This window comes from Convolutriloba macropyga, chromosome 10, assembly GCF_964194025.1.
Source record: "Convolutriloba macropyga chromosome 10, txConMacr16.3, whole genome shotgun sequence".
Classification (NCBI taxonomy): domain Eukaryota; kingdom Metazoa; phylum Xenacoelomorpha; order Acoela; family Convolutidae; genus Convolutriloba; species Convolutriloba macropyga.
This window is the reverse complement of record NC_134477.1, coordinates 52,263,410-52,407,588: the sequence shown is the minus strand read 5'-3', so window position 1 is coordinate 52,407,588 and position 144,179 is coordinate 52,263,410. Positions and strand designations below refer to the sequence as shown.

The window sequence follows — 144,179 nt, the reverse complement described above, 5'->3', positions numbered from 1 at the left end:
AAAATAGAATATATAGTTATCATGATTAATAACATTTCTATCTGTTGCATTTATCATGAGTGGTTTCAAATATGCTATGATTTTATTTATATCTTCTCTTTCTAACTCATCTTTAAAACTAAGAGCTTTTAAACCAAGGAAACCAACTGTTGAATCATATATCATTGTTCTATTACTATTAATAATAATAAAATTTTTTCCTTCTTATTATATTTAATTATACCATAACGAAGTTCATCTGACATTCCATCTGTACGATTATAATGGTTACTATTTAACTCACGAATTATTTTACTAAAGTCATTTTCACATTTATATATCTCAGTAAAGTTTCAAAATAGATCAGGTCCATTATAGGTTGTTAAATAAATTGTATCACAACTCATTCTTTCTGTTTTAATTATTTGAGCAGGTTTATGACACATTACAATCATTTGAATATTGTAATGTGTCATATGTTATAATGTCTTCTTTCTGTGAAATAATTAGCCATATCCTATTTAACTTATCACCCATATCATCAAGTACTATTACACAACTTTGAAATTTATGCATATTGTTTTTTGTGATCATATTTATATCACATTTATTAAACCCAGTATAAAACTTATTAGACTCAGGATCTATCCAGTCTCTGTCATCTTTACACACTATAACTATTTTTTAGCTTGGTCTTGGTTTTGGTCTTGGTTGTGGTCTTGGTTTTGGTTTTGTTTTGGTCTTGGTTTTGGTCGTGGTTTTGGACCGAGTATATTTTTAAGTATTGTCTAATAAAATATGTTTTCCCTGTACCAGTTCCATCATAAACAATAGTATGTAATGGTGAATTTTCATATTCAAATCTAACTAGACTCCTGTTCATAAACCGACCAAAGTTTTCTTCTAGTTTTGTATATTTACTCGGTATTGAATCCTATATTAGAAAACAAATTACAATTATGATAATAAAAATTATAACTATACTATCCGTCTCCATTTTTTTATATAAAATATAGACTTGATTTAGACTTAGACTTAGACTTATTAAATTTATCATATAAAACTGCTTATCCTAACTTTTGAGGAATCCAATAATAAATTTAATATTGATAATAGTGCTATGAGTGATATCAGAATAAAATATATAGGTAAAGATATAAGTCTAACACCAATTGAAATAGTAATGAGAGATCAGACTCCAGATAGTATCAATGACAACAACTCCAACATTATTAAAAATTTATATCCAAGTGATGGTACACATTGGGTTTTAGTTATAAGAAGAGAAGGTGGTCCACCATATTACTTTGATAGTTTTGGTGTTGAAACTCCTCCATTTTTTTAGAAGAATTTATTGATCTAGGCTCTAATGAAAGAATACAACAATATGATGAATCTTATTGTGGGGCTTATTGTTTATATATGATCTATCTTATTGATAGAGGATTTAGAACTAAAAGTGCTTTAAGTTAATCAAATTAAATGTCCTGAAATATATAATGAGTGTTTTTGTTTAGGTTGTAATGTTAATGATAATGTTGATAATAGTGATAATGTTATTGATAATGATGATGTTAATGTTAATGATCTACGAAGTAGTTTTGCTAATAATGATAATGTTAATTATAATGATAATGCTAATGATAATGCCAATAATAATGTTAACGATAAAGATAATGATAATGATAATGATAATGATAATGACATTGATAATCATAATGATAATGATAATTACATTGATAATGATAATGTTAATGATAACGATAATGATCTACGAAGTAGCTTTGCTAATGATTTTAATGATAATGTTAATGATAGAGATAATTTTATATATCTATTTGTTGAAAATCAGCAAAGGGGTAAACCTAATAACAATAGTCCTACTAACAATATCTCTATAAACATAAATGATGATCAACAATCATGGTTAAATGATGACTATGTAATTACTGAAGCCGCATTCTATCTGGTCCTAATGAATGTGGTAAGACATTCTTATTAAAAAAACTAATTCTGGCTAGTAAATATTTTGATAAGCTAAACATCATTGGACCTACTGGTGATAAATACAATGGATTAGAAAGAATATACCCCAAAGCAGATGTTGAGTTTTTTAAAGATGTAAAATATTTACCATCTTCTGATAAACTACCCAAAGACTTAAAGAAACTAAGGATTTTCGATGATAATAGAGCCGAAGAACCAGTTATTAATGAAAACTTTTGTAGGGGTAGACATAATTAATGTAATATGATATATCTTAATCGAAACCTGTTCTCTGTGGATAGGCAGAGTGTTAGAGAGAACTGTGACCTTTATTTTATTTGAACAGAGAGGTAAATTCCTAGCATCGATATATCAAGATTTCTTTAATAATATTGATCTTAGTTATGAAGATTTTGCTAATTTATGTAACAAGGTATGGAAAGAGCTTTATAATTATATTGTCATTGATATAACTAAAAATAAAATTATTAATGGTAAACTAAGAATTAATTGGGATTGGAGAGTATTGTAAATTAATTATTTCTATGTCCATGGCTATTATTATAGATAGAGGTTGAACTATCAGTGAAACTGCTTCGCAGATATCCATATCATTAACTATCAGGGAACCTGCTTCGCAGACAAATATATTCTAAATCAAATGTAAAGTAAAACTTAATACATCGCCAAAAAAGTTTATAGGTCTTCCCTACTCATCTTTAATATGAATTTCTATATATTCTATTCTATCTTTAGTTACATTTGGATTCAAGATATTAGTTGGTATAATAGTTATCAAGTAACCTGGTGGTTCTGTTAGAGTAAAAGTATATTGTATGTCTGTGTTATTCCCATTATCTTTAACACCAGATATCACATCAAAACGAATGTAACTAGTACTAAAACCCATAATATCAACAATTTTCTGAGATGTATATTTACTTTTTTATAAACTATTTTCCTAAATCCTATAAATGAGGCTATTGAGTTTTCTTCATCAAAGCTAAGTGCTCCTTGTTTGATTTCCATTCTAGATTTAGTTGTATTTTTTATCAGGTTCTAATATAACATTACCATCAGTTTCTTCTTTTAATAATTCTGCAATGTCAGTTAGCTCATATGCTCCTGGTGTAATAGTTGAATATAAAAAAAGGGATTCCTTTAAAATTATAATTAAAAACTGATGTAATGTTAGAACTATTGATAGAGTTGGTGTTGGAATTAAAATTAGAATTAGAGTTAAGATTTTCCAAAGGAGTTTCTTCACCGTAGGGCTCCACCGATGCTTCGCTATCTATAACCGTACTAGCATATAAAAATTGATTATTACTTCTAGTCACATTAAACGCTGAATTATAGACTGATAATCTAATTAAACTTAATTTTGTTGTATTAAGTATAGGTTCACTAAAATTGAACTTTTCTGTTGGTTTTATCATTCTAAAGTTATGTGTATGCTCTTCTTTAGTTTTAGTTAAAGCTTCATGTATATTTTGTAGTTCATATAGAATTAAGTTGTCAGTCATTTTTTATCTAATAAAAATGAATTTAAGTTTGGATACAACTTATCGATATAATAATGATATACACAAAAGTGAGATTATAAAATATAAACCAAATAATCTTGCAACAATGATTACAATCAATACTAATATTAATATTATACTTAATAGAGAAGAGAATCATTTAAGTTTGCATGATTCATATCTAGAGATAGAGTTTGTTGTATCAGGTAATGCTGGCGGTGTATTTGCCAATGATGCTAATGTCAGATTAGTTAATGATGGTATGATGGCATTGTTTAGTTCAATTAAGCTTGAAACTAGTGGTGGTAGGACCATTGAATATATAGATCATTGTCATACTATTCTATTGATGTATAAGTTCTCAACTAGTACTGATGATGAATATGAGAGTTGTTTTGTTAGAAATATAGATAATAGGAATAGTCAACTCAAAGGTGTTCATGTTGCTGCAGAAAGAGGTCATATGTATATGATGGTTAAGATGAGAGATCTATTTGGCTTTGTAAAAGAATTTAGAAAAGATTATATATGGTTTAGGATTTAAACTAATATTAAAAAAGAAAAAATAATGATAGAGCTCTATATAGAATTAATCCTAATCCTGGTGCAGTTGCTAATGATGGTAATATAGAAATTAGAGATATATCATGGTGTGTGCCCAGTATTGATCCTAGTAATGACAATAGAATTCTTGCACAGAAAGGATTAAATAAAAAGAATATTTTTGATTTTAGTTACTATGAAAGGAAAACATTTAATGAAAATGTACCCAATGCTACTAACTTCTTGTTTGATCTAGGTATGGAAAGTGGTATGGAAAGACCACAAAATGTAATAATTGGTTTTGAAAATAATAATGTTGATGAACAAACTCATGATGCAAGTACATTTCATATAGTGAATGTTACTGAATGTTATTGTAAGATTGGTAGCAAGTTTTATCCTGGTGACAGAATGAATATTAATTACGGTACCAATAATTATAATGAGGCTTTAAAAGAGATTGTTAATTTTAATAAAAATTATAATGGGCTACCACATAATATCAAACCATTTATAAATCATAGAACATTCAAAAGTAGTTATAGAATATATTTATTTGATACTAGATATCAAAGTGATCATCAAGGCCCACAACCAATACAACTTAATTTTAAATTTAGTGCTGCAGTTGCTGATGTTATATGTCATGCATTAGTATTAACTAAAAAAGTTATTTGTGTGAATAGTGATGTTAAGAAGATGGTTATTATATCTTAGTTATATCTAATAGTATAGTTAATGTATACTTATACCTAATAGTATAGTTTTAGTTATAGTTAGGAATAATAGTATACTTATACTTATACTTATACTTATACTTATAGCCAGTCATTATCTTAATCAAACTATTTCCTACTAGTCTTAACAAAACCTTTAGCATAAATAGTATCTAGTTTCTTTTAATTCTCTAGAAACAAACCTCTAGCTTCAAGTTTAGTCTTAGGCTTAGACTTAGCCTTAGTCTAAGGCTTAGTCTTAACAAAAAAAAAGCATTATACTTTTTAACTTCCATTATTTTTCATATATAGAAATGAGTCTTTTGAATAAGTTCAAAAGCAATTCATATTGTGTTGGTGGTAGACATTATAGTGGTACTAACAACATAAGAGGAGTTATCTCAGCCGAAGGAACCTAGATGTTAAAGGGTAATTGTGTTAAGTGTAAGTGAAATAAGTCAATGACTGTCAGTGATGCAACAATAGAGGCAGAGGATTGAAAGATTTCTTTAAAAGTGTTGGTAGGGCTCCAGTTAACTTTGGAAAGAAGGTTGCCAATAATCCAGTCAGAGCATTAGAAATAGCAAGTAAAATAGGAAGTGCAGCTGCATCTAGAAAATCTAGAGCTGCTTTATCAGCCGCACCTGATTTAATTAAATTTGCAACTACTGGTGAAAGTATAAAGGTAATACAAAAAGGAAGAGGGTTATACTTAGGTACTAAGAAGAGATAATTATTTGATTATAGTCATGATTAAATTTATGATTATGTTTGTATTTATGTTTATGATTATGATTATACTATATTTATGATTATGATTATGATTATGATTATGATTATGATTATGATTATATTTATATTATGTTTATGATTATTGATAAATATTAATACTAATACTTTTATTACTAAATAAATTATTATAACTAAGCACAAACAACTTTAGTTTAAAAAGAACTCAGCTTGTTTTTCTTGTTCTTCTTATAATCCTCATATACCTTAACTAATTCATTTTACTCATCATTATCTATTTTATAATCATTCATTGATTTAGCATATAGTATATTAAACTTGTCGCTAAACTGTTTACTTAAAACATACATTTGGGAATACTTTATAATTTTATTTCTTATTTTAGTATTAATTGTTTTTGATAATGACACACAAACAGTTGCTGTAGCAAAAGCTGTTGGTATAATTTAAGGTAATCCTATACCTTATACCTGTTAATGCAACTGATGTTGATGTTGCAGTTGTTGCTATAGATGATAATACTATTTCTGTTATCTCAGCTACGTTAATAAAATTTTTATATCTACTTAACTTCTGATTATAATTCTTAGTTTCAGTTTCATAAAAATTTCTAATATCTTTTATAATGTTAACTTTGTTGTTAAATTTATTATTAGCTTGAATCTTTTCTTTTATGTATCGTTCATTAACGGTTGACAAGTTGGGATATAGTAATCTCTCACTCGGTGCTGTTGGGTTGGTCATAGTTTAGGTTATTTTATTTAGTAAAAATTCTTTCTATTTCTTTCGTTATTTCTTATTGTTTAAAACCATATTGCTTCTCTAGACTTTCTTGTTCTTTATTATCAAGTAAAGTACTTCGTAAAAGTATAGCAATTATATATTGTACTATTGTCCTTTTATTCTTTAAAAGGGCTTCGTCTATTAAAAAAATTAGTCTTTTTATTAACTTTTTAAAATTCTTTTAGCCCAGTAGTTGACATTTCATCTAGTTGTATGTTAGTGATATTCTTATTAAACTTATTATCATCAAATTTTTGTTTTAATTGATTATATTTAGAGATAGTATCAGCAGCAACTTTATTTCAAAACTTAACAGTATTTGTGACTTCATTTGTTGATTCAATAAACTCATTAATTAGTTCATCATTAACTTGTGTTTCATTTAGTTGTAATGTTTTAGTTGTAACTTTATCAAAGTCACCCTTTCTTAGTTTAGTTATGTTTCTACTTAAAATGTCTATTTTATTAGAAGAGGATAATAAGTTATTGTCACAAAACTCTTTATTAACAACATCTATTTCATGTATCGGAAGATGTACATTCGTAATTTTATAGGTATCCTTCATATCAATATTATCATTATCTTCTAGGAATAACCCACGAGCCTTACTTAGCGTTAAGTTGTTTGTTGATGTTGTTGTTGATTTATGATTTGCTTGATTGAAACTATTTCTTGTCATCTTTGTATTCGTTTATAGAAAGAACTGATCCAGCTTGCTGGCTTATAAGTGTCACCTCTTCGAAGATAGACCTTCGGTCATGTTTCACCATCAGGGAACCTGACCTGCTTTGCAATTGACCGGAGGTTTATACCTAGTGTTTCCAAAACCTTATTATTAGATTCAAAGTCAAACTCTGATTTCAATAGTTCCTGTTCATAATACTTACCTTCCATTATCTCACCATAAATATCTTCTATCTCATAAGTTGGTGGTTGTGTTTTTCAAAATTCATTTATTTTAAACAATTCTCTATTCCAATTAGAAGTGTAACCTTTAGAGAAGATATTACGTTTATCTGCATTTCTAACATAATCAGCAACTTTAAGTTGAGGTTTGATATTCCTATAAATGAATGAGTATTTAACTTTATCGGGATTATTAGAAGCATTAACAGGTGTCATATTAATTGTTGAATGAATGTTATTGTTATATGTTATGACTGCATCATTGAGTATATTTACCCAAATACCATCGCCATTTATGAACATATGTTTATTAATTATGTGTAATAATGTTCTTTTGAATCTCTCTATAAACACGGCCTTTAAATCACTAGAAGAAGAATATAGTTTAGTTTCATATTTTTTAAGTAAAGATGTAATTGTTTTATTGTAAAACTCGATACCACTATCTACCTATACCTTTTCTGGTTTTCTACTTTCACCTAATACTTTTTTGAAATCATTAATTATAGATAAACCAGATTTTTTTTAAAGGAATAGCCCATGCATATTTTGTGAACATATCTATAACAGCTAATACAAACTTATAATTAATGTTGTATTTACTTAGAGATGATTTATCAATTAAATCAGCTGACCATGTTTCATCTTTAGATAATGGTATTATTCTTTCTCTTCTAAACTTTGTGTTTTGAGGACTGAATACTTCTTTAGCTAATAGTTGTTGTTGTTGTTTTTCCAGCATTAATTAATTACCATATTTAAAAACAAAATTATCTAGTTGCTCTTGATTAATAATGTTCATAGATAATAGTTGCTTAGATATATCTAGCATTTCATCATATAATCCATCATGACCAGCTTTTGTTTCTAGTATTATTAATTCTAATCGTTCTATTAAACTATTTGGGTCCACGTAGTGGTGGCAACTTGGTTGGTTAGGGTTGCTATTTAATCTACTACCATATACATAATCTTTTACCCCTATTATACGTTTTATCGCTCTATATCTAGCACTTTTCTTATCCACTTTTCCTAAATCATATCCAATATCAAATAAAAGCCTCTTAATTTTGTTTTCATCTTCCTCGATTTCGCCATATTTTATATTTGGGTTAGTAAGAAAGTTTATAAACACATCTGAAAATTCATATATATATATATTATCCTTAACTATAAATGCATTTTCTTGGTAAATTAGTTTAACGCCTCTCATTTCAAATTCACCATCATCTAAGTTTCCGAACTTCAACTTTAATTGAGGGTTAGATTGAACTGACATTAAATTAAAAATTTGAGCTCTGTCTTTATCTACTAAAAGTCCTGGTTTATCTCGAGCATTCTCTACAGCTTTGTCGTTGTTTATCTAACTCTTGATTTTGCCAATCTAATGCTCTTAATGTTTGTTCATTATGAGCTAGCCATGTTTCATTGTTTGCATTTAGTGTTTTAGCTAAAAGATCAAATAACTAAAAGATCAAATTTTTTAATTCCATAAGTGTTTCTAGTTTAGTCAATTTTTAATATATAATAATTAAGTATATAGTGTAATTGCAGCAAGGATTAACTTTCTATCATCATTGATGTTTAATTCTTTAATAGTATTTATGAACGAATCTAATGATTCTTTGCTTACATCAAACCCTAATTTTATTAATAGCTCTATTGGAGTAGTATTGAAATTTTTTTCTAAATCTCTTTTGATTAGATATAGATTCTCATCATGAGGATAACTTTTTATATTGTTTACATAAAACCTTTTGTCATCAATTATATTTAAACTAATCTTACTTGTTTTTGTTGTTGTCATGTTATCGCCAACTTTTTGTATTCTGCTTTCATCTACTGTTCTCTGTGTATTATTCATTATTGCATCATAATAATCTATGTGCCTAGCATTATTATGCTTCTATATTCCTTTTTCTTTAGTGTTTTTAGGATAATTTTTGAAGCTATATAATTTGGGAGACAATGCTATAAATTCCTCAATAATCCTATTCCCCAGCTCGTGCTTAAACTTGCCTGGGACTTTATTATTAGTTTTTATAGGTATATCAGGGAACCCGCTTCGCGGATCTAGATTACTTAAGTCCATAGGCTCATCACTAACTTTACCTTCACTATAACTTAATACGAAACTCTCCGTATCCATATAGTGAAGTGTTAGACTTTGAGGGATGGTTGTAGAATGTTATAGAATACAACAAACATATGTTATTTGCTAAGTTTGAGTATTGTTACCCCTATATATACAGGTGAACTATATTCTATTTTTTTCTTTATATATTCTATTTGGCTGTAATCTCTATATCTAGTTATATTCTTAATTGTTGGTTTACTTACACTTTTCATTATCTTTTCTTCATCATGCAAGAACTTGGTTTCAAAGAAGTGTAGAGGATTCATGCACATTCTTCCATAGAGGGAGTTATTCATTAATTTCCTAACATCCTTTTATACTTCAGTTTTAGCTGTTGCTCTTTTATTTGTATTGTTTTGTATATAATCTCTACATATATAATCTTGTTTAATATTACTTACTCTATGTATCTTTGTTACTTTTACTCCCATCTTAACATAAAACTTTAACATCCTATAATGAACCATATATTCTGTTTTGTTGTTTTTGTCTAAGATTACTTTCTCTGTTTTTGTTTTACCTTTCTCTCTTTCTTGGTATCCCAATTCATTATCATTTTTCTTTCTCTTATTAGGCATTAGTGCTAACTGTTCTGTTCTCTCTTTATATTCATTAGTATAATCAATATCACAAACTATATAGTAACCATGATCACTATCATCTGAAGTATTCAATATTGCATCGAGGAACCCGCTTCGCGGATCTAGAGTAGTAGTAGTAATACACTCAAAATTTTTATAAGGTAACTTTTGCATCATTGCATAACCATATAGGTTGTTTGCGTCTATGTACCAGATGGACTTACCATCACTGTTGTTAACATAACTATCACCCATTATTCCACATATACCACCTCTCTCTGCTCCAACAAAATCGTCTAGCATTTGTTTATCTTGTAATGTATCTGATGTAACACCACTTGACATTAACCAACAATCAAAACTATAACCTGGGAGACTTACATAGTGTAGTGGGTTGAGCTTGAATTCTTTCATGCTTAGTTTAAATTATTCATTCATGCAATAGTCTAATATTTCCACATCAATCTGTAAATACTCTATAGTTAGATCTTTACCAGTTTTATTACTGTTTTCATTATTAAAGTTATCTACTTCGTCTTATGTTGGTAATTTATTATGTAGAGGAGATTTGAAGTCTTCTATTCTTAGATTACCTATAACTTCATCAAAGGTAGCTTTGCTACCACTGGCAGCTTTGCTGTCAACCTTATACAAACCAAAGTGTTCATATGGATATATTGTTTTAGTTATACATCCGTATATCTTTGCCATTTGATCTAGAGGCATAGCTAAGAAGTTATAACTATCTAAGAATTTGAGACAACCAATGCTAAACATCTTAGACTTACCAGCAGCTAGTGGTATGTTATCTACTTTTCTTTTATCATTGCTCTGTTTGAAGAGTTCACCGTATAGTAAGTTGAAGTCATAGCGAGAGCCATTATGGAATATTACTGGAATGAAGTTTTGCTGTTTGTACCTCAGATTACATATTCTACATGCTGGTCCTCTATATTTACCAGGTTCATGACAATGATCTCTTACTTTATTAATACATGTTTTGCTGCAGATATGAAAAGTGTTATTAGTTTCATGATATAATTTATCTTCTTCTGTGAATATCATCTTTTCATTATGTTTGAAATTATTCTCAGTTTCTATTTCTAATAGATCTCTAGCAAATCTTTTTATGCAACCACCTAGACCTAAGGAGTGTTTGAAGTTACCTTGCCATGTGTAACCCACAGCTATTGTATTATGTTCAGCTATTACATATTTTAAATCATTAGTTGAGACTTCAACAATGCAAAACTCTATATCAGCAGTTATAATATTTTTTTTATTCTGACGTTTGTGTTCGTTTATAAAAGTAATATGTTTTTTCTTAAAACAAACAATCTCTGGTTTGAATGAGTTGTTGCATTCGTGTTTATCATATTTATTTGTGAGTTAAACCAATAGGTACACCTATCACAATAATAATATTTAATGTTATTTTTATTTGGGCGATCTAACAGGGTTTATATATTTTTCATTAGGGTGCAGTGTTCTTTTTGTTCATTACTCCAAACTAGTATTCTTACATCTTTTCTATCTTTATCAAAATCATCTACTTGTTTAAACAATTCTACTTTGCCCCCACCACAAGCTGTGTATAACCAAATATTAATATTGTACAATTTCTGTATTCTTAAAATTTAGCCGAAGTCATCTTCATGTTGTTGTCTTGGTTCAATTAGTTTATCTACATATTTATCTTCTCGAGTTGCATTAACTATTACTGGATATAACCAAGCGGTGATAGCTAGTTGTAAGCAGTTGTATTTATAAATTCGTATATTTAATATCGATTTAGAGTTTTTGAGATCAGCTGGTAAATTTATATGGGTACTAATAGATGCTTTAGTTGGTTCAATGTTTAACTGAATACTTCTTATTCCAAGAAACTCGAAATCTTAACCATATCCTTCATATGTTTCCTTTTCGAAATCTAGCCATCGTTTGAAGTCTCCATTTTCATATATTGCTTTATTATTAATATAGTCGCTAATGAAGAATATTTTTGTAATCTTAACTTCTTTTTTGGTTCTCTTCTTATAATCACACTCGACCGTGATCTTATATTTAAAACACATAACTCTACGAAACTGGTAACAGTTTTTAATTTCTTCTAAAGAGTAATTAGCTGCTCCATCTATATCTTCAATGTAATTCCTACCTTTATCTGTAATATAAAACTCTCTCATGTTCTGACTGGAGTTTATAACGAAGTCTTCTGTGTTTTCTAGATATTTACGGTTATGACTATATGAGTGAGTAGTTAGAGCTATTTTATTCCTAATTTCTTCATGACATTCTTTACACTCATACTTAATTTTAGAGTAGATGCTGTCTTCAGCTTTATGTTCAGTTTTAGTTTCAGTTTCAGTGTTAATAATATCTTTAGTTTTAATAATATCCTTAGTTTTGGTCTTAGTTTTAGTAATATAATCATCTTCATCCGAATTATACACTCTCTCCGAGATTTGTTCTTCTTCAGACTCAAACATTTTTTCCAAGAGTTCCTTATGTTTGAGATCGTATGATTGATGCCTGAATAAACCCTTCTTTGATTCAAAAGATAGATTACAGACATCGCAGAAGTTTATGACACTAGTATTAGTTGATTGAGAATGATGTATTTATTTAGGGAAGTAATCAAAAAATAATTTTTCGAAAAATGAAAATGAAATGCAATATATAAAAAAATATAAAAAAACCTTGGAAAAAATATTGTAATAATTCTAAAGAATTAGAATATTCTTGTTATGTAAGTAAAAATATGGCTAAAGTGAAAGATTATATAGAACATTTGGGATGGCATTATTCTGATCCTGATCAATTTCTAGTATGTAGTATGTGTAATGTTTATAAACATATATCATTATATAGATTTAGAAATAGGAAATGTAGACTATGTATTTATCTTCATAGATATAGATATGGTCATACTAGAAATCAATTCAGAGAGCATGTTTATAAGTATAATTTTCAAATAAGCTATTTCTTCTTCTTTTAATTTTGATTGATTTCTGATTGATTTTTGATCGAATTTTGAGAGAATGAATAGTAGTAGATAAAACAAGGAAATCAAAAAGTAGTAAAATTTGTCCCTATTCGACATACGCGATTAGCGTTTGGAGAACGGGACAAATTTTGCTAGTGTTTGATTTCCTTGTTTTATCTACTACTGACGGCGGTTATGGAAATGGATCTAAAAATAGTTTTCAAATAAACAATATTAAGCCTCCATGGTTTTTAAAAGATATCTCAATCGTCCATGCCCCCACATAACAGCTGAACTTTGACGACATTGCGACAAAAAACAAAAGTTTGTATTATGATGGTAAAACTAAGAATATGAAAATATTTCATCTAAAATTAGCGAATATTCAAAAATATCCGAGAGCATTGCTGTTATTGATGTTTGCTAAAAATTTGTTAAATCTCAACTACACATTGTCACCAAAATGTTTTAAAATATAGTTCACGCATTGTTCAGAGCGATTAATCATGTTTAACACAGACGCCTCTAGCCCAGCAAAACTGAACGTATTGAAAGTTTAAACCGTTTTTTCATAGCTTCCTTATGATACCGATCCGGGTTCATCGAACCAAAAACTTGGCTAAAATTGAGGATACAGAACAAAATGTGATTACTGCGTTTGGATACTCATTATTAATAGTTTCAATCGTACCGTGATTGCAAATACTAATATGCCCACCAAAATATTGCCAGTCAAAAAAGGATAAGAGTCTTGTAACTCCTCCAGGCATCACAGCTGTGTCACATTAATATCCAGCTGGATATTAATATGAGACAGCTGTGATGCCTGGAGGAGTTACAAGATTCTTATCCGTTTTCCTCCTAGGAGAAGCTGCAAAATTTTTAAGTTTGTCCGTTGTTTCATCATTGTCAAAAATCTAAACTAATTGAAAGAGAACTTCTCCGGCTCAAGCACCTTCAGAGGAAAATGCTCGCATTCTTAATAGCCTCATGCACGTGTTTACATGTCAGTCTAAAAATTTGAAAATTTGTCAGACATGAAAGCCGTACGGCCTTATGTTTTGGATAAGAGTCTAAATTACCAAATTCGGGCAGATTTTGTATATAGCATGCTCTGGCAACTGGCAAACGGCGGATCTGTAATAGACTATCAGATACCATCGGATTCAATCTCTATTGAGTCGATGAGTCAGAGGGACACAAAAATAGTATTTTTGAAAAACTTTGCAACATTGAATCGGTTTTTGGAGATAATTATTGTTTTTAATTTCATGAGGAGATAATGAAATATAAAAGATACAAAAAATCTTATCGCTTTTCTCATTTCACGATGCAAATTTGACAAAATATTTTAAAAAATACTTTATGGTGCTTCTCTTTCTAATAGTTCTCGATAATCTTTGAAAAACAATTGCTGAAGATTTCATAACGCAGATTTTCAAGATTGAAGGAAACTAAACAAGTATAATTGTGAAACAAATCGAAGTAGATGAAATCTGTGAATGATGGCAGTAAGGAAAACATGGTAAAGTGACATTGAGGGCGCTAAATTTCAGCGGAAGAGAAGTTAGAGGGCGTGTTTTATCTTTCGATTAAAAACTAAATCTACTGAATCAAATATCCGCATACAAGTTTTTCAACTGAGGCTGCAATTAGAAACACATTTGGTATTGGTCATGAAATAAACCTGAACTTAGTTTTAACGGCTTTACTATTGTAATCACATATACATCACAAAGATCTTTTGGCAATTGCAAAAAGTGCATCGCCCAAAATTTCAAAGTTTCTTTCGAAATTTTCAATTTTTTTTCATGAATTTACTATGAACATCATGAGAATCAAAACCAAGGATGTACAAGCTATTTTCAGAAAAAAAAGTATCTATGCGAATAGACTGCATATGATGAGGCTGCAACATACTCTTAGTATACACTGATACAGTACTGGGCCGACGATATACAATTGGAATACAATGTTTCAGTACTGAAATGCTCTGAGACTCAAGTCCGGGAATGCTACTGAGCATCCTGACATTGTTTGGATAAGAAGAGATATAAAGTGTTGATATCGGACTTCAGTTGAGAAGTAACCATACCTAAAGCTTTAGAGAATGCAACATTAATCAAAAGCTGACAAGTTTCATCATCTAAATATATACAAGGCCCTGAAAAAAGAGAAGGTCTCATGCTATAACGCTACCACTTTAACTAATTTTGGATATTTCTTATATTCAAATATCCTCCTGCAAAAAAATGTTTGGACTGAAACCAATTATTGAAGGTCTGCGTTCAATCAGTTTTGAACTTAACTTGAGATGAATTGTGCATGAATGTTTGTCACCGTGCTACATCAGTTGTCCTATAATTTAATTTGTTAATCCCGCTACTTCCGGTCACAAGCCCGGAATTGAAAAGCCAGGAAGAGAGCACCAAAAAATATACCGAAAGCTCTTAAGTCATTTATTAATTCTTCAGTTAATTTTCTCGCATTATCAACTATTTTATCTCGATGAACCGCTGGATGAAGCCAGGAAAAGACTCCTGAAAAGTACTTGTATCAAATGATGGGAAGAATTTTGCTATAAACACTGAACCATGAGAACATCATATATTAACCCATGGACTATTTGTTTGATAAATTTGTTTGACAACTTGACCCATGCCAAGACCCAAAAAAACTTGATGAATTGCACAAGAAAAAAAATTTCGTTGTCTACAAATGAGAAGGTGACTCGACCCATAAAAGATTAAAAAACTGTTTTCCTCTATGAAGCTGCTATGTATGCACCAACGAAAAGATTTTTTATTGGAGTTAATTATGTGCTCAGCCGTGTAAATTGGGCCAATATAGTCCCAATTGACTTTGTGGGTGTTTCTATAGTAATGTCTAGATTGACACTATTATCGTAATGTGTTGTTCACGTCGGAGCTCCTGTTCAAATTCAGAGAATATAATGCTGTTAGTATGTTGACACCGTAACGTGTAAAGGTGTAAAGTAAAAACAACACTCTTTCGTTTCTTCAATTTCGACGTTCGATTATAAAAAATAACACATAAGACAACGTATTAAGATTGTAACGTACGTAGCAACAAGTGAGAGTTTAGACGGCAAGGTTTATTTTGATGCTCTTTTACTGGTTTCTTGTCTGATGTTATTGACGTCAGAATCGGTTCATAATCGATCAACAATCGTCTAAAGAACCTAAAAATATTAAGCCGAAAACCGCCTTATTCGATACATATCATGGTAATATTTACTTAAAATTAGGTTATACGAACTTTTTGTGTATATAAGACGCAATTCTATACGTAATTTAAATACTCGATTCTGATTGGATTATATATTTCTCGCTTACATCTATTTAGTTACTAACATCCTCCGGCCCAGAAGAAGATGCGGGGAGAATGGGTACTAATTTTACAAGCGGGCGAACGAGCGATCCGGAGGACGTGCACAATACGGCGGAGCGTGCGACGCTGTCGGAACCGTAACGGAGTTCAGGATCCGAGCAGTGGGGTAGTAACCCCTTGGGTTGGTCTCTTCAACTACCCATGCCGAATCACCGGTTTTAAGGTCAAGCTCGGCAGGCGTCTGCCACTCGGAACGTCGGTTCAGCGCTGGTACGTACTGTTTGATCCAACGAGACCAAATAGCGTTAGCGTAAGACTGCCCGCGGGCATAACGCTTACTGTGATCAAACTCATCTACACCAATGATGGAAGGAAGACTACGTGCTTGGTTACCGAGGAGAAAGTGATTAGGTGTTAATGCGCCTAGGTCGGACGGGTCGGCGCTTACGGGCGTTAGCGGACGTGAATTAAGTGCATGTTCGACCAGACAAAAAGTGGTACTTAAGACCTCATCTGCAAGGCGACGCGATCCAAGGATTGTGTAAAGTACGCGCTTGAAACTACGTACTAGCCTCTCCCAGATGCCACCTTGGTGTGGCGCACTGGGAGGATTGAACCTCCACTTAATGCCTTTGTGGGCAAGTTCGACGGCGATGTTGATGGTCCACTTCTCGCTTTGCTCGCGTAGTTTTTTTTCCGCGCCAACAAAGTTAGTGCCATTGTCTGACCAAATGATGGCAGGTGTACCTCGACGGGAGACAAAACGCTCCACTCCCAATACACACGAACTGGCGTCCATAGACGGAAAAATTTCAACATGAACGGCACGAGTAGTTAAGCGTGTGAAGAGGAAACACCACCTCTTCTCGGTAGTCCTACGTACAGTAACGTAAAACGGGCCGAAGTAGTCGACCCTGGTGTTTGTGAAGGGAGGAGACTGGTATGCGAGTCTTTCTACTGGAGGGTCAGCCATGATTGGTTGGATAGTGGCAGCTCGGAACTTTCTGAACGTGACGCAGTTGAAATTAATGGAACGCAGCGAGGATCGTAATTTGACGATGGTATAACCTTCCTGTACTTTAGCCCGCAGGTAGTCAATACCTTGATGATGATGTTTAACGTGCTTGTGCCTAAGGAACAACTTTACATATGCATGGCGTGCGTCGAGAACGATAGGATGTTTTTCATCAAAGTAAACTTCGACCAACCGTTTGATGCGGCCGGCCGATCGGATTAGACGACTTGGCCCAATAAAGGGAGAAACGAAGCAATATGCCAACTCCGTTTAACGGGTTTGTTTCCGAAGAGATCTTTTCTCTCTGCATTGAATGACTCCCCTTAAACAATTTACTGGAGATGACGCTCGGCTTCGTCAAGCTCCGTGGTGTCTATGATGCTGCCATCGGCATTACGGTAACATTCGTGAGAACGTAACAAGCGGAGTGCGTACGCTGTTATCCGTAGCAACTTCTGATAAGAACTGTACTTATCGAAGGGGATTAGTTGCGGGGGCGGTTCCTTAGTTGACTTGGTTACGGATGCGGCCAATGATGTATTGGTTTCGTCAGTTTCCTTAGTTACTATACCAAGTTTGATGTTTTTAACTACTTCGATGCCTGGTTCGAACGGGAATTCCTTGGTTCTTAAGAATTCTGGACCCCTCACCCAGCTAATTGATTGCAAAACCTCAGCGGTCATACCACAAGTACCGGCATCTGCTGGATTATCGCTTGAGGCAACGTGGTTCCATTCGTCAACGCTAGTGTGTTCTAAAATCTCGCATATGCGGTTTGCAACAAATATTGGCTGCTTGCTTGTGGAGTTGAGCCAATGCAAGACAGTAGTGCTGTCAGTCCACATATAAACTTTGTTAACATGCACAGTAAGGGCTCGACATATATCTTGTTTCAACCGAGTGGCCAGTAAAGCAGCTTGCAGCTCTAGCTTTGGAATTGTCATCACCTTCATAGGTGCTACACGAGCTTTACCCAGGACAAATGCAAGATCTGTTTTTGGCCCACTAGAAGTGTTTACTTGAGCTCGGAGAAATGCAACAGCGCTGAAGACCTCTTGGCAACTATCGCCAAACATGTGTAGTTCCAGGTGTTTAAATTTTCCCGAAAAGTAGCTCCTCGGTATAGTGATTTCTGCAAGCTTGGGTAGTTCTACACTCCATTCGAGGAAACTTTCAACAGTGTCTTTTGGTAATTCTTCATCCCAGTGCTGCCCGCTGACACGCCAGATGTCCTTTAGTAACAATCGGGCACCAACAGTAAATGGTGCCACTAGGCCGATGGGATCAAACACCTTAGACACTAGGCTCAATACCAAGCGTTGTGTTAAAGACTTAGTTACTGTACTGGAGGTACCCCGACTCATAACTAGAGTATCATTGATGTGATCCCATTTCAACCCAAGCACGTGCGAAGAATCCTCCTTAGATGAGGCAAATACTTTTGGTTCGGTAGACTGAGTTGACCCATCAATTCGATCAGCCAGATTTGGTACATTGCTTACAAACTTAGTAAGCTTGAACCCACCTAGATGGAGAAGATGTACCAACTCCTTCGATCTTTTGAGAGCCCTCTCAGGTGACTCCACCGAATCCAAGTAATCGTCCATGTAGAAGTTTTCTAGGACGGCTTTGGTTACTTCCGGGTATTGATTAACATTTTCTCGGGCCGTGCGTAGCAGTGCATAGTTAGCGCTTGTGGGCGAGTCTTTAGCCCCGAATATATTGCGCGCGTATTGATACACTACAACATTTGTTGTGGGGTCCTCCCGCCACAAAAAACGCAGTGATGGCTGGTCCCAATCAGGGACACCCACTTGGAAGAACATACCCTCGATATCTGCGGACATGGCAAAATGATGTTGACGGAACCTAAGTAGTACATGGATTAGGTTTTGGAGCAGGTCGGGGCCAGTGAGCAAAGATTTATTCAAAGCAGTACCGTGGAACATTGCTGCACCATTTAATACCCTACGCACTTTCCCTGGTTTGTTCCGATTGATTACGGGATGATGTGGTAGGTACCACTCTCTGTCCGACCGCTGCTCTACCTTGTGAGCATCAGGGACTGTAATCAAGTAACCTTTTTCCAAGTCTTCACGGATGGTATTAGCATAAGTTTCTTTCAATGATGTATCTCTCGAGAGCCGCTTTTCGAGAGACTTGAGCTGTACCAGTGACGAAAAGTAGTTATTCGGGAGCTGGATGTTAGGATCAGCCCATAACATACCGAAATCGTATCTTTGGCCGTTATGGAAAGTTGTTGTTTCAAGTATTTCCTGCGCGCGAGCATCCGCTGCGGATCGTGGGTCAACTTGCTTGAACGCGCCGTACGATTCCATATCATACCAAGATTTAACCTCACAAGCTAATTCAAAATCTTGTTCAATATTGGCTTTGAAACACAACGAGACTAAACTTGAACTTGACGGGAGTGGGCCACTTAAAACCCAATCTATGGGCAAGCGGACAGCGAATGGTGAGCACTTTTCGTCGGCTGAAAAATACTCTAACGGGCGGATGGCATGGTAGACAACATGTCTAAGTAACATCTTAATTTCTCCATAGCTATATCTTGCTGGATCTAGAACTGCCAAATGTGGGTAAGTTTCTTGCATGGACTTGACGTCAATGATGTCAGAACCTACGTTTAATGTTTCTCTCACGTAGGGACGCAGAGTGAATGCTTGGAAGTCTTGGTGTTTATGAGGTGTCATAGTCAATTGAACCACCTTTGTGTCTATGAGTTCTTCCGTGTTTATACCCTTGACGGTCAGTTTTAATGCGGTACCCTGCAAACCGAGTCTAGCTGCGAGACTATCGGACACCCAAGAGTTACTGCAAGCGGTATCGCATAAAACCAACGCCGTAGTACTAGTACCAGAAGAATTAGTAACTTTCAGTTCCGTGACCTGAAGGAGGCCTTTGACATCCGTCACGGAAGACAAAGTGGTTGTTTTGCTTGTTTGCTGTTGACCAGTAGATGGCCTGCTTGTACCTGCGTTCGACTTCGAAATATCGATGTTGTTGTTTGTTGAAGGTTTAGCTGGAAAAACCCTTTCAGCTCCATGAAGTAAGTTGTTATGGGAGCTGTTGCAACCATCTTTCCTACACTTACGGGGACTTGGGCATTGCCTAAACATGTGTTTATCACGCAAACAAGAGAAACAGAGTTTTGCCTCAGCCGCGACCTTGGCTCTCTACGTGGGGGTCTTTTCCTTAAAGACACGGCATTCCCACAACCGGTGGCTGCCTTTGCATACAATGCAACTAGAGATTGATGTTGACGGAGATCTCTGTTGCGGCTTAAGGTTACTCTTCTGTTGCGTATTTGCAGCAAATGCCTTTGAAGCAACTTTTGATCTTGTTACTGAGTTGTTGGTATCCTCAGTCCTTGCTTTAGTTGCGGTATTCTTCATTAAATTGTGCGCTTCGGCCTTCTCTTTCAACCAATCGTTGAAATCGAGAAGGTTAGGTTTCACCCAATGCTTTTTGACCGTGAAGAGTGACCATGACTCCTTCATGTTGGGTGGTAGCTTCTGTACGGCAGTGTTGAGAAGCGCAGCACTCTTTAAATTCGAATCATATGACAGCGAGTTAAATACCCCGACAAGACTTGAAATGCACCCCGAGTAGTTAATGATGTTATCGCTATTGTGCATCTTTAATGGTGGAAAGCTGTTGAGTTTGTCCAAATGGGCACTTACGACCGCCTGTGGTTGGCCAAATTTACGTTCTAAGGTCCTCAGTGCGTCTTTGTACATTGCGCCGCAGTAAGCAAACTCAGCTATAGCTGTTTTAGCTTTACCAGTTACGAGGGTCTTAAGGTATGTCAATTTCACATCGTCACTTAGAGACTGAGAGTTCATTGCGCTTTTAAATTGACCATACCATTCGTGCCACTGTAGGGGATCCCCATTGTATTGGGACAACTTCCATTCGGGTAGAGGGTCATTCCTCTTGTTAGTTAAGGCGTCAGTTAATGCCTTAATCAAGCTTGCATTTTCAGATGGTGGCGCTGGAGGCGTGGGATGCGGTGGGCCACCCCAGGGCAATGGTATTGGAGCAGTATGCCCGTATGTTGGATGTATAACTGGCGTGACAAAAGGTGGTGCGATGTTAGTAGTTGTACTAAAGGGGTTGACAGGAATGCTACATTTTGCTGCGTGGTTGCTATAAGGATTATGTTGTGCAATCATTTGCAAGATAGGATGGCTTTAGCGGGGTTAGCTGTGCTTGGGGGTAGGTACGGTTGAACATTTTTGAAGACGGTAGCATTATTTATCGCCTGGTTTACGTTTGGGGGTTTATTCTGAGGAAAACTCCACAAGTTTAAATCAAGGTTACAGTTCTGGGAGGTTTTTGTGCTGTAGGACAGGGTACCAGGCGAATTTGAGGTGAATGGGCAATGTTTTGTGGTGGAATGTTGGGGACGGGTAAGTATGTTGTTGCGCTCGCTGGAATGGGCGACGGAGTCACGGGAGGCTGAGGATTATATAATTGTTGAGGCGGGAATACAGGAGGCGGGTTCACGAGTGGGTGTAGAGGTGGAGGGACATTATGCGAGGAAGGGGCAACAGGAACTTGGGTTTGGTGTGGAATATTACTTTGAGGTGGACTCTGTTGTTGCGGAACATGAGGCATCGACATATGTAATTGACAAGGCACACTGTTGCTTTTTGGACCCAAGAATTGATTTACCTGTGGGTTTGTTGAAACATAGGGTGCAAAAATGGAGTTTGTTGGTGCCATAACGGGTGTCGGTGGCCGGGGAGGTTGCATAGTTGCTTGAGGTGGTGGGAGTGCGACATTCTGTACGTCGACTGGTACTTGGTTCACTTGGTTCATCTTACCATTGCCTAAGGGACTATGTGCATGCTGGACCCTTTGATCACTGAGTGGTTGCTGCAGTTGTGCCTGGAGGTACTCCCGATACAACGCTTCTTGCTGAGCAACAGAAATTGCAACTCCTGGCCGTGTGTACTGACAAAGCTTTTCAAGGTGATTCAAGTTACCGGCAACATTACTTGTGTTTTCTGGAGCATTACCAGGGGCAGTATCTTGAAAAGGAGGGTCAGCGGTTGCTGAATCAGGACGTGAAAAATTTAACTCACTTGCAGCAGTCAATGAATTACCTGGTGGAAACAAATTTACCCAATCCTGGACAAATCTCTGACTTCTATGTGATCCCCTATCTTTAAACAAATTTAGTTGACTTGGAAGGTGACTAAAAAATGAACGATTATCCATTAAAACGGCCTCATCTAATTTAGCTGCAGCAATACGCTGACGGTGGTCTTCCTCTAATTCTTGAAGTGCCATCTGCTCCATTTGTATTTCACGCTCCTTTTTTCTCATGGCAATTTCGCGTTTTTGTTTAGCGAGGCGCATGGCAGCTTGTTCTTGTTTCTCGGCCTCTTCGCGTTTTAGATTTGCCATGAGAAAGTAATGTTTACGCTGGCTAGACATTGATGATGCTGTGCGACGTGAACTTCTCTTAGACTGCCCTTGAGGGTTAACGCCCTCACATACGGTGTCTCGGTGAGCAGCTGAGTCAATATAGCTTCTAGCCGCAAGCAAGAACTTATCATTGTTCTTAGTTACCTCTTCCAACCATTGCTCAAGGACAGGGTAAATTGAATCTGGGTTCTCCGCTTTACTGGCCAAGTCAAGTAGTTCTTCATTCTTCTCCACCAGTTTACTGAAGACATCCTTCAATTTAGAAACCAAAGCGTTCAACTTTAACCCTCCTGTCTTGGCGATCTATGGCATCTGTGATGTCCTTATGGATGTTACATAACTCAGATTCTAGATTAGATCTTGCATTAAAGAGCTTTTTGAATTTCTCTTGCTGTTTGGCCATGATATTGAAATGGCTAATTTATCAATGTAGAGTAACTTTCAACCAAACACGTGGAATGAGGGTTGAACCGAACCCAAATGACAACGACTTGATAATCAAGACGTCGATGAGCAGAAAAGAAGTTACCGAGTAATGAACTACTCGGCGAAAGCGAGTAACAAAGTAGAGAGGGCGTCTAACGTGCTTGAAAGCAAGGTGAGACTAAACAGGAGCACAGGCAACCGGGGAAAGAGAACTGGGTGGACGAAGCACAACGAAACGGGAAACAAAGCGGACGGGGCGAGAAGGACGGGCGAACGGCGCGCAACGCAATAGGGACGGAATCGACTGTTGAAAACGCGGGTAGGAAAAGGGCGACGCAACGGACGGGACGGAAACGCTGAACAAGCGACGCACGAAGAAACGGGAAACGAGACGGACAGAACGGAGGCGTTGGACGAGTAGCGCGCAACGAAAAGGAAAGGCGGGACGGAACGAGCTGGAGACGATTAAGCAGCGAGCAGGGAGGTCAGGAACCACTATGCTAGCAGACCCCAGCAGTAAACTTAACCAAACAAACTAGCCGTAACTCTAGAACGAACTTAAGTCACATCTTAGGAAGGAAGAGAGATGCTACTGCAAGAGACAAACTAGCACAAATCATTGTGGGGCTTAATATATACAAATAACGAACTAATTTACGGCAAAGCAGTAGTATACTAAATGGAGAAAAGAGCAAGAAATTTACTAGCCGTAACTCCAGAATAAACTTAAGTCACACCCTAGCAATATTCAAACCTAAACAACTGATAAGCATACCAACAATATTAAACAAACTACAGCAAAAGTTAAGTAATATGCAGCGCTTTTGTAGTCTATGAAAGCTGGGAAAGTTAAAAACAATCCAGCCGTAACTCCAGAATAAACTTAAGTCACACCCTAGAAGGCAAAAACCTAAACCAACTAACAATCATACAGTTACACGCAAACATACAGCAGCAAAAATCAATATACTACAAAAGGGGTGCTAGTAAATTTGTGAGTTGGAAAAGTTGTGGAACCAACTAGCCTTAACTCTAGAACAAACTTAAGTCACACCCTAGAAAGCAACAAGACCAAAGCAACCAACCAGCAATCTGGCTTAATCAACATACTGCAACAAAACACAACATACTTCATCATATATGACAACGTACTACATCGAAATTCGGAAAAAGCGGGAGAAAGTGAAAAGCGAATTTTTGGTAGAGCGACGTTATTGAAAAAAAGTGGAACACGGAGAATTGAAAAGTTAAAGGACGAAAAGGACGCGGACGAAACGGCACAAAAACCCAGCGACACAAAAAAAATTGGGGCATTCGATAAATTTTTTGTAGGCCGGAGGTTGTGAAAATTTTCACAACTTTTTTTGTGTAATGAGTTTCACTGAATTAACGAACCTACCGTACTGAAATATATTTTCGCACGTGTATTAAGATTTGCCAAGTCTTGGCCAAGTCTGACAAGTCTTAAATGTGTTATGGTCATCAGTACTGATATCTAGACTTGGAATTAGACTTACCCATTACTGATATTGACTTGGCGTTCAGTACGGGCTTCTTGTTGGAGAAATTGATTTTTGACAACCTTGTCAAAAATTTATGTCTTTGTCCAATTTTTTCTATTTTTGGTCAATTTTTTGCAAATCCTCTATTACGGAACGGTAATGTATAAAACTGAACGGTTTTATACCTGAAAGTAGGGTTTATCAAAATTCAATATTGATTTTCTAAATTTTTTGATTTGCCTCAAAATTGACCAAAAATTTTCAAAATAGAAAAATTTAGCATTATTTTTTCTCTTTTTTTATATATCAGAGGTAATTTTTTGATTTAAGAAACAACTTGATCTTTTTTTTACAAGTTTTCGACAATTTGACCAAAAGTTTTCAAAATCGATGTATTTTTTTGTCTGAAAAATTATGTTTGTGAGGTTAATGATTACCGGTTACGAATGTTTTTCACAGTAATTGTTTGATATCATTACCCCTGAATTATCGAAAAAATACGGGTTGGGACTCGTAACGTCTAAATCAATATTTATTTTAATTTACTGCCACAAAAATAATTGTTCTGTTCTTACAGTTTTTTGGCAGAAATCCTTTTTTCAGTTTCTTTGAGGCTGATGTTCTGTACCTCGTCTGACCTCCAATGTCCCACACACCTCGATTGCCACGCTACCAAGATTTGCCCTCAGCTTTTCCGATCCATTCAACGCGTTCACAGATCCCCACCGTAACGCATAACGCTTCGTAACATCTTTCATTCGGTTGTAATTATCAAATGCAAACACATACGAAACAGGTTTTCAATCACATACGATTTGTTGTAGATTTTATCAACAGGTGATACGCAAACCCAATGAGCTTCCTTTTTCAGATAAACTTCCACCCAAAAATTCACTCCCGAGTCTTGAATTTCTTCAGATTCCGAGTCCGGATGATCCGAACCATCTTTTCGATATCCCTGTTTAGCAATTTTCCCTTTATCGCCTTTTCCATTTGATGATTTTTTTCAGACGTTTAGCCCCATTCTTTCCAACTTTAACGATGTTCTCTTCGTTGAAATATGATGAACTTGTTTCCGGGGAAACTTTCAAATCCGCGTTGATCAAATTATTGGTGTTGTAGTTTTCAATTTGCATTAGAAGCGCTCGTATATCATCTTCAGTATTTTTTTCTTGAAACATAGGAGCTGCACCTACATTTTCGGAATCGTCCGTTGATACCAGATCACTAGAGTCATCAAGTGATTCTCTCTTGCCCACTCCATTTTATAATTTTTTTCCTGACTTAATTGGATCGTGCTCCTCGGGTTTATCGGCTTGAATTTTTTTCGCTTTTTCACGTTCTGCTAGAATTTTGTCTGCCAACTTGCTTTCGTGTTCCGTCCCTTGTGGGGCGCCAATGTAAAGGTGTAAAGTAAAAAAAACACTCTTTCGTTTCTTCAATTTCGACGTTCGATTATAAAAAATAACACATAAGACAACGTAGTAAGATTGTAACGTACGTAGCAACAAGTGAGAGTTTAGACGGCAAGGTTTTTTTTGATGCTCTTTTACTGGTTTCTTGTCTGATGTTATTGACGTCAGAATCGGTTCATAATCGATCAACAATCGTATAAAGAACCTAAAAACATTAAGCCGAAAACCGCCTTACTCGATACACATCATGGTATTATTTACTTAAAATTAGGTTATACGAACTTTTCCGGAACTTTTTGTGTATATTAGACGCAGTTCTATACGTAATTTAAATACTCGATTCTGATTGGATGATATATTTCTCGCTTACATCTATTTAGTTACTAACATAACGTGTCACTCAGAAAAAAAATGAAAAAAAGAAAGGTTGATTATCATTTTTCAGAGAAGTCTCTCTCAATAATAATTGATCATTAAGAATTCAATTTTCTTATTTACTACAAAAAGTCATGACTACTCTGAAAGTAAATTGTAAAAAGTCTCCTATTTGAACTTTTCTGATCGACTTGTGAGTCAATTTTGCATTGAAATTCTCACTCATGATAGTCACCATAAAACATCTGGCCTTGTAAAATTTTACTATGTGTTGAAGATTTCCAAAGCCTAAGACTCCTATAATGACTTGCTGACAAAAGTCTAACGTTGTACAAGAGGATCACAATGAGCTCAATGCTCATCTGAAATATCCAAAATAACAAATTTTTTCAAAGTCTAAACTAGAACAAGCTTTATAATCTTAACATTAAGACACGATAACATTAAACTATAAACCAATAAAATTCATATCTTGTTCAAGTTTCTTACAAAAAGATGCAACATGGAACCATGTATGATAAAAGCTCTAATATATGCATCCTTTAGCAGACATTTTTCATCCATAGAAGGTCTATCTCCCGATATGCGTGTCATGTTTTTATCCTGTAGCTCATGTTTTTCTTACTAACAAAGTATGATGAACATCTTGGTTGTTTGGCGATGCACCGAAAAGATTTGCAAAATTGTTAAAAAATGGGATTGCACATTTAGTTATGATAATTATACTTTTTCTGGAAGTTAATTGCTATTCAAACAGTTTTTGTGAATATCTCCGCCCACTTGAAACTTGATCATCCGATAACCTTATTAGAGACATTGAACAGCGGTAGATTTGAAAAAAAAATTGAAGAAATTGAAAATTAGTAAAAATTCAACAACAATTTCAACAGAGTATATCTTTTAATTTCAAACATTAAAAATCTGAATTCTATTTAATTGCTCTCAGGCCTATCTGAAAGAACTATTGAAAAGAGATGAAAAAGAACTACTAAAAAATTAAAACTAAAAATTTAAAAAAGAGTTTATATTTTAAATTAAAACATGAAAAATAGGAAACTGTTTAATTACAATTTAACCTATACAATTGAAGAACACTTATTTACGCCCCAATTAAATGAAAAGCAATATTTTTGGGTGCTTTTGAAACCTAAAAATGCAAAACGCCATGTGCTTGTGGTACAGAAGCAGTTTTTAGCTGCTAACAAATTTCTAAAACTGACGTTGCAGCACGGTACAAATACGGGCAAAAAAACCACCCAATGCACCACAAGCACAAGCCATTATTTTTCCTTTTTGTAAGTTTAAGCAGCATTGTATGCATATCCTCCACCCAATTGAAACCTAATTATCTGACAACCTTATTAGAAACATTGGAGAGCCGTTGATTTGAAAGAAAGAACTATTGAAAAAATTTAAATGTAGTAAGGATTCTACAACAATTTCGGCAGATTTTATATTTTCATTCTAAACAATAAAAATAGCAAACCTATCTATTTGCTCTCAAACATGTCTGAAGAAATTATTGAAAAGAGTTGAAATTTAACTACTAAAAACTGAAAAATAGAAATCATTCTGCAATACTTTCAACAGAGTTTATATTTTACTTTAAAACATGAAAAATCGGAAATCTATTTAATTACACAAATCACTCAAAGCTCTTTTATTGCAAAACTGTTATTTACGCTCGAACTAATTAAAAAACGATTGTGTTGGTTGCTTGTGTAACCTAAAAAAGCGAAATGAGATGTGTTTGTGGTGCAGTTTTTAGCTACTACCAAATTTCAGTTCCTGATGTTGTAATGCGAGTTTGCAGGTCAAAATCTATCAATTTGGAGGCTGGTATAGTATTTTTTAGCAACTGCAACTCTATTTTGATTTTACAGCAAATAAGTTCATCAAGTGTGCAGTGGAAATCACAAGAGGTAGCAACATGATAAGAGTTAAATGTATTCCAGCAGGAAATTAAAGTATAAGCGCTAAATGCACGAAATTTGCCGTACTTAATGAGATGAGCGTTGAACACAATCTTAAATCTTACAAGATAAGCGTTAAATGTAATCTCACAAAATGCTGTAATATAAACGTTAAGTGCAAGAATTGTTCGCAATCCTACAAGATAATAGTTATATCCGAGAATCATGCAATTTTTAAGGAGACAAGCAATGAATTTATTTTGCGAAGATCTTACAGGTTAAGCGTTGAATGTAATTGTCTACGATAATACAAGAATCTTACAATATTTAAAAAGATGAGCGTTGAATTTGATTTTAGAAGATCTTACGGCACAAGCGTTAAGTGCATCTAAAAAGATGTTAGAATATAATCGTTTGATGCAAGAATCTTGCAAAATCTTATAAGAAAAAAGTTAAATGCAAGAATTTTACTATATTTATCAAGATAGACGTTGAATAGATATATCTTACAAGATAAGCGTTAAATTCAACTTCCAAGATGTTACAATATAAGCGTTAAATGCAAGAATCATTGCAAGACCTTGTAAAATAAGCGTTGGAGTTCGACGAGGGTTTTCGATGCTATCTAATTGGACCAGAAATATGACCATCGCTGTGATCGAGTTGGACACCGTCAGACAAGATTTTTATCTGTTGCAATAAAATTTTACTCAAGGTTGTCTTCGAGTTATCATTTTTGTCTTTTGATGTGGCGAGAGTGTTTGGTTTTACTCCTAAAATAGCTGAAGTGAGCAATTATGCAAAATACCAACAAAATTCGAGGAAAGATGAGCCAAATTTGTTGAGTCGTTTGGCCGGTCTTCAGAAAAGTTTTTGGAAGAAGCTAAAAAAGATGGCCCTGCTTGACAACAACAGGATTCTCCAGTCCGCAGGATTGTTGGTATTGGTTGAAGAGAATCAATTACTCTGACGTTTAGGCTACAATGCTGTGCAAGAAGTCCACAATTGTTAACATAATCGAAAGACGAAGGTGAAACTAGGGTGGAATAAAAGGATTAAGGCAAGCACTCAATTACTACTTGCATGCGTGGTACGTCTGTGTTTGCCCGTAAGTTGAAGACATGATTGCAAGTTTAGAGTCACATATTTTAAAATTTTTTTTATCGAGAAAATTATTAACCTGAGCAAAGAAAGCGCTGTTCCTCACAGCTATATTTAACACTCACGAAAGATCAACGAAGTCAAAATTGAATTCAAGAAGATGAGCCGTGTTACATAAGCACTACTTGAGTACAATTCGAAATGAGTAAAACATATGTATTTCATGAAGTAAAACCTATCATTCTGTCAAGAATACTGCAAATGATCAAAATACTAACCATTTTTGGCAGGTACCAAAGTTTCGAAACTATAGAGCTAGCTTCGATACCCTTGCCACAACTAAAAGGGTTATTGACGTGAACACTGTGAACAAAGAGTTTGCTTGGCTCTTTAGTAGAATGTATCTCTTTCCTGTGCAATTATTGTTGGCATTCTGAATTGGATCTATCTTCTTTCTCTGTATTTCCACTTTATTGTTTACCCCGTCAATTTTTGCAGGGACAATGACAGTTTCGGCAGCTAAAAAGTACATCCAAACTGAAGATAAATAAGATTAACCAGTTGAGTTTTCAAAATTATGTTAGCGAGGTTGAAGTGCCAAACCAAAATCACCTCTGATCAGAACATTTGCGTGGCTTGAAAAGGGTAGAGAACATTTGGGTATAGTGCGACTTGATATGCAGCGTAATAAGTTTCGGGTTGCAGGATAGTCTGGTCAGAGCCCGGGTCGAGGTGCCACCGTAAAAAATCGCTAAAAGATGTAAGATTTGGTGTGAATTGGAAAGTGTAAGATCAATGCGTTGTGTCGTACACAAATGAAGTTATGTAGTTGATTTTGAGCCGCGAGTTGCAATTATGTTTCTACTTTGCTAACTTGCGCGGCGGGTGCGCTTAGTACAGTTTATAAATGAATTCGCTTAGCGAATCGCTTGGCAAATACTTGTCTAGCTTACTTGACTAGTAAAAACGATTAGTGAAGAATATGTTAATTATGCAACTGTTCGCGAAGTGCAACACCAAAAGAGTGATACTGAAAGTAAAATGATATCTCAGAAGTCACAACAAACATGAACAACAATTTCCCGATGCGGGAATTAAGGTAACAGATTAGCGCATGAAATAACAATGAACTACACTCGACTTCTACACATGCCCTTCAGGAATAAGTACACTAAAATAAAATAAGTACATCGTATAATAAATTTGCTGCACTAAATTAATTGATGATGTATGACATTTCTCCCTCTTTAATGAGAATTAAAATTGCGTAGAATAAAATGTTAATAACATTATATATAAAATTAATATTTATTCACCGGTTAAATAGTTATCAACAATATATGTACTGGTTATCATATCTAGTCATATGTAATAATATATCGAGTTTTAGCTTTTCAAGGTTTTTTTTTACAAATCTTCCTCATCAATTATGAGTTCATTCGACGAGTTGTGATCCGCTGGTCGGATGCGAGGATCTGTCGGGGATACCTGTCCTATGATAGGCGAGGGGAACTCGTTCTCTATTGGTTCAACTCGCGATGCAGTGTCCACAATTGTTTGCAATATAGAAGGTTGTACTGACTCAACATCGCCTGCCCGCCACTTTTTTTCGAGGTTGAACAAAATTTGGGGGACAAGAGTTTGTTGACTCGCCAGATGAATCATCTTTATCATAGCCATAATATTTTGGACTTTTCCTGGCCCTTTTTGTAGTATTTGGCTGAGCTTGTTGTAGGGTTGCTGCTGGAGCCGATGTAGATGGGATGGCCAATTCTGATTGATTGTTTGTTGGAGGAGGAGCAATTAACACTTCAGTGGTTATGATTTGCTGTTCGGAAGAAGTTTCTTGAATAGCAGGTAATTCTTGCGGCGCAAAATTTTCGGGTATTTTCGGCATGCGTACACGCATCGCACGAGCAATATTTGACTTTTTAGTTGATACACAACTCCCCGTTTCCCGTTTACGGTGTTTCATCTTACGGTCTCCTTTTTGAATACGAGTCGACTCTTTGATGTGGCTAAATATTTTAGCCTCTGTTGTTTTTTCGTGGATGCGTTGTCCTCTACGATTCACGTACTCCATGAGTTTTGTCTTTCGTTCGTTGCGGGTACCAAATTTGGCAATATCGCTATTGCGAACTGTTACCTCTACTTTTCCTGGCTGGCGTATTACTGAGGTATATTGGTCCGTTTTTGGAACTACAGATCCTGGGGCCAATACCTCGTACAGCCCGTCAAGATTCTTTTTGAAGCGTTTGTGAGGATGCTTCTTTCGAGCGATGTTTATCTGCACGGCATGTTCTTTTAGGGGAATTGCTCGATGTGCTTTAGTAGTGCGGAGAGATCGGGACTCGTTATCAGCAGCGAGTCGTTCACGCGTTGTGGCATTTCTTGTAGCCTTGCACATGTTACGTTCCATTTCATCATCACTGCGATCATTTCCCCAGTGCTCTTCAGTTCAGGCAATAATTTGTTAGGCGTGACCCTTTCTTCATCTAAATACTGATTCAAAATTTTTTCATAACTTAAATCAGATGAATTTGGTTTTGTACTTATATTGCTAAGCGGTGTATTTGCTTTGCGCCCAAAGTGTGACTCGAATGGCGAAAGCTTAGTTGTTTTATGTTTGCACATGCGGAGCTGGTATATAATTGATTTTAATGCGGCTTTAATGGTGAACGAATTTAATTCTTTGTTTGCCTCTTTTATACATGCTAAGCGTTGTTTTTTGTACTTATAAGTCTTTCCACTAAGCTTATTGCGCGATGGTCGTTTGCCGGGGCTGGTATTAAAGTAATATTGTTTTTTGTACAGAAGTTCTTTACGTGATTACCTATAAGGCAATGAGCCTGATCTATTCTCAAAAAACGGGCGACTCCATGAGTATGTATATAATTATCCAAAAATTTTATTACTTTCGATTCATTTGCGTTTTCAAAAATTTCTGCAGAAGGGTATTTCGAAAATATATCAATACGTGTTAAAATATAAATTTCATGTTCTTTTTCATTATTTATAGGTGTTGCAAAATTTATTTGTATTTCTTGATTGGGGACTATACATGGTGTATGTGCTTTGAACTGCTTTGAAGGAAAAACAGGTTTTAAATTTTTACCGATGGCAGTGCAAGATTTGCACTCTAGGGCTTTGACCAGCAGGTCGCGATTTATGTATGGACACCAGCAATGCTGGGCCATACATACCATTCCTCAGCTGCCCGGATGACTTGCGTGCAGATCCTCGATTAACGCATCTTTGAGGGCGTTCGGGATGGCCAGCTTCTAATCCATATTTACGCACCCGCTACTGACATGAAGATCACGCAAATAGCTGTGGAGATACGGGTTGAGGGCTTTGAGTCGTTCCTCATCTGACCTGATGATGCAATCCCGAACCTCTTTTAGAACGGCGTCCTTGCTTGTCAGAGAAGCAATCAGCCCTTTGTTGAATACTTTGCCCACCACTTTCTCAAATGAAATCACTTGGGGACTATCCGTGAGTGGGGTGCTGAGGTTGGAATGCGAAGAGGATCGGCGCGGCGTGTTGGTTGTTGGGTTGTCGGTGAATGATACGCGAGGCGAAGCTCTTTTTGCTCCTCGATTTGAGGCTGATTTATCTTTCATAGATGATGCTTGATGACTCATTTTGGATGAGGTTTTAGTTTTTTCAATTGAGTTAATTGACAAGGAGGAAGACAACTGAACTTCAGGTTGAATTTGGGAAAAACGCGACTTTTTATTGCTTGTCAATTGAGCACGTGAATTATTTAAAATATGTGAGTTTTGAGTACTAAATAAGGTAGGAATGTGAGACTTATTTGTGATTGATAAGTGAGAGTGAATTATTTGAGTAAATTGAGGCTTATTTTGGTAAGCGAGTGACGCCTTTCCTGTATTTGAGTTTATTTGAGACTCAATTTGTAGTGGTGTACTTACAATAGGTAGACTATGCGACGCGAATTGAGATCTATTTTTGGTAATTGTTAACATGCATTGTAAAAGAGGCATTTGAATTATGTGATATATTCTGTTGATTACTTAATAGGGTATTATGCCTTGCGGGTGTTAATTTGTTATGAGAAAAGCGTACTGGCGCTGCGAAATCAGTATTAAAATTAGTGTATTTGGGAGTGGTTACTTTTGGAGTATGACTTGATTGTGCAGATACTAATTGATTTTGAGTTAAATGTACTCGATTAGCATGTGCACTAGTAAAATTCATACAATAAGTATGACTGAAATCTGGATTATAACTTTGATCAGCGAGTGATTTAATATTTTGAGTTAAGCGTACGCGCGAGGCGTGTTCACTATGCTGATTATTGATTTTAAAAGAGGACAAAGGAGAAGAGTATTATCGCGTAGCGAGTGCTGAGTTATAATCTGCTAAGCGTACGCGCTTAGCGGGATCACTATCAAAATTAAAGTTGTGATTTAAGGATGGTTTCAAACTATGATTTTGCAGAGCGAGTGGCTTATTAACTTTTGTTTGGGATTTAGGTTGAGCCTAAACTATATTCAATACTTGTTCAGTATGTTTGGTGAAATTTTGTATTTCACATTCATTATCATGATATAGTTTAGTATATTTATGAGCTGAAATGTTGTGTTTTTGTTGAAGTAGTTTTGCATCAGAGTGTATGCTTGATAATGTTGCGACTAAAAATTCCTCGTCGTGTTTAGAAATACTTTTTGCCGGTTGATATGGGTTACGTGATATATAATCCACAAGTCCCGTCTTTGCGCCTGGCAAGTCTTCTATTTCAAACTGGTAAGGTAAAAGACGATGAACCCATCGTGATAAACGACTATTATAACTTTTGTTTGATCTATGTTCTTTTAAAATTGAGAGATGTGCTCGGTGATCGGTGATAATAGAAAAATCTTTACCATAAAGATAATTTTTAAAATTTTTTAGAGACCATACCACTCCGAGAAGTTCCAGTTCGTTAATACTATAACGTTCTTCATTACTATTTAAAAATCTGGATGCAAAAGAGATTGGCTTCCAACCATCAACTGTTAATTGTTCTAGTGCTGCTCCCAATCCGGAGCAAGAGGCATCACATTTAATTCGTGTTTCGAATTGCGGCTTATAGTGAATTTTTTTCTGTATGATTTGCTATGCGTGTTTTTATTGCATTGAAATGTGTAGTGTGATCGTCAGTCCAAATGTATTTAGTTGATTTACAAAGGAGGGGTCTTAAAGGATTGCAGAGTTGAGCTAGATTGGGAATAAATTTACTAATCAAATGGACTGAGCCTAAGAACGAACGTAATTTTTCAAGTGTATTAGGTGGTTGTAATGACAGAATAGACGATATTTTAGTTTCGAGTGGTGATGTCCCAGATTGAGTAATATTCTATCCTAACCAGGAGATTTCTTGCTTTGCAAAATGACATTTAGGGAGATTAATTCGGAGGTTATCTGCGTCCAGTTTCTTAAGACAATCTAATACAAGTTGAAAATGATCTTCTTCAGAACCTTTACTCACAATTATTATGCCATCCAAGAGACAAAATGTAATTTTGAGGGCGAATAACGCGTAGTTCATTGCCTTCTGAAACTAGGCAGGCATGTAAGTGAGGCCATAAAATCCCGTTTTCAAACGATATGTGCCTGTCATATCACCACTTACAATATTGTAATTACAGTGTTTAGCAGTTTCGGGGTGAAGATTCAGTTAACTGTACGCGTACTCAAGGTCTATAGTAGAGAAGTATATTGTATTTGCTTGTTCTGTTTTTTAGTCTGTTATTATTTGTGATATGGAATCTATAAGAGTTTCAATATTCGGCATCTGATACTTATTTTTGTGTATAGATTTGTTAAGAACTTTTGAAACCAATGCTAACTTTATTGTTTGACTGTAATTACTATAGGTGAAATAAAATATTGATCAGAACAGTTATTAAGTTTTTCTATGTGTCCTTCTTCAAGAAGTTTTGTAATTTCACTATTGACTCGTTCTTGTGGATTAATGGGTACTCTTCTACCCTTCTGATGTTTTGGTTGAAAATTTTCATTAAACTTAGATTTAACAATATGGATTTTTGATCGACCAATACGTCAAATGAGTTGTGGAAATTGCTTTGCAGTGCGAGTTTTGAATGGACATTGAGGTGTGATTGTGTTGAACATACTATATTCATTTGAGTTTGGGGTTTGAGTAACCGAGATTCCGAGAGCGTCAAACAAATATCTACCAATTAGTGGTTTTAGTCCGTCGCGAGCCACCACAAATTCGGCATCTTCGATTCGCCCCCCTCTGCTCGCTATTGGTGCTTGTATCATACCCATAATATTGATGGGTTCATTTGCGAATGTTTTGAGTTCCTGAGGGGGTGTTGTCATCAACCATCGGGCAAGAGGGAATTTTCCACTATTTCCGCAGCAAGAGACTCGGTCAAGATACTACACACACTGCCTGAGTCAATGAGTAGTCCTACTTGGGTATTTCCAATTTGCAACGTAGTATTCTTTGGTTCGATTTGTATAGAGTTACTTGCAATGCTGGTGACCATGTTATCATCTGAGCTATCGTAGTCAGATTCGCATTGGGGGTTATAGTCCATATTTTGGATTGCCTTCATCGTCTGATCAGTTGGGGTGTCTTGAACAGAGTTAACATTCGAGCGAGTAGGCTTATTTGATGAGGACTTCGGTTTTCGGCACACTCGTGAAAATTGATTTTGTAAACCACAGTAATTGCAGGTCTTGCCTCTTGCAATGCACTTGTCCCTGTGGTTTGCCGACCAAGTTAAACCACAATTTCTGCATAGTTGATTTGATGGTCGAGTGAAGCTAGAAGTTGTTGGCCGTTGACTTGGTTGTCAAAAGGATCGTTGAGATGTTACCGCGTTAACATGCTATGCGGGTTGCGAATTTGTGATTTGCTGTTGGTTTTTTTGTCCTAGTTTCATATTTATGGCCAAACGCAGAGCTTGAGCTGGTTCAAGAGTTTCTCGAAGTAACTCCCTCTGAATTTTTGGGTCTTGCATTTTTGCAATAAACAGGTCTCTAATCAGAGTGTCCTCTTGGCTTCCGAGTTCACAATTCTCGGATAATTCCTTCAGTTTGCCGAAGAAGTGCTCGATAGACTCTCTTTTCGACTGCTTGGTAGTGCGAAGCATATACCTATCAAAGTTAATGTTTCGTTGGCGGATAAATGTGGCTTCCATGTTGTTCCAAAGTTCTGCTGTTGTTAAGATGTCCATCTTGAGGTGCGGATTCCTGCTACAAACAATTCGTCTTCCCTCGGTGCCCAAATTGAGATATAGCACTGACACAGTCTTTTGGTATGCCTGTGCCTACGGTTTGTCCGCACACATGATTCCTATCTCCATTTGTTTCTGGCAATAATTTTCCCAATTCATTTTCGGTTGTGTGTTCCTTGGTAGTCTTTCCTTCTCCGATTGTGCCGACGATCCTGTTATTGCACTCATAGATGGGTTCAAGTGGTAGTTGTACTGTTTCGGGTTTCGGTTCCAGTAGAGTGTCTAGAGCAATATTTTCCTTCGCAAGGAGAGCCAATTTAGCCTTCATCTGCCGCTTCTCCCACTTCAGTGGGGGATCAACTATAGGTTTTTCCCAAAAGGGCTCAACGCCAATTGGGATCCGCTATTGGGTTGCTGGCTGCGCCATGTTGTACACAATTAAAATTAGGTACTTGATTTTGAGTTGCGAGTTATATTTTTCTACTTTGCTAACTTGCGCGGCGGGTGCGCTTAGTACAGTTTATAAATGAATTCGCTTAGCGAATCGTTTGGCAAATACTTGTCTAGCTTACTTGACTAGTAAAAACGATTAGTGAAGAATATGTTAATTATGCAACTGTTCGCGAAGTGCAACACCAAAAGAGTGATACTGAAAGTAAAATGATATCTCAGAAGTCACAACAAACATGAACAACAATTTCCCGATGCGGGAATTAAGGTAACAGACTAGCGCATGAAATAACAATGAACTACACTCGACTTCTACACATGCCCTTCAGGAATAAGTACACTAAAATAAAATAAGTACATCGTATAATAAATTTACTGCACTAAATTAATTGATGATGTATGACACGTTGAATTCGGCGAAAAAAAAACTTCCAGGCGGTAGAATTTTTTTTTCACCGCTAATGACCGCTAATCTTACAATTTTGTCAGACCAAAATTCGACCCGGGAGATTAAATTCTGTAGATAGTGTGGCCGCATCATCTCTTCTAATTCCTGTGTACAAGTTCTAGCTGTTGTCGCAGTCATACAAACGTCCCATTTATCAGATAAGGAAATACACAATTCCCGGTAATCATAAAAGGCCATGGCTCGACATTGCTTAATAAATGTGTTGATGTTTCTCCTAAAACGTGTTTTTTGTTGTGTTTTAATCAAGATTTATTTGAAGAAAATTTTTTGTCGTTTCACTGCTGAATGCAATCAAAAACAATTTTCAGGAAAACACACCTGAACTCGTTCAGGTATAAAAATTATCTAAACTATAATTCAGGTGAGGTTCAGGTGCTTTTACAACTGAAATTTACCAAAACTTCCAAATACCTGAATCCGGTTCAGGTAAATTCACCTGAACTTTTTTTAGAGTGCTTATACGACATTCCGGTAATCATACAAAATCATATAACATTCAGTGTAATCATATAACTTACAAATTTTCTCTTACAACTTTCTCTTTTGGAATTCGTTCAACAGATGAAAACTTCACAAACTAATTGAACGCAAAAATTCATTTGGGATTTTTTCTCAATGAAAGATTTCGATTATCAAGAAACCGTCAAAACTTAGAGTTAGTAATTATGTCAACCTTTTGTCTTTTGAGTCAAAAATCTGTTTGAAGTTATCTTGAATTCACTTGTCCTTTCTTTGGACTTTTTCTGAATTGGAGCAAATTTATTCAAACAAAACAAAAAAAATAGATTTAATCTTTACGTGACGCACGGAAGAAAGAATTATGATATAAGTTTCTTTTTTCACGGTTTCGTACTGGGAAACCCAATTTTATTTAGCTCATGTAGTAGTTTCTGGATATGATAATACAATCAAATTTGAGTTCACTGAACAAAATATTTTTCCCCTCAAACGAGCGTGATTTGAAAAGATGGTTGCAGTGTTGACAATTAAAATTATGTTTTACGTTTGTTCTTAATTGACCCGTTTTTTCTTCTGGTTACAGATTCCCCACATTCGATCAATTCGCCTGAAACTACAAAGACCTACCAGCCAATCTGATTACAATATCAAGTTACTGAAAATCAAAATGAGACCAAAACAGAGCAAGCATCAACGAAAGCTTGAATCTGATGTTTGAAGGATAGAAAAGAGAAACTCTTTTCGTTCGATCGTCGAGTTGTTGCTTTCCTGATGTCATGTTTATGAATGTCTGTTAAGGAACCAATTGTGAAAGACTAATGTTATAAAATCCGTTATTTTATGTAATTTTAGAGCTTAAAATTGTGGGTAAAAAAGTGTAGCACAAATTGTATAGCGCAAAGTTTAGAAGAAAAAAATTTGTTCTAATTTTCCAAAAATTTTTCATGATTTTAGGTTCTTGTTCTTGCTATTTGAAGCGAAGAAATTACGTTTAATCTATTCATTTCTTTCACTCTTTAATTTGACCGAAATTGAACGCCAAAAAGAAGTCTTAATTTTGTAGTCACCTAAAGCAACGGGAACAATGCATAGGATATAGAATAGAATTTTTTTGCTCTCAATACATTGTGTTCTGAAATTTTGGTCTCAGTTATTCCAAATTTGGCCCATTTTCATTTCCATGTTCAAAAATTTCATCAAGTTACTTTGAAGATCACATTCGAAAGTTCAGTTGGAGGATGTGTGTAGGTGCCCACAGAACATTGCAACTTTAATTTATTTAAAGTTTTTCTGATTTTTCTTTTTCTCATTCAAAAAAGTGTCGTAAGAATGCTTGCATATGCTTGCTGTAGAATTAAATATCGAAAGATAGTATGTCCTAGTGAAGCCCTGGTTTACATGCAAAACAGTTTATTTTAGAGGTCGGACAAGTCACCCAATAAGTAAAAAAAGATTTTCAATTTGTTTTCTTTTCCTCTCTTTGTCAGAAAAGTTTTTCAACGGTTTCTGACAAACATAATGTTCACAGGTGTTCAATTGGATACGGAAACTAAAATCAGAGTAAATAACTAGGGCAAAATCGCATTTAAAATTTCAAAGAAAAATGTAATTCAAAATGGGTGCCATAGACGAAGAGGAAGAGCTCATGAAAAGTGAAAAAAATATTTCTAAAAAAACAAAGTTTCTGAAGGAATTTTTTATGTTTTTGACATTTTTTTGCATTGTATAGTTTAACATCCTGTTCAGCGTTAACCTCCCCTCAGCGTTAATAAAGTTGAATATTTTCGTCAGCAGTACTTTCTTGTTTTTGCAAAAAACATTTGTAAATACAGTATCTTGAGGTACTAACTGAAATCGTCAGTCCGTTTACTGTAAGATGTTGAAACACTGGTATCACTTCTCACGTTAGCTGTAAATATGTTCCCTTCAACCTGTTTCCCTCTACTTATAGTAAATACCTTGACAACAATACTTGTTCACGCGTTAAATTTCGTGAGCAAAAAATGGCATCAAATGACCATGGTCGGCGCAACGAAGACATGTTCTCAACTCGGCTGAGCTACGAAGTTGCGTTGGTAGATTCAATTTCGCCATGCCACACTATAGCTCCTCTAATTATGGTGATGCTTTACTTTCGTTTGATAAAAATGTAATACTGTTTTTTGCCTAGTCAAAGTTGAGATGTCGAAAATAGAACTAAAAAATCTCAATTTAATTGCCATAGTACGATCTGATACTGTTACCAATTCCATCTTTGCAAAAGCTCAAACAACAAACAATATCGGTTCACATCCAAAAAAACGGATAGTCTAAAAGTTTAGAAATAATTAAAGTAAGAAACGTTTCTTACTTTAAATATTTCTAAACTTTTGAACTCCTGGGCCATTTTCCGAAAGCTTTCAGAAATTTCTGCCGGAAATCACAACTCATAAGAATATTTTAAACGTGTTAGGAAACAGGTGAAAAAATTCTCTCTCCTGTTGTGCTTTTTAAGCCTGAGACTGATGGTAATTCTGTAGTAAGGGAGTTGAGAGAACTAGCGAGTGCATTCGTCGCCGTACTTGTCGCCACCATTGTTACTGCGTCTGAACTTGCCGGGGTTTCTGAATTAGCTGAAATTTCTGACGCTTTCTGCTTGGTCGAGGGTGCTTGTGTTGTTGAACTAGTTGTCATTTCTTCTGTTATTTTACATTTCGTTATTTCAGTTGTTAATGTTGATGTTGTTGTTTGTTCAGTCGTGGTAGTTGAGGTACTTTGGGTTGTCCATGCCGTTGTTGTTTTTTCCGGAATGGGTTTGAACAGTTCATTCCTGACTCTGGGTTCGTATCCCATTCTAGTCATGTAAGTGGCTATGTAGTAGGTCCTGATCGATGTCCATCATCTCTTTTGTCAATTCTCCTCTCTAAATGTTTTCATTTTGTTTCTTTTTTTCAGGGGAAAATAATTGGCTTTTCGTGATCACTGGACAACACACTTCGTTTAGTTTTAGCACACCGTCGAAGTTAGCTCAATCTAGAATCAACAAGGAAGCTCAGTAATGTGCGTTCGCACATAAAGTTCCGACACCACACATCCAAATTTTTAACATAAATGTCTACCAAATGAGGAACAGAATTTTTCAAAAAGGAGTGTGTAATAACAAAAAGAGGCCTCCAACGCAAATAAATCAGTGGAGTAAAAAATGCTGCATTAATTTGATAAAATCAGCCATTATTAAGAAAGCAAGTCAAGACGAATAACAAAACCAAACAACAATAACAACAAACATTAATTACGTCCAAAACTTTATGTCCAAATAAAAAAAGCTTATTACCAAATCAAAATAGCGTTAGGTAAAACTGAAACAAAACAAAATAACTGGTACTTCACTATAAAGGATATGAGACCACTCCATGATAAGGGTCGGTAACAATTAGACAAAAAGTACAAAAAAGCATATAAAAATTGGCTTACATTTTTAAAAACAATTGAATTCAAACTAATGAAAACCATAAGATAGCAATTGAAATCAGCATACATCTTTTTGGTCATATACGTTTCTCTAGGAGGTCATTAAGACCTAATTTTATTCATTTTTTGTGCGGTTACAAAAAAGAACAACAAATAGAGACAACAAACAAGAATTCAATTCAAATTTGCGAGAAAACGATGCGGAAGCCGTAAAGCCAGCTTTTGCCAATCAAAATATGTTCAATTGAGTCTTCATCGAATGCCGATAATGTGGTATGCAATTTCTCATTAATGAGAAAAGGAAATAAGTAGATAAAAAGATAAAAAAGCAATATTAAATAACACTTTCCTTTTTTTTTCGAAAACAATATTTTAAAAGTCTTTAGTCATGAATTTTTTTTTGAAAGTCATGAACGCCATTAGCTACAAAAAGAAAAATTATTTTTTTGTTTGTTTTTTGTCCAAAAGAATGTCTCACGTCTTCGAAAAATCCTCAAATATAGACAAAAATCAAAAATTAGTTATCTTTTTTTTTGCAAAAGACCGCGTCGAAGCCAGCAAATTCTTGGAAAAAATTTTAAAAACATTAAATTTTTTACATTTGCATCTTCTTTTAAGTACCAAAATGTTATATCTCACCCGTCATTAACAAGACTAGGTAACAAATTAACAAAGAAGAACAAAAAAGTCAATTAAAAAAGTCTTTTTTATTCTAGACTGATTTCAAAGTCGTGAAAACCATCAGCTATCTACTCAAATCAGAAGAGTCCATAAAAAAAACCTTTCATTATCCAGGATTTTTCATACGGCTAAAAAGACAAAAAAAAACTACAGTTGAAGATTCTTGATGAATTCCAGTTGGATTAAATTTTTCGTTGAAGCGTTGTCAAAACCTTTGCAACCATAACCTATGCCTTTAAAGGGTTTTATAAGTTCAATTTTGTCTTTTGTGAACGCCAACAATGTAATATGCGAACTCTCATTTGTGTGATAATGTGACAAAACGAAAAAAACGTGAAAATGGGGCCAATGCCTAAAAAAAATTGTGAAATCTGGTAGAATCAAAGCCAGAAAGCCATAGCTTAACGCGTAAAATCGTAAAAAGTTTAAAGTTTAATCCAGTAGAAAGAAATGAAGAAGTATTATTCATTCTTTGCTGACACTAAGCTACAAGTCGACCAAAATAAAGAAAAATAGGAGCAGGGTTCAATAAGCCATTATTTAATTAAAAATCAAACATTTTTAAAAGACAAAACTACCAAAATCTTGACTTAAGAACTAGATACCATCATTTGCAACTGCTTAGGAAGCCAATTGGACCTATCATAATTGAGTTTTGATTTGAATTGTTCTGTTATTGAATTAACATAAAATATCGATTTTTTTTTAAAAAAAGACCGACCGAATAGTCTGAATTGCTTTTGAAAAAAAACAGTCTAAGGTTGGACAAAAATCAGCCCTAGTTTTGTTGTTTGTTCACTAATAACGCTCAATTGTTTCAAATGTCTTAGATCTATATAATTTGTTAGTTAAAATAAAAATTAAATGCTGCGTTTTTGATAATCATCAAGAAAATTTTGCAAAAAACGCCAAGTTTTCAATTCTAGATTACTCTCAATGGCAGTGAAAGTAGGACCATTTCATCTTGTCGTTTACATAAGATTTGCTAATTGTTTTCGGGTGTGTAATTTCAGCAAATTTAATCAAAGTGGACTAAAGAAGATTATTTCGGGCAATTTTTGATAAAAAAAAGGCTGAATTTTGAAATAATCAGGTATAAAGTTAACCAAAATCAAAAATATTAACATGACTTTTTTATTCAAAATTTAATTTCAACAGTGTTTACAATCTATATATATATATATATATATATATATATATATATTATATATATATATATATATATATATATATATATATTAACAAAATTGACGAAATTTTCGGCAGAAGTTCAGGAAAATGTGAATAAAAATAACGTAAACCGGTCTAAAATTCACAAAAACTTAATCCACGATAACTCGTTCTAGAAAACGAAATTCAAAAAAACTTGTTTTAATCCACATTCAGCGCTGGACCGGTTTTTAAATGATGCCACTCACAACTCTGTTCGATGAATATATCCATTCGTCAAAATTGTCTGAACAAAGAAAAACCAGTTGAGTATATAGTTCCTCCCCCCCTCAAGAGGGGTGGGAACAATAAACAATTGTCATTCAAAAACTCACTTTTTTTGTTCTAGTTTTGTTTAAAACTGTTTTTTGCAAGAAAAACTTATAAAGATGTTCTTTTGGGGCGTAAGGCTCTTCAAGTGAGAGAAAACAGTTATTAAACTTTCAGGCAAATAATCTGATCAAAATTACCTGGCGCCGCACTTTCTGAGAGAAAACAATTCCCTAATAAATTGTTCAGAATAGCTTGTAAAAATAATTTTTAGCCCTATATCTCAATTTTTTTTACTTCTGAGAAGGTAAAACAGGAACAAAATAGATGACATCACTAGATATTATTAATGATATGATCGATTTTGCCCTTTCGAACAAGAATCTCAAATTTCTTTTTCCACAAATCATAAACTTTCGTCAAGTTGTCGGTACAAGAAAAGGAGACAAATTTTGTTGGACTAAATTGATCATGCATAAAGCGTTTTCAAATTTGTGGAATGAGTTTCAATTTTGGTTTATTATTCATTTTTGAGTTTCCTGTTTCCATATCTTGGTAAGATTTGAGTTCACGGAATTTAAATGGTTTTTTAAAAAAGTTTTTGAGGTCAATTTACCCATACATTTTGTTTATACCCTCATATGAAATTGAACCCACTGTTTGTCCGACATTTCCAAGAATTAGAAAAGCGCGCCGAACAAAAACTTGAATTAAGGATAATAAATTAGGAATTGACAAAAGCCCTGTTGTCGACTGGTGAATCGTATTTGACATCCACAGGTGGAGGAATTGTTTTTTTGCCACTGCAATATGCCTGAATTTGTCTTGAACTTGCAAAGTGCAGCTGGTAAAACTGCATGAAACAAAACTTGCATAAACCGATCAAGTTATGTCTCTCTCCAATCTCACCGCAATTTTGTTCATTCCATAACAAGTGAACTTGAGTCGAAATATTTGAAAAACGGCATTCTTCAACCTCCTTTTTGAATAATTTGAAGCGAATAGTTAAACATTGTTATACATAATTCTTCAATTAATCAATAGTTAATAATCACTTTTCAGTAAACCTAGAGAAGTTTCCTTGACACCTGGAGCTAACAAAACTCAAAATATGAGAAAAATTTTCAAAAAGCTTGAAAAAAATTGTGAAATTGTGAAATTGCACAATTTTCAATTATGCAAACTCTTATTAACTAACCTGGGAAGACCCCGAAGTGGCTTTATGAAGGATTTTTGGTAATTTAAACGCATTTAGTTTGTTATAATGATATATTTCTCTGAATGACCTCTTATTTTTATCTATTTAACAGTACCAAAGAAATATGGTTTCCATTTTCTAAATGACGCTTGGAAAGGAGACATGAAAAATTCTGTAACTAGCCAATCATCAATGAAAAACTTATTGTCTATTCTGATCGATGAGAAGATAACTCGCGTTTTTCTTCATATTTTAAAATAGGGTATGGGTATTAACATAAATCCATTAAACCAACAAGAACAATACGGAAAACTACAAAAATTTTGTTTTCTGAAGTGGTCTCATGTTAGGTTATAACTGATTCATATTAGTGCCCACATTCCACTCAAATATCGTAATTACAATGGACCTGATGTGAACGCAAAGTAAGCCGAAATAAAAGTAAGCCGACAAAAAGAAAGCAGAAAGGGTGCCGTGAACTTTAGCCGAAAGGAAAATAAGCCGAATGGAATATTAGCCGAAAAAGAGACATTAACCAAACAGAATTGAGAACGCAACAATGCTATCGCGAGAATAAAATGATTGCGCGTGATAATTTGTTCGGTTGTGATAGATTCATATCAAGTCCCATAGGTCATTGAGGCATGGCAAATGCGTTAATTTCATGTGTTAGCAAGTTAGATAATTGCGCGTCCCACTTATGTTTGCTTACAGCAATTATCTCAGCAATTAGTTCTAATTTTCCTACTTTTGACTTTTTCGGCTAAATTTCAAGTCGGCTAATATTCCGGACACCACCCAAAAGATATGTAATAGTTATGTAATCGATCAGAAATAATACATTATTAACCCTGACAATCAACACTGACCATAACATTTTACTGCGCAATGTATTCCAATGCACCAAAGAAACAGCAATACGTCAATTTTTTAACGCTTAATGGGTACGGGCCCACAGCGGACCGCTGTAATTGGCCACGCTTCTCGTCCGCTATGGAATGTAATCCGGAACCGCGGGCCTGATGCGGTAGTTTAAACCCAGATAGCAAATAACGCCTAATTTCAGCCAATGAAATTAGAGATTGATTTTCGACCTAATTTCCCAATTTTCATAATTTCTCTGTTTTCGATCCTTTTTCCTTTGTTCACGTTTTTATTCATTATGGCGCTAGTGAAATTTTTTTAATGCCGGCAAAGAAGTGAGAATCAGATCGGCACAGTTGAGAATCAGATTGGCTGGATAGACTTATATCAAGTCCAACGTGCCGCTGAAGCATGGCCACATGCAGTAGAATATTGTGTAACAACCCAACTGGGGTATTAGTTAGCTCCATATACTGCTAAAGAATTAGAGCTTAGAGGACTCTAACCTACGATCTCCAGAACCGCGACCAGGCATGCTACCGTTGCACCAAAGCTCTGCTGAAGTAGCAACTTTGTCAGCTTGATATACCACAAGCTGGGTTATTACAATTGTATCTAAAATTAGGCGATGCTTGGTTTTGGGAATTGAACGCCTAGTGACATTGTTTCTATCTTTCTCAAACCATCAGATCAACTGCAAATTTTATATTTCGGGATGTCTATTTGTTGAGACGTCACCGTTCACTGAGCTCGATATACGTTAATTATCTTTGATCAATTTTTTTTAGATGAGATCTATTAATTCGACTTGTAAAAATTTTGATAGAATAATTTCTGAAAACTTTGTATTTGCTTCACTTTGACGTCATAACCGGTTGCAAACTGATTTGCGATGAATTTGTGAATCCCAAGTGAGCCATACTCAACTGATTCGAAGTTATCATCCAAACACAATCTCTCAACTGTGTGAATAAATTGAAATGTGTCTTTTGTAAGGTGTCTTCTAAGATAACAGCCACTACCAAGTATTATTGTTTGATTGTATGTTCCTGAAAAAAAAACAAAATGAACAGAGCTATGGAAAAAGGGGAGTTTCAATCTCAAGCTTCCCACATTTTAATTTCACTGTACCCATGTTCTTTTTTTTTTACTGTGTAAGAGGTTTTTTATTATAGAAAATTAAGCAAGAAATGCAACGAAAGTCACTGAAAAAGGTGCATCTTATCGGATAAACCTTAAAAAATAATTATCTGCATGCTGTGCAGGATAATTATTCCGCTTATAGGATAACATTGATAGAGTTACCAGATTAACAGATATACGCCGAACATGACCCTCCCACACCCCCGCTTCCACCTGGATAGATTATGACCACCATAATTAATACTTATACGCCTCTATAACGGTTTATAATAAATTTTGATGTAGGAAAAATTAGTGCAGAAATAGTCATTAGATATTTAACATATGATAATTAAACCTAAATATATTGTTCACAAGGGGAAAAGGGACAGTTACAGTATCCCGTGTTGAGAAGGTGCGAAAAAATCGATGCAATAAGCGTCATTTTTGTGTCAATTTTTTGTCGATTTTGTCGGTTTTTTATGTAAGAAATGTCGATTAGCGTAGTTTTTGTCGGTATTGTCGGTTTTTGATGTAAGAAGTGTCGATTATTGTCGTTTTTTGTCGGTATCGTCAGTCTCAATTTGATTTAAATACAAAAGAATTACAGTAAAAGTAAGTGAGAGGTGGTGCAGTGGAGACAAATATGGCTAGTAATCTAGGGTTAGGAGGATCGAGACCGCACAAAGATTGTCAGTATTGTAAGAATTTTAGACCGACAAAAATCGACAATTCTTACGTTTGAATACCGACGAAAACTGATCAAAACGACGAAGAAAACGTAAGAGCTTTGATCGGTTTTGGCGAAGTAAAACCGAAGAACACCGACGATTTCTTATTATGTTTGAATCCAGAGAAACAGAATAGATCCGAAATTCTCAGCGCAGGATGTCTGTAAATAAAAAGGTGTTGAATGAGTTTTAAACGGAGCGTACCAGTGCTAGGCGATATAAATGTAGCCGTTGGTTGATTCGGTGAAGAAATTGGCCAGTAGAGAATGCTGAAACAAAACAAAACAAGAAGTTTCGAATGATTATTTGGCACTAAAATAATAATAATAAATTGTTCATTTTCTGTTATCGAGCAACACAAAAGAAGTTTATTTTACTGTGCACAAAATATATGTACAATGAAGTTCAACAGAAAAAGAGCACACCAGTAGATTATCAGTTGATCCGTTTTCAGGTGCCTCACAATATAGGAATATCAAAGAACTGTTGATTAAGAACCGAAAGAAAATTACTATAGTAATTGAACTAAATCATGGTTGGTTAAAACAAAAAAAAAATTTTAAAAAAATATAAATAAACCGATAATTGAGTGCAGGGGGCTACAATTAGACGTACTCAAAAAAAATAACTTGAGAAGTCTTGGTTGTCAATTATGTAATTTCTTAAAAACATATGGCAAAAATGTTTTATTTTTTGATTTGTCATTTTTAAAACCGTATTTACAAAGGAAGGTTCCAGAAAAACCAACAAATTCAACATTTTTCGGACCTTAAACCTCAATCGGTTTGTCACATTTTTTCGATCACCGCAATCAAGACACATTGTTGTTTTTCTTCTTTTTTTTTTACTCTGTTTAATTCGTTATCATTCAAGTAAGATTTGACGTGACTAACAACACATTCGTCTCTTAGCATTTTTATTAACAGTTTAAGTACTTCGTACAAGTGTAGTTCTTTTGCTAAAAACAGGTTAAATTTTCTCCTTAGATCACTCACTGAGTTGAACTTTCTTTTATTGAAAATTATCCTTATGAGTTTTTTAATTTTGAGTCTATCTGACAAAACAGAATTTCCATAAGTCAGTATACCATATTGCACTACCGGCTGAACATAACTTTTAAAAACCTGAATCATTTGACTTTTACTAAGAAATTTTCTCAGTCTATAGAACAGTCCAATGAACTTTATTAATTTTTGGTTAACCACATCAATATGATTTTTGAAAGACAATTTGTTATCTATTGTTATTCCAAGATAACGTATTGAGTCAACGTTTTCAATTCTCTCTTTATCGATGTTAATCTGTTCTTTTTTTGGGTGAGTTTTAATTTTCCCAAAAAACATTGATTTTGTTTTTTCAGTATTGATTGTCAATTTATTATTAGTTAACCACTGATTACATTTTTGTAATTGAGTTTTGTGTCTCATCACAACCTCTTCGGTGGTGGCTGAAGTTTCAATAACTGTGTCATCTGCAAAAAGTATGATATTAGATTCAAGATTAGTTAAATTGTCAACATCTTGCGTATTGCTCAAATCATTCACGTATATTATGAAAAGCAGAGGACCGAGAACCGATGCCTGGGGAACTCCAATATCAACAAAAGCAGTACTTGAAACAACTTCTGCAATTTGAACAAACTGAGAGCTGTTAGTTAGGTATGATTTAAGTATATTGAAAACATGACCTCTCAAACTAATATTACAACATTTGTCTAATAGTATTGTATGGTGTACCGTATCAAAAGCTTTTTTGAGATCCAGGAATGTGCAAACAGACATAACGGATTTCTCAGATAATTTTTGTCGCAAGAGTTCAATCAGAAACAAAACAGCGTCAACTGTACTTCTTTTGGCCCTGAAACCAAACTGGGAGCTTGAGAGCAGAATAAATTTCACTAAAAAAGAGATAATTTTCCCTGAAGCAATTTCTCGAAGATCTTTGCTATCGTTGGTAATAAGGAAATAGGCCTAAAATTTGATGGTATACTCTTATCTCCAGATTTGTGAAGTGGGAAAACTTTTGCAATTTTAAGACAATCAGGGAACACGCCAAGATTGAAACATTCATTGAACCATTTTGAGAGAAAAGGACTCAGGACATTAGAAAATTTCTTGATGCAGTAGTAATTGAGGTCATAACAGTCCTCACTGTACTTATTCGGAGCATTATTAATGATATCAAAAACTTCCTTGTCTGTAATATCGGCAAGAAACATAGATTGTTCTGCTTTATCGGTTGTTTTTAGAAACAATTTCGTTGTTAAATGTGCGTTCATTTTCCTTCCGATTGATGTAAAAAATCATTTAAATGGTTGACTTCATCTTGAGATGGTATTTTTCCACGATTTTCAATTTTTTTGCCTGTTATGTCACCATAAACTTTAAAAAAGTTTCGGTTTGTGTTTGCTGCACCTTTTTCAATTTGATTTTGATAAAAAGTCTTCATTTTGTTTTTTTATTACAAAAGTTTTTATAAAGTTTTTACTTTCCTGCACTGTTGTTTGTATTCGTTATTGGCCGATATTGATTGAGCTTTGAGTGCATTCTTCCACAACTTTTTTTTCTTTGCGGCAGCGTTTTTGACTTCGTTGTCAATCCAGATCTTTTGCACAAGTTTTCTTGTTTTCTTAGGTAAATAGTGATCTAATGCTTCTTGCACAGTTCTTTGTGAACATTTGAATTTATCATTAATTTCTTTTTCGGTAGAATCAATTTGTTTTAATCGCTGCCACAGAACGAAACTAATTTTTTCCTGAAGAAGAGGATTTTCAAATTTTGCCCAATTTCTCGATTGAAAAAAATTATTTTCTGTTTCTAAGTTGGTTTTATTCTTCAATTTAAGTAAAAGTGAATAGTGATCAGTTATTTTTGTTTTTTGGCTGGTAACCTCTGATTCAAAATTTGTAAAGAACAGGTCAATATAAGAACTTGAATTTTTTGTTTCGCGTGTAATGAGGTTCTCACTTACCAATTTTAGGTCAAATGTTTGGGTCAATTCCCTTAAATATGATTGTTTGTTCCCTTTAGATAGAAAATTTACATTAAAGTCACCGCACAGCACATGCAGGCTTTGCGGATCGCTAATATGTTGTTCCAAGTAGGTACTAAGAACGTCAAAAGTAGCAATCGTGGTGGCATTAGGTGGTATATAAACACAAGTCATTGATAACTTTTTTGTGCCAATACTGAAGTAAACACTAACCGCTTGTATATTTTTCAGGTTTAGAGACCCGCGTATTTTTACATTAAACTTATTTTGTACAAAAATTGCAACACCTCCACCTCTTTTTTCCCTATTGCTTGTAACCAGTTCATCATAACCATCTATGTGAAAAATATTTGATGAGAACTTATCTTTAAGCCATGTCTCTGTTAGGCAGATTGCTATAGGTTTTTTTTCAGAGACGCAATTTCCAAAGTGAGTTCATCAAAGTTTTTTGTTAGTGAACGTACGTTCTGTAGCATGATAACCTGCTTGATTTCGCCCAGTAACCTTTCGTCTATGACGACCATGAGAGAATAGTTCAACTACACAATCTGAGCAATCAAATTTGACTAATGAAATCATTAGCAATTTGAGATAAAAAAAAATAATAAAAAAAATGTATCTGAAAAAAAAAGTTCATGTTTTGTTTTCAAGCATTTTGAAAAATTTGAAGCAAAGAATGTTAAAATTTAACTTACATGACGTCCAGTGACATTTTTTCCTTCTTTTTTTCATTTTTTTTTAAAAAATTGCACTCCTTTATGTAAGAATGACTTTGATCACTGGGTGAAAGTTTGTTTATTTTAGGTGCTATCTTTAATATGCAGTATAAATAATAATGTTCCGCGGAAATCACAGAACTTTTTTTTCATCTCAATACTCTTGTTTCAGACTAGATGACTGCGGAAATCACAGTCAGCTTGAAACTTGCTCGCGGAAATCACGAGCAGAGTATCAAAATGAATTTTTTTCTTTCTTTCTTTTTTTTCTTGTTTATGTTGTACTTCTTCCCCCATTTTGTTTCTTCATGAAGCAATGTTTCAAAAAAAAACAAGAAAAGCTTAAGAAGGAACAATTCACCAAATATAGTGCATTTCCCCCTATTATTTTGTTGGCAGGAAACAGCTCTCAGTTATTCCCAATACATCAACAAAGTATAACATTTGTTTTAACAATGATTTTAACAAGTTAGCAAGTAAATACGAAACAAAAAAAATAATTGAGTTCATGTTCAATTATCAGTTATAATCTAGTCTTGCGCCAGACCGTTTCTTTTTAGTTTTGCGATTGTTTGTTTTGTTTCTTTGCAGCAGGGCAAAATTCGTCTTCGTCGTCACAATTGTTTCTTTTTCGTTTGATAACGTTAAGATTATCTAACTCGTCAATTTCCGTAAGTCTGACAAATTCGTTTTTTCCTATACCATTGTCTACTAACACTGAAACCACGCAGTTGTTTGTGCTGGTTATTAAGTCGCGTCGTTTAGCTTCGGCATTGATAGCTGCCTCGCATTCCGGTAAGGGCTCGTTCAAATAGATGTTTTTGCTATTTGTTTGATTTTTTTTTGTTTCTCAGTGCTCTGCGTTTTTTGTAGATCATTGTTTTGTCCTCAAAATACAGAAACTTGCATATGACAGTCGGCATTATGTTGTTAACAGTACTTGGCACAACATGGCATGCTTTAATAGCATCGTATTGAATTTTCACACCCAGATAATTTTGAAAAAATTTGAGCGTTTCGCTGGTAACGTTCTGAACCCTGTTAGCATCGAAGGGAGGTTTAACTATCAGTAAACTGTCCTTCCTAGAGTACCTCTCCTGTGCACGTAAGCGATTATTTATGTTTTGCTGTTGGTTTTTTAAATTAGCAATAATTTTTTCTTGTTGTCCGACTCGGATTTTTAGATCCCTAACTTCATTGGACAGACTTCTTACCTCTTCTTCGGCATTACTAACGACATTTGCAGAACCTGCAGAAGGACTCGTTCCAGAGCACTCCATTACACAACTCGATCCAGTACACAACTCACAGTATAAGAAACTAAGTAATATAATGATAAGTGAAAAAAACTCAAAGTAAATTTGAAATAAGCTCAATTGTCAAGTCAAAAATCAATCTCGGATGAAACTCAGATTGCGCAGTTTAGAACGTTTCAAAAAGTCATTCTTCTAAAGGTCAACCGACTGTTCACTTCGAACACTTTTCTCTTCTGGAGCATCCTATTATATTACTACAATTGGAAAAGCTATGTAGAACAAAGTTTTTCATGTAAAATTTTTTGTTTCATCAGGGAGCTGAAAAGTAAGGATCAGTTTTTACTTAAAAAAATGACTTGGTATGGAAAACAATCTTTGAATTTTATGCTTAAGCCCAATATTATGTTCATTTTTCGTATGTACGGTTAAAGATTATTTTTTACTAGTTGATTTCATACCTATAACATAGCTGTCAGATCGCGAGGAAAGTAGCTGCGTTAGCTTAGTAGAACTATACTATGTAATTGGACGACAAAAAGAAATTTCAGTTTCTTTAATAACGGCTGAGATGTCAAATTTTGATTTAGAATATTCTGTATAACCAACCTAGTTGGTTTGTTAGTTTTAGCTGCCATCAAATAACACTCAATTATAATGACACATACTTAGTTGTCTTCATCTCCGGGAAAAAAAAGTACAGAACATGAAATGAAATTGTCGGTTGATTAATATCCGGCAGTGCGTCAAAATTTACATGAAGTGAGGTGAAGACCCTCGGATAATCTTTGGATTGTAAAAAATGTTTGGATTGTGAAAGAAACTTTCGTGATGCGTTTTAATGAAAAGTAATTTCGATAGTGGGCGAGTTATCTTAGACAAATAGTTATGTCGCTGCGACCCTAAACTAAATCACACAAATCAACAACAAACTCGCTCTACAAAGAGTAAAATTTAAATCAAGCACGGAGTTCAACAAAAGAAGCAGAATTCACATGAGCGTGATTCCAACTTTTGCAGCAAAAATCTTAGTGGCAAATGAAACAAAAAACAAATAGAGCTAAGAAGTATATTCAGTAAAATTTAAAGAAGTGAACAAAAAAAACTCGATCATCACTGTTCTTAGAAAAGAATTAATAATCTTTAAGTCTTTAATAATAAACAAATTATATAACAAAACGTACAAAAAAAACAAAAACTTTTTTATCTTTCTTGTATTACTTCTCAGAAAATGACGTCTTTCCAAAAGAAACCAACACAAAATATTTCTTTTCACAGCTAGCTATGTCGAAACCTAGAAGGACAGTAAGAAGACAGCACAAGAAATTGGGCAGAAGTTGCTATTCCTGAGTCCTTGAAAATAAGTGCGTCAAAGTCAATGAAAAACACAACCGAAGTTTAAATTCAGCAGTGGCCACCAGACCATTTATCGCTCTCAATCATATATCAACTTTAAAAAAAATTAAGGAATCACGTAGCAAAATTAACAAAAAATCAGTGAACAAAACAAATTCACAAGAATTTAATCGAGAAATGGCGTCACAGTAAAAAAAAATTAAAAATCATCTGAGTCCAATGAAAAATGGTAGTAGGACTCAATATAGATTAAATGAAACCAATTGCTACTGAATCAAAAACAGTAAAACTAAAAAAAAACAGATTTTTTGAAAAAATGTGTCAGAATCGTTGGAACAGTTCCATGTGGACAAAAAGTTTGTGTCAAAGTCATTAAAATCGTTAGATTTGAAAAATTCAACAAATAGGCTCATATTCGCCTCATTAGAGCGCCAGTTTTCCCTGAAAATATTAAGTCTAAGTAGAAAAACAATAAAAATAACTACACAAATATTGAATTTGAAAACAAAAAGTACAAATTGTCTGTGGAAATAGATCTCTATCTTTTAAAATTTTAATTTCCTTCTGATGCGGCAAAAAGAATAAAACAACAAAACCAGACAAAACAATACAATCAAATAAGATGTGAAAAGTTTTGTGGGGATTGTTAAAACAGTTTGGACAACGCGTGGACTGAAAGCAGTATTCCAGCAGAAAAAACAATTAGTGAACAACAACAAACTACTAAAGAGGGAAAAATGCAAAAACAAACTAGAGCGACAAGTCCATAATCCAATCTATTTCTCATTGCAAAAAAAATAAAGTGAAAGCAAAAAAATGTTGAGCGGATCCATACAATTCAGTTTCTTCGAATTGTAAAATTGAGTAGTAGTTCATTATTCAAAAAAAATAAACCAATTCAAATATGATAAAGCCTGAAAAGTTTTATTCAATTGGTATGCAAATAAAAGAGAAGAAAGTGAAGGCGTGACCTATCTTATCAACTGAATCTTTGGAAAAATAAAGAGGAATTTTTTTGAAAAAGAATCTAGAAAGTTTCTTTTTTGTTTGATCTGTAATGTCTAGAAACAACATTCTTTCTAAACTAAAGATTGTCCGAGGGTCTGCACTTCACTTCATGTAAACATTGACTCATTGCCGGATTTTAATCAACCGTTAATTTCATTTGGTTCATGTAGTCAACAGATTGGACCTGACAGTAGAACTGTTCATCCTACAGGCTTAAGTTGAATTTGACATGATAATGACAAATGACACAGGAGCAATTGACCTTCTGAAGCCTGAGTCAGGTGTTTTGTTTATCTGTCTTCTCTCCTATTGTAAAATCACATAAAATAATTAAAATTTTGATTAAACTATAAATTTTTGGCTGCAACATGGACTCAAATGTTTTGTGCACTTGTGGAATTACTGGAAAATGCTTTATTTTTGACTGTGCATTCATAAACAGTATTGCTCTACTTTTAAAAAATGTAATTATCAAATCAAGACTATGTAATTCTCAAATCATCACAAAACTTTAAAATTTTTGTTTTCAATTCAAAAAGATTTACAAATGACCCTAAATTTGCGTCATCAGAGAGCAGGTAAATTAATTCTGTGATTAAAAGACTTTTTGACTGAACAATAAAAACAACTACAAAGCTACGAAAAGTTTAAGAAAAAGAAAAAAAAAGCCTCGTCTATGTCTTAGAAAATGATTAGTCTTTGGAGGGATTCAAATAAGTGAGCTATGTTTTTTGCAGCACAAAAGTTAGTCACAATAATCAGTCCCGGAACAAATTGGGAAAGAATCATTAAAACTGTAAGTCGAATTGCCGAAAGTCAATAAAAATTTTGCTATAAATTCCAAAATTGAGTTCTAACACCAATTTCTCATTTCCTATTTAATAGCAGTCTCAATCAGCACATTTACGCCTCGAAGTTTCTTTTTTTTTCGCTTTTTCATCACTGCTTTTTGACAAAAACGGTACACGAATCTGACATCTCATTGTCAAAAGACGAAAAAACGGTAAAAATATGTGAACGAATCAATTCATTTCAAATTGTGCGAAATGTGAAATGCAAGTGAAGTCCATTATAAGCTCACATTTGCAGTTTCTGACAATATTTTGCACCTTTTCGCTCATATTTTTTTACTTTTGTTCTGCACACTTTCAAAATATGCAGGGATTCAAAAAGGATTTAGTTCCAAAAAAGATGAACTTCTATTTAATTAGCAAACATAGAAAGAAAACAAGAAATAAGGCCGCTCGATGTCTTCCAAAATCAACTGATGTCAATTATCATGTTCCGCATATTGTATCTTGCGCTTTGCTCATTGCTTGGGAATGAAGATAAATAAAATTTATTTATAAAATAAAAATAGAATTTTTTTAGTGTGCCTGCTACGCTATAGAGATACATCTTAATGCCAAACTAATAAATAGATCAACTTCCGCTTTACTTCAAATTCACACTAACGCATTGCATTGCCTTATACAATCAATGTAAAGCAATGGGAACCTGGGAAAAAACTCCAAAAAAATTGTCGATATTTTTAGAAAATTTATTTGAACTAGAGCTGCATTTGATCTAAGGAAACCAAGGATGACGGTAAACTTGAAAAACAAAAAAAAACATTATTTAGCAGAATTAAATTTAAAACCAGAACAAAATAGTTTGCGATTCGAAATCTCGTTTTTGATGTCAAAAGAATCATATTTTAGAACAGAATTCGGAGCTTTTCTGGGTTGAAGAAAAAGTTTTTAAAACTTTTTTTGCAGACGAAGTCAAACACCGAGACACAAAGCTTGCAGAAAAGTGTCCAAGTAAAAAGCGAATGAAAATTTTACTCTAAAGCTGGAGACCATGATTGGTAAGGTATAATTTCAAATCAAGAAAAGTGAGGAAAAACGCTTTTTTTACACAAGTCTCCTGATCAATGCAATTTAAGACTCTAATTGAGCTGAAAGTATCGCATACCAAGAGCAACAAACATTTCTTCAGGATTTGTTTTGTTTTTGAGGACCTAAAAAGCATACAAAAATGATATTAAAACTTCTCATAACTTTTACTTGGTCAGAAAACAAGGAATTGAAAAATGTAGAAAAAACAGCTCTATTTTTCAAAAACTGATTAATGGGATAAAAGCAAGCAAGTTCAATTTTATAAAAAGAATACAGACTGTGCATTAGTCAAAATTCCATGCAAATAGGTGTTAGCAATCGAAAATTATAATTTATCATATTAAATTTAACGCATTACATTATCTTACAAAATTATTGTAAATATTTTTTGGTCCGCAATGAGAATCTGGCGAACAATCTACCATGGAAAGGATGTATTTTTTTAAAGACACTGTTTGAACTTGAGCTGAATTTGAACTGAGGAGGCCATGAATGGAGATGACCAGTTAAAGTCGAGTTAAAACATTTAATTCAAGAACAAATTTCTAGATCTTTTCCGTTGGTGCACCCAAGAAAGCGAGAAGATTAGATCGGTGGTTAAAACTTCTGTGTGGCTGAACAACAAAAACAACTACAAAGCCAGTAAAATTTCAAAAGAATTTGAAATCAGGATTTGTCTATGTCTTTAACAGTGTCTGCGTGTATGGAGGGATTTGAATAAAAGAACAACTGACGTTATGCACGTAAAATTTTGCCAGTCCAGCATTTTTGAGTCAAATTTGTTGAATCAAACAAAAATCCAGCAATTTATTTGATTCGAGAAATTTTCATCAGAAAAAGTTGGGTCGAGCTTAACTTGAGAAGATCAGTTGAGTTCGAGTTAAAGTATTTCAGTCGAGTTTTTTTTCTGGAGCTTTTCCGTTTGTGCCACCCCCAAAGATCAAGTAAATTAGATCGGTTTTTAAAAGTCTTTGTGACTGAACAATTAAAAACAATTAAAAAGCATGTAAAATGAAAACAGGGTTCGTCATTGAATTTTTGTGTCTGTGGAGGGATTCGTATAGGTGAAAAATGTTTTTGGAACTCAAAAATAAGCTTTAAAAATCAGTCCTGTAGCAGCAAACAGAGAGAAAATTAGCAAAACTATGAGCGGAATTGCCGCACTTAAAAAAATTGCTCTAAAATTCAAAAATAGGTCCTAACACCAGTTTGTTTACTCCTCATGAAAAGTAGTGGCAATCAGCGCACTCACGCCTAGAAGTTTCTCGCTTTTCGCTCTTTACAACTCCAGTTTGAGAAAAAAGCATTAAACGAGTCAGACAGCTTATTGGCAAAACTGGAAAAAAATTGTAATATCTGAAGGCATCAGTTCATTTTAAATTATTCCAATTGTAATATGCAATTTAAAGCCAATAGTAGCTCGCATCGGCAGCTTTTAACAAAATTTTGCACGTTTTTTGCCCCTTTTTTCACTTTTGTTCTGCTCACTTTGAAAAATAGCAAGGATTCAGAAATGATTTGTTTTCAAAGAAATTGAACTTATAATTAAATAGCAAACATTTAAAGAAACCAAGAAATATAGGAGTGCGATGTCTTCAAAAATTAACTTATAACAAATATCATGTTCTGCATATTGTATCTTGTGATTTGCTCATTGCTTAGGAAAGATAAATAATATTTATTTTTAAAATTTTTAAAAAAGTTAATGTGCCTGATACGCCATAGATATACAAATTTCATTCAGAGTAATATATAGACCAACTTCCGATTTACTCCATAGTAAATTTAACGCATCAAATTATTTTGCAAAATTAGTGTAATTATTTTTTGGTCAGCAATGAGAATCTGGCAGACAATCTCCGATGGATTGAATGTATTTTTTTATAACTTTGTTTGAACTTGAGCTACAATTGAACCAAGGAGGACGCAAATGACGGTAAACTCTGAAACTATAAAAACATTACTTAGCAAGTATAAATTTCAAATTGGAATAAAGTAGTTTTATTTTCGAAACTCGTTTTTGAGGTTAAATTTTTTTGTTTTAACAGAATTCGGAGTTTTTGTGGATTGAAGGAAAAGTTGGTAATTATTATTTTTTTAGCAATCCGAACTCAAGAACCTAGGAACACAGCTTGCAGAAAAGAAGCCTTTAGATTTTATTATTCTCACCAGTTTCATGATTAATACATTTTTACGGCCTAATTGAAGAAAAAATATCACATCGCAACAGCCAGAAACATTTGTTCAGAAATTGTTTGGTTTTGAGGACCTAAAAAGCATACACAAGCGACATTAAAAACTTTTCATAACTTTTACTTGGTCAGAAAACAAAGAACTGAAAAATGTAAAAGAACAGTTTGATTTTTCAAAAACTGATTAAAGGGATGATTGCGAGCAAGTTCTATTTTATGAAAGAATACAAACTCAGTATTAGCCGAAATTCCTTGTCAATAGGTGTTAGCAATCGAAAATTATAATTTATCACATGGTCCGATTAAATGTTGCCAAAAAACTTCATCACAAAAAAGTTGATCTTTGAAGTTTTTTTTGTGGAGAAAAGTAAACATTAGTTTATGGTCTCAGTATTGTTTCAAAAGCACAAAAAGGTTCAGCGGAGTGGCATGGCAAACACTAACTTTTCATAATTATTTTAACGTCGTCTGAAAAAAGTGAGTTCAGGAGAATTGGCAAACAGCAATATGACTGGCGAAAGAAGAGAAAAAACCAAAAAGGCAAACCTAACAAAGATTTTTAATCAATTCTTCTGGGAAAAAGGAAATAAAATAGGTGTATATACTCTTTTTCCAAACACCCTTACTGACAGTTTTTTTAAAAGTGCGATATATGCGAAAACAAAACATGCGATATATAATTATGACGAAAAAAAAAACGAATGGAGACCGTATTGAATGGGCGGAAATTGTGCTGGATGGTGAAAAATATCAGAATAAGCGTCATTGAAGGAATATCGTTCATTTTTGTCTGTTATGGCCTCAAAAAAACGTTGAAAATAGATTGAACCATTCAAAATTAAGGTAATATTTTTTAACGTTTTTGTCTATACATGTTCGTTATATAAAACCAACAACTGTTAATAGATTCACATTGTTGAAACTTTTTCCTTGCATTGTCAAAAAGCGAGAAATAATTCAAATAAAGTGAATATAAGTTGGAAAAGATCAAAAGTATAGAAAAGGCCAAAAATTAGTCAAAACGGTCATATTTTTGGGTTTCATGTTGATGAGAATAAATTCGAGACTATGATAATTAACCGGACAATAACTTTTTTCACTTCTTATGTCCAACGCAATCGGTACTGTATGTAATAAAATTGACATTAAATATTCATTGCACATGGAGTTGAGAAGCAAAACAGCTAAGAGCAAAGTAAAGATACATGAAACGAAATCAACTCTACTAGGACGCTGTTGAACCTATCTAGCTTGTTTGCAGGCCTCAGTTAAATCTTTGTGTTTTGATCCGGTTTTTCAGTTCTCAGTTATACGCAACAGACAGCCGATGCTCTTATCGCTGTGCACGTAAGTTTTTCAGTCCAGCGAGGTGTTTTTGAGTCAAACAAAAGTCCATTGGGTCGGGCTAACATTCATTAGAAGAAACTTGGGTCGAGCGAGGTTAACTGGAGATGACCAGTTAAAATCGAATTAAAATTTTTGGATCTTTTCCGTGTCCCCCCCGCCCGCTTGGTGTTGCATATTGTTTGCACCACAAGACGCACGTACCATATTTTTTATTATGATTTACTATGTAATGACACATGTTTTGTAACGGGGAGTGCATAACATCCTGGGGGGGGGGGGGGGCAGAAACGGAATAAAAAACTATTTTTTCATTTCATGTCACATTTTAGTCGAGCATGGTCTTTCCATAAATGGAGTCTTAAACTTGGGTTTCGGTGACTTCATCAGAGCCACATAACCGATACTTACGTGACTTCTTCATTGTCAATCAGGTTTTTTTGAAACCAGAAGACAATGTCTTTGAACATTGGAGTGCTTATCTCAACATTTGAAATATAAATCCCCAACTCTTTGTCTTTTCCATTCTTCACAAAATCATTAGCGGGAACCAAAATTGTATGATCCAGTACCACTTTATCCGGAACAGATCGTAGCTTAAACCCACCAAGATTTGTCATAAACGACGTTCCAGTGAAATCGTAAACAATGTTGAAATTTTTTGTGATGTTTTGTAGCTTGAAATACCTTAAGTCGTCCCTGAATGAACGAATTAAGTCCGTTATTTGTTCCGGTGGGTCAATTGAGCTGTTTACGAACTCTATTCGTTCAAATGTTATTGAATGTAGACGCAATACATTTTTAAAGCCTCATTCGGGTGAGTAAATTCATTTTCCGTCTCCACTACAATAAAAACTATACTAACTATAGTAGGAGCTGAAAACTAATTATACTAGGAAATCAAGTGCTTCGTTTTCGTAGAATTTGTTTTGGAGCATTTAATTTTTAACGTAATTTTGTCCTAGATGTTCGGTTTAAAACGTAGGAAATCATCGGTGTTTTTGGTAGATTTGGTATGTTCGGCTTCAAAGGTAAAAAAATTGTCGGAATGTTTGGTCTCTTAGATCTGGTTTGTTCGGGTTAAAACGTAAGAAATCGTTGGCATGTTTGGCATCTTAGATTCGGTATGTTTGGTTTAAAAGTATGAAATTTTGGGTACGAATGGTTTGAAACGCAAGAAACCGTCGATATGTTCGTTCAAGAACGTAAAAAGAACGTCGTTAGTTTTGGTTTCAAACGTAGGAAACCTTCGTTAAATACTGCATGCGAAAGTAAAAACAATTCTAGTCAAACTAAATTCAAATCAAATTAATTTTTACATTGAATTGTAAAATTTTTAAAATAAATCTGGACGGTTGTTGGAACCGTATCTCAAGTAGATATAAATAAACAACTTTTAAGAAATTCAATTGTTCTGGTGGTTCTTCCTTCCTCTTTTCTCAACAGGGCTGGGGAGGGGCTAAGACGGAGTTATAAACAAACAATTATTGTAGATGTGAGTCAGAACAAACGGTGAAAACCGCACCCTAAATTTTTCTCCAAACAAAACAAAGCAAAATAAGGCAGAAAATATATAATATTAGAAACTGAAAGCAATCGAAATTTTAACTTTTTTGTAGAGAAACTAGATAAGAAGTTCTTGGTGTTTTAGACTCTGCTTAGGTGCTTTAGACTCGGCTGATATAGGGGAATTTACATATAAGGTTTGAATTCATTTGAACAATTCATTTAGCCGGTTGAAATTCTCGAACCTCGAAAACTTTTATTCGCTTATATGCAACTAAAAACAGACAAAAATCTCTGATAATGGCAAATATACTCTAAACATGTTCTAGGATTCTTTTTGGTTTGCTCCAAAAAATCCCCAAAGTTTACTGGCTGCGTATCATCATTTGTTGCACCAAATTGCTTTTTGTTTACAATTTAATGAAACGTATTTCATTTGTTGCACCAAATTGCTTTTGTTTACAATGTAATGAAACGGGGGGGGGGGTAAAATCTGTGTTTCCCTGTATTACCCTCACTAAATTTATCAAAGGCTCAACATATATAGTTTGAAAGGACTTAGAATTATGACGGAAAATGGAAGCTATGCGCAGCCTTTTGAAATTTGTTGCATTTCCGATCCATATATATACAAATCCATTGGAAGAAAACTTTTCCCTGCAGGAATTTCTGGAGGTAGGGACCCATGAGTGACCTTCAATTTTTCACTGATGCAAGTAAACTGTGTCGGATAACTGTTTCATTCCCATTTCCTGATCAACAAAAATTTTTGGGTCTTTCACGTTATCCAGTTAGTGGGCAGAAAATGTATAGTGTACCCATTACCGTACATATACCACAATGGGAACGATGGGGTGGGTTAGAAGTTCGTGGGAGTGGGGGTGTTAGTTGTAGCGGGAACTACTCAACATTTTTCTTCATAATGTGCGAATAATCTAGTCTCATTTTAACGTTGATTATAGTCTATATATAGCCACCTTCGAGGTGCTTTTGTTTCATAAGAAGAAATGGCCAGGAATGGTATGGCTTCGTCATGCCTCATTTTGAACGAGAGACCGAATCTAGGAGCTGTATAAGAGATATCTACTGCTACCACACATTAGAAAAAATAAACCTTCTACGTCGTTGCCCAATTACCGTGTGCGAGTATCTAGCAATTCATTATTAAAATTGAAAGACATTTAAACAAGAAAATTCAACAAAAAACGAATTTGAAACCATCAAAGCTCACAATCGCAGACCCTACCAAACTGAGAAGGACCATTCGGTGCTTTCATTTATCATTTTCTTGGGAATTTTCACGTAGGTATGGCCAAATGAATTGTTCAGCAATTGCTTCCATTTTTGTAACCAAAATAAACAAGATTATCAAATTTGCCATTTTGTTGACTTTGGTAAGAAAGTTTGTCCCTCTTATTCCGCACCTTAAAAATAGGATTTTCCACAATTTTCGGTACTCAACCGCAACACACTACCTCTCTTAGAATTCACAAATCAGTAAGTAATTAATGCTAGTTTAAGTGGCTACCAATCTGACTTCAAATACAATTTGCAAACAACAAAGTGAGACGACTGTGCCGGAGTATTAAGATTAATTAGTACAAAGTTATTCAAACAACATTGTGCCTACGTTTTTGAATAACTAGGAAGTTATAAATTATTGGTGTTATTTTTAAATGTTTTCTACAACAGTGAGAAAAAACAAACCACTGTAACTTAAGTAATAAGTAATAACTATTAAGTAATGGCTTCTTTAGTTTGTCCTAGATCCCTCTGTATAAAAGATCAGTTATTTGTTTCTGAAACATCTTCCTATATTAAAAGTGTTCAGTAATTAACTCATAAAAGTCCCTCAGCTGTTTTAATTCAAACTCCAACAAAATTCTAAATTTTTAATTTTTTAGAAATATTGAAGCAAAGCAGTTTCCAGTCCATTGTAATGTTTGATAATGCACATATGTCAAAAAATGTGCACTTTGATTAGTTTCTGAAAACACCTACAGATAGCAAATATTTTGTCATACGAAATTCAATTATCGGATTTGAGCGGCAGTTAAAACTAGCTTTGAAGATAGATTAGTGCCACAATAGTAAAAGAAACACCAAATGGATAAATTTAAATTAACAGACACATGTTTACATGGTTCATTGCAGAATAAATTGACAAATTTTCATCATGTTCCACAGTTGTAAACTCTCGTTCTCACCAAGGATAAAATGTTTAGTATGGTGACAAAATTTGTCTCCATTTTCCACAAAAGAAGCCAATTTGTGAATTTTTGTTTTAATCATGTTCGAGTAACATTTGGTAGGGGTGCTAGTCGGAAAAGACTATAGAAAAGTGTGCAGAACGTTCCTGAATAAAGATAATCTTAATTACAGAAAAAGAAAATGATTCTGGTAATATCCACAATATTTGGGCTATTTTATTGTTTTGCTTTCACAAATTATTTTTCCTTATTCGTTGAGTAGCCATCAAAGTTTTCAGTTCGACTGATTTTTTCCAAAAATTTTTTCAGCATGCTTTTTTCCTAAGAAGCCACTCTGATGTGGAGTGTTGTATAATATGTTGTTGCTGCAGTATATTTTTATGTAGATTATATGATCTGTTTTTAGTATATTATATGTTCTGTTTGGTTGGAATTGCGTAGCTCCTTTAAAGATGTGACTTAGTTGGTTCCTGAGTTACAAGCGGATTGGTATTCGATTTTGCAGCCTTTTCGCTACAAAAGCAATCAGTGCTATTTTCGCTTCGTTTTTCATTATTCTTTATTATCTTCGAAGTGATGTTGTATGTTTACTGCCGAATTTTGTCTGCCTATTCTTAGGACATGACTTATTACGGGTGGCATGCTTGCGTGAATTTCTTTACTGTTGATAGTTGTTCAAATTGTTTTCTATGGTTTTTTGTTGGTTTTTGTTGCTCTTGGTTCCCACATTTTTTGAAAAAATGGGAGAATTTTTCTCTAGCCCCACTTTTTCGGTTCAACTGTGTGACTTGGTTTTTATGTTTCTAATAAATTTCTAACTTCAAAAAAAATTGTTTTGGAAACATTTGACATTTTTGCTTCTGATTCTTCTATTCCAAAACCTTTTTGGCGGATTGCCTGACTATCATTAATAATGACAATACAATAATATTAAAATTGACATTGAAATCCAGCAGTTCGGACTTTTTTTTGTTCAGACAATTTTAAAATTGTTTGAGGGCATCCCAGGTTAGCATATGTGGTATCAAATTGAAGCGTCTGAAATTTCACTACAAAGAGAAAATTTATTAACTTTGCTCTTTTCAAATTATTGAAAATAAAAATTGTTTCCACCAACAATTTCAGGCAATATTCTAAATTGTGATGAATCGTAACTATCTGGTCAAAATTCAATCATTTACAAAAATAGCGGTTTATTTGAGGACATCTTTTAAAAACAGGTATTTTATAGTGTTTTTCACTGTCTCCAAATAGTACCGAATTAGGGAAAAAAGTTGCGTTTTTGCGAAAAAAGTAGTTCGTTTTTGCGACAAACTTCAGCCAAATTTTGACATTTTATTAGTTTTTAACCCGTCCTTCACCTGTGTTAACTTTAATTGTCATCCAATTTTCAGTTTATCTTAAGTCATTGTTTAAGTTTTGATAAATCAAGACAGGGAGAAAATCATTCGAAATCTGTCTATTAATGGTTAATTGCTAAGTTTTTGAAAAATCCATACATAATAAAGATATTTTTAGCGAACCTGAAAACGAAGACAAATTTTAAGTTTAAATAATAGCATTCATTTTGTCCGCATGCACAATTAACTGAACATCAGTAAACAATGACTCATTCTGCATTTTTGGACAGCAATGACGTTGAACACAAACAAGCATTTATGCTCATGGAGATTACATGGTGAGAAGATGCGTTTTTGAAAACCAAACATTTTAGTTATGTGTTTTTTTCTGAATGTTTTCTGTATTTTGCTGTTTTTCCTGCCTGTTATTGACAGTTTTGATAAGTTTTAAATTTAAAAAAATTGAGACAATTCGGATTTCAACTGTTCCATCGCTCTATTCTTTTGATAACTTTGACGGCCTTTTCTCAGTAAACGAATTTTGAATAGATTTAAAAGATTTTTCAATTCACTATTGATGAACTTTTCGACTTTTTGAGGAGATGCGATTAATTAAGAAGTTTTAAATGCTTTTTGGTGAAGAATATTGTCTGTCATTTGACCTTTTCTTGTACACGGATTGTGATGCTTTCCAACTTGATATATTTATCTTGAGAATTTGACTTTTTAGATTTCATGCTCAAATAAACATAATACATTCGTTCTCGGAGTGTTAATACCAAAATTACAGCATTAAAATATAACTATTTCTTAATGTGCGTCAGAGAGCGTTTTTATTTAGTTTTACATGTAAATAAGCTACCAAAACTTTCTTCTAATTCATTTTTGCCTCATAGAAAAACATCTCTAAAGCTGTGAGGAAGAAAGCCGCGCTTTATTTAAATCATGTATTTTTTACAGCTAGTTTGTCTTTAATTAATCTCTTAAATATGTATATAAATTGGACCTTTAGGCATCACTGAATAATGCAGCGGGGTTGGAAAGGAGGTTGACTGATGCTTGGAGGTAAATATAAAACAAGATTTTAAGCAGACGCTCGATAGTACTACTGTTCTGTAATAGCTTTATTTTAATAGAAAAGCATTCAAGTTATATTGCATTTAGTTTGCATTTGTAAAATTCATGAGTATAATCTGCTTTTTTAAGGGCTATTATGGAATCGTATTGTCATCTACAACAATCCAGGCGATAATGAAACACGCTTAATGCCTGCTGTTTTTATTGAAAACGTTCATTGGGTCAGATTTTTGCATTTGTTTTTTTCCGACTTTTCAATCCTCCTGAATGATGCTTTTGTAAACAAGATCAAACTGGGCGTTTACACGAACCTAAATGTTGGAGAAAAATTGTAGTTTCAAGTGTTTGATGTACACCTAAAGTGGTAACCATTGTCTAAGCAGCTGGTTTTTGTTTTCCGGGGCAATAATCTTGTTCGCAACTATTGGCGCCCGGAAGCGATGGGACGATTGTCCTAAACTTTATAGACCCACTTTTTTTTTACAAAATGGCAATATGGTCTACCAGTATTCTGTCTATTATTTGTCAAGGTATTGATTGTAAGCATTATTGTGAAGCAGAATTTGATGCTAATGATGCTTCTTCAAGATTGATTACAAAATAAGTGCCCGGATTTAGCTTTTGATTTAAAAGGCAGACAAATATTGCGCAGATCGAGAACATGTTTTGGTTGGGATATTTGATGAATCAGACATCAATGTACAATTGTCATCTGGTACGATTATCAGACCATTGGTCACACTGGTATCTTTTTGCAAACCAAATCCATTCATTCGGTTTAACACAAAAAGTCCGGATGTTTAAAAGAAAATGACGTTAGTATTTGCAATTTCTAACTTAAAAGATATTTAGCGTGCCAGATGAATACTCATTTTTGATGAGACTCATTCTTCGACTGACCAATGCAGTTCCAGATAGGCCAAGGGTTCATTTATTAAAAATTTTGGTTCTGTCAAAATGTAGCCCCATCACGAAAGGCTAACCCACATATTGGTGTGGTTTCTATATGGTATATAACCGCCAAGTTGTCGGCTGTAATGGTAGGGACCTTAACTTTCAACCGTTTAACCTCCCCCCCCCCCAAAAAAAAAAAAAAAATTATCCTGTATCCCATACAAATTTTTGAATCTTTTCCATGGCCCATTTCGTTATGAATCCACAGTCAAAGAGAACGTCCAATTTCATAGCGTATCATTATGTAAAATGTAACACAAACTCTTGGGGAACGCAAATAATGTGCACCCACTCAGCTGCACTGGGGCACAAACGGAAAAGATTCCAAGGATCTTTTCCGATTGTCCCCCAGCCTACTGGATGCGTTTTTCTTGAACCCCCAGACGCACGTGCTGTAATTGATATAATGGTTTGATATGTAACGGCATGTGCTGTTAAACTTGAGGTTGCATACAGTAGGGGGGTCATAACCGGCTTTTGTCCTATTGTCAGAAATGAAAAATAGGAATTTTTGCGTTCGTGCCCCCCTTAGTATGTTATTCTCTCCACAAGTACAGAGCACGTTCACTCACTTAGTAACTCATTATGAAAAACAATTGCACCTGCAACTGGGGGCGTGCAAATGGAGAAGATCCGAAAATTAAAATGAACCTTAGTGCTTTATTAGAAGCAACAAATAAAAAAGTATACATATTTTTTTCATTTATAATTTTGTCATCATGTAACTTTAACCACGCAGACAGTTTTGCGGTCGTTCCCATCATAATCCGGTTGTCCATCAATTTATTCTTTTTGCAAAAAAACCTAATTTGTAAGCAGTTGCATAACAGCGCATAGTATTCCAAGAAAACGACATTTAAAACGATTTAAATGTGTGAGGCTTTTTACTGGCTCAGAACTGGTTCCAAAAAATTGGCAAATAAAATCCGTTATGCGCATCCCATTAAGTTATGCACCCGCAGCTACACAGCACGTGCCATTACATAATAAACCATTATGTAAAAATACGGCACGTGAGTCAGGGGCTCAAATAATATGCACCTATTAAGCTGGGGAGCACAAATGGAAAAGATCCAAATGTTATTTATGTGGTTAAATATTGCTAGGCATGTATTGAAAAGATTACATCAGGTTTTTTGTAGTATGTACCCATTAACTTAGAAGAGGCGCGAAACGAAAAGATCCATTTTTTAAAACAAAGTTGTGATCTATTCTGTTCCCCCCTGCTTAGTAAGCGTAAATCTTTTTCGACCCCCAGGCGCACGTGCTATTTTCTTACATGGTAACGTGCTATATAACAACCAATAATTTGTAACTGGGGGTCATAAAATACACTGGAGGGCCGAAAGAGGGGTCTTTCCCATTATAGCCCCCCATGAAATTGTAGCCCCCTATTATGATATAATTACCATGATTGGGGGGGGGGGGGGGAGGGTTATCTCACCACTAAGCTGGGGAGGGATAAAACGGGAAAGACCCCGAAACAGAATAGATCCCAAAGTTTATTTAGATTTTTTGTTTCTTTCCCGTTTTAGCCCCCCCCCCCCCACCAGCTGAGTGGGTGCATGTTATTGGCATCCCCAGACGCGAGTGCCGAATTCTAACATATTGATTTACTAACGGTATATGAACGGCATTTTTTGAGGGAAGAGGGAGGGGAGGAGTTATGCGTTATATGACCATTAATCTGCTCGGTGAGTTTGAAATTTCAAGATTTAAAAAAAACATTATAATCTATACTTATTATAATTATACTTTTTTAAAATTGGAAGATTGTTGTTTTCTAAACAGAAACGTATGTTCGATCTTTGCCCTTTTTGCTTTTTTTTTCAACAATCTGTTACCACATCTCACTACTGTAAAGTCTCCTATCTTATATAATGAGGAACAAGTTAATTTGATGAAATGACGTTTTAGCCGATTCCTTGTTCATTTCGTTAATTATAATAATAATAGACAACGACTTTAGTGTCGCATTTAATGTTTTCTATTTAAGGGTTTTATTGTTGTTCATGTCTTTTACTTTCATTAAGGGCAAGTCTCATCGGCCCTCAAATCCAGCATTATTTGTTCACTTATCCAGCATTATTTTTTCTTATTGTTTTTGTCGAGCGATATGTGAAATTTCGAAAGTTTTCCATCTCTTCTCATCTGGTAGACAATTAAATAAAAACGTGGATGAGCGGGATCGGAACATTATGCGGTAGCGCATATTACCGAGCCTCTGTGCCTATATAAGAATCCACTAACACAGAATTTAGCATTCCATGCAGTGCTTTCATCTTCAGTATGGGCATACTCGCTTCGGGACTTTAACCTGGGTGATATCTTTTTCATTGATATATCTTACTGTTTTTTTCATTGATATATCTTATTGTTTTATGTATTGTACGTTATTGAAGATCTCCATAGATCATCCACGCATCTGTTGTGGGACAATATTTTGAGCGCACTTTCGTCTGGACAATGGTCTGGAACTTGTATGATCAGGGGTCACTTCGGTCTGGAACTCGTCTGATCAGAGGCGTCTTCGAGCGCACTTCGAGCGCACAATGATCTTCGAGCGCACACTCGTCTGATCAGAGGTCCCACTTGTCTGGGACTGTCTGATCAGGGGCAATTTCGAGCGCAACTCAACCTGGGTAGCTTTTCCCATTATATACACCCAGGAAATATGAGTTAATTAAAATTACCCACCCCGTTATGCTATGTTAACCTTAATTGCTGTAGAGGCTATCCGTTATATGACGACCACGTTAGGTTTGAGAGACCATAATGAGAAGGACCCAAAAAACAATGTTGTAAGGATGGAAAAAGGAAACAGTTGCCTGTGACGGTTCTGCTTTGATTGTGATATTATGTAATGTTTGCGACCATATGTCCATATACACGAGAGTTTTGTTCACAACATCGTAGTCGAAATACTCATATTCGAACCATCCATATTCCTCATATTCTGATACAGTCTGCATTGGGAGAGAAAGAAACAAAATGGTTATAAATGCGCTTGGTTTAGCTGATATCTTGGTTGATCTGTACATTTTTTGGCCTTAGTTGGTTCTGATGCCAAAGAGTGATCTATTCTGCTGACAGAGATCATTCCAGAACCCCCCACATACACAAACACAATCAAACACTGTATTTACACTCTTTTCGGGTCTTTCCCATCATAGCCCCCCCCCCCCCCAATGAAATTATCGCCCCCCCCATTATGGTATAATTACCATGATTGGGGGGCTATAGGTTATCTGACCACTAAGCTGGGGGGCTATAATCGGAAAGAACCCTCTTTTATCCACTCTTTTTAAACTCCTTGAAAAGAGTGTAATTTAGGGTGGACTGATAAAAAATTACACTCTTACACAATTACCATTATAACCGAAATTGAAACGCAAACTGCTAGTATCAGTTGGCGCAAGGGTTAACGTATGTGAATGTAACATGTCCGAGAGAGGGAAGATGGGGGATCAATCCCGGGTCGAGGTTTTTGGGTAAATTTTCGTAAGAAATGCGGTGAATGCGGTGAATTTTCGTAAGAAATGCGGTGATTGCGGTGAATGCGGTGAAAAAAAATAATTCACCGCTTTTCACCGCATTTCTTACAAAAATTCACCACCAAATTCACCGCATTTCTTACAAAAATTCACCGCATAGACTAATATGGCAAAATAATGTAAGAAATGCGGTGAATGCGGTGAATGCGGTGAAAAAAAAATAATTCACCGCTTTCTCTCAAGCGGTGAATTATTTTTTCTCACCGCTAGATGCGGTGAAAAAAAATAATTCACCATATTTCACCGCATTTCTTACAAAAATTCACCACATATGGTTTCCAAAGTTTACTCAATCTGATTTAAATTCACAAGAATTAACAAACAAGTAAGTGACAGTTGGCGCAGTGGAATAAGCATTGGAAGGCATGCAGGAGGTTAGAGGTTCGAACCCGTGTAGGGACGATTCTTTTTTGTAAGAATACTGAGAACGCGGTGAAAAAAAATAATTCACCGCGATTCACCGCATTCACCGCAAAAAGATATAAGAAATACGCGGTGAAAATTATTTTTTTTTCACCGCATTTCACCGCATTTCTTACGAAAATTCACCACCAAACCTCGACCCGGGATCCTCAGTACCTCCTTCCACTTTTATTTTCTTCCACTCTATAGATATTCCTTTCACGCATCATCCTCTTCAAATAACCTATACCTCGACCCCTCCCCCATTGAGTTGACAGTTAACTTATAAGGTTTAAATATTAACTTATACTTCAAGTATTACCTTCCTGTCCTTAAATATTAGCTATATATTTTTAAATATATATATATATATATATACATATATATATATATATATATATATATATATATATATACATACATATATATAAATACATACATACATACATACATATATATATATATATATATATATATATATATATATATATGATACAATAGAATTTGTTTCAAAAATGGGATCTTTTTGGTGAAAAAATAGCATGTTTGGGGGGAGCAAATGAAAAGATTCGTGGAATCTTTTCCGTTTGTGCCCCCCAGCTTAGAGGTTGCATAATATTTGCACCCCTCAGATGCACGTGCCATATTTTTACATAATGATTCACTATATAATGGCACGTGCTCTGTAACTGAGAAGAGCATAACGTACTGGGGGGGGGGCACAAACGGAAAAGATCCCTAAAACGTAAAACGACAGAGGAGGGAGGTAGTGTGGGTTGGGGGAGTGCAGGGGGGTAGTGAGTGTAGTTGAGGCAGAATACATCCAGGAAACACGCGTGGTTAATATTAGTTTTTTAGTGAAAACGAGCTAGTCTTGTAAATTTTAGTCTGCTGGTCTCTGAACTGCTCTCTATATAAGCACGTGTTAATTTACTTCATAAAAGTTTATTATTGTCGGTTTACTATACGTCCAATTCCAATCTCTATATCTTTTTCGTTTTCCGTTTGAGCCCCAATACTGCCCCCACCTCCCCCCGTTACAGACCATTCGTCATTACGTAGTAGATCACAATGTAAAAAAAGGGTCTTTCACAGTATAGCCCCCCCCCCCAGCTTAGTGGTCAGATAATCTATAGCCCCAACCATGTTAATTATACCATAATGGGGAGGAGGCTAAAACGGGAAAGGCCCTAAAACAGTGGCACATACGTTGGAGGGTTCCCGGGTCCAGGATTTAACAAATGCGGTGACAACCGCTGAAAAAATATTTTCAGCGGATAGATCTTAAATAATAATCCCTTCAATTTGCTAAAATTTCATTAACTTTTTAACATAATTTCAGCACTTTTCAGCACATTAAGCGGATAGTCATGTAAGGCTTTTCCACTGAATTTTTTTTTCATTTGCTGTCAACGCACCTCTCACATAATTTTCCGTAATTTCAGCACTTATCTTACACATTTTAAGCTCTCAACTTACGCATTTTCAACACTTTCCTTAAACAATTCTGAAATTATGGTTGCTTTTTGCTTCTGTACATACAGAAGCAGCACCGGGCGGAGCAAGACTAAACATGATTGCACTAGATAATTCCAACTTAGAAACAGTTGGAAGTCTGCCAAAACAGTTAAGATGTTTGCCAATTCTTAAGATAAAGCAGTTCTCGCAGCTAGCCAAAACACTTGATTGAATAAAACCAGGTAGCTTGAGTATAACTGTCATCCTTCCGTTAGAGAAGGTGAAAGTGTGACGCTTTTCAGTTGTTCTGTTTTTCAAAAATATGAAATATTAAAAAAACTACGCCGATTTTGATTGACTAATGGCGATACAGAAATGCAAAAGATGAAGGACCGTACAGGCTGACTATCTCATAAGCAAAAGTGAGCAACAAAATTCCACGTAAGATTTTTTTGTAAGAATTATGCTGAAAGCAGTGAAAGTGCTGAAAATCTAAGAAAAGCGCTGATAAGCTGCTGAAATTTTGCAAGAGAAGTGTTAAAATTATTTAAGCGCTGAATCCACTGAGGTTGAAATTTTTACAAGTACTGAAAATATGTAAGAAAGGTGCTGAGAAGCTGCTCAAGTTTTGCAAGAGAAGTGTTGAAATTGTTGAAGTATTCCCAATAATATGAAGTATTCCTAATGTTGAAGTTTACATAATTTCAGGACATTGAGCGGATTTCTTAAAAAAATATCAAATTACAGCTGCTGACCCCTCGACACTGGTGGGGATTGTTTTTTTCTGTACACTCAGAATGTTATGAACCCTCCCGCCGTTAGAGAACACGTGCCGTTAGAGAGCAAATCATTATGTAAAATTTTTTGCACGTGTGGCTGAGGGCTGCAATTAATATGCACTCAATAAGATGAGGGCCAGGAACAAAAACCATCCGGGGTTGTAAATAATATGCGTCCGCTAAGTTGGGACAGAAAAGGAAAAGACGCAGGCCACCAACCTTAGAGTATTATAATGGAAAAAAATTATTTTTCTCAACTTAATCTCTTGAAGCAGACAGAAATGTATTCTATCAGATCTCAACAAATCAGAGATTTAGGAGACTCTCTTCTCGTTTAAAACGCGGACAGTTTTATGTTGACGTCATCCTCCAACATGTTTATACCATGTGCATTCCTTCGACTCTGGTAACATGTAACCTTACAAACGGCAGAAACTTTTTCTCCGCAATTCTTTAGCTCAACGACTTACCTCTATATTTTATGATCCTCTACATCACATATTATCAGATAGCTTGTACAAATTTCTTCTAGCGGCAAAAAGTCATAGTTAGTCAAATGCCACTGATGAAGTTAAACAATCTACTTTGGAATTCGCTTAAAGACTAGTATAAAACTCTGATAAAACAATCAGTAGTTCGAGGATTCAATTCGCTATAGTCAGTCTATAAGCTCTAAAACGTACAAATCATAGCATATAAAGCCACGTGTAAGCATTAAGACGTACAAAGCAACAAGTGAAAGCTTAGACGGCAAGGTTTTTTCGATGCTCTTTTACTGGTTTTTTGTCTGATGTTATTGACGTCAAATCCATTCGTATTCAATCGGCAATTGTCTAGAAAACCTAAAAATATTAAGCCGAAAACCAGCTTAATCGATACATATCATGGTTCTATTTACTTAGAATTAGGTTAAATGAACTTTTTCGGAACATTCTACGTATATTAGAACGTATTTAATTCTTATTTTAAAGTTTAGAAATACTCGAATCTGATTGGCTAAAATCCGTTGTTTTATTTACTTCGTAACATCCTCCGGCCCGGAAGAAGATGTTGGGAAAACTGGTACAAGTTTTACAAGCGGGCGGACAAGTGAACCAGTCGACGTACGTAAAACGGCGGAGCGCGCGACGCTATCGGAGCCGTAACGGAGTTCCACAATCCGAGCGGTTGGGTAGTAACCCCTAGGGTTGGTTTCTTCAACTATCCAAACCAAGTCACCGGTCTTAAGGTGTTGCTCGGCAGGCGTCTGCCACTTAGAGCGTCGGTTCAGTGTCGGTACGTACTCTCTGATCCAACGGGACCAGTTCGCATTAGCGTACGACTGCGCACGGGCGTAGCGTTTACGGTGGTCAAGCTCATTATTGCCGACAACAGACGGAATACCGGTAGAGTATTCTCCTAAAAGAAAGTGGTTGGGCGTTAAAGCGTTCAAATCGCACGGATCGGCGCTTACGGGTGTTAAAGGACGCGAATTGAGAGCATTCTCCACGAGACAAAAGGTAGTATGCAGTACCTCATCCGTGAGGCGACGCGTGCCAAGAATCGTATACAACACGCGTTTGAAGCTGCGTACCAACCTCTCCCAGATACCACCTTGATGTGGTGCGCTGGGTGGATTGAACCTCCACTAAATACCTTTCTGAGCGAGCTCAGCTGCAATGTTGACAACGTTCCACTTTTCAATACTTTCTCGGAGTTCTTTCTCCGCTCCAATAAAGTTGGTGCCATTGTCTGACCAAATAATGGCAGGCGTACCTCTACGTGACACAAACCGCTCAACTCCCATAACACAAGAACTGGTGTCCATGGATGTAACTATCTCGACATGGACAGCACGAGTAGTGAGACAGGTGAAGAGGAAGCCCCACCTTTTCTCAGTAGTACGGCGGACAGTAACATAGAATGGCCCAAAGTAGTCAACGCCAGTGTTCGTGAAGGGAGGAGACTGGTAAGCAAGTCTCTCCTTAGGTAAGTCAGACATGATTGGTTGCATAGTTACAGCTTGGAATTCTCGGCATCTTAGGCAGTGTGCTTTGATGGAACGCAAGGATGATCTTAGTTTCAGTACTGTGTAGTGTTCCTGCACAATTGATCTGAGGTATTCAACGCCCTGATGGTAATGCTTTACGTGCGTGTGTTCAAGGAACAGTTTTACAAATGGATGACGTGCATCTAAGATGATTGGGTGCTTTACGTTGAACCCAACTTCAATTAACCGCTTGATGCGGCCCGAGGAACGGATTAGCCCTTTACTAAAACGGATTCGCCCTTTAGGAACGGATTAGTCCGGTTGGACTAATAAACGGTGAATGTGGAGCAATTCGGCTACTCCGTTTAACGAATTTATTGTCAATGAGATCTTTTCTTTCGGCTTCAAAAGACTCTCCTTGCACCAAATACTGTAGATGACGCTCGGCTTCGTCAAGCTCAGTAGGGTCGGTAATGCTACCATCGGGGTTACGGTAGCCGGCATGTTTCGGCAAAAGCCGGAGAACGTACGCGGCAATGCGCAAGTACTTTTGATAAGAACTAAACTTATCAAATGGGAATAACGACGGAACGGGAGTTGTCTGTTTTTTAACAGATGTAGCGAGAGAGACAGTGTCTTCTATGATGACTGCTTGGTTGACGCCAAGTTTGATGTTATTAATGACGTCTTTGTTCGGCACGAAAGGGAACCTTGTGTTAATTAAGAAATGTGGACCATTGACCCAACTGCTTAGTTGCAAAACCTCAGCCGACATTCCACGCGTGCCAGCGTCAGCAGGATTATCCTTAGTTGCGACGTGGTTCCATTGGTCAACGCCGGTATACTCCAAAATTTCACAAACGCGGTTTGCAACAAAGATTGGTTGCTTTTCATTAGAGTTTATCCACTGAAGAACGGTCGTGCTGTCTGTCCACATGAATACTTGATTAACAGTTACAGTAAGTGCCTGAATAATTTCGTTCTTCAGCCGAGCGGCAAGTAGAGCTGCTTGCAATTCCAGTTTAGGGACAGTCATTACTTTCATTGGCGCCACGCGCGCTTTCCCCAAAACAAACGCAAGCTCTGTTTTTATCTTGCCCGTAGGGGTTGTTACTCGGGCTCGAAGAAATGCGACGGCACTAAAAATATCCTGGGAACTGTCACCGAACATACGCAACTCTGTATTATCAAAGGGTCCACTAAAGTAACTTCAAGGAATTTTGATGTTTTCAAGCTTTGGTAAGTCCGCACTCCAGACCAAAAATCTTTGAACCATGTCCTGTGGGAGCTCGTCATCCCATTGCTGTCCTGTGACACGCCAGATGTCTTTTAAGAGCAATCGCGCACCGACGGTAAACGGTGCGACAAGACCAATGGGGTCAAAGACTTTCGAGACAAGACTTAGGACCAAGCGTTGCGTGAGGGACTTGGTTATAGCGCAGCTTGTACCCCGACTCACAACTAAAGTGTCATTAGTGTGATCCCACTTTAGCCCTAGCACATGCGATGAATCCTCCTGACATGAAACAATAACCTTGGGCTCAGTAGATTGAGAGGAACCATCAATTCGGTCAGCCAGATTTGGTACATTGCTTACGAACTTTGTAAGCTTGAACCCACCGAGATGGAGAAGATGTACCAATTCCTTTGATCTATTGATGGCTTTCTTTGGAGACTCCACTGAGTCAAGATAGTCGTCCATGTAGAAGTTTTCAAGGACGGCTTTTGCAGCTTCGGGGTAAAACTTGGCATTGTCTCTCGCAGTGCGTTGTAATGCATAGTTGGCGCATGTGGGCGAGTCTTTAGCCCCGAATATATGGCGCGTATATTGATACACTACAACGTTAGTTGTGGGGTCCTCCCGCCACAGAAAGCGGAGTGATGGTTGATCTGATGGTAATACACCAACCTGTAGAAACATTCCCTCGATGTCGGCAGAGACGGCATATGGATGTTGTCGGAAGCGAAGAAGTACGTAAATAGGGTTTTGGAGCAGATCAGGGCCAGTGAGCAAAGATTTATTCAGTGAGGCGCCATGAAATTTTGCTGCTCCATTGAGCACCCTACGCACCTTACCCGGTTTGTTCGGGTTTAAAACCGGATGGTGGGGTAAGTACCACTCTTTATCGGACCGCTTCTCAACCTTGTGAGCATCCGGAACCTCAATTACATACCCCTTGTTTAGGTCTTCCTTGATGGTACTAGTATACTTCTCTCTAAGGTCTTCATCCTTAGCTAATCGTTTTTCGAGAGATTTTAGTTGCACAAGGGATGAGAAGTAATTATTTGGGAGCTTGGTGTTATCTGCTGCCCACAGCATTCCGACATCGTATCTCAGGCCATTGTGTATGGTGGTACTCTCAAGGATTTCGTGAGCCCTTGCGTCTGCTGCAGATCTTGAGTCGACCTGCTTGTTTGCCCCGAATGATTCAATGTCGTACCATGACTTTACTTGACTTGCTAACTCATTGTCTTGTTCGATATTCACTTTAAAGCACGTTGAGGTTAAACACGAACTTGATGGTAACGGACCGCTTAAGACCCAACCTATGGGCAAGCGTACGGCAACGGGTGAACGCTTCTCATCGGCAGAGAAGTATTCTAACGGGCGGATGGCATGATAGACATCTTGTCCGAGTATCATCTCAATGTCTTTATAGGAATATGTTACGGGATCAAGGACTGCTAAGTGTGGGTAAGTCTCTTGCAGGGCCTGTACATTAATTATATCTGAGCCGACGTTCAGACTCTCTTTAACGAAAGGGTTGACGGTGAATGGTTCGAAATCTTGTTGTTCTCTTGGTTTCACAGTAACTTCAACAACCCTAGTATCAACTACTTCTTCGGTATTAATACCCTTGACAGTTAGCTTTAGTGCTTTACCGTGCAAACCGAGTCTATCTGCGAGACTACCGGCCACCCAAGAGTTACTGCAGGCGGTATCACACAAAACTAAAGCCTTAGTATCTAAACCGGACGAATTGACCAACTGCAATTCAGTCACCTGAAGGAGCCCCTTAAAATCAGTAACAGATGACATTGTTGTGGTCTTATTAGGCTGGAGTTGACTAGAAGTTGCTTTACTTTGACCTGTGTTGCCAGAAGGTTGAATGGTATTGGAATTTAACGACTGTTTTGTTGGGAAAACCCTATCTGCTCCATGCAATAGTGTGTTATGCGAACTATTGCACCCTTCTGCTCGGCACTTTCTTGGTTGAGGGCACTGGCGGAATGTGTGCTTGTCCCGTAAGCACGAAAAGCAAAGTTTGTTATCCGCCACCAACTTAGCTCTCTGGGTTGGAGTCTTTTCCTTGAAAACTCGACACTCCCATAGCCGGTGGTTACCTTTGCATACAATGCATCGAAAGTAAGTATTTGTGGAAGCAGATGGCATTTGCTTCTTTGTTTCCCTTTGTTGCGAATTTGATGCAAACACTTTTGAGGCTGTTTTGGTCTTGGTTACTGAAAGGATGTTCTCTTCAGGTTTGGCCTTGGTTGCGCTTTGTTTCATAAGATCATGGGCCTCAGCCTTTTCTTTAAGCCAATCGTTAAAGTCAAGGAGGGTAGGCTTAACCCAGTGCTTCTTAACCGTAAAGAGTGACCATAACTCTTTCATGTTTGGTGGTAACTTCTGTACCGCTTGGTTAAGTAGGGAAGCGCTCTTCAAATCAGCATCATATGATAACGACTTGAAAACCCCAACGAGACTGGATATTGCAGCAGAATAGTTTATGATGTTATCACTATTGTGCATTTTAAGAGGTGGAAAACTGTTTAGTTTATCCAAGTGTGCACTTACGACTGCCTGTGGCTGGCCAAATTTATGTTCCAAAGTCCTTAGTGCATCCTTGTACATTAAACCACAGTAAGCAAACTCGGCAATTGCAATCTTTGCTTTACCGGTGACGAGTGTTTTAAGGTACGTCAATTTAACGTCATCAGTGAGCGGCTGCGAGTCGATCGCGCTTTTGAATTGACCATACCACTCGTGCCATTGTAATGGATCGCCATTATACTGAGCAAGTTTCCACTCGGGCAAAGGGTTGTGTCTCTTGCTTGTTATTGCATCAGCTAATTCCCTAATCAATGACGCATTGTCCGGTATCGGAGGGGCAGGTGCAGACACCTGCGGACCGCTCCAACTCAACGGAGTGGGCCCAACATAGGGGTATGTTGGCTGAAAAACCGGAGTGGCTAGACCAGGTACAAACTTAGTAGTCGCGATCAGGTTTTCCTGCTGCGCGCCTAACGGTGATTGCATATCAATCAAAGGGGGCGAATTGTTATAAATTCGTGGTGGAACATAAGTGCTTGATGGTGCGATATGGGCGTGTACATTTGGAGGCAGACTATTCACGGTGGTTGTGTCTTGGTTGAATATTGACGGTCTGTGCTGTGGAAACCGCCAGTGACTCATATTTGGCACAAAATTTTGGCCAAGACGGATATTGGGCATAATTGGGACAGGCGGAGCAAAGGAACGTACAACTTTGTGTTCTCGGTTATTATTATTCTGAAATGTTTTGACGAGAGGCTGATTATCCAAAGTGGCTTGTGGGATGGGAGCAGTGAGGTTAGGTGCAAAGACTGGGTTCGGAATCGGAAGGACATTAGGATGAGCGGGTTCGGAGTTGTGCTGTTGAATGTTTGGACTTGGTGGGGCGCTTGGGTGCAGGGGAACGTTGATTGCGGGGGCTGGATGATTTGTTGTCGGAAAAGGAGGAAGAGTGGCGTTTGGTGCTCGGGGGACAAAATTAATTTGTTGTCGGGGGCATATACGCTGGGCCAATTTATTCTCGGGCAGACTTGATGTTTCAGGTCCACTGGATTGCGAAATTTGAAGTTGTGCGTTGGGAAAAACCTCGGTTGTAATATTCTGATTTTTTTGCGGTGCGAACGGCTGTGGAATGGGCGGCTGAATGGGTGGTGAAGAAGCCCCTGGGGCGTGTACAGAAGGCGGCTGACTATCCGCGGTTCCTTGGTTAGTTATGTTTGGGAGCGCCGTGCCTTGCTGGCCTGTTTGATTCATTTGCGCCCTTAGGTGCGCCTGGTACAACGCCTGTGTGTTAGCAGCAGCCAAAAAATTTTCAGGTGGAGTATAATAGGGGTCGAGTTGCTGCAAGGTCTCATTGCTTAAAATGTAATTGCCTCGACAATTTTTTGGAATAGAATGCCTTGAAATTTCAGTGTTCTGATCTTCCACTGTTTTGCCGTTGTTGTGGCTAGGACATTCTGGAGGGTCAATCATAACCTGTGGTTCACTAGTTTTCTCCTCATTGTGAAAACTTAAAGCAAGTGAGGTGTTGATCCAATCTTGGACAGCCTTTTCACTTCTCATTGAGCTCCTAGCACTTGCAGTTGTTTCAGATTGGCTACCTTTAGAAACGGCGTCCAGCAATTCAAATTCTTGCAGAGTTGCCTCTGCCAACCGTTTCCTGTTGTTTTCCTCCAGTTCATCTAATTCCATTTGCTTTTACTGTTTAGCAAGACGAATGGCTGCCTCATTCTGTTTTTCAATTTCTTCGCGCTTCATTTTAGCAATTACGTAGTCATGTTTACGCTGACTAGATGTTTTTGACGAGGTCATAATTGAGGGAAGTCTAGAACGAATGGAGGCCCTCCGTTCCTGAAACTCACTTACTTTATCATCAGCAGAGTTGATGTAGTTTCGTGCTGAAGTGAGAATCTTGTCGTTCTTGGTTGTCATTGCCTCTAAGTAAGACTCTAGTGAAGGAACAAGTGCACTTGGATCCTCCGTTTTTCCAGCAAATGCAATCAGGTCCTCATTTTTGTCTACAACGGTCATAAATGCTTCGTTGCACTTTGTTACTAGGCGTTCAACTTTCACTCGCCTACTTTGATTATTTATGCAATGAAGAATATCTTCATGTATAGCATGCAATTCAGCCTCACGCTTTGACCTGGCAGCGTACAACTTTTTGACTTTTTGCTCAAGACTATTAGACATCACGATGTTATTATTTCCAAAGACCAGCAAAACTACCACTGCACACGGTTATCTTTTATAAGCACACTACAAACAAATCAATCCCACGTAAATAAAACCCAGCGCAAAAGACACCAAACACAGCACACTGTAGACAGTCTGTAAAACAAACCGCCCAAAGAGCAGAAAATGTCGTCGAGCACCCAGTGCCCGACAAAAACAGAAGTGGAGCGCTGAACGCTATGCGCTCAACGCAGAGGGAGACAAAGGACGCACGGGAAGTTGAGCGAGGAACGCGCGACGAAACGGAAACGTGACGGACGGGAAGTCGGACGAGCAACGCGCGACGCAACGGGAACGGAACAGACGAGAATTCGAGCGAGCAGTGCGCGACGGAACGGAAACGGGACGTGCGGGAAAGCGGGTAAAAAACGCGCAACGCAACGAAACGGGACGGTGGGAAAGAACGGGCGGGAAATGAGGTTGGAAAGAACTATGTTAGCATACCACAGCAAAAACTCAACCGACCAACCTAGCCGTAACTCCAGAACAAACTTAAGTCACACCCTAGGTAGAAGGAGAGAAGCTACTGCAAGGAAATCTAATATAGTTCATTATAGGGCTATAACGACAAATTTAATGGCAAACAAATTTACGACAATTAAGTAGTACACTAAAAAGATGAAAAGGTCGAGAAAATTACTAGCCGTAACTCCAGAATATACTTAAGTCACATCCTAGCAAAACCCAAACCGTAACAAACAATCAGCATACTAACGTTATCAAACAGCAAAATTTAATAAACTACAATAGTGTGTTTGTAGGCTAAGATAGTTGGAAAAGTCGAGAAACAATCCAGCCGTAACTCGAGAATAAACTTAAGTCACACCCTAGAAGGCAACAAGACCAAACCAACTAGCAATAATACAGGTACACAAACATAAGGCAGCAAAATGAATATACTACAACAGGAAGGCTAGTAAATTAGTAATGTTGAAAAGTCGAAGGACAATCCAGCCGTAACTCGAGAATAAACTTAAGTCACACCCTAGAAAGCTATAAGAGATAAACAACAAACCAGCATACTAGCATACTCAACATACTACAGCAAAACAACAACATGCTTCATCACATATGACATACTACACTGAAATCTGGAAAAGTAGAGGGAGAAAGCGAAAAACGGAGTGTTGGGAGAGCGACGTTATTGAAAAAACGGAACACGGAGAATTGAAATGTTAAGGGACGAAAAGGACGCGGACGAAACGTTACATATGTTAGCGAAGAGGCAAAATTATAGTTATTCGATCATTTTTTTCGGCAGGCCGGAGGTTGTGAAAATTCTCACAAATTTTTCTGTTTGAGTTTCACTCAATTAACGAACCTTCTTGTTGAGAAAATGATTTTTTGACAAATTTGTCAAAATTTCTTTGCATTTGTCCAATTTTTTTCAACTTTTGGTCAATTTTTTTTGCAAATTCTTGTTAACGGAACGGTAATCCAGTAAACTGGACGGTTTTATGCCTGAAAGTACGGTTTTTCAATATTCTATATTGATATTCTATGTTTTTTTGATTTGCATCAAAATTGACCAAAAATTTTCAAAATTGGACAAATTAGCATAATTTTCTCTCAATTTTTTCTTTATCAGAGGTTATTTTTGGATATACTAACCGACTATATCATTTTTTCGAATTTTTGGTAAATCTACCAAAAATTTTCAAAATTGATGGTTTTCCTTCCCAAAAATATGTTTGCGGGGATTATTGTTGACCTTTTAAGGATATTTTTCAAGATATTGCTTAATTTTAATACCCCTTGAAATTATATGTAAAAATCAGGGGTTGGGTTTTTGCCGTCTAAAGCTCATCAACTTAGTGCAATATCAGTAAATAAAATTTCTGTTCTGTATTACAGTTTTTCTCTCAGCTTATTATCATCCATCTCCAGACCTTTCATGATGGTGTTCAAATCCAGGTACTACACAATCATTTCCCTGTCCCCTTCTTGGAAAACATCGTTGTATCAAGTAGATCAGTTTCTCATTCACAGCTGCGGTCAACAATGGAACTAGCCGATCGAAGCTTTTTCCATCAATGAACGACTGTCTGTAGTAGAATTCGTAGTAGAACTGTCGGAACTAGCCGATCGAAGTCCTTTTCATCAATGAACAACTGTCTGTGGTATAAAACAACTGTCTGTAGTAAACTCGCAGAAACAGTCCGGAAGTCGAGGAACACAACTAGAGTTATGCAAATAACATTTGTATAAAGGGGTGTTCGCGAATTGGGTCGCGGAACCATATAAAACTCTGATAAAACAATCAGTAGTTCGAGGATTCAATTCGCTATAGTCAGTCTATAAGCTCTAAAACGTACAAATCATAGCATATAAAGCCACGTGTAAGCATTAAGACGTACAAAGCAACAAGTGAAAGCTTAGACGGCAAGGTTTTTTCGATGCTCTTTTACTGGTTTTTTGTCTGATGTTATTGACGTCAAATCCATTCGTATTCAATCGGCAATTGTCTAGAAAACCTAAAAATATTAAGCCGAAAACCAGCTTAATCGATACATATCATGGTTCTATTTACTTAGAATTAGGTTAAATGAACTTTTTCGGAACATTCTACGTATATTAGAACGTATTTAATTCTTATTTTAAAGTTTAGAAATACTCGAATCTGATTGGCTAAAATTCGTTGTTTTATTTACTTCGTAACAACTAGCCTCATTGCTTATTGTAGATACCGTATCGTTAGGAGCCAAAACTACTCATGAAAATATGCCTAAGGAAAAAAATTTAAATTATTTTTTACAACCTTATTGAAAAGTTCTTCTTCTATACCACAAAAAGTAAGAAGTCTAAAGCAGCGACGTGTAGCTGTAGAAGGGAACGAGCAATGTTTTTCATAAAGCAAGATGATGAAATTAAAAAGTTTTGAATACGGTTTTACGTATCTTTTATATGGATAGACGTCCCATACCAAATCCGAAATTTGATATTGCTGTTGGTATTTGGGTTTTCTTCTTGACGATAGCCCAATCAGATTAGATTTGGCAAAATTATTTATGATAAGTGATAACTAGCTTTGACAAATTAAAAATTATCCACTTTACATGCAAATTTACGAAAGAAAAACGCGGGAAATTTTTTTACTTGTCAAAACTAGTGATCACTTTTCTTACAATCTATTTGCGTTTTGAAGCGGGACTGGCTTGTCTTTGGAATAGTTTTTGGAATTGGAATAGATTTGGCAAAATTATTTGAGATAAGTTAAAACTAGCGTTGAAAAATTAATAAATTACGCGCTTTCCATGCAAAATTACGTAAGAAAAATGCGGGAAATTTTCTTTATTTTCAAAACTAGTTATCGTTTTTCTTACAATCTATTTGTTATCTGAAGCGTGATTTGCTGGTGTTTGCGTTTCTGAGCATTTTGTTAGTGTTTTTGATATTACGTATTTTTAGTGTTTATTTAATTATATCCTGCATAATTTTTGCATTAATATACGTGTTGCTCTTGCGTATTTTCGGCACTTAGAATTCGGTATTTGATACTTGAACCGCTGACCTCCTACATGCTTGTCCCCTCTTCTACCACTGTATCAGTATATCATAGTTCTATTAGGAAATCGCTTGGTTATAATCGGGCGCTAACATCAGGTATTGTACGTGGCGTTGAATGAGTTAAATTTATGGCGCTTTTAAGCGTAGAGCTTACAAAAATTTAGCATTGAGAAGCGTGAATCCTACATAAATATAGTTTTTCTAGAGCATAGTTTTCTTTATATCGTTTCAAAGAATACTTTGACGTAACAATGGAATATTTACAAGTAAACCTTCGGAAAAATTTCAAATAAACTCAATATCGGATCCAAAATTCGAGATGACATTTGTGAACTTAATGAACTTAATTTTTCGAGATGACATTTGAGAAAAACAAAATTTGTGGAAACTTCATAATGACAAAAAAAGCAAGATCAAGCCCAACAGAATGTGAATTATATAAGGAAAAAACTGAAAACTATTCTTGCGTTCGGAAACCAAACGCACAATATTAACTCAAATTCTTTCAAATTTTTGTTCGGAGCATTTTCTCTGTTTTTACACTCATAAACAAGCGCAAAATTTAGCTGAAGCAAAATAAAACTTCAATGTTCTAAAGCATTCCAAAAAACAGCGATGGGATATTGCATGCAACTATGTCAGATCTACGCTGAAGAACGCCGAAAAAGTTTGTGATCTGAAAATCAAAAATCAGTAATTTTTTTCTACAAAAATTCAAATTGAACCAATAATTTTGGGATAATTTTTGCTTATCCTTTTTACGCAGATTGTTTTTACAACGAAAAGTAGAATGAGTGTTCTTTTCAAAAATAGTTTTCTGCCCATTAACGAAAGAAAACAGGATTTGCACTTTTTTCTAGGATATTTTTTCGCTTGTTCAAACGACTTGAGAACCAGCAGACCCTTACATGCTTCCTTGGATCTGAACACTCTTTTGAGACCTAAACAAAAATGAATTTTCAAATTTTTCTTTCGCATTTTTGGTAAAACATCAAACAAATTTAAAGAAATAGCCCATTCTTTGGTCGAGTTGTTTCAAGATCTCTATCTGATGGAAGTTCCCTGTGCAATGAAAAAATTTCTTGAGAACTTTTCCCATCCTTTAACCTCAAATAATTACGGAGCAAAACACCAAACATGGAACTGACAAAAATTTTTTTTCATTTTATGAAATTATAGTAATCCGAACATTCTTTTTCTAAGCTTTTTCTCAAAGATTCTTGCAGGATGATGCCTTTTTTCTCCACACTCTTACCCAGTGTATTATTAGGTCAAAAAATGCTTCAATGTACTGAAAAATTTTTTATAAAGACAAATCTTTTTAAATTTAACTCGGATACGGCTAGTGAGAAGAAACAATTAGCTCTGGCAGTCAGCAATTGGCTAAATTCAACGCTAAAAGTTCTGCATGTTTTAAGTGTTCGTTTTCTTTTTAAAAGATCAACTCTAATATGTAAATGGTGAGTTTTGGTAAGAGCAACGCTGCATTCAATTAAAGATTGTAAAAGCAAAAAACTTTACCGTTAAATTTAAGGAATTTTTCAACAAGAGAAGCCAAAACTATGTAAGATCTACGCTTGGAAACGCTAAATTATGTGAAAACAACTCTCAAATTTTAAATGAATTCATTTCAACGCGTTTGGCCTAAAAGTTCAACGCATTGCAATGAATTTTGCACATTTTTTGTTTTTAGGCGCTGATACCTCGGCTAGGGAATTAACCAAGACCATTGTCGAAATCTGAGCGAGCTATTAATAGTCGCGTGTCCTTTTCACGGATAAGCATCAAAAAACAATCCTGAAATCTGAGAAGGAAGTTGAACTCAAGATAGACCAAAAATCTCTCAAAATGAAATTTAAAAAGGAACTTGGATGGTCCTTGAAACATTTTGGCCGCATATTTTTAATGTTAATTAAACAGGCCTAAAAATGTCAAAATTAAAAGAAAACCAGGCAAACAAGATTTTACCATTACTGAAAGGCCTATACAGAAATTCAGAGCCCAATTCGATCCAAATACCCTCATTTGGTGTCTACGTTGGTTGACGGGACCGCGATATAATGCAAAATGTAATGATACATAGCATGAGCATCGCAATTTCGAGATAAAAGAGCCAACTCAACTAGCACTGCAGAAACGACACCTGTTTAGATAGCTGTTCCTCTCACAGAAACTCAGCCATCTTCATCACAGTGCACACCAGCCGTACCAAAAATACAATTACCTCAGCTCTTAATAACAACTTTGGGATTTTTGTTCACCCCAAGCCCCCCCCCCCCCAGTACGTTATGCGCCCCCAGTTACAGAGAACATGCCATTACATAGTAAATCATTATGTAAAAATATGGCACGTGCGTCTGGGGGATGCAAATAATACGCGCACACTAAGCTGGGGGGGGGACACTGAAAAGGTCCCTACTTTGTATTAGTTCTAAATAGTTGGGATTAGAGAGCCAAAAAATATCAGGTGAATCAACTCCACGGCTAAATTGAAAGCGCGAAGGTAGAAAGAAAAACTCAAGGCGTTCACAATTCAGCGTTCTAAACAATAGGAGAACAGCCATATAAAAAAAACACATTCATTGTTCGCTTAAGCTAATTTTGTAACTATGGATGGTAACAACGCTAAACGTTTATGACTTCCCAATGCCAGTTTTTGAAGCAATATCGCAATCTCGACTTTGGAACCCAGAATCAGATACATCAAAACAATTCCATCCGGATGATCTAGAGGAAAAAAAGTTTACAGGAAGCAAAAAAAAACAAAAGAAAATTAGGATCATTTCAGTTTGTACCCCCCGCCCCCCAGTACGATACGCACCACCAGTTACAGAATACCTGTCAGTACACGGTAAATCATGATGTAAAAATATGGCACGTTTGTCGGGGGGGGGGGGCGCAATTAATATGCACCCATTAAGCTGGGGGGGGGGGCAGAAACGGAAAAGATCCGAAAATTTTTACGTATAGTAACCACTGGACTTATTCCCAGAACGCGTCATCATCTTCTTGAAGAAAATTAATGGCATTATCATTTCGAACCTATCTTTGGACAGAAATCTCCGTTTTTCTATTGCTATTTTCTCAGAGTTTGACGTGCGTGGTTTGCCGCAAACTCTAGCAAAATGAATTTGAACACAGAAATTGATGCATTGTAACGAGAAGAGTGAATTTTTCTGCTGAATGTTCCATGTTGCACTCAAGAACCTGTTGCACTCAAGAATCTGTGTTAAGAATCTATTGTCGGTTGTTGCCATGAAAAATCTACCGCTTTACTTTAATCGCTTGATTTGACAGGCAGGAATAAAGATAGTAGACAAGATTAAATTTAGAAACGGTTCGTGAGATTGCAAAATCAGGAGACGAGAGAGTAAACTGACAAAATGTGTTTTTCTGATCAGCTGGAATATTTTTATATCTTGTATTACAACTCCCATAGAGAAAGTTGGTGTGTTTTCAGTTTCAATTGAAACAAATGGAGAACTTTTATAATGGGTCATAAGTTCGATTAATATTTCTTGCTTTTGAAATTCAGTCCTTTTCTCCTTAATAACTTTCAAAACACAAAGATCTTTCTGCTTCAATATCCTAGAAAATGCGTAGTAGCTCTCAACATTTACTTGCATGTCTCTAATTTTTTAAAGAAAAAAATCAGCTTAATGAGTCAGGAAGCAGTTCAAAATAGACAATATTCTTTCTCCATATTACAAAAACTGTATCCACAATAGCTAAACTGTCATCCACAAAGCTAAGTCAAAGCAGTCAGTGCATCGCTCCTATAGAAAAATTGTCATGAATGGCTATTAATCTTGCATTTGCTTTTATATTGTAAAAAGTAGACAAATCTTTTAGGGTCAAGGAAATGCCAAATTTGACCCCTGTTTTTAAACGAAGCTTCAACTACATTATACAACTCAACCAACTCCCTTCGAAATAACTGCAGCTGCTTAGCTTACACCACAATGAATTTAATTAGGCGTTCGTTTTCCACCACTCTTTCCTCACTACTCGCGATATATGAACAGTGACAAGAAAACAGTTGTGCAAAGTGGTAGTATAATCCAAAAGCACAATTCTGCCAGTTTTTGGTCTTTCTTAGCATCATTAATCGGCCATTAAAAACAAGTTTTTTCATTGATAAGTGATTCAGAATTTTTTCTGTTAGTGCCATCCAGTACGCTATGTCCCTCCACCCCAAGTTCAATAGCGAATGCGTCGGGGGGGGGGGGGGCACAAACGGAAAAACCCTTAAGCTGGGTGGAGGCACAGACGGAAAAACCCTTAAGCTGGGTGGAGGCACAGACGGAAAAACCACTAGGCTGGACGGAGGCACAAACGGAAAAACCACTGAGTTGGATGGAGGCAAAAACGGAAAAACCACTAAGCGGGGTGGAGGCACAGACGGAAAAACCACTAAGCTGGGTGGAAGTACAAACGGAAAAACAACTAAGCTGGGTGGAGGCACAAACGGAAAAACCATTAAGATGGTTGGAGGCACAGACGGAAGAACCACTAAGCTGGGTGAGGCACAAACTGAAAAACCTCTAAGCTGCGTGGAGGCACAGACGGAAAAACAATTAAGCTGGGTGGAAGTACAAACGGCAAAACTACTAAACTGGGTGGAGGTACAAACGGAAAAACCACTATGCTTGGTGGAGGCACAAACAAAAAAAACCACTAAGCTGGGTGGATGCACAAACGGAAAAACCACTAAGCTGGGTGGAGGCACAAACGGAAAAACCACTGAGCTGAATGGAGGCAAAAACGGAAAACCACTAAGCTGGGTGGAGGCATAGACGGAAAAACCACTAAGCTGGGTGGAAGTACAAACGGAAAAACAACTAAGCTGGGTGGAGGCACAAATGGAAAAACCATTAAGATGGTTGGAGGCACAGACGGAAGAATCACTAAGCTGGGTGGAGGCACAAACTGAAAAACCTCTAAGCTGCGTGGAGGCACAGACGGAAAAACCACTAAGCCGGGTGGAGGCACAAACGGAAAAACCATTAAGCTGGGTGAAGGCACAAACGGAAAAACCACTGAGCTGGATGGAGGCACAAACGGAAAAACCACTGAGCTGGATGGAGGCAAAAACGGAAAAACCAATAAGCGGGGTGGAGGCACAGACGGAAAAGCCACTAAGCTGGGTGGAAGTACAAACGGAAAAACAACTAAGCTGGGTGGAGGCACAAACGGAAAAACCATTAAGATGGATGGAGGCACAAACGGAAAAACCACTGAGCTGGATGGAGGCAAAAACGGAAAAACCAATAAGCGGGGTGGAGGCACAGACGGAAAAACCACTAAGCTGGGTGGAAGTACAAACGGAAAAACAAGTAAGCTGGGTGGAGGCAGAAATGGAAAATTCACTGAGCTGAGTGGAGGCAAAAACGGAAAAACCACTAAGCTGGGTGGAGGCAGAGATACAAAAACCACTAAGCTGGGTGGGGGTACAAACTGAAAAACAACTAAGCTGGGTGGAGGCACAAACGGAGAAACTTTTAAGCTGGGTGCAGGCACAGACGGAAAAAAAACTAAGCTGAGTGGAAGCACAAACGGAAAAACCACTTAGCTACGTGGAGGCACAGATGGGAAAACCACTAAACTGGATGGAGACACAGACGGAAAAACCATCAAGCTGGGTGGAGGTAATAACGGCAAAACCACTAAACGGGGTGGAGGTACAAACGAAAAAACCACTAAGCTGGTTGGAGGCAAAAACGGAAAAACCACTAAGCTGGGTGGATGCAGAGAAACAAAAACCACTAAGCTGGAAGGGGGTACAAACGGAAAAACAACTCAGCTGGGTGGTGGTACAAACGGAGAAACCACTAAGCTGGGTGCAGGTACAGACAGAAAAACAACTAAGCTGGGTGGAACCACAAATGGAAAAACCCCTGAGCTAGATGGAGGCACAGACTGGAAAACCGCTAAACTGGGTGGAGGCACAAACCGATAAATCACTAAGCTGGTTGGAGTCACAGACGAAAAACCCTTTATTCAACTTCTGATGCTGGAACGAGAGCTGATTAAAAACACTACTTAACAGTTGTTGTTGTTGAACTATCAAAGTTCTTCAAAAGCTGTGCTTCAATTTGGAGTTCAATAATTTCTTGATTGAGAATGATCAACAGTTGAATAACGGGTTTTTCCTTTTTGTAACTCCACCCAGCTAAGTGCTTTTTCCATTTGTACATCCATCCAGCTAAACCGTTTTTACGTCTGTGTCCCCACCCAGCTTAGTGATTTTTCGGCTGGTGCATCCACCCAGTTTAGTGGAGGCACTAAACTGGGTGTAGGAAAAAACTGAACAATCAGTAATCTGGGTGGAGGCACAGACGGAAAACCACTAAACTGGTTGGAGGCACAAACCGAAAAATCACTGAGCTAGGTGGAGGCAGTGACGGAAATGCCGTTAAGCTGGATGGAGGTACAAATGGAAAAATCACTTAGCTTGGTGGAGTTACAAAGGTAAAAACCCGTTATTCAACTGTTGATGCTGGAACGAGAGTTGATAAAATACACTACTTAACAGTTGTTGTTGTTGACTTATCAAAGCTCTTCAAAAGCTCTGCTTTGATTTGGAGTTCAATAACTTCCTGATTTGGATAAAAGTTGATTTATAGTTTTTGGTTATAACCAAGAATGATCATTCTAATAATTTTTTAACAAAATACCTGCCTGCAACATTTAAATTTTACTCTGAATTTTTTTAATTATAGAGAATTCTATGGACTCCAGAAAATTTCCACGTAAAAAATTCGGTTAACCCCAGATTATCTCCAGCATACAGAGGGTAAAAGTCCAAACACGGACATTAAAAGTTCTAGAAAAAAATCGATAAGGTTCATTTTTATAGTTTTGAGTTTACTGATTATAATTTGAAAAAAATAGATTTACTCAGCTATGGTAATAGTTAGAATTACCGTTTTTTTATATCCAATTACCACCCTATAATATCAACCTCTAATGTAGAAGCCGTTTTTTGGGCCATAGGTTGCTCAACGTAAGCAGTATCTTTAGCCCTAACATCAATCAGTTTGTTAACTATAAAATTGAATAACAACAAAAAATTTTGTATGTTTCATGCTTTCAAATTGAGGTTTGACAAATTAAGAATTTTAATTGGTTAAAAAAATTGCACAAAAAAATAAGGCTACAGTTAATAAGTACATTGTCGAACAAAGCAAAGTATCAATGTACTTTTTATATTAAAAAAATGGCATTTATCAATTTTCATTTGAGTACAAGTCAGCACATTTAAAATCCCAATTGAACGCAACCGTAAAACTATTCAAGCGTCGTGCGTGGGAGCTAAGACTTCAAATGCCAAGAAAATCCAGCATAAAAGGTTAAATCCAGAAAAAATAAAAGGGTAGATCAGTCACTGAAATTTATACCATCATCATTCAAAAAAATAAAACAACAGCACATGTAAATTTTGAATCTGTTCCTAATTCGGAGAAAAACCTGAAAGGTACGCAGAAATAAGAATGCTCAGGAAGGAATCCAGACATGGAGTCTCAATCAATTGTTCAACAAAATTTTTTCTCCCGTTTTCAAATCAAAATTCGGCATCCAGAGAAAGGGTCATAACTGTGCGAACCAACACGATGAGGAGAGAAGCCTTGAAATAAGGCTCTTAATCCATCCTTTCAGGTGCAACGTATATGTTGAATCCGATTGCCTCTGTGTTGACCAGTGAGGATTAATTTGAAACTCAATAAACAATTGACACAAAAACCCACTAAGCTGTGTGGGGGTAGAAACGGAAAAACAACAATGATGGGTGGAGGCACAAACGGAAAAACTACTAAGCTGGGTGCAGGCACAGACGGAAAAACAACTAAGCTGGTTGGAGGCACAAACAGAAAAACCACTAAGCTGGTTGGAGGCACAGACGGGAAAACCACAAAACTGGGTGGAGGCACAGACGTAAAAACCATTAAGCTGGATGAAGGTACAAACGGAAAAACTACTTAGCTTGGTGGAGTTACAAACGAAAAAGCCCGTTATTCAACTGTTGATACTGGAACGAGACTTGATTAAAAAGTCTACATAACGGTTGTTGTTGTTGTTGACCTATCAAAGCAGATCAAAAGCTCTGCTTTGATTTGGAGTTTAATAACTTCCTGATTTGGATAAAAGTTGATTTATAGTTTTTGTTTATAACCAAGAATGATTATTCTAATATTTTTTTAAATAAAATACCTGCCTGCAACATTTAAATTTTATTCTGAATTTTATTAATTATAGAGATTTCTATGGACTCCAGAAATTTTTCACATAAAATATTTGGTCAACCCCAGATTATCTCCAGCATACAGAGGGTAAAAGTCCAAACACAGACATTAAAAGTTGATTCATAGTTTACGGTTATAACCAAGAATGATCATTCTAATCATCCTTTAACAAAATACCTGCCTGCAACAGTTAGTTTTTTGTCTGAATTTTATTAATTATAGAGATTTCTATGGACTCCAGAAATTTTTCACATAAAATATTTGTTCACCCCCAGATTATCTCTAGCATACAGACGGTAAAAATCCAAAAACGGACATTAAAAAATTCTAGAAAAAAATCGATAAGGTTTATTTTTATAGTTTTGAATTTACTAAATATAATTTGGAAAAAAAGATTTACTTAGCTATGGTATTAGTTAAAATTAACGTTTTTTCTAACTCCAACTATCACCCTCTTATGTAGAAGCCGTTTTTGGGCCAGGGGCTGCTCAACGTAAGCAGTATCTTTAGCCCTGACATCAATCAGCTTGTTAATTGTAAATTTGAATTAACTGTAAAACAGTCATAAAGTCAAACTTCTACAAAAAAACTTTGTGTGTTTCATGCTTTTAAATTGAAGTTTGACAAATTAAGAGCTTTAAGTGGTTAAAGAAATCAAAGCTACAGTTAATAAGTACGTTGTCGAACAAAGAAATGTATCAATGTAACTTTTATTTAAAAAAATAGATTTTAACAATTTTGATTCGAGTACAAGTCAGCACATTTAAAATCCCAATTTATCTCAACCGTAAGATCTCAACCGTAAGCGTCGTGCGTGGGAGCTAAGACTCCGAGAAAATCCAGCATAAAAAAGCAAATCCAGATAAGACAAAGGGGTAGATCAGTCACTGAAATTTATACCATCATCATCCAAAAAAACAAAACAACAGCACATGTAAATTTGTAAATTTTGAATCTATTCCTAATTCGGAGAAAAACCTGAAAAAGACGCAGAAATAAGAAGGCTCAGGAACGAATCGAGACATGGAGTCTCAATCACTTGTTCAACAAAATTTTTTCTCCCACTTTTCAAATCAAAATTTGGCAACCAGAGAAAGGGTCACAACTGTGCGAACCAAGACGATGAGGAGAGAAGCTATGAAGTAAGGCTCTTTTTCTATTCTTTCATGTGCAACGTGTATGTTGAATCCAAGTGCTTCTGTGCGGACCAGTGAGGATTAATTTGAAACTCAAAGAACAATTCGACACAGAAACCACTAAGCTGGGTGGGAGTAAAAACGCAAAATCAACAAAGATGGGTGGAGGCACAAACGGAAAAACCACTAAGCAGGGTGCAGGCACAGACGGAAAAACAACTAAGCTGGGTGGAGGCAAAAACAGAAAAACCACTGAGCTGGTTGGAGGCAGAGACGGAAAACCACTAAACTGGTTGGAGGCACAAACCGAAAAATCACTGAGCTAGGTGGAGGCAGTGACGGAAATGCCGTTAAGCTGGATGGAGGTACAAATGGAAAAATCACTTAGCTTGGTGGAGTTACAAAGGTAAAAACCCGTTATTCAACTGTTGATGCTGGAACGAGAGCTGATTAAAAACACTACTTAACAGTTGTTGTTGAACTATCAAAGCTCTGCAAAAGCTCTGCTTCGATCTGGAGTTGAATAATTTCCTGATTTGGATAAAAGTTGATTCATAGTTTACGGTTATTACCAAGAATGATCATTCTAATCATCCTTTAACAAAATACCTGCCTGCAACAGTTAGTTTTTTGTCTGAATTTTATTAATTATAGAGATTTCTATGGACTCCAGAAATTTTTCACATAAAATATTTGGTCACCCCCAGATTATCTCTAGCATACAGACGGTAAAAATCCAAAAACGGACATTAAAAAATTCTAGAAAAAAATCGATAAGGTTCATTTTTGTAGTTTTGATTTTACTAATCATAATTTGAAAAAATTAGATTTACTTAGCTATGGTATTAGTTAAAATTAACGTCTTTTCTAACTCCAACTATCACCCTCTTATGTAGAAGCCGTTTTTGGGCCAGGGGCTGCTCAACGTAAGCAGTATCTTTAGCCCTGACATCAATCAGCTTGTTAATTGTAAATTTGAATTAACTGTAACACAGTCATAAAGTCAAAATTCTACAAAAAACTTTGTGTGTGTCATGCTTTTAAATTGAAGTTTGACAAATTAAGAACTTTAAGTGGTTAAGGAAGTCAAAACTACAGTTAATAAGTTAAACTACAGATAACAGAGAGAAGTATCAATGTAACTTTTATTAAAAAAATAGCATTTAACAATTTTCATTCGAGTACAAGTCAGCACATTTAAAAATATAAATTATAAAATCAAAATTCTACAAAAAATTTTGTATGTTTCATGCTTTCAAATTGAGGTTTGACAATTAAGAACTTTGAGTGGTTAAAGAAATTGCACAAAGAAGTCAAGTCTATATTTAATAAGTACATTGTCGAACAAAGAGAAGTATCAATGTAATTTTTTTTAAAAAAATAGCATTTATCAATTTTCATTTGAGTACAAGTCAGCACATTTAAAATCCCAATTGAGTTCAACCGTAAAACAATTCAAGCGTCGTGCCTGCGAGCTAAGACTTCAAATGCCGGCATAAAAAGGTAAATCCAGAAAATACAAAAGGGTAGATCAGTCACTGAAAATTTTACCATCGTCATCCAAAAAAACAAAACAACAGCACCTGTAAATTTTGAATCTATTCCTAATTCGGAACAAAACCTGAAAGTGACGCAGAAGTAAGAATTCTCATGAACGACTGAATCAAGACATGGAGTTACCCACAAAGGAGTCTCAATCAATTGTTCAATAATTTTTTTCTCCCGCTTTTCAAATCAAACGTTGGCACCCTGAGAAAGGGTCATAACTGTGCGAACTAAGACGATGAGGAGAGAAGCCATGAAGTAAGTCTCTTAATCCATTCTTTTAGGTGCAACGTATTTGTTGAATCCGATTGCTTCTGTGTTGACCAGTGGGGATCAATTTGAAACTCAATAGAGAATTCGATCATGAAGTTTATCCAAACGACTCAACCGTGTGGTCGTGGTATGAAAGCTCGGTGAAATTACTGATGTCGGTTTTATGTCATATATGCAACAAGAAATTGAAAACAATGCACAAAATCTTTAAATTTCAATGCGGAATTTTATTTCCATTTTGGTGGATAAAATCTCTGATGAAGATCTACAAGAGCACTGGATTCAGGCACGTATTGATTGATATTAAAAAATGAAGAATTGGAAAAATTGGGGTGGGGAGATTCCCTAATCAAATACCAACAGTTTGTAGATACTTGAATATTAAAAAAACAGAGAACTATAGTAGTGGTAACTTCGCAAGCCTATTATCTTATACAACAGAGAAGTTTATACCATTTCCTTCTATTACTCCTAAGATTCAGATTGGAGGCATCAGTATTTTTAAAATAGTAATGGTAAAGTTGGATTCAGAGTTCTCTAGCCTCAACTATAAGCTAAGTGTATGGAAAAAGTAAAACAATTATAAAATAGTTGGTACTGTGATTGAGAAGTATACCTAGTTCTCAATGCAACTAAGTTATACTAAGAGATCAATCTGTGACCCTAAAGACTACCAAAATTGAAGCTGAAGCGAAGTTCGTCTTAGTCCACTCCAAAACCCCACCAGACGAGTATCAACTACTTGAAAAAAAGCAAGATCTATTGCCCATCAGGTACTTCAGGGTTACTGCAGACTGTGTTACGTGTGTACTTGGTTCACCCAACCATACTGCATGGGTTAGTCTTACTCGCCATGTCTTCCACGAGCAGGCAACCCTACCCTCTGAGTGGCTTCACTTTTTCAATCTTCAAAGAAGCGAGGCAATTGATACTCTTAGAAACTCTCTTGATCTCTAAGTCCCGGGAGATCTTAACTTAACCTAATAGTCATTGATCTCTGTAAAACCAACTATGTTCCTAAGTTCTCGATCACTGTTTAGTTTTACGCTCAAAACTGAACCTTCGACTACATGTTTGCCCATACTCTCAACACGGACCTCTCCAGTTTGCAAAGACAAAAGCCAAAGGGAGACAAGAATTTGAGCGATATCAAAGAACAGAACAGAGAAGAAACTGAAATTATCGTTTCGATGATTAAGAAATCTCACAACCAGTCTCATCTTCATAATTTCCCTGATTCAGTTGTCGAATTAGTAGGCAGAGATGGTTTTTTATCTCATCTAGTGAACGCTTTTTTTAAATAACTTTGGCTATTGATATGTATGTTTCGATTTTTTATTTTCAGTTCAATAAATATCCGGTAAAAAAATGTAACTACGCCACTTACAGTAATCAAAATGGAGAAGATTAAGGAAGTTTTTACTGGAAAAAAATCAATTCTTTGTGAAACCTAACGCAAAGATTTTTTTTGAAAAACTCTTATCTTTTTAAATCTCATATTAGCAAAAAAATTTTTTCACACATACAATTGCTTCACTCAAAACACATTTTCATTTTCAAAAAATGTGAAAAACAAAAAAAGGTATAGAAATGATAGACATATAATTTATTTTTCTTGTTTTTTAGTAAAGTTATATCATTAGTTATATCTGATGAAATTAGGCGAAGTTGGGAGAAAAACAGTTGAAAAATTAATTAATTCTAATCAACTCTTGATGCAAATTTTGAGCACAATGTTGTTGTGACTAGACTGTAAAATTATCAAACTCTTTTTATCGCCAGTGTTTATATTGGAACAGTGGCAAAATAAGGGTTTGATATACTCGTAGTCAAATGACGGAGCAGATTTTGTGGTGTTCAATGAGAGTTAACGTGTTATATATTTGAAAAATTTCAAGAGGGCGATAACAACCGTGTGGTTCATTTTTGCTAAAATTTTGTTCCGATCACAACACTTGCTCAATTCAGTTGCACTTGAACGCCCAAATACTTCTACAATGTCTACTTAATTATTAGAGTGTGGTTTATAACCCTCTTTTTATTACCACTCTTAATGAAATCGTAGTCTGAAGCGGGCAACAGTGTGAAAAACATATTTAAATGTTGTTACCGCAACGAGAGTTAAATATAAACATTACCGCGGCACGGTTGTTATCGCCGTCTCGCAGTTGGGCAACTACTCGGCTCTGCCTCGGAGTTTAATAACCTCTCGATGGTAGTAACAACCATGTGGTCATATTCGTTTGTACTAATACTTAATTTTTGGTCATGTTTATTTTTCATTTTCTACAATTGTATTGGGGTGCTGTATTTTTTTTAATCTGTTGATACATTTTGAAGTCAAATTGGAATAGTGATTTTGGTCACGCCGGAAACAGGAAGTGCAGCGAAAAAGCGAGTGGTTTTGCGGCGTGAAATTTTTTCACTGTAATATTTTAAAGAGTAAGAAAACGGTGTTTGAACCAAATTTCACTTTCTCGCTTGGTTACCCAATTCACTCATGGTCCGTTTTAGGTCTAGTCTTCTGTTTAGTCAATGAAAATTCTTTAAATTGTACGTCAGGATTTCTCCTGCTATGTTTTTTTTGTTTTTCTGCTATTTGTTGTTTTTTCTATGAAATTCAAACAATTCTGTTTTTTGGGAGAGTTTTAGAGGGTTGTTTGCCGGTTTGCTGGGCTTCTTTTTGTTTTATTTGTTTGTTTGTAATTATGCGCTTGCGTGTCCCTCACCCTTTAGTAGAAAGGTGGGAAAATATCAGACCGCTCTCGAAAATCCCGAAAAAGGTTCGTTAGCTCAGGATGCGAGTTTTCCACCACTACTTATATCTTGTTATATTCGTAAACTTGCGCTCGAAATAGTCTCTAACTACCTTTAAATACGTCCGAAACGTCCTCTGACCAGATTACTGTGTGATTGAATCTCTGATTAGACAAGTTCGGTACCGATTTCGACTTCTCCATTTACTTAGAGCGCACGATGTGCAGGTGTGCGCTCGAAGATGGTTTGAAGGGCAAGGCACGTTAAATAATGAAATTTACTTATTGATCACGCTAATGATATTTCCACAAAGCGTCGCCCCAGCCCCATTTCATGTGAACAGACTTCAGCTTTGATTGATTTGATGAATTATCAGTCTGACCAACTGTGGTCGTAAATAATTGCTGCTTATTACTGCTTCCAGCAACATCTGGAGAAGTGAGCGCTGAAGACGCAGGAAACAATGTGGTTATTGCAGTTGTCGGACTGGTCAATTTTTGTGTCATAGTTGACGGAGTATTTGCTGCTATTGTCGTCGTTGGTGTCGCAGTTGTCAGAGTTGGGCTCGCAGTTGTCAGAGTTGTTGTCGCAGTTGTCAGAGTTGGGCTCGCAGTTGTCAGAGTTGTTGTCGCAGTTGTCAGAGTTGGGGTCAAAGTTGCCAGAGTTGGTGTCGCAGTCAACAGAGTTGGTGTCGCAGTTGTCGGAATTGGTGTCGCAGTTGTCAGAGTTTGTTTCGCAGTTGTCAGAGTTGGTGTCGCAGTTGTCGGAATTGGTGTAGCTGTGGTCGGAGTTTGTGTCGCAGTTGTCAGAGTTGGTGTCGCAGTTGTCAGAGTTGGGACCGCAGTTGCTAGAGTTGGTGTCGCAGTTGTCAGAGTTGGGGTCGCAGTTGTCGGAGTTGGTGTCCCAGTTGTCATAGTTAGTGCAGCGGTAGTTAAAGTTGGTGTTGCTGTTGTCGGAGTTCGTGTCGTGGCGGCCGGAGTTGTTGCGGCAGTTGACAGAGTTAGTTTAGTGGTTGTCGGGGTCGATATCGCACTTGTCGTACTTTTTAAAGTTGGTATATGAGTCAGTATCACAGCTGTTTGAGTGGATCCTACTGTTTTCGGAGATGGCGACCTAGTTGATAGTGTTAGTTTAGCGGTTGCTGTGGTCGGCTTCGCAGTTGTCTGATGTGGTGTAGCAGATGCCGAGGTTGGTGTCGCAATTGTTGGAGCCGGTGTGGTTATCGGAGTTGCTGTTTCAGATGTCCTAATCGCAGTTACCGGAGTTTGAGCCACTATGGTTGGAATTGGTGTCCCAAATATTAGAGTCGATGCCACGTTTGTCCGAATAGCAGGCGCAGTTATCGGAATTTGAGACGCAGTTTTCAGAGTGGGTGTCGTAAGTTTGACAGCCGGTATCAGAGTAGTCTGAGCTGTTGTTGGAGATATAAGAGCACGTGTAGCAGTTGTCGGAGTGGGCTTAGATGTTTTTGTAGTAGGTATCACCGTTGAGTTATTGAATTTGACAGTCGTCCCGTTGAATGTGGGAGATGTTAGACTAAGTGAAGCAAGTGTATGTGTCATTTCACCGTTTGTCGAAGTCGGTGTCATAGTTGTAGTTGCTAGATTTGATGCCAAATGTGTCTCAGTAGTCGTCGCTATAGTCACAGTAGATGACTCAGCTGTTGTCCTGGGCTTCGCTTCTGATCCCAATGTGATAGTCGGAGTCGCAGTTGCCCTTTTTGTTGTTATAGGTTTCGATGTAGTCGGAACCTGAGGCACCATTAGCAGCTCTTTCCGAACGTGAGTCTCTAATCCACTCACGAACATAGTCTTGGACACATAGTTCATCTTTAAATCAATTTCTTCGTCTAAAACGGGGGGACTTTTCGGTGGAATTGGTTTTTTGTTCACGCAATATTCATTGGCTTCTGCGGTTGTTTTTAGCGTCATATGGTGAAATTGCATCAAGCAGAGGCGACATATCTTAATGAAATGGTACTTCTGTCCAATTTCTGAGCAGTTCTGTTCAGTCCATAATTTTTCAACATTATCCGTAACTGGCTGATAATCGCAAGCCTTCAATTTTGGTCAAACAGTTTAGAGAAAAAGTTCTTCTTAATTGTCTATTTTACGAAGAGAACAAACTTGTGAACACATTAATTATGTCGTTTTGACTACTTCGAGTTCTCATTAGTGATATTCAATTTTTTTCATTGAACTAAAAGAAATTATAAGAGAAACCAGGGTCGGACCTACAAAAAATACTTATATTATTTGGTATATAACGCCCATTATTAAACCGTGAATCCATTAAATTTTTCGCTAATTTTTGGGGGCTATCTTTTTATAAGTCTTGACTTTTTATAAGTCAAGACCGGAAACTTAACAAAAAATAGAGGTCTCCGTCATCCAATCAAATCCCTTCTCTAGCCTATAGTCCATAGGTTATAGAGTCTCCTCCCCCTACCGTACATATAGCATAATAGGGTTGTATTTTTGTTGGGGTGGAGAAAGTTCAACATAGTTTTATGGGGGCTAATATGAGAAGAACCCAAAAACTAAATGCATTCAAGACCCACCCGAAGGGTACCAAAATGTCCTCTAGTTTTTATTCTAGTGTAGAGCTTAATGTATATCTTAGACTATGGTTCTCTAAATAAATAAAACAGAAAGTGTAGAAAATTCTATGTAGTATCTTGTACTTAGTTACCAGAAGTTACCCGTATAATACAAAACCATTTTTTCTTTTTTACTATTCGCTTTTTATCAGTCAGCATCTGGGAAGTTCTACCTCAAAATTTTTTGCCTATGTGTCTATCATAATGCTGATTGTTGATGTATTGAGTTAATAATGCACAGGACAAAAGGCCACAGAGCGAACGAAACCAGCAATAACGATTGTCACAATCAGGATCATGTTGCGTGTGACTGATTATTGCCTGTCTTAGTAAACGTAAAGTTCAGTGTTGATAATTAATTTTGTTCGTATTACTGCCGTTTCACCGGATACAAAATTGCATAGATTTGTTAAATAAAAAATCCTGTTTTGAAAATTGTGTCCAGCTACTATCCAAGAACATAAAAGTTATGTTCCCATATTTTTATCAGGTATACCAATTGACGTCATTTTTAAGGGCCGTCAAATGAAGTGAAAAAAGCTCTCAATGGCTATGTAATATAGTGGACAAGAAATATCATAACCAGCGTCAAATTTTTCCATTTTTTGCAACTTTCGTTAAATTGCTTAAAGTTGGTGTTTCGTAGATTTCACAAAATCATGTATTTTAGGAACCACTTTCTTTTCTCTCAAAGGAAGAATCTTTTCAAAGCAAAATTTGGGAGTGGAAAATTACCGTACTGGTCTAAGAACAAAACAGAGAAATCTTTTCTACCTCCTTAGAATTGTTAGTTGACATTTTTGAAAGTGAGCAAGCTAACTACACGAGCAGTTATTTTCTCTTCTGCAGCTCAAAAGACTTAAACTCTTTTTTTGGCAGAAAATTTTTCTAAAGGTTTTTACAGACACAGCTATCTTAATTGTGTAGTTTCAAAAATTTTTTTAAAAAGACGTGCACTATTTATATAGACGCAATATTGGCAAAATTTTCCGGCATAAAAAATTTTATCGTCGGTCTGCTTGGGTCAATTTTTAGTAACAACTCAAAACGGGGTGGTCGGGAAACTAAGGTTTTCCTGATTAATTATGTATTCTAAAAATAAGCTACTAGATCAAGTGAAAAAAGGGGGTCACATTATCTGTATAGAGAAAATAGGAAAAAAAATTGAACAATTTAAGAAAATTTATCTATTTGCTGCTTGCTATCTTCCGTAATTACCACAAATATCACTGATCAAGACTATTACAGCTTAAAAAATTAATTTGAAACTCAAAACAAAAGATACTCACTTTATCTATAAATCATAAAAAATTTACTTTTAAAGTTACAAACTTTTTGAAAAATTTTAGAGACTTCTTACGGTTGCTTGTGCTTTTTGTTAAAATGTATTATAATGATTGTTCATCAAATAATTTTGACCTGCTTACGTGGTAAATTTAAAGGAAAATGATAGAAGCTTTTAAAATTTGTTGAATTATTTTACAAGACTGTTTTTTTTATCTTATGCTTGCCACAAAAGCTCGCATTTCTTTTGTGTTATCTTTCTAAATGTAAAGTTCATTATGCTCATTGCACAAAAAAGTTTTTCACAGTTCTCGAGGAGGAAAAAAAATTTTTCTAGTTGGTTATTGTTCCTTAAGATTTATTTTTTCCATTATTCGATATTCAGAAAGAAATGTCAGAACAATCACATTTATTGTTTCGACCCACTTTAGTGAGGGAGGAACTATATACTCAAATGGTTTTTTTTGTTCAGACAATTTTGGCTGATCGATATAATCATCGTAGAGAGTTGTGAGTAGTATCATTAGATAGCCCGTCTAGCGTAGAATATGGAATCAAAAAGATTCTTTCGATTTTCGTTTTTACAGGGAGTTATCGAGGTTTGAAGTTAGGTTTTGTGAATATTAGATGAAAGTCAGATGTTTACAAACAAATTTTCGGTATTTTTCTCCAATTTTTAGTGAATTTTGCTGAAATATGTAAAAATCGTTAACTGTTATTTATTTCATCTCATAAGATAGGGGAGGGTTACTGAATTGTTTGATCCGAGTTCTTTGGCTAGAATTTTTCAAAATTCCGACGTTTTTCGACGAAAATGGGACCAGTTTGAACAATTGAGTGTTTTGCTAGACGTGCAGCAATAACTGGGTTGTTCTTGACCTCAATACGGATCCTTACGGTAAATGAGTTTTTAGATGTTCATGGACCCGAAATTTTTTTAAAAATATTTCCGCTATGTAAATGTTTTTTTTATGTAAATTACTGACAAAAATTTCAAATCAGGTCTCAATTAATGACAGATAATAATTACAATAAATGAGTTCCAACGAGACTATATTTTGATTTCAGAGTTAAGCTCATGGTTAAGCTCCCCTAAAAAAACCTATCTCCTCTTTGCTTTCATTTTGGTCACCAAGTACCTCAATCTCACTAATTAGAAGTCCTAATTACTTTTGTCATTTCATATAGTTTTTTTGCGCTTGGTTATATGTTTTGACTGATTGCTTAGACTATTCAGTTTCATAAAATTTTTCGAGATTTCTGTACTCTTCAATTTTTGGGTTTCTTTTTGTTGTTATGTCTACGTAGTCCTTATTTAAGGAAGACTCTTTGATGTTAAGATGAGAAGATAGTTAAGATTTACTGTTGCTGCCCGTATCATATTATAACTATAGTGCCTTCAACAGTGTGATGCCGTAAACTGTTTGAAGTTTCGGCTTCTTTATGTATTTGTTATTCTGTAGGGTCGTGACTTAGTCTCATTATTAACAGGTTTAATTGATTTCCAGAAGTGTTCTCAATTGATCTATTGCTTTCTATTGAAGTTTTCAGTTTGTCATGACTTTGAAAGTATTTGTTTTCAAAAACATATTTGGGTTCTTGAGCTTTGTCTTTTTTAAAAATAGTTTTCGATCAATTTGTGGCTCATTCTCTGAAAAAACAGGTCACAACCCAAATCCAGTGAGATATAATTTTGTTTTTATGACGGTATTAGCTTCAAACATTTGTTTCATGGCTTTGCTGCTCCTTACTACGAGAATTCATAAAATGCTTTAGATTTTTTATTTAATTGTCCATTTAAAATATTTTTGTTTTCTTTTTAATATATAACTATAATCGCAAGTCCCATTGGCTTTGAAAGTTTGCGCAAATGAAAACTGGATAATGACATGTCTGAATTGCTTCTTATGGCGATAGAAATGTACGTTTTAGTAATTTCAGTTGATGTCTAATGACATTAATAACTGTGAAGTTAATTGTTTTCAAAAATAAAAACGTATTTTTGAACTTCGCACATTTTTTTGTCGACCTGTTAACAAGTTGCATTGAGAACAGTTCCCGCATCTTTTTAAACGAAATGTAGGTTATATTTTTCTGTTAAGGTTTTATCTGAGGCAATTTTTGCTCTATAATGATTTTTTGTGCCGACCCCCACTTTAGTGGGGAGGGAGGAACTATATACTCAACTGGGTTTTTTTTGTTCAGTCAATTTTGGCCGACTGATATATTCATCGTAGAGAATTGTGAGTGGTATCATTAAAAAGCCCGTCCAGCTTAGAATACAAATTAAAAAGATTTTTTTTTGATTTTCGTGTATTACAGGGAGTTATCGATGTTTAAATATTGTGAACATTTGACTGTTTTTGTTCACATTTTAAGTAATTTTTGCTAAAATTTGGCGCAATTTCGTTAATATAATTCGAAATAATTAAAAATTTTTAACGGCAGAGTGTTGATTCTACTGTTAGAAATAGAATAGCATTGTTGAATTGTTCGATTGAAGATTTTCTTGGCTAAAATTTTGGATAAAATTTTCAAAATTCATTTTTTTTTCATCAAAAATGGCGCAAAATATGATGTTTTGGTCCACTTTGTATAATTTTCGCCAGACTTAGTGACCTAGGAACCTTAACACAGACTCCCTAATCTCAACTAATCTCAAAAAGAGCACTAGTTGCAATTAGGCGCCGTGTGAAAGTCTTCTGGATCCAAAACTTTGCCGTTTTTGCAGATTTAACTCGATAATTATACAAAATGAATTTTTTTTCATTATTTGAAGAATTCCACAAAAATTGGTCTAATTCACAAATACTTGGAACACTTGATCGGTTTAATGGGCGCGCGAAAAAATCAGAGAGAGGTTCGATAATACCATGAATAACAGACTTTTTGGTTTTTATTTTGATGCTGCTTTTTTAAAAATTTTGCTATTGTTCTTTTATTGTTAATTGATGACAATATTTCTTATTCATTGCACCGTTAATGACAGCTCCGATTTACGTAAATTTAAAGCCAAATGTAGATACAGTTGGTTTCCAGAGAGCCAAGGGTTTTTTATGGCTTTGAGAAAGAGTTTTAGTAAAATTTAGCTGAATATGTCTTTTGCCTTCAATTGTTATTTTTTTGGCAGTCTGCTTTTTAAGTTTGACCTCAAAAAGGTCTAAATTTCTTCCTCTAGAGGTGCAAGTGAACCTTTTTTATACATTCGGTTGTTAGCTAATGTCTCTTATGTTATTGAATGTATTTGTTTTAAGGAAACTTCTGTGAATTTTTGAACTTGTCAATTTTTCATATGATTTTAGTCAACATTTTCCTTATTGTCAGTAAATACAGGTCAATTTTTCCTCCTTATAGAAAAAAAACTAACTTTGTGGACAATTGTTTTAACAGAAGGTGTTCTGGCTTTTGGTACTACGAGTTTTTATACAGAATTTTCTGATTTCGCCCATTTTTGCAGTAAACCATAATTGCCCATTTTTGCTGTTGTGTTTGCTTCGTTTGTAATTTGTGTCATTGTTTAATAATCTAAATGACAAAAACTTTGCAGCTTCTGAAACTGAAGATAATTTTTGATTTTATAACATAGGGTTTGAAGGGCTGCGAAACCGTTCTCTTGCAGAAATTGATAGAGTTTTTTTGCCCTTTATTTGTTGTTAATTTTTGTTGTCATATGCCAAATATTGTGTAATTAAAGGTCTCATGGTCAACTTTAGATAAAACATGGAACCCAAATAACTGATTTTGGTAAATAACTAATGGTTGTTTTGACTTTCGAAATAAATTTCTAAAAAAAAGAGTAATAGTATTCTCAACTTTTTCTTTTTCGTTCTGGTTTGCGTTTTTTTTGTATTTTACAATGTTGTATCATTTTCGTAAAGTAGCCTCATTATGTAGAGCTCGTTTTAATGTTCTGTTGAATCAAACAATATTTTTTCTGTTGTTTAAACTTTTAAAATGATGTCTTCAGGGCTTGGACAATTCGTTTCAGAAGAATTTTGTGAAGTTTAGATACTTTTCAGTTTTTGTGGTTCTTTTTGTTGTCATTTTGTGATATTCGTTTTTCAAAAAGATGGCATGATGACCAAAGGAGATGCAAATGAAGATGTTATATTCTCGCGGTTAATAATCTTAAAAATTTATTGGCTTCAGAACTGTGGTTCCTTAAAGTTGTTTTTTGAAACTTATTAGTTAAGCTTGTATTTAATGTTTCTCATAGTCTTATGATTTAGTCTCAAATAATGACATTCCCAATTAGTTTTCGGAGTAGTTGCAAGACTAACTGTCTATTTTTTTAGTCGAAAGCTTTTGTTAGCTATAAATTTTGAAAATATTTGTTTTCAATAAACAAAGAGAAAGATTTTTGATATCTGCCAATTTTATTTCTGTTAAAAGGTAGCCAAGCAACTTTATATACAACTTACATCTCAGATCTTTTGAAAAACAGTTTGCTCTTCATAACGGTTTTTAGTTCCTCAAATGGTCTTTCTTCTTGGAACAACCAGTTTTCATAAAACCAATTTTCGTGATTTTTGCAAATTTGCTCATTTTTTGTAGGTTTTTGTTTTTTTTTCACAGTATCACAATAATGGGCTTCATTTGGCGCACAAATATTGTCACCTGCAAAAATTGCAAACGATGATTTTTTATTGTTTTTAGTGATCACCTGAATACTTAACTGATAGGGGGGACACCGTTTTCGTGCATAATTTTTCGTGCAAATTTTGCCTGTAATTGTCGTTCTGTTTTAGTCGTATTTCATATCCTGGATTATTTGAGGCCTCAATCGTTCTCTTTTGAGGTATAAAAGACTCTCTCAATGATTTCATTTGATGCGTAATGTTTCTAATCAGTACGAATTTAATTCCTTTTTTAAAAAAAAAGGCAATGTTTTTATAAACTTTGCCCCTTTCGCTAATTTCTAGTCGACTTGTTGTCAGGTCGCATTGAGAAAAAGTTCCATATTTTGTTCCAAAAAAATGCCGGTTAATCTTCGGAGTATAAAATTTATCTGATGCAATTTTCATATGGTTATTAGTGGTTTACAAAAAATGGACAAGGAATTTTGGTCGTAATTAATATTTGTAACTATTTGATTTTTGTCGTCATCTTTTCTGGTAGTCATATTATGGTAGCCACAGTTCTCATGGTCCCATAGGCCCTCTAGAGTAGATTGTTTTATTCTTTTAGTAATTTGTTGAACGATATGTTGTTATGTTAATTTTTTTTATCTCTTCCTCATTTGGTAGACAATTAAATGCAAAATGTAGATGAGCGGTGTCGGAACTTAATGTGCGAACGCACATTAACGAGCCTCCTTGTTTAATTATCGACAAAGAGATCTGGTTGTAAATAATATTTGTTGTTTGGTTTTTTATTGTCCTTTCTAGTACTCCTATTATCAACAACTTTTATCGGCCCTCCATCGTGGCATTAATGTATTCCATTGGTTGTTAATTTAACGATATGTATGTTTTTGAAAGTTTTCTATCTCTTCATCATTTCGTAGCCAATTAAGTCAAGGATGTGGATGAGCGGGGTCGGAACATTATGTGCGTACGCACATTAAAGACTCTCCTTGTTGTTATCAAAAAGAGCTTTGCATTTACAAAAACAGTTGGTTCTCCGGTCTTTATCCAAAATAAATTGTTTAAACAATACATTGCTTAAACATAAAAAACATTTTACAGCAGGTACTCCCGAGGTGAAAATTGCAAAAATTAGATTTCTAAGATCCTTTATTTTTTTACTACCCGGGTTGACCACCATAAATGTTTCTTGGAAACCATACGTAAGACATGTATGGTTGTATGGCTTCTTTGATACCATACTTAAGACCATACAAAAATTTAAAGGTGATCTCAAATGACGTCTTTTGGACCACGTAGCACAACAATTATTTCGTAGTTGCCATTGGCCTTCATCAAAAAATTTTTTTTTCTATGGTGCCTTGGATACCATATCCAAGACCATAGTGTATTGGATATGGATATAGTGTATTGGATAGTGTATTGGATATGGTTAGTAGCTCCACTAACCACTTGGTACCTTAAATTTGCTGATCAAAAAAATATTTAAGGGCAAATAATCGTATTTTTGGGTCAAATTGGGGTCAACCAAATTTCGGTACCCCATAATAGTCGGGATACACCCACATCTATGAAAAGGAGATAAAAGAGACGATAAAAATGGAGATTTAAAATTTACTTGTGAAAAAAATTGTATGGTGTCTTGGATACCATATCCAAGACCATACACTTTTATGGCCCATCCAAGATCATAAATCTTTTTTTGTGCAACGTCTTTTTTTGACATAAAAATGATTTTAACAACGTTCTATGCGGGTTTCAGACGATAAAAATGGAGATTTAAAAATTACTTGTGAAAAAAATTTTATGGTGTCTTGGATACCATATCCAAGACCATACAATTTTATGGCCCATCCAAGATCAAAAAACTTATTTTGTGCAACCTCATTTTTTGGCTCGAAAGTGCTTATAACCGCACCCTATGCGGTCAGGCAAAAAACTTAAAGGTTCAAAATAAACTCATGAAACATATTTTATATTATATATATAGACATGGGAGAAAATCCCCATATATAAATATATATATATAAACATATCCCCATATATAAGTCACATCAAAAACTCATCTCAAAAAGTCTTATGGAAATGAAAAATTCAATAACACGACAAAATTTTCGAGAAAAACCGTAGTTGCATTGTCAGAAAATTCAATTGATTTCAGCAGAAGCCATCAAATACCCTAAATTATGTCCCGATGTAACAACAAAGACGTTTGTCACTCAAAAATTATCAATAAGACATTACAACATGTCATTGACTATGAAAACAACATCAAAAACAAGCAAAATCCAAAAATTCAGTGGAAAAGCCCGAGAAGAAAGTATCGAAGCCAATTAAACCATAAGTTTTTTCCTGGAAATTTTTTTCACTATCCATTGAACTACATTTATGAGCCAAAGGGAATTACCAATATTAGGATACTGTAATGAGATTTCAAAAGGAATCAAATTTACAAAAAAAAACATCAAAAATTTAAAATTAAATTTTGAAAACTCTTACATCGATGTCAAGCCAATAGTTAGAAGTTAAAACTGCTAAATATATTAATTTTTATTGAAGTAAAAAAGGGTTCTGTTATTTATGAGACTGACTTACAGCTCATGAAAATAATTTTAAGATCAACTAATGTTCAAAAAAATTATTGCAAAAAATTCTTTTTAAAGATTTAACAGACATTAAATTCAATAGCTTTCAACGGAAGTCAATAAATACACACAATTAAGCCACAATGTGAATAAAAAGACGATTTTCATGCACAGGTAATCAATAAAACATCACAACATGTGTTATCACTATAAAAAAAACAATAAATACAGGCAAAAACTGAAAATTCTGTAGAGAAGTGCGAGAAGAAAGTGTTGAAACCTTTTAAACAATAAATGTTTCTCTGAAAACTTTAGGTAAGATCCATTGAACTTGTTTTCTAAACCAATGGGAGCCATTAATATTAGGATAACAGAATAAGATTTCAAAAGGAACAAAATGATGGTCTATTTTAGCGAATCTTGAAACTCGGGAGGGAAATTATGTCATTTGGTACATTCTCTAAACAAATTGACTTCCTTCAGAACTTTGGCTTCGTTGGTAACCACTAATAGATTATAGGATTGAATAAGGCCTCTAAACAGACCATTTGAGTCATCTGAAAACTTTTTTTCAAATGATTAATCACTCAGTCTTGCGTGGTTTTTAAGATGATTATCTTTGACGAAATAACAAAAGCAATGCCATTTTTTAGAAATTATGCCGTTTTTCGTCAATTTTGCTTTAATTTCTGTGATCAAGCATGCATTCAGTATTGGCCGAGCTTTTCTTAAGCCTTTGTTAATCAGCACTTGCTTTTCAGCATGATATTTTCATGCAAGTCAAAATTTTCCGTTTTTTTTGTTTTTGTAGTTGGAGTGTTAAAATTTCAATGATACGTCCATCTCCCTATTTAATTTGCGTTTTCTACATCATATTTTTTTCCATGAAACCAGTTTTACTGGTGTTTATAGTTATTTCAGCAATTTTTTATTTTTGACAATTTCAACAATTTTCTGTGTGTGTGTGTTTGTGTGTTGTTTTTTTGTCAAACCACTCAAAATATCATAGCTCCATGGCGAGGTGGGAATTTGTTCCCGCCTCCCCATGAAAGCTTGCCCTGACAAAGAGTTAGTGGGTGGACCTAAGCTAATCCCACAAACACGTTAGCATGGATGTTCTACTCAGCTATAAATGATTTCTGCAGAACTGGGTCTTTGCTTACAATTCAGTTACAATTCAGTAATTTGCTGATATCTTCCAAAGTGCTCTTTCAATTTTTTCTAGCGGAGGCTCACTTGTTGATGCTGTAATTTTCTTGTTTTTTGCTGTTTGGGTGTTTTCCTAAGTGGTAGTGGTTAAAAACTTATTCATTGTTAAACTTTAAAAAGTCTCCAATAAGGTTATTTTGGTATTCTCCATAAACGTGTACCCCAAAAAACCAGAATAAACATGCATATACTAGTTTTGTGGATACCCCTCTTAGTGGGGAGTATCCCCATATATGTTTTTAATATGATTCTACGGAGTTGAGGTGGTCAATTTTTGTTCTGCATGTGCCGAACCTCGATTTTCGGCCATGTTCGGCCGACTCGGCGGTGACATAAAGTTGAAATTTCTCGGTAGAGATTAAACTTTATAGTGTCCTAGACTGCTCAGTTAATGGGGAGTATTTCTATACATAATGTACCATTTTTTTACACGTTTAGATGGTGTATTTTAGCGAAACATGAAACTTGGTAGTCAAAATAGGTCATTTGACCAAATGAATGACTTTTTTTTGCAATTGAACAAGTTTTTGGGCGTGTTTTTTGTGTTTTCTGGACAGTATTCAAGTTCTTGAGGCTATTTGTATCAATTAATGGGGTTAACTCAACAATTTTTCTTTTTTCACGATTTCATCAAATTTCTGTTGATGTTGTTTTATGTCAAAACACACAAAACACCATAACCTTCATGGTGAGGTGGGAAATTTTTTCCCACCTCACCATGAAGGTTTGCCGTAACCTAGAACGTGGAAGTGGACCAGAAATACACCCACAAATACGCCGGGAACGCTGATTCACGTTGTTTTACGTCGGTTACGGAGATCTTGGGCTTCGATTTTAGCCCAAAAAATGGCGTACAGAACAGTACTTTGTTAATATCTTCTTAAGTACTGAACCAAATCAAACGGGAGTGGTCGCATTTTGTTGGCACTGAACCCCTCTTGCTTGCAGTGTTTAGTTGGTTTCCCAAATCGGCCTAATCAAAAAGTTATTAATGTTCAAAATTGAAATAGGTCGAAATTTCGGGCTATTCTGGGTGACCCAAATTTCGGTACAACAAAACACGCGATTTACCCAACAAGTGTTAGTGTTTTAGAATCCCCAGTTAGTGGGAAGTCTCCCCATATGCATTTTGTATGTAGTTTTACGTAGTCCAGGTAGTCAATTTTAGCGATACATGACCCGTACTTGTCCTATTTTGACATTTGGTACGGTACCTTTATGTTGGAATATCTCCTCGTAGAGTGAACTGATTTTTGATTTGTTTGTTGATTTGAACTCAGCGTGAGCCGTACTTCAATCCCTGTAAATGGCGTTTTGTTTCTTTCAGCCGTTTTCGAGAAATTGGCCAGGACACATACCTCCATTTTTACCTATTCGTGTCCGGTACTTTTCCTGTACCTACATGTTAGACCACTAAAACTAGCTTATTTAGACTCTATAGTTAGTTCGCTAGACTCGTCTGATAATGGGGATTGTCCCCATATATATTTTGTAGGTGGTTATAATGAGTGATAATGAGTGGTTATCGGTTATAATACAGAAACAGGAACAGAAATGGGTCATTTTGGCCATCTGGTACGGTACCTTGATATTGGAATATCTCCTCGTAGAGTGAACCGATTTTCGATTTGTTTTTTGATTTGAACTCAGCTTGAGCCGTACTTGAATCCCTGTAAATAGCGTTTTGTTTCTTTCAGCCGTTTTCGAGAAATTGGCCACGAAACATACGGTCATTTTGACCAGTAAGTGACTGGTACGTTTCACGTTTCTACATGTGAAATGTTGAAATTCATTACTTTGACTTCACAAATAGGCCCATTGAACTCCATTTGTAATGGGAATTGTCCCCATATATATTTTACACCTCATTTTATGTCGTTCAGAAGGTCAATTTTAGCTCTGAATGTGATGTTATCTCTCTTCTGGGGTCAGTTGGTACGGTACCTTATTTTTGCTATAACTTCTTGATGAACGCACCGATTAGGCTCATTTTTTAATATGATGCGTATCTCGAGCAGTGCTACAAACTGTACTAAGGGGGTTTGTTTTTGTTTCGCCATTTTTGAGAAATTGGTCAGGAAAGTTGACTCCAGTTTGACCTCCTCAGGAGAGCAACACCACCTTGAGTACTATATTAAACCTTGATGTGTTAATTGGACGGTTAATTTTAGTGTGTCAGATTCCTGTGTTATTAGAGAGTGTGTCCATGTATATTTATTGTATAATATTTCTTTCTTAGACTTTATATATACATATATATAATACTGTATATAATACTGTATATAATACAGTATATAATACTGTATATAATACTGTATATAATATATATATACATATATATAAAACTGTAACTCTATTTCAAAACTATCTCATTTATAGCGATCAATAAGGGTGCTTCAACCCGTGCATTGCAGAAGCCTGAACTACTACTACTACTACTACTACTACTACTACTACTACTACTATATATAATACTATTATTCTAAGGTGAGGGCCTCGGGCCCCCATGAGGTGCACAACCCCCCTGCCCCGTTGAGACGCCGGTTAGTCGGTTTCCCCCCGCTGGGTTTTTGTGCACCTCATGTTGGGGACGTAGTTGGTAAGGACAAGTTTTCCGGGCGTCAAGTTTTCCGTAGTTCGTATTTCAATCGGAAATTTCGACTTATTCGCTTTTTCTATTTTCAAAAATCTAGAAATTTTATCGGATCAAGGAGTTGTCCAAATCAAACCAAACTCGGCATGGAGTATCCCATGTGTACCTAGAGTGCAAAAACAAAAAGAATTTTTGGTATAGCTTGTCTAGGAAAAAAGTTAGTTTTTCATACGGAAATTTGCGATTATTCCGAATAACGAATTTTAAAAATAGGTCCTTTTCGTATGGTCAAAAACTTCTTGAAATTGAACCAAAATCGGTATAGAGTATCCCCTGGGTATGTAGAGTGTAAAACAAAGGGAATTTTTGGTATAGTTTGCCTAGGAAAAAAGTTCGTTTTGCAATCGGAAATTTCGACTTTTTCGCTTTTTCTATTTTCAAAAATATAGAAATTTTATCGGGTCAAGGAGTTGTCCAAATCGAACCACACTCGGTATGGAGTATCCCATGTGTACCTAGAGTGCAAAACAAAAAGAATTTTCGGTATAGCTGGTCTAGGAAAAAAGTTAGTATTTCATACGGAAGTTTCCTATTATTTCGAATAATTTTGAATAAGCTATATTTAAAATTAGGTATTTTTCATCGGGTCAAGGAGTTGTCCAAATTGAACCAAACTGGGTATAGAGTATACCATGGGTACCTAGAGTGTAAAACAAGTGGAATTTTTGGTATAGCTTGCCTAGGAAAAAAGTTCGTATTGCAATCGGAAATTTCGACTTTTTCGCTTATTCTATTTTCAAAAATATAGAAATTTTATCGGCTCAAGGAGTTGTCCAAATCGAACCAAACTCGGTATGGAGTATCCCATGTGTACCTAGAGCGTAAAACAAAAAGAATTTTTGGTATAGCTTGTCTAGGAAAAAAGTTAGTATTTCATACGGAAATTTCCTATTATTTCGAATAATTTTGAATAAGCTATATTTAAAATTAGGTATTTTTCATCGGGTCAAGGAGTTGTCCAAATTGAACCAAACTGGGTATAGAGTATACCATGGGTATGTAGAGTGTAAAACAAAGGGAATTTTTGGTATAGCTTGCCTAGGAAAAAAGTTCGTTTTGCAATCGGAAATTTCGACTTTTTCGCTTTTTCTATTTTCAAAAATATAGAAATTTTATCGGGTCAAGGAGTTGTCCAAATCGAACCACACTCGGTATGGAGTATCCCATGTGTACCTAGAGTGCAAAAACAAAAAGAATTTTTGGTATAGCTTGTCTAGGAAAAAAGTTAGTTTTTCATACGGAAATTTGCGATTATTCCGAATAACGAATTTTAAAAATAGGTCCTTTTCGTATGGTCAAAAACTTCTTGAAATTGAACCAAAATCGGTATAGAGTATCCCCTGGGTATGTAGAGTGTAAAACAAAGGGAATTTTTGGTATAGCTTGCCTAGGAAAAAAGTTCGTATTGCAATCGGAAATTTCGACTTTTTCGCTTATTCTATTTTCAAAAATATAGAAATTTTATCGGCTCAAGGAGTTGTCCAAATCGAACCAAACTCGGTATGGAGTATCCCATGTGTACCTAGAGCGTAAAACAAAAAGAATTTTTGGTATAGCTTGTCTAGGAAAAAAGTTAGTATTTCATACGGAAATTTCCTATTATTTCGAATAATTTTGAATAAGCTATATTTAAAATTAGGTATTTTTCATCGGGTCAAGGAGTTGTCCAAATTGAACCAAACTGGGTATAGAGTATACCATGGGTATGTAGAGTGTAAAACAAAGGGAATTTTTGGTATAGCTTGCCTAGGAAAAAAGTTCGTTTTGCAATCGGAAATTTCGACTTTTTCGCTTTTTCTATTTTCAAAGATATAGAAATTTTATCGGGTCAAGGAGTTGTCCAAATCGAACCACACTCGGTATGGAGTATCCCATGTGTACCTAGAGTGCAAAACAAAAAGAATTTTCGGTATAGCTGGTCTAGGAAAAAAGTTAGTATTTCATACGGAAGTTTCCTATTATTTCGAATAATTTTGAATAAGCTATATTTAAAATTAGGTATTTTTCATCGGGTCAAGGAGTTGTCCAAATTGAACCAAACTGGGTATAGAGTATACCATGGGTACCTAGAGTGTAAAACAAATGGAATTTTTGGTATAGCTTGCCTAGGAAAAAAAGTTCGTTTGGCAATCGGAAATTTCGACTTTTTCGCTTATTCTATTTTCAAAAATATAGAAATTTTATTGGGTCAAGGAGTTGTCCAAATCGAACCAAACTCGGTATGGAGTATTCCATGTGTACCTAGAGCGTAAAACAAAAAGAATTTTTGGTATAGCTTGTCTCGGAAAAAAGTTAGTATTTCAATCGGAAATTTCGACTTTTTCGCTTATTATTCGCTTACTCTATTTTCAAAAATATAGAAATTTCATCGGGTCAAGGAGTTGTTCAAATCGAACCAAACTCGGCATGGAGTATCCCATGTGTACCTAGAGTGCAAAACAAAAAGACTTTTTGGTATAGCTTGTCTAGGAAAAAAGTTCATATTTCAATCGGAAATTTCGACTTTTTCGCTTATTCTATTTTCAAAAATATAGAAATTTTATCGGGTCAAGGAGTTGTCCAAATCGAACCAAACTCGGTATTGAGTATCCCATGTGTACCTAAAGCGTAAAACAAAAAGAATTTTAGGTATAGCTTGTCTAGGAAAAAAGTTCGTATTTCAATCGGAAATTTCGACTTTTTCGCTTATTATTCGCTTACTCTATTTTCAAAAATATAGAAATTTCATCGGGTCAAGGAGTTGTTCAAATCGAACCAAACTCGGCATGGAGTATCCCATGTGTACCTAGAGTGCAAAACAAAAAGACTTTTTTGTATAGCTTGTCTAGGAAAAAAGTTCGTATTTCAATCGGAAATATCGACTTATTCGCTTATTATTCGCTTATTCTATTTTCAAAAATATACAAATTTTATCGGGTCAAGGAGTTGTCCAAATCGAACCAAACTTGGCAAGGAGTATCCAGTGTGTACCTAGAGCGTAAAACAAAAAGAATTTGTGGTATAGCTTGTCTAGAAAAAAAGTTCGTATTTCAATCGGAAATTTCGACTTATTCGCTTATTCTATTTTCAAAAATATAGAAATTTTATCGGGTCAAGGAGTTGTCCAAATCGAACCAAACTCGGTATTGAGTATCCCATGTGAACCTAGAGCGTAAAACAAAAAGATTTTTTGGTATAGCTTGTCTAGGAAAAAAGTTCGTATTTCAATCGGAAATTTCGACTTATTCGCTTATTATTCGCTTACTCTATTTTCAAAAATATAGAAATTTCATCGGGTCAAGGAGTATTTCAAATCGAACCAAACTCGGCATGGAGTATCCCATGTGTACCTAGAGTGCAAAACAAAAAAACTTTTTGGTATAGCTTGTCTAGGAAAAAAGTTCGTATTTCAATCGGAAATTTCGACTTTTTCGTTTATTCTATTTTCAAAAATATAGAAATTTTATCGGGTCAAGGAGTTGTCCAAATCGAACCAAACTCGGTATTGAGTATCCCATGTGTACCTAAAGCGTAAAACAAAAAGAATTTTTAGTATAGCTTGTCTAGAAAAAAAGTTCGTATTTCAATCGGAAATATCGACTTATTCGCTTATTATTCGCTTATTCTATTTTCAAAAATATACAAATTTTATCGGGTCAAGGAGTTGTCCAAATCGAACCAAACTTGGCAAGGAGTATCCAGTGTGTACCTAGAGCGTAAAACAAAAAGAATTTGTGGTATTGCTTGTCTAGGAAAAAAGTTCGTATTTCAATCGGAAATTTCGACTTATTCGCTTATTCTATTTTCAAAAATTTAGAAATTTTATCGGGTCAAGAAGTTGTCCAAATCGAACCAAACTGGGTATGGAGTATCCCATGTGTACCTAGATTGTAAAACAGAAAGAATTTTTGGTATAGCCTGTCTAGAAAAAAAGTTAGTATTTCATACGGAAATTTGCGATTATTTCGAATAATTAATATTTAAATATAGTTTTCATCGGGTCAAGAAGTTATTCAAATCGAACCAACTGTTTTGCCTTTTCAGTTTTGATGCTTAATTATGAATGCTTTCCTAAAGGATTACAAAATCCCGAAGAAGGGTCTAGTCTTCAAGTCGGAGTCGATCGAGATCTGCGAGCCATCTACTTCAAAATTGGTTAATATTAAAAAAAAAATTGCATGTACGCCTCAATGCCAACGAGTAATAGTTCGGGAAACAACCAGATTTTCTCGTTGGCATTGGTTAGGGCTTTTGTCTAGGAAAAACTGCATGTATGAGATTTTTAAAACGAGTTTTTGGAAGCAAGAAATTGTGATAGTAGTTGCAATTAGTAAAAAAGAAGACTCTTCTCTCGAAAGTCTTCTTTTTCTCGAGATCCTTGTGATATGTAATATGTTAGTTTTATCGGTCTTTTTTGCACATAACTGGGTTGTAACAACTATATTCAGCGCGATTTAGAGCTTAAATCTGCTGGATTTTGCAAATTTTGCAATTAGTAAAAAAGAAGACTCTTCTCTCGAAAGTCTTCTTTTTCTCGATGTGCTTGTGAAATGAGATATATCAGTTTTATCGACTTTTTTGCGCTAAACTAAGTTGTCACTACTATATGCAATGAGATTCATGAAAAAGATCCATTGAAATGGGAAAATTGCCATAAAAGTTGCAATTTGTAAAAAAAAGACTCTTCTCTCGAAAGTCTTCTTTTTCTCGATGTGCTTGTGAAATGAGATATATCAGTTTTATCGGTGTTTTTTGCTTTAAACTAAGTTTTACCTACTACATGCAACATGATTCATGTAAAAATTCCTGTGAAATCGGGAAATTGCGATTATAGTTGCAATTAGTAGAAAAAAAAAGAAGACTCTTCTCTCGAAAGTCTTCTTTTTCTCGAGAAGCTTGTGAAATGAGATATATAAGTTTTATCGGTCTCTTTTGCATTAAACTAAGATATAACTATCACAAGCATTGTGATTCATGTAAAAAATTCCAGTGAATTTGTGAAATTGCGATAATAGTTGCAATTAGTTAAAAAAAAAGACTTCTCTCGAAAGTCTTCTTTTTCTCGAGGTGCTCGTGAAATGAGATATATTAGTTTTATCGGTCTTTTTCGCTTTAAACTAAGTTATACCTACTATATGCAATGTGATTCATGTAAAAATTCCAGTGAAATCGGGAAATTGCGATAATAGTTTCAATTAGTAAAAAAAAGAAGACTCTTCTCTCGAAAGTCTTCTTTTTCTCGAGGTGCCTGTGAAATGAGATATATCAGTTTTATTGGCCTTTTTTGCTTTAAATTAAGTTATACCTACTATATGCAATGTGATTAAAGTAAAAATTCCAGTGGAATCGTGAAATTGTGATAAAAGTTGCGATTAGTAAAAGAAAAAAGAAGACTCTACTCTCGAAAGTAGAGGTTCTCGAGGTTCTTTTGAAATGAGATATATTACTTTATCGGTCTCTTTTGCTCTTAACTAGGTTTTAACTACTATATGCAGTGTGATTTGTAGTAAAGCTCGTCCGGATTTAGAAAATTGCTACAAAAGTTGCGATTATTTTAAAAAAAAAAGAAGGTTCTTCTCTCGAAAGACTTTTTTCTCCAGATGCTTTTGAAATGTAATATTCTAGTTTTTCTGTCGTTTCTGCTCCTAATTAGGTTTTATCTACTATATGCAGTGCGATTTATGGCTGAAATCTACTGGATATGGAAATTTGCGATAAAAGTTGCGTTTAGTAAAAAAAGAAGACTCTACTCTCGAAAGTTTTCTATTTCTCGAGGTTCTTTTGAAATGAGATATATTACTTTTATCGATCTCTTTTGCTCTTAACTAGGTTTTAAATACTATATGCAGTGTGATTTGTATTAACATTCGTCCGGATTTAGAAAATTGCTATAAAAGTTGCGATTATTAAAAGAAAAAAAAGAAGACTCTTCTCTCGAAAGTGATCTTTTTCTCGAGGTGCTTGTGAAATGAGATATACCAGTTTATCGGACTTTTTTGCTTTAAACTAAGTTATACAGGATATATGCAATGTGATTCATGTAAAAATTCCAGTGAAATCGTGAAATTGCGATAATAGTTGCAATTAGTAAAAAAAAGAAGACGCTACTCTCGAAAGTCTTCTTTTTCTCGAGGTTCATGTGAAATGAGATATATTAGTTTTATCGGTCTCTTTTGCTCTTAACTAGGTTGTAACTACTCTATGCAGTGTGATTCGTAGTAAAATTCGTCCGGATTTAGAACATTGCTATAAAAGTTGCGATTATTAAAAAAAAAAGAAGGTTCTTCTCTCGAAAGTCTTCTTTTTCTCCCAGATGCTTGTGAAATGTAATATTCTAGTTTTTTCTGTCTTTTCTGCGCCTAAATAGGTTAAAACTACTATATGCAGTGCGATTTATTGATGAAATCTACTGGATTTGGAGAATTGCGATAAAAGTTGCGATTAGTCAAAGAGAATTGTCTTCTCTCGAAAGCCTTCTTTTTGTCGAGATCCTTGTGAAATGTAATATCTTAGTTTTATGGGTCTTTTTTGCACTTAACTAGGTTATAACTACTAAATACAGTGTGAATTGTAGCTTAACTATGCTGGATTTGGAAAATTGCGATAAAAGTTGCGATTAGTAAAAAAGGAAGCGTCTCCTCTCGAAAGTCTTCTTTTTCTCGAGATGCTTGTGAAGTGTAATATCTTAGTTTTATCTGTCTTTTTTGCTCTTAACTAGGTTTTAACTACTCTATTCAGTGCGATTTATAGCTTGAATCTACTGGATTTTGAAAATTGCGGTAAAAGTTGCAATTAGTAAAAAAGAAGACTCTTCGCTCGAAAGTCTTCTTTTTGTCGAGGTGCTTGTGAAATGAGCTATTTTAGTTTTATCGGTCTCTTTTGCTCTTAACTAGGTTATAACTACTACATGCAGTGTGGTTTGTAGTAAAATTCGTCCGGATTTAGAAAATTGTTATAAAAGTTGCGATTATTAAAAGAAAAAAGAAGACTCTTCTCTCGAAAGTCTTCGTATTCTCGGGATGCTTGTGAAGTGTAATATCTTAGTTTTATCTGTCTTTTTTGCTCTTAACTAGGTTTTAACTACTCTATTTAGTGCGATTTATAGCTTGAATCTACTGGATTTTGAAAATTGCGGTAAAAGTTGCAATTAGTAAAAAAGAAGACTCTTCGCTCGAAAGTCTTCTTTTTGTCGAGGTGCTTGTGAAATGAGCTATTTTAGTTTTATCGGTCTCTTTTGCTCTTAAATAGGTTATAACTACTACATGCAGTGTGATTTGTAGTAAAATTCGTCCGGATTTAGAAAATTGTTACAAAAGTTGCGATTATTAAAAGAAAAAAAGAAGACTCTTCGCTCGAAAGTCTTCTTTTTCTCGAGGTGCTTGTGAAATGAGCTATTTTAGTTTCATCGCTCTCTTTTGCTCTTAACTAGGTTATAACTACTACATGCAGTGTGATTTGTAGCAAAATTCGTCCGTATTTAGAAAATTGTTATAAAAATTGCGATTATTAAAAAAAAAAGAAGACCCTTCTCTCGAAAGTCTTCTTTTTCTCGAGATGCTTGTGAAATGTAATATCTTAGTTTATTGTGTTTTTTTGACCCTAACTAGGTTGTAACTACTATATGCAGTGCTCTTTTCTGTCTTTTTGTGAATATTCGAGTTCTACAACTGATCAGATGAAGTTAAAGATGAAAAGCTTCAAGTTGCAACTGAGGGATACGTCTTTTATATCTGAGAATTTTGTCTAGAACTTTGAAATTACTGTAATGCGGTTTTTTGTGAGCTGACTTGTGCGGCTGAAAAACTGCTCTCAGTATCGATGAGTTATAGATAAAGCTTTTCAAAAAACACTTCAAAATACGATGTTCGTCAAGTTGCAAATTGCCGCACGAGACGTCAAAACTAAAGTCTCAATATTTTCGTTATTGTTCGCTTTTCGTTGATTTCTGGCACAAAAAACAATCATACCAGTTCCACCAATTGTGAATCTACAAAAGAAACAATCAGACTATGAGTTTTTGAAGAAAAGTTGCGTTCGTTGTGGAAATTGCAATTCGGGCGTACAAGACGCCAAAAGTTTTTGTCTCAATATATTCGTTACTGTTTGCATTTTGTTGGTTTTTGGCACAAAACTGTGTTGTAACTACTATTTGAAGTGCGATTTGTATTTTAAATCTTCTGGATTTTGAATTTTGCGATAAAAGTATAAAAGTTTCTTCTTTTTTTTTTAAAAATGAAGTCTTCTCTGGAAACTCTTCTAATTGTCGAGGTGCGTGTGAAACGAGATGTATTAGTTTTATCGGTCTTTTTTGCCCTTTACTAGGTTTTAACTACTAGATTCAGTGTGATTTGCAGTAAAATTCGTTCAGATTTGAAAAATTGCTATAAAAGTTGCGATTAGTAAAAAAAGAAGCGTCTCCTCTCGAAAGTCTTCTATTTCTCGAGGTTTTTGTGAAATGAGATATATTAGTTCTATCGGTCTTTTTTGCTATTAACTAGGTTGTAACTATCACATTTAGTGTGATTTGCTGTAAAATTCGTCCAGATTTGAAAAATTGCTATAAAAGTTGCGATTAGTAAAAAAGAAGCGTCTCCTCTCGAAAGTCTTCTATTTCTCGAGGTTTTTGTGAAATGAGATATATTAGTTCTATCGGTCTTTTTTGCTATTAACTAGGTTGTAACTATTACATTTAGTGTGATTTGCTGTAAAATTCGTCCAGATTTGAAAAATTGCTATAAAAGTTGCGATTAGTAAAAAAGAAGCGTCTCCTCTCGAAAGTCTTCTATTTCTCGAGGTTTTTGTGAAATGAGATATATTAGTTCTATCGGTCTTTTTTGCTATTAACTAGGTTGTAACTATTACATTTAGTGTGATTTGCTGTAAAATTCGTCCAGATTTGAAAAATTGCTATAAAAGTTGCTATTAGTAAAAAAGAAGCGTCTCCTCTCGAAAGTCTTCTATTTCTCTAAAGTCTTCTTCATGTGAAATGAGATAATTTAATTTTATCGGTCTTTTTGCTTTAAACTAAGTTGTACCTACTATATGAAATGATATTCGCGTAAAAGTTCCAGTGGAATCGTAAAATTGCGATAAAAGTTGCGATTAGTAAAAGAAAAAAGATTCTTCTCTCGAAAATGTTCTTTTTCTCGAGATCCTTGTGAAATGTAATATCTTAGTTTTATCGATCTTTTTTGCACCTAACTAGATTGTAACAACCATATGCAGCGCGACTTAGAGCTTGAATCTGCTGGATTTCGAAAATTGTGATAAAAGTTGCAATTAGTAAAAAAAAGAAGACTCTTCTCTCGAAAGTCTTCTTTTTCTCGAGGTGCTCGTGAATTAAGATATATCAATTGTATCGGCTTTTTTTGCTCTAAACTAAGTTGTAACTACTATATGCAATGAGATTCATGAAAAAAAAATCCATTGAAATGGGGAGATTGCGATAAAAGTTGCAATTAGTAAAAAAAAAGACTCTTCTCTCGAAAGTCTTCTTTTTCTCGAGGTGCTTGTGAAATGAGATATATCAGTGTTATCGGTGTTTTTTGCTTTAAACTAAGTTTTACCTACTACATGCAACGTGATTCATGTAAAAATTCCTGTGAAATTGGGAAGTTGCGATTATAGTTGCAATTAGTAAAAAAAAAGAAGACTCTTCTCTCGAAAGTCTTCTTTTTCTCGAGGTGCTTGTGAATTAAGATATATCAATTGTATCGGCTTTTTTTGCTCTAAACTAAGTTGTAACTACTGTATGCAATGAGATTCATGAAAAAAATCCATTGAAATGGGGAAATTGCGATAAAAGTTGCAATTAGTAAAAAAAAGACTCTTCTCTCGAAAGTCTTCTTTTTCTCGAGGTGCTTGTGAAATGAGATATATCAGTGTTATCGGTGTTTTTTGCTTTAAACTAAGTTTTACCTACTACATGCAACGTGATTCATGTAAAAATTCCTGTGAAATCGGGAAATTGCGATTATAGTTGCAATTAGTAGAAAAAAAAGAAGACTCTTCTCTCGAAAGTCTTCTTTTTCTCGACGTGCTTGTGAAATGAGATATATCAGTTTTATCGGTCTGTTTTGCATTGAACTAAGTGTTTTACCTACTACATGCAACGTGATTCATGTGAAAATGCCAGTGGAATCGTGAAATTGCGATAATAGTTGCAATTAGTATAAAAAAAAAGAAGACCCTTCTCTCGAAAGTCTTCTTTTTCTCGAGGTGCTTGTGAAATGAGATATATTAGTTTTATCGGTCTTTTTGCTTTAAACTAAGTTATACCTACTATATGCAATTTGATTCATGTAAAAATTCCGGTGAAATCGGGAAATTGCGATAAAAGTTGCAATTAGTCAAAAAAAGAAGACTCTTCCCTTGAAAGTCTTCTATTTCTCGAGGTTCTTGTGAAATGAGATATATTAGTTTTATCGGTCTCTTTTGCTCTCAACTAGGATGTAACTGCTATATGCAGTTTGATTTGTCCGGATTTAGAAAATTGCTATAAAAGTTGCGATTATTAAAAGAAAAAAAGAAGACTCTTCTCTCGAAAGTCTTCGTTTTCTCGAGATCCTTGTGAAATGTAATATCTTGGTTTTATCGGTCTTTTTTGAACTTAACTAGGTTATAACTACTAAATACAGTGTGAATTGTAGCTTAACTATACTGGTTTTGGAAAATTGCGATAAAAGTTGCGATTAGTAAAAAAGAAGCGTCTCCTCTCGAAAGTCTTCAATTTCTCGAGGTTCTTGTGAAATGAGATATATCAGTTTAATCGGTCGTTTTTGCTTTTTAACTAAGTTATACCTACTATATGCAGTGTGATTCATGTAAAAATTCCAGTTACGCCGGGAAATTGCGATGATAGTTGCAATTAGTAAAAAAAAAGTAGTTTCTTCTATCGGAAGTCTTCTATTTCTCGAGGTTCTTGTGAAATGAGATGTATTAGTTTTATCGGTCTGTTTTACTCTTAACTAGTTTGTAACTAAAATATGCAGTGTGATTTGCTGTGAATTTCGTCCGGATTAGAAAATTGCTATAAAAGTTGCGATTATTAAAAGAAAAAAAGAAGACTCTTCTCTCGAAAGACTTTTTTTTCTCGAGATGCTTGTGAAATGTAATATCTTAGTTTTATCGGCCTTTTTTGCACGTAACTAGGTTATAAATACTATATGCAGTGCGATTTATAGCTTAAATCTTCGGGATTTGGAAAATTGCGATAAAAGTTGCGATTAGTAAAAAAGAAGCGTCTCGTCTCGAAAGTCTTCTATTTCTCGATGTTCTTGTGCAATGAGATATAAGATTTTTATCGGTCTTCTTTGCTCTTAATTAGATTGTAACTACTATATGCAGTGGGATTTGTTTTAAAATCTGTCCGGATTTTGAAAATTGTTTTTCAGGCTCAAGAGCGAAAAGGGAAAGAAAACTCTGTCAAAAAAACGAAAAAACAAAGAAAAATCAGAAACGAATTCAGGAAGCCGATTTCTTTCAAGTTTGACAAGTTTGATCCCACTGTGAAAGGCTGCTTTGCATCTGCAAAACTGGAGTTAAAAAGAGCCACCCATTAGTTTCAAATGTGTCGTTCTTCAAGCTGCGAAAAAATTCTGAACTGTTGAGTGGTTGGCTGAACTTCTCGGATCCCTACAATTGCTCTCAAACTTATGATTTGGCAAAAGACCACCCTATCAACGGACTAAGAGTTGGAAAAATGGGCGAGAGTCAGCAAGCTGACTTCAAGGAGAGTTTGAGTGCACCAAAATGTACTAATATTCGCAAAAAGGCGTTGCCCCTTGCAAGAGACTTCTCTCTAAAAATAGATGACGAATATGTAGAAATGTTCTGATAAATTTCATTCGGAGTTATCATTTTGTTTCTGTTGACTATGATCGTCAATGGATTTTTCTCTTTTCTGTCTTTTTGTGACCATCCGAGTTTTACAACTGATCAGATTAAGCTTAAGATGAAAAGCGGCAATTTGCTTCTAATGGATACGTCTTTTATTGCTGAAAATTTTTTCTAGAACTTTGAAATTACTGTCATGCGGTTTTTTTATGAGCTGACTTGTGCGGCTGAAAAACTGCTCTCAGTAATGATGAGTTATGGATAAAGTTTTCAAAAAGAAACACTTGAAAATATGATGTTCGTAAAGTTGCAAATTGCTGCACGAGACCCCAAAACTAAAGTCTCAATATTTTCGTTATTGTTCGCTTTTCGTTGATTTCTGGCACAAAACACATTCATACAAGTTCCACCAATTGTGAATATACAAAAGAAACGATCAGAATATGAGTTTTTGAAGAAAAGTTGCGTTCGTGGTGGAAATTGCAATTTGGGAGTACAAGACGCCAAAAGTTAACGTCTCAATATCTTCGGTACTGTTTGCTTTTCTTTGGTTTTTGGTACAAAACTCGGTTTCAACTAATATATGCAGTTTGATTGGTAGGAAAATTTGTCCGGATTTGGAAAATTGCTATAAAAGTTGCGATTATTTAGAAAAAATGGAGAGTCTTCTCTCGAAAACCATCTTTTTCTCGAGATGCTTGTGAAATGTAATATCTTAGTTTTATCGGTCTTTTTTGCACCTAACTAGGTTATAAATGCTATATGCAGTGCGATTTATAGCCTAAATCTTCGGGATTTGGAAAATTGCGATAAAAGTTGCGATTATTAAAAAAGAAGCGTCTCCTCTCGAAAACCATCTTTTTCTCGAGATGCTTGTGACACGTGATGTTTTAGTTTTATCGGTCTTTTTTTGCTTTATTTCTTTTTGTGCTTTGAACTAAGTTATACCTACTATGTGCAATATGATTCATGTAAAAATACCAGTGGAATCGTGAAATTGCGATAAAAGTTACAATTAGTAAAAAAGAAGACTCTTCTCTCGAAAGTCCTTTTTCTCGAGGTGCTTGTGAAATGAGATATATCAGTTCTATCGGCTTTTTTGCTCTAAACTAAGTTGTATCTACTATATGCAATGAGATTCGTGTAAAAATGCCAGTGGAATCGTGAAATTGCGATAAAAGTTACAATTAGTAAAAAAAGCGTCTCCTCTCGAAAGTCTTCTATTTTTCGAGGTTCTTGTGAAATGAGATGTATTAGTTCTATCGGTCTTTTTTGCTATTAACTAGGTTGTAACTATTACATTCAGTGTGATCTGCAGTAAAATTTGTCGAGATTTGAAAAATTGCTATAAAAGTTGCGATTAGTAAAAAAGAAGCGTCTCCTCTCGAAAGTCTTCTATTTCTCGAGGTTCATGTGAAATGAGATATATTAATTTTATCGGTCTTTTTTGCTTTAAACTAAGTTTTACCTACTATATGCAATGAGATTCATGTAAAAATTCCTATGAAATTGGGAAATTGCGATGAAAGTTACAATTAGTAAAAAAAAAAGAAGATTCTTCTCTCGAAAGTCTTCTTTTTCTTGAGATCATTGTGAAATGTAATATCTTAGTTTTATCGGTCTTTTTTGCACCTAACTAGGTTTTAGCTACTGTATGCAGTGCGATTTATCGCTTAAATCTACTGGATTTGGAAAATTGCGATAAAAGTTGCAATTAGTAAAAAAGAAGACTCTTCTCTCGAAAGTCTTCTTTTTCTCGAGATGCTTGTGAATCGTAATATCTTAGTTTTATTGGTCTTTTTTGCACCTAACTAGGTTATAACTACTAAATACAGTGTGAATTGTAGCTTAACTATACTGGATTTGAAAATGTTTGATAAAAGTTGCGATTAATAAAAAAAAGCGTCTCCTCTCGAAAGTCTTCTCTTTCTCGAGGTTCATGTGAAATCAGATATATTAGTTTTATCGGTCTTTTTTTGCTTTAGACTAAGTTTTAACTACTATATGCAAAGAGATTCATGTAAAAATTTCATTGAAATGGGGAAATTGCGATAAAAGTTACAATTAGTAAAAAAAGAAGACTCTTCTCTCGAAAGTCTTCTTTTTCTCGAGGTGCTTGTGAAATAGGATATATCAGTTTTTTCAGAATGTTTGCTTTAAATTAAGTTATACCTACTATATGCAATGTGATTCATGTAAAAATTCCAGTGAAATCGTGAAATTGCGATAATAGCTCCAATTAGTTAAAAAAAACAGACTCTTCTGAAATAAGTAAAAGAGAAGACTCCCGAAAGTCTTCTTTTTTCTCGAGGTGCTTGTGAAATGTAATATGTTTTATCGGTCTTTTTTGCATCTAACTAGATTGTAACAACTATATGCAGCACGATTTAGAGCTTAAATCTGCCGGATTTCTCAAATTTTGATAAAAGTTGCAATTAGTAAAAAAGAAGACTCTTCGCTCGAAAGTCTTCTTTTTCTCGAGGTGCCTGTGAAATGAGATATATCAGTTTTATCGGTCTTTTTTGCTTTAAACTAAGTAACACCTACTATATGCAATGTGATTCATGTACAAATTCCAGTGAAATCGGGAAATTGCGATTAAAGTTGACTATTTGTGACCATCCGAGTTCTAAAACTGATCAGATTAAGCTTAAGATGAAAAGCGGCAATTTGCTTGTAAGGGATACGTCTTTTATTACTGAAAATTTTTTCTAGAACTTTGAAATTACTGTCATGCGGTTTTTTGTGAGCTAACTTGTGCGGCTGAAAAACTGCTCTCAGTAATGATGAGTTATGGATAAAGTTTTTCAAAAAAACACTTGAAAATATGATGTTCGTAAAGTTGCAAATTGCCGCACGAGACCCCAAAACTAAAGTCTCAATTTTTTCGTTACTGTTTGGTTTTCGTTGGTTTTTGGCAGAAATCGCAATCATACCAGTTCCACCAATTGTGAATCTACAAAAGAAACGATCAGAATATGAGTTTTCAAGAAAAGTTCGTGGTGGTCTTCTCTCGAAAATCTTCTTTTTCTCGAGGTGCTTGTGAAATGAGATATATCAGTTTTATCAACCTTTTTGCTTTAAACTAAGGTATTTCTACTATATGCAATGTGATTCATGTAAAAATTCCAGTGAAATCGTGAAATTGCGATAATGGTTGCAATTAGTAAAAAAAAGAAGACTCTTCTCTCGAAAGTCTTCTTTTTTCACGAGGTGCCTGTGAAATGAGGTAAATTAGTTTTATCGGTCCTTTTGCTTTAAACTAAGTTATAACTAATATATGCAATGTGATTTAAGTAAAAATTCCAGTGGAATCGTGAAGTTGCTATAAAAGTTGCGATTAGTAAAAGAAAAAAGAAGATTCTTATCTCGAAAGACTTCTTTTTCTCGAGATCATTGTGAAATGTAATATCTTAGTTTTATCGGTCTTTTTTGCACCTAACTAGGTTGTAACAACTATATGCAGCGCGAGTTAGGGCTTAAATCTACTGGATTTGGAAAACTGCGATAAATTTTGCGGTTAATAAAATAGAAGCGTCTCCTCTCGAAAGTCTTCTATTTCTCGAGGTGCTTGTGAAATATGATATATCAGTTTTATCGGTCTTTTTGCTTTAAACTAAGTTATACCTACCATATGCAATGTGATTCATGTATAAATTCCAGTGAAATTGTGCAATTGCGATAATAGTTGCAATTTGTAAAAAAAAAAGAAGACTCTTCTCTCGAAAGTCTTCTTTTTCTCGAGGTTCTTGTGAAATGCGATATATTAGTTTTATCGGTCTGTTTTGCTTAAAACTAAGTTTTAACTACTACATCCCATGTGATTCATGTGAAAATTCCAGTGAAAGTTCCTATTTCAATCGGAAATATCGACTTATTCGCTTATTATTCGCTTATTCTATTTTCAAAAATATAGAAATTTTATATGATCAAGGAGTTGTCCAAATCAAACCAAACTCGGTATGGAGTATCCCATGTGTATGTGGAGTGTAAAACAAAAAGAATTTTTGGTATAGCTTGCCTAGGAAAAAAGTTAGCTTTTCATACGGAAATTTGCTATTATTTCGAATAAGTAATTTAAAAAATAGGTCTTTTTCGTATGGTCAAAAACTTCTTGAAATTGATCCAAACTCGGCATAGAGTGTCCCACGTGAACCTAGAGCCTAAAACAAAAAGAATTTTTGGTATGGCTTGTCTAGAAAAAAAGTTCCTATTTCAATCGGAAATATCGACTTATTCGCTTATTATTCGCTTATTCTATTTTCAAAAATATAGAAGTTTTATCGGGTCAAGGAGTTGTCCAAATCAAACCAAACTCGGTATGGAGTATACCATGTGTATTTAGAGCGTAAAGCAGAAAGATTTTTTGGTATAGCTTGTCTAGAAAAAAGTTCGTATTTCATACGGAAATTTGCGATTATTTCCAATATTTAATTTTTAAATATAGTTTTCATCGGGTCAAGAAGTTATTCAAATCGAACCAACTCTTTTGCCTTTTCAGTTTTGATGCTTTATTATGAACGCTTTCCTAAAAGATTACAAAATCCCGAAGATGGGTCTAGTCTCCAAGTCGGAGTCGATCGAGATCTGCGAGCCATCTACTTCAAAATTGATTAATATTAAAAAAAGTTGCATGTACGCCTCAATGCCAACGAGTAATAGTTCGGGAAACAACCAGATTTTCTCGGTGGCATTGGTTAGGGCTTTTGTCTAGGAAAAACTGCATGTATGAGATTTTTAAAACGAGTTTTTGGAATCAAGAAATTGTGATAGTAGTTGCAATTAGTAAAAAAGAAGACTCTTCTCTCGAAAGTCTTCTATTTCTCGAGATCCTTGTGAAATATAATATCTTAGTTTTATCGGTATTTTTTGCACATAATTGGGTTGTAATAATTATATGCAGCACGATTTAGAGCTTAAATCTGCCGGATTTCGCAAATTTTGATAAAAGTTGCAATCAGTAAAAAAGAAGACTCTTCGCTCGAAAGTGTTCTTTTTGTCGAGGTGCTTGTGAAATGAGCTATTTTAGTTTTATCGGTCTCTTTTGCTCTTAAATAGGTTATAACTACTACATGCAGTGTGATTTGTAGTAAAATTCGTCCGGATTTAGAAAATTGTTATAAAAGTTGCCATTATTAAAAAAAAAAGAAGACACTTCTCTCGAAAGTCTTCTTTTTCACGAGGTTCATGTGAAATGAGATATATTAGTTTTATCGGTCTTTTTTGCTTTTAACTAAGTTATACCTACTCTATGCAATGTTATTCATGTAAAAATTCCAGTGACATCGGGAAAATGCGATAGAAGTTGCAATTAGTAAAAAAAAAGAAGTTTCTTGTCTCGAAAGTCTTCTATTTCTCGAGGTTCTTGTGAAACGTGATGTATTAGTTTTATCGGTCTTTTTTGCCCTTTACTATGTTGTAACTACTAGATTCAATGTGATTTGCAGTAAATTTCGCCCAGATTTTGAAAATTGCTATAAAAGTGCGATTATTTAAAGAAAAAAAGTCTTCTCTCGAAAGTCTTCTTTTTCTCGAGGTGCTTGTGAAATTAGATATATCAATTGTACACAAATTGTGTCGGCTTTTTTGCACTAAATTAAGTTGTACCTACTACGCGCAATGAGATTCATGTAAAAATTCTGTTGAAATGGGGAAATTGCGATAAAAGTTGCAATTAGGAAAAAAGAAGACTCTTCTCTCGAAATACTTCTTTTTTATCGAGGTGTCTGTGAAATGAGTTATATTAGTTTTATCGGTCTTTTTGCTTTAAACTAAGTTTTACCTATTATATGCAATGTGATAAATGTAAAATTTCCGGTGAAATCGGGAAATTGCGATAATGGTTGCAATTAGTAAAAAAAAAGAAGACTCTTCTCTCGAAAGTCTTCTTTTTTCACGAGGTGCCTGTGAAATGAGGTAAATTAGTTTTATTGGTCTTTTTTGCTTTAAATTAAGTTATAACTAATATATGCAATGTGATTTAAGTAAAAATTCCAGTGGAATCGTGAAGTTGCTATAAAAGTTGCGATTAGTAAAAGAAAAAAGAAGATTCTTATCTCGAAAGACTTCTTTTTCTCGAGATCATTGTGAAATGTAATATCTTAGTTTTATCGGTCTTTTTTGCACCTAACTAGGTTGTAACAACTATATGCAGCGCGAGTTAGGGCTTAAATCTACTGGATTTGGAAAACTGCGATAAATTTTGCGATTAATAAAATAGAAGCGTCTCCTCTCGAAAGTCTTCTATTTCTCGAGGTGCTTGTGAAATATGATATATCAGTTTTATCGGTCTTTTTGCTTTAAACTAAGTTATACCTACCATATGCAATGTGATTCATGTATAAATTCCAGTGAAATTGTGCAATTGCGATAATAGTTGCAATTTGTAAAAAAAAAGAAGACTCTTCTCTCGAAAGTCTTCTTTTTCTCGAGGTTCTTGTGAAATGCGATATATTAGTTTTATCGGTCTGTTTTGCTTCAAACTAAGTTTTACTTACTACATGCAAAGTGTTTCATGTGAAAATCCCTGTGAAAGTTCCTATTTCAAACGGAAATATCGACTTATTCGCTTATTATTCGCTTATTCTATTTTCAAAAATATAGAAATTTTATATGATCAAGGAGATGTCCAAATCAAACCAAACTCGGTATGGAGTACACCATGTGTATTTAGAGCGTAAAACAGAAAGATTTTTTGGTATAGCTTGTCTAGAAAAAAGTTCGTATTTCTTACGGAAATTTGCGATTATTTCCAATATTTAATTTTTAAATATAGTTTTCATCGGGTCAAGAAGTTATTCAAATCGAACCAACTCTTTTGCCTTTTCAGTTTTGATGCTTTATTATGAACGCTTTCCTAAAGGATTACAAAATCCCGAAGATGGGTCTAGTCTCCAAGTCGGAGTCGATCGAGATCTGCGAGCCATCTACTTCAAAATTGATTAACATTAAAAAAAGTTGCATGTACGCCTCAATGCCAACGAGTAATAGTTCGGGAAACAACCAGATTTTCTCGGTGGCATTGGTTAGGGCTTTTGTCTAGGAAAAACTGCATGTATGAGATTTTTAAAACGAGTTTTTGGAATCAAGAAATTGTGATAGTAGTTGCAATTAGTAAAAAAGAAGACTCTTCTCTCGAAAGTCTTCTATTTCTCGAGATCCTTGTGAAATATAATATCTTAGTTTTATCGGTATTTTTTGCACATAATTGGGTTGTAACAATTATATGCAGCACGATTTAGAGCTTAAATCTGCCGGATTTCGCAAATTTTGATAAAAGTTGCAATCAGTAAAAAAGAAGACTCTTCGCTCGAAAGTGTTCTTTTTGTCGAGGTGCTTGTGAAATGAGCTATTTTAGTTTTATCGGTCTCTTTGCCCTTAACTAGGTTGTAACTACTACATGCAGTGTGATTTGTAGTAAAATTCGTCCGGATTTAGAAAATTGTTATAAAAGTTGCCAATATTAAAAAAAAAGAAGACCCTTCTCTTGAAAGTCTTCTTTTTCACGAGGTTCATGTGAAATGAGATATATTAGTTTTATCGGTCTTTTTTGCTTTTAACTAAGTTATACCTACTCTATGCAACGTTATTCATGTAAAAATTCCAGTTACATCGGGAAAATGCGATAGAAGTTGCAATTAGTAAAAAAAAAGAAGTTTCTTGTCTCGAAAGTCTTCTATTTCTCGAGGTTCTTGTGAAACGTGATGTATTAGTTTTATCGGTCTTTTTTGCCCTTTACTAGGTTGTAACTACTAGATTCAATGTGATTTGAAGTAAATTTCGCCCAGATTTTGAAAATTGCTATAAAAGTGCGATTATTTAAAGAAAAAAAGTCTTCTCTCGAAAGTCTTCTTTTTCTCGAGGTGCTTGTGAAATGAGTTATATTAGTTTTATCGGTCTTTTTGCTTTAAACTAAGTTTTACCTATTATATGCAATGTGATAAATGTAAAATTTCCCGTGAAATCGGGAAATTGCGATAATTCAATTGTACACAAATTGTGTCGGCTTTTTTGCACTAAATTAAGTTGTACCTACTACGCGCAATTAGATTCATGTAAAAATTCTGTTGAAATGGGGAAATTGCGATAAAAGTTGCAATTAGGAAAAAAGAAGACTCTTCTCTCGAAATACTTCTTTTTTATCGAGGTGTCTGTGAAATGAGTTATATTAGTTTTATCGGTCTTTTTGCTTTAAACTAAGTTTTACCTATTATATGCAATGTGATAAATGTAAAATTTCCCGTGAAATCGGGAAATTGCGATAAAAGTGGCGATTAGTAAAAGAAAAAAAGAGGATTCTTCTCTCGAAAGACTTCTTTTTCTCGAGATCCTTGTGAAATGTAATATCTTAGTTTTATCGGTCTTTTTTGCACCTAACTAGGTTGTAACAACTATATGCAGCGCGAGTTAGAGCTTAAATCTACTGGATTTGGAAAACTGCGATAAATTTTGCGATTAATAAAAAAGAAGCGTCTCCTCTCGAAAGTCTTCTATTTCTCGAGTTTCTTGTGAAATGAGATATATTAGTTTTATCGGTCTTTTTTGCTTTAAACTAAGTTTTAACTTCTACATGCAATGTGATTCATGTAAAAATTCCTATGAAATCGGGAAATTGCGATAAAAGTGGCGATTAGTAAAAGAAAAAAAGAGGATTCTTCTCTCGAAAGACTTCTTTTTCTCGAGATCCTTGTGAAATGTAATATCTTAGTTTTATCGGTCTTTTTTGCACCTAACTAGGTTGTAACAACTATATGCAGCGCGAGTTAGAGCTTAAATCTACTGGATTTGGAAAACTGCGATAAATTTTGCGATTAATAAAAAAGAAGCGTCTCCTCTCGAAAGTCTTCTATTTCTCGAGTTTCTTGTGAAATGAGATATATTAGTTTTATCGGTCTTTTTTGCTTTAAACTAAGTTTTACCTTCTACATGCAATGTGATTCATGTAAAAATTCCTATGAAATTGGGAAATTGCGATAAAAGTTGCAATTAGTAAAAAAGAGGACTCTTCTCTCGAAAGTCTTCTTTTTCTCGAGGTTCTTTTGAAATGAGATATATTAGTTTTATCGGTCCTCCTTGCTCGTAACTAGGCTGTAACTACTATATGCAGTGTGATTTGTAGTAAAATTTGTCCGGATTTAGAAAATTGCTATATATGTTGCGATTGTTTAGAAAAAAAAGAAGACTCTTCTCTCGAAAGTCTTCTTTTTCTCGAGATCCTTGTGAAATGTAATATCTTAGTTTTATCGGTCTTTTTTTGCACCTAACTAGGTTGTAACAACTATATGCAGCGCGAGTTAGAGCCTAAATCTACTGGATTTTGGAAAACTGCAATAAATTTTGCGATTAGTAAAAAGAAGCGTCTCCTCTCGAAAGTCTTCTTTTTCTCGAGGTGCTTGTGAAATGAGATATATCAGTTGTATCGGCTTTTTTGCTCTAAACTAATTTGTACCTACTATATGCAATGAGATTCTTGTAAAAATTCTATTCAAATGGGGGAAATTGCGATAAAAGTTGCAATTAGTAAAAAAGAGGACTCTTCTCTCGAAAGTCTTCTTTTTCTCGAGGTTCTTTTGAAATGAGATATATTAGTTTTATCGGTCTTTTTTGCTTTCAACTAAGTTCTACCTACTACATGCAATGTGATTCAAATAAAAATTCCTATGAAATTGGGAAATTGCGATAAGAGTTGCAATTAGTAAAAAAGAGGACTCTTCTCTCGAAAGTCTTCTTTTTCTCAAGATACTTGTGAAATGTAATATCTTAGTTTTATCGGTCTTTTTTGAACCTAACTCGGTTGTAACTACTATATGCAATGCGATTTGTAGCTTAAATCTATATAGGGCGTAAAAAAGAATTTTTGGTATAGCTTGTCAAGGAAAAAAATTCGTATTTCAAGCGGAAATTTCGAGTTATTCGCTTATTCTATTTTCAAAAGTATAGAAATTTTATATGATCAAGGAGTTGTCCAAATCAAACCAAACTCGGTATGGAGTATCCCATGTGTATGTGGAGTGTAAAACAAAAAGAATTTTCGGTATAGCTTGCCTAGGAAAAAAAGTTAGTATTTCATACGGAAATTTCCTATTATTTCGAATAAGTAATTTAGAAAATAGGTCTTTTTCGTATGGTCAAAAACTTCTTGAAATTGAACCAAACTCGGCATAGAGTGTCCCATGTGTACCTAGAGCGTAAAACAAAGAATTTTTGGTATAGCTTGTCCAGAAAAAAGTTCGTATTTCAATCGGAAATATCGACTTTGTCGCTTATTATACAATTAATCTATTTTCAAAAATATAGAAATTTTATCGGGTCAAGGAGTTGTCCAAATTGAACCAAAACCGGTTTGGAGTATCCCATATGTACCTAGAGCGTAAAACAAAAAGAATTTTTGGTATAGTTTGTTTAGGAAAAAAGTTCGTATTTCAATCGGAAATTTCGACTTATTCGCTTATTCTATTTTCAAAAATATAGAAATTTTATCGGGTCAAGGAGTTGTCCAAATTGAACCAAACCCGGTTTGGAGTATCCCATGTTTACCTAGAGCGTAAAACGAAAAGAATTTTTGGTATAGTTTGTCTAGAAAAAAGTTCGTATTTCAATCGGAATTATCGACTTATTCGCTTATTATTCAATTATTCTATTTTCAAAAATATAGAAATTTTATCGGGTCAAGGAGTTGTCCAAATCGAACCAAACTTGGTATGGAGTGTCCCATATGTACCTAGAGCGTAAAACAAAAAGATTTTTGGTATAGCTTGTCTAGGACAAAAGTTAGCTGTTCATACGGAAATTTGCGATTGTTTCGAGTATTTATTTTTTAAATATAGTATTTTTCATCGGGTCAAGGAGTTGTCCAAATCAAACCAATCTCGGCATGGATTATCCCATGTGTACCTAGAGCGTAAAACAAAGAATTTTTGGTATAGCTTGTCCAGAAAAAAGTTCGTATTTCAATCGGAAATATCGACTTTGTCGCTTATTATACAATTAATCTATTTTCAAAAATATAGAAATTTTATCGGGTCAAGGAGTTGTCCAAATTGAACCAAAACCGGTTTGGAGTATCCCATATGTACCTAGAGCGTAAAACAAAAAGAATTTTTGGTATAGTTTGTTTAGGAAAAAAGTTCGTATTTCAATCGGAAATTTCGACTTATTCGCTTATTCTATTTTCAAAAATATAGAAATTTTATCGGGTCAAGGAGTTGTCCAAATTGAACCAAACCCGGTTTGGAGTATCCCATGTTTACCTAGAGCGTAAAACGAAAAGAATTTTTGGTATAGTTTGTCTAGAAAAAAGTTCGTATTTCAATCGGAATTATCGACTTATTCGCTTATTATTCAATTATTCTATTTTCAAAAATATAGAAATTTTATCGGGTCAAGGAGTTGTCCAAATCGAACCAAACTTGGTATGGAGTGTCCCATATGTACCTAGAGCGTAAAACAAAAAGAATTTTTGGTATAGCTTGTCTAGGACAAAAGTTAGCTGTTCATACGGAAATTTGCGATTGTTTCGAGTATTTATTTTTTAAATATAGTATTTTTCATCGGGTCAAGGAGTTGTCCAAATCAAACCAATCTCGGCATGGATTATGCCATGTGTACCTAGAGTGTGAAACAAAAAGAATTTTTGGTATAGCTTGTCTAGGAAAGAAGTTCGTGTTTCAATCGGAAATTTCGACTTATTCGCTTATTCTATTTTCAAAAATATAGAAATTTTATTGGATCAAGGAGTTGTCCAAATCGAACCAAACTCGGTATGGAGTATCCCATGTGTATGTGGAGTGTAAAACAAAAAGAATTTTTGGTTAGCTTGCCTAGGAAAAAAAGTAAGTATTTCATACGGAAATTTCCTATTATTTCGAATAATTTTGAATAAGCTATATTTATAATTAGGTATTTTTCATCGGGTCAAGGAGTTGTCCAACTTAGTTTTATCGGCCTTTTTTGCAGCTAACTAGGTTGTAACAACTATATGCTGCACGATTTAGAGCTTAAATCTTCTAGATTTTGATAATTGTAATAAAAGTTGTAATTAGTAAAAAAGAAGACTCTTCTCTCGAAAGTCTTCCTTTTCTCGAGGTGCTTGTGAAATGAGATATATCAGTTGTACGAACTTTTTTTGCTCTAAACTAAGTTGTACCTACTATATGCAATGAGATTCATATGAAAATTCCAGTGGAATCGTGAAATTGCGATTATAGTTGCGATTAGTAAAAGAAAAAAGAAGATTCTTCTCTCGAAAGTCTTCTTTTTTTTCGAGATCCTTGCGAAATGTAATATCTTAGTTTTATCGGTCTTTTTTGCACCTAACTAGGTTGTAGTTACTATATGCAGTGCGATGTATAGCTTATATCTACTGGATTCGGAAAATTGCGATAAAAGTTGCGATTAGTGAAAGAAGAAAGAAGATTCTTCTCTCGAAAGTCTTCTTTTTCTCGAGGCGCTTGTGAAGTGTAGTATTGTAGTTTTATCGGTCTTTTTTGCAGTTAATTAGGTTGTAACAACTATACGCTGCGCGATTTAGAGCTTAAAACTTCTAGATTTTGATAATTGTGATAAAAGTTGCAATTAGTAAAAAAGAAGACTCTTCTCTCGAAAGTCTTCTTTTTCTCGAGGTTCTTTTGAAATGAGATATATTAGTTTTATCGGTCTTCTTTGCTCGTAACTAGGCTGTAACTACTATATGCAGTGTGATTTGTAGTAAAATTTGTCCGGATTTAGAAAATTGCTATAAATGTTGCGATTGTTTAGAAAAAAAAGAAGACTCTTCTCTCGAAAGCCTTCTTTTTTTTTCGAGATCCTTGCGAAATGTAATATCTTAGTTTTATCGGTCTTTTTTGCACCTAACTAGGTTGTAGTTACTATATGCAGTGCGATGTATAGCTGATATCTACTGGATTCGGAAAATTGCGATAAAAGTTGCGATTAGTGAAAGAAGAAAGAAGATTCTTCTCTCGAAAGTCTTCTTTTTCTCGAGGCGCTTGTGAAATGTAGTACTGTAGTTTTATCGGTCTTTTTTGCAGCTAACTAGGTTGTAACAACTATCTGCGCGATTTAGAGCTTAAATCTTCTAGATTTTGATAATTGTGATAAAAGTTGCAATTAGTAAAAGAGAAGACTCTTCTCTCGAAAGTCTTCTTTTTCTCGAGGTGCTTGTGAAATGAGATATATCAGTTGTATGAACTTTTTTTGCTCTAAACTAAGTTGTACCTACTATATGCAATGAGATTCATATAAAAATTCCAGTGGAATCGTGAAATTGCGATTATAGTTGCGATTAGTAAAAAAAAAGAAGATCCTTCTCTCGAAATTCTTCTTTTTCTCGAGATCCTTTGTGAAATGTAATATCTTAGTTTTATCGGTCTTTTTTGCACCTAACCATGATTTCACTAATAGATGCAGTGCGATTTATAGCTTAAATCTACTGGGTTTGAAAAATTGCGATAAAAGGTGCGATTAGTCAAAAAGAAGTGTCGTCTCTCGAAAGCCTTCTATTTCTCGAGGTTTCTGTGAAATGAGATATCTTTTTTTTATCGGCACTTTTTGCCCTTAACTGGGCTGTAACTACTATATGCAGTGTGATTTGCAGTTTCGTCCGGATTTAGAAAATTGCTATAAAAGTTGCGATTATTAAAAAAAAGAAGGTTCTTCTCTCGCAAGTCTTTTTTTCTCCAGATGCTTGTGAAATGTAATTTTCTAGTTTTTTCTGTCGTTTCTGCGCCTAAATAGGTTGTAGCCACTACATGCAGTGCGATTTATGGCTTAAATCTACGGGATTTGGAAATTTGCGATAAGTAAAAAAAGTTGCAATTAGTAAAAAAAAAAGAAGATTCTTCTCTCGAAAGTCTTCTTTTTCTCGAGATCCTTGTGAAATGTAATATCTTAGTTTTATCGGTCTTTTTTGCACCTAACTAGGTTGTAGTTACTATATGCAGTGCGATGTATAGCTTATATCTACTGGATTCGGAAAATTGCGATAAAAGTTGCGATTAGTGAAAGAAGAAAGAAGATTCTTCTCTCGAAAGTCTTCTTTTTCTCGAGGCGCTTGTGAAATGTAGTACTGTAGTTTTATCGGTCTTTTTTGCAGCTAACTAGATTGTAACAACTATCTGCGCGATTTAGAGCTTAAATCTTTTAGATTTTGATAATTGTGATAAAAGTTGCAATTAGTAAAAGAGAAGACTCTTCTCTCGAAAGTCTTCTTTTTCTCGAGGTGCTTGTGAAATGAGATATATCAGTTGTATGAACTTTTTTTGCTCTAAACTAAGTTGTACCTACTATATGCAATGAGATTCATATAAAAATTCCAGTGGAATCGTGAAATTGCGATTATAGTTGCGATTAGTAAAAAAAAAGAAGATCCTTCTCTCGAAATTCTTCTTTTTCTCGAGATCCTTTGTGAAATGTAATATCTTAGTTTTATCGGTCTTTTTTGCACCTAACCATGATTTCACTAATAGATGCAGTGCGATTTATAGCTTAAATCTACTGGGTTTGAAAAATTGCGATAAAAGGTGCGATTAGTCAAAAAGAAGTGTCGTCTCTCGAAAGCCTTCTATTTCTCGAGGTTTCTGTGAAATGAGATATCTTTTTTTTATCGGCACTTTTTGCCCTTAACTGGGCTGTAACTACTATATGCAGTGTGATTTGCAGTTTTGTCCGGATTTAGAAAATTGCTATAAAAGTTGCGATTATTAAAAAAAGAAGGTTCTTCTCTCGCAAGTCTTTTTTTCTCCAGATGCTTGTGAAATGTAATTTTCTAGTTTTTTCTGTCGTTTCTGCGCCTAAATAGGTTGTAGCCACTACATGCAGTGCGATTTATGGCTTAAATCTACGGGATTTGGAAATTTGCGATAAGTAAAAAAAGTTGCAATTAGTAAAAAAAAAAGAAGATTCTTCTCTCGAAAGTCTTCTTTTTGTCGAGGTGCGTGTGAAATGAAATATCTCAGTTTTATCCGTCTTTTTCGCTTTGAACTAAGTTATACCTACTATATGCAATGTGATTCATGTAAAAATTCCAATGAAATCGGGAAGTTGCGATAAAAGTTGCAATTAGTAAAAAAGAAGACTCTTCTCTCGAAAGTCTTCTTTTTCTCTAGGTGCGTGTGAAATGGGATATATCAGTTCTATCGGTCTTTTTTGGTTTGAACTAAGTTATACCTGCTATATGCAATGTGATTCATGTAAAAATTCCAAAGAAATCGGGAAATTGCGATAAAAGTTGCAATTAGTAAAAAAGAAGACTCTTCTCTCGAAAGTCTTCTTTTTCTCGAGGTGCGTGTGAAATGAGATATCTTAGTTTTATCGGTGCTTTTTGCCCTTAACTGGGCTATAACTACTATATGCAGTGTGAATTGCAGTAAAGTTCGTCCGGATTTAGAAATTTGCTATAAAAGTTGCGATTATTAAAAAAAAGGTTCTTCTCTCGAAAGTCTTCTTTTTCTCCCAGATGCTTGTGAAATGTAATATTCTAGTTTTTTCTGTCTTTTCTGCGCCTAAATAGGTTAAAACTACTATATGCAGTGCGATTTATTGATGAAATCTACTGGATTTGGAGAATTGCGATAAAAGTTGCGATTAGTCAAAAAGAAGTGTCTTCTCTCGAAAGACTTCTTTTTCTCGAGATCATTGTGAAATGTAATATCTTAGTTTTATCGGTCTTTTTTGCACCTAACTAGGTTGTAACAACTATATGCAGCGCGAGTTAGAGCTTAAATCTACTGGATTTGAAAAATTGCGATAAATTTTGCGATTAGTAAAAAAGAAGCGTCTCCTCTCGAAAGTCTTCTATTTGTCGAGTTTCTTGTGAAATGAGATATATTAGTTTTATCGGTCTTTTTTGCTTTAAACTAAGTTCTACCTACTACATGCAATGTGATTCATGTAAAATTTCCAGTGAAATAGGGAAATTGCGATAAAAGTTGCGATTATTAAAAAAAACAAGAGGATTCTTCTCTCGAAAGTCTTCTTTTTCTCGAGATCCTTGTGAATTGTAATATCTTAGTTTTATCGGTCTTTTTTTGCACCTAACTAGGTTGTAACAACTATATGCAGCGCGATTTAGAGCTTAAATTTACTGGATTCCGAAAATTGTGATAAAAGTTAGTAAAGTTAGCAATTAGTAAAAAAGAAGTGTCTTCTCTCGAAAGTCTTCTTTTTCTCCAGATGCTTTTGAGATGTAATATTCTAGTACTTTCTGTCTTTTATTTGCCTAAATAGGTTGTAACCACTATATACAGTGCGATTTATTGCTTAAATGTACTGGATTTGCAAATTTGCGATACAGTTGCGATTAGTAAAAAAGAAGAGTCTTCACTCGAAAGTCTTCTTTTTCTCGAGGTGCTTGTGAAATGAGATATATTAGTTTTATCGGTCCTCTCTGCTCGTAACTAGGCTGTAACTACTATATGCAGTGTGATTTGTAGTAAAATTTGTCCAGATTTAGAAAATTGCTATAAATGTTGCGATTGTTTAGAAAAAAAAGAGGGTTCTTCTCTCGAAAGTCTTCTTTTTCTCCAGATGCTTGTGAAATGTAATATTCTAGTGTTTTCTGTCTTGTCTGCGCCTAAATAGGTTGTAACCACAATATGCAGTGCGATTTTTTGCTTAAATCTACTAGATTTGGAAATTGGCGATAAAAGTTGCAATTAGTAAAAAAGAAACGTCTCCTCTCGAAAGTCTTCTTTTTCTCGAGATGCTTGTGAAATGTAATATCTTTGTCTTATCGGTCTTTTTATCGCAATTGATTTAACTCGAACTTGATAAAATCTGAATTGATTTAGCGTCAGATGTCCATCACAAAAAGTCAATTGCAATATGTGCCTGATTTGTTTTGTTTTCTTTTTTTTCAAATTTTGTCGTGCAATTGTATATAGTGAGCTCCAATAAAAAAAACCAACCTCTTAGTGTATCTGTTCAAGCACTAACCTTCAAAATACGTTTGAAGTACTCTTAGTTTTTAAACTCATAAGAAACTTTACTTCTTCACTGTATTTTGTCTCCCTTAAAGCTTATATTTTCTAGAAATGATTTATCAACAGGGATTTTTGATTTTTTCTTGTTTTCAGTTTTGATGGAAACTCTTCGAAGAACTGAGCCACCGAATAAAGGCGTGAATTCAGAGCTCTATCAGGCAACAGCAGATGACGAAAAGCAGGAGCGTGAAGCTCAAAAATACGTCTGGATATTTTATAAGAAGGGCGACATAAATCCTTTTTCTCTCACTTACAATAGTGTATATTGGCCGAAAGAGTTTGCTGGCAGCAGGGAAATGAAAATGGGGCTGGCTGCAGGCGAAAAAGTGAAACTCAAGTACAATAACGAGGAATTTAAAGCTTCACTCAGCTGTAGAGTGAACAAGTTCCAGGTGTTTGCGGCCGAGGAAGCCATTTCATCCAAGGTAGCCCAAGCTGACGGTTCGCTGACGGATATTAGTTATCTACCGTAAGAATTTTTTTCGTAACTTGAGGTGAAATATTTCATTGTTCAAAAGCTTTGGCTTCTAAGCAACTTGCTTTCACATTAGATCAGACAAGTACTTTTTGTTAATCAGTCAGCAGAGTAGGAAAATGATTCCAATGATTTTCTGAAAAGAATCTGATTTATTTTGTTTTTTGTAGTGAGTCGCAAACTGACATGCCAGAAAGCAGTGGCAGGGTCTCAGAAAGAAAAGAAAGTTCAAAAGACGTAAACGTTGGTAGCAAGAAGAAAAGGAAAGCAGTGGAGTCCAAAGCTGGGCCGTCAAAAGTTCTCAGGTTTGACGACTCTATGATGGACAACGACAGAAGTTTACAGGAGCCAGTCATTGTACTTGGGTCAACTTCTACACCAGTGGACAAGGTTTTTAATTGATTTTACCATTGAAATTCGGTTTCAGAGTAATTTAGAAAAGCTAGATGAAGAATACCGACCAAAAATCGAATTCAGGCAAGGTTTGAAACGCCTAGAAGTTTCTGCATGCACTTATTGTGTCAGCCTCTTAAACTTTCTGATCAATATCAACCATAGTCAAGCGATTTAAAATGTTTTCGAACCTATTTATATCAGACATTTTTGTTGTAGGGTGCAAAAATGGCTTCCGAAGCATTTCTAACTGATGTGACGAATGTTTTGTCGAAAAAGTTTCAAGAAGTTCTGGACATTCAGGAGGAGCATGCAAGAAAATTGGTCAAAGAGAATCGAACTTTTAGGGCAAAATTGACTTCTCTAATCAAGCAGGCGAAACCCTCCAAAACGGAAAACGAACCATGTGTTGTTGCCTCAGTTGACCGCGATAATAGTGATCCTATATGGGTTGGAGACTTTGATTTGATGACTCTTGTTCCAGATCAGGGTCCGTCTCAGTTTGGTCGCTGTTTAGCTGCTGCAGTTTTTGGGAGCGACGATCAAAGCGCACTGATCAATGAGCGAGTTGGT

At 35.2% G+C, this 144,179-nt stretch overlaps 2 protein-coding genes across 8 annotated transcripts; both read right to left on the bottom strand.

The window, feature by feature from the left end:
* Positions 1–29,583: 29,583 nt before the first annotated feature.
* On the bottom strand, positions 29,584–72,287 carry LOC142348681 (uncharacterized). 7 transcript variants are annotated; one of them, XM_075400122.1, is made up of 10 exons: positions 72,178–72,287; positions 70,225–70,456; positions 62,410–62,536; positions 60,721–61,117; positions 47,774–47,838; positions 46,575–46,765; positions 44,401–44,633; positions 40,526–40,910; positions 39,894–39,957; positions 29,584–29,968 (listed from the first exon to the last, which is right to left on the bottom strand). In XM_075400122.1, the coding sequence occupies exons 2-10, from the start codon at positions 70,435–70,437 to the stop codon at positions 29,757–29,759; spliced, it is 1,887 nt and encodes a 628-aa protein (XP_075256237.1). In that variant the 5' UTR covers positions 70,438–70,456; positions 72,178–72,287; the 3' UTR covers positions 29,584–29,756. The 7 variants fall into 7 exon arrangements, with proteins under 7 accessions (XP_075256237.1, XP_075256241.1, XP_075256242.1 ...); XM_075400126.1 differs by having other exon boundaries at positions 44,401–44,630; XM_075400127.1 differs by having other exon boundaries at positions 60,997–61,117.
* A 27,006-nt stretch (positions 72,288–99,293) lies between these two features.
* LOC142348680 (uncharacterized) lies at positions 99,294–101,080 on the bottom strand. The gene has a single exon (XM_075400120.1). It carries the CDS (start codon positions 100,973–100,975, stop codon positions 99,323–99,325), a length of 1,653 nt encoding a protein of 550 aa, XP_075256235.1. The 5' UTR covers positions 100,976–101,080; the 3' UTR covers positions 99,294–99,322.
* Positions 101,081–144,179: the final 43,099 nt, after the last annotated feature.

Excerpts from the sequence above, each read along its gene's own strand:
- LOC142348680 (XM_075400120.1), bottom strand. The coding sequence starts at position 100,975 with ATGCAATTTCACCATATGACGCTAAAAACAACCGCAGAAGCCAATGAA.
- LOC142348681 (XM_075400122.1), bottom strand. The coding sequence starts at position 70,437 with ATGTACAGATCAACCAAGATATCAGCTAAACCAAGCGCATTTATAACC. Across the intron at positions 62,537-70,224 it reads TCAAAGCAGAACCGTCACAG|TTTACTTGCATCAGTGAAAA; the intron begins GCAACTGTTTCC and ends TATCCGACACAG. Across the intron at positions 61,118-62,409 it reads AATGCAACAAATTTCAAAAG|GCTTTAAAAATGTATTGCGT; the intron begins GCTGCGCATAGC and ends CACCCGAATGAG.